This window comes from Ursus maritimus, unplaced genomic scaffold (assembly GCF_017311325.1).
Source record: "Ursus maritimus isolate PB19 unplaced genomic scaffold, ASM1731132v1 scaffold_28, whole genome shotgun sequence".
In the NCBI taxonomy this organism is placed as follows: domain Eukaryota; kingdom Metazoa; phylum Chordata; class Mammalia; order Carnivora; family Ursidae; genus Ursus; species Ursus maritimus.
In genome coordinates, this window is record NW_024425341.1 from 34,695,887 (window position 1) to 34,803,579 (window position 107,693).

Consider the following 107,693-nt stretch of genomic DNA (forward strand, 5'->3'; position numbering starts at 1 on the left):
TTTTCCATTACCGACTGTCTCTGCATGGCACACTTGGAAGTCGTGGAATTTTCTGGCACTTGACACGGCCGAGGCTGAACAGCAGTGCCATTCTCCCTGAACCGAAGGCCCTTCCCAGGGGCACCACTGTTGAAAATGAAAAAATTCATTTAGGAGAACAGACCCTTGACCTAAATAAAAAGTCCGCACTGTCACAGTGAGATACAGAAACACATCTTTCGTATCTACTCGTGTTAGCTCGCCATCTTCAAGCACATTCTTCTCAAAATAACAACTAACTTTTGACGTTGATGCTGATTGTTCCTGAGCAGATTTCGTCCACAGGTTTTCTTGTGGTCAGTCCCTGGCCGGCTGGTAAATGTCAACAGAAATTCGGTGTAAATTACATTTCATCGTAACTTCCTTGAGAATCAGAAAGATAGTAATATTTTTTTTTCATTAAGCACATAGTTTGTAAAACACATCTTGCTCCCCAAATTGTTCATTATAAAAGAAAAGAAGGAATTACTAAATACCAAAATAAATAGTTGTGGATTCAGACCATACGATATATGACAAAACCACGCAGCAAGAGCGTTCAGGGTACTTGGTCTACGTGCTGTGGGGGCCACACTCCACTTGGGTATCCTGCCCGTATTACACGCACGACTAGTGCATAGTTTCCGGTGTTTGCCACTGACCTTGCCGAATGGCAACGTGACGACGCCCTACACCTCACAGGCCAAGGCGCAGACCACACAGCACAACTGGCCGGCCTACCAAGCGGTCTGCCCAAGCGACAACTCTCGGGAGGTCCGGAGACTTGGAGGAGTCATCGACCCCTAGACACGGATGTCTGGAAGCATTTTGTATTTTAAGCACCCCACGTGCTGTCCTTCAAAAGGAGGTATTCGTTGTGCTGTGTCGGGAAAGGGTCAGGGATACATGTTAAAGTAAGAACTGTTTTCAGTGCCCATGCATCTCATACGATAAAAGTTATCCGGGTTCATTGAACGTGGCTGTAACTATGAGTATGTGATCAAGGTCTCAAAACGATCCATGTCCTTCCATTTGAAAAGAAGATAGAATCTCTATTATGAGGGCACAGTATAAAATATATACACAAGTTCTACCTTATTATTTATTAAGTGAATCAAAACATTTATATCTTTATTTCCCTTCTGTTAGACCTGTCATGCTGAGTGCGTCGTGTTAAAATCTTTATTTTCTGTCTTCGGTTCTCATCTCATGTAATTTCTGCTTTATGTTGGTGGTTGCTGTATTATTTGGTGCATAGATATTTGTAATTTCTCTTCATTGTGAATTGTGGTGATCAGCCGTAAGTGTATTTTTTGTCTCCTTTAAAGCTTTTTGGCCTGAATTCACTTTAACTGGTATGAGTCACTACCCTGTCTTCTTATTGTTTTTATTTTTCTGGTATATTTTTGGCCATTTCTTTATTTTGGGTCTTTTGAAACACTGTGTTTGGGGTGTGTCTATTAAATATAATATGGGATCCGCTTTTGCCTTGTGACCTAATTTGAGAATTGGCTCATTTGTCCCTATAGCAAGAAAGGAGAAGAAACCAGCGAAGTCCATTCCATTACCTGACATGACTTACATGTTTAGTCTCAAAGCTGTCACATCACGTTATAATTAGGCATATTGTATTTACTGTATTTCCTTCTTAATTGGGCATATTTTCTTCGCTATTTATTCTAATTATTTTTTCATCATTTTTGCCATTTCAGAATGTGTGTATGTTTCTTCCAGCGGCTGTCTTGGTATTTGTTCCATTTATGGTGCCCTTAATCTCCTTTTTCTTTTTTCATACTGAGACTTTGCCCTCTGGTATGTCCTTCTTCACTCATTAACTATACAACTGTCAGTTTTACTGTTCTCCCTTCCTGTTTCTCTCCCTTCCCTGTCTTTTTTTGGTTGTTTTATTTTTACTTTTCCAAAACATAAAATATAGAGATACTACTCTTCATTCCATATCCTCACCCTTGTTTTAGTCTTAGCTATGCAATTAAATATATTACAACATAGATAATATGATAATTAATTAATATTAATAGAATAGTATAATAAAACAACATCATAAAATAACATTTTTTTAAAAGATTTTATTTATTTATTTGACAGAGATAGAGACAGCCAGCGAGAGAGGGAACACAAGCAGGGGGAGTGGGAGAGGAAGAAGCAGGCTCATAGCGGAGGAACCTGATGTGGGGCTCGATCCCACAACGCTGGGATCACGCCCTGAGCCGAAGGCAGACGCTTAACCGCTGTGCCACCCAGGCGCCCCATAAAATAACATTTTTACCACCAGTCCTTTTGCTAAAGTTTTCCAGTTATCTCTTGGGTAGATAAAGCTCATCTTCTAGAAGAGCCCCACAGTGCCCGTGTACAGTGTTCCCTGGGTTACTGCATGTTAAAACCATTTCCTGTAACCTTGGTATTTGAAGGACAGCTTGGCTAGATACAAAATCTTTGGCTCATACTCTTTGTTCTTGAGCCTCTTATGAATGCTGCCCTTTATTGACTGGCTTTATAAATTGCTCATGAGAAGTGTGATGTCCCTTTAACATTCTTACCCTTATAAGGAGTTTGGTCATTTAGTTAGGAGGCCCTGTATTCAATTGAATAGCAACCCTAAAAGATACATCTATCTAAGTCCCCAGAACATGTGAATCTTACCTTATTTGGAAAAAGGGTCTTTGTAGATGTAATTAAGAATTTTGATATTAGATCATTCTAGATTACCCAAATGGTCCCTAAATTTAATGACAAGTGTTCTTATAAGAGAAAAGGACAGGGACATAAATTTGAGAGGCAATGGAATAAGTGCACAGGGATAAAGAGGAGAAGGCCACATGAAGACAGAAGAGAGATTGGAGTGATGTGACCACAAGCCAAGAAACACCTGGAGTTACCAGAGGCTGAGGAAAGCATAGAAGATTCTCTCTTACAGCCTTCAGAGGGAACGTGGCCATGCTGACATCTGGAATTTGGATTTCTGGACTCCAGTACTGTAGAAAAATAAATTTATGTTGTTTTAAGCCACCAGTTTGAGGTATGTTATTATTAATACAGGCACTGAGGATTTTGTGTGTGTGCACGTGCGTGTGTGTGTGTCTGTGTGTCTTTAAAATCTCATGGTTTGCTAGAAACTGTCTCAAAATTTCTCTTTCTAGATAAATTTTCCTAGATATATGGTGAGACTTTTCAAATATTGATTTACATTTTTTCTTATTTCTGGAGAGTTTTCTTGAGTTGTCGGTACGTTTCATTGCTTTGTTTTTCTTCTTCAGGAGCTGCTACTGTATGTGTGTTGGACCTTATTTGCCTGTGTTCCATTTCAATCACATTGTCTTGAACTCTGGTTACACCTTTCTTAATTTTATTTTCATTCTCTTGATTATTTTTCTGCCCTCCTCCAATGTTGAAATCATATAACATCCAAATCTACTTTCTTTTGAGCACTTTGTATTTATTCTTCATTTTCAAAAAGTTTTTGTATTTTTCTTCAATTTATTTCCCTAAGTCAATCAACTCTTATTGCAATTTCTTCCTATTTTGTGCCCATTTACAGCCTTACTTTTTAAATGTATGATTTTGGTGTTTTCTGAAACATCTCTAGTTGCTTGAAAATAATTACTTTAGTTTGGAGTGTTGCTGTACAGTTTTCTTCTGCTTTGTGATTGGTTTGGGGTGGAGAATTTTTATCAGTTCAACTGTTGTGATTCTTATTTTCTGTGTTCTTCTAATAGCAACTCTTTATGGAGTTAGGTTGATTTTTCTTTATTTTCCTGGGCATTTTGTAACAGAGTTCCTAGTTCAAGAATGTCCTCAGCCCTCAGCTATCAGTACACTGAAGCAAAATGTCTTCAGTGGACAGTAAGAGGAGCAGAGCCATCATGCCACATTTATATGTCATTTCTGCAAGATCCTAAGTTTTCTCCTTAGTTTCTTTCCGTTTCTCTTTACTCTTTTCCCTGGAGATTATAAGTCTCCTCTCTCCTACACTCTGTACCCAGCTTACAGTGACAAGTGATAGGAACTCTCTTGGGATATGGAGTTCATTTCTACACTTATTGGTAATTTGAAGTTTGAGGTATTCTTTCTCTTCTAATGCTGAAGTCATGAACCATGGGTGGTTTTCTTGTGCTCCTGTTGAATTTAAGGTCTGTATGAAGAGATTCGATTTCAGGTGGCTACACCTTTCCTCCAAATATGGAAACTCCCTTAGATTAGTGCTTCTTAACTCCTTTGGGCCCATTTTCTCTTTGTATCATCACAAAATCTCATACACGATTGAAATGTTTATAAAACTCAAAATAGAAGAAATCATATTACTAAAACCAAATCAAAGCAATGAGAGAAAGCACTACTATTTTCTTTCTAGACACACACTTTCCCCTCGTCAGATTCTGGTGTGTGAACATTTCCTTATCCTCTGCTCCAAATCACTGAACTGAGTAATTTCCAGAGCCATTGTCTTAGTCCATTCAGGCTGCTATACCAAGAATACCATAGACTGGGTGGCTTATAAACAACAGAAATTTATTTCTCACAGTTCTGTAGTGGGGAAGTCCAAGATAAAGGTGCCAGATGGCTGTTTTTTGCTCTTTCCTCACATGATGGCAGGGAGGAGGGAGCTCTCTGGAGCCTCTTTTATAAGGGCATGAATAGTATTTATGAGGGCTCTACCCTCATGGCCTAATCACCCCCAAAGTCCCCACTTCCTAATACCATCCTTTTAGGGGAAGAGGTTTCAACATATGAATTTTGGAGAGACACAAACATTCAGTCTGTAGCAGCCATAATATTGGATCAGGATATTTTGCCATAGTTGTTTTGATGCAGGAATGTTTGGATACTTCTAGACTTATGCCTTTTGTAATACTTTGGTTCTTTTTTTTTTTTTTTAGCTTTTTACTGTCTGTTCTGTCCATTTTAAGTGGTATGATAGGACTTATACCCCATATCTATCAATATCATTGGTATAATGAATAATACAAGAGAATGAATAATGAACATGACAATTGTTCCTTCTCTCTCCCTTCTACTATTCTTCCCTCTTGGCTAGAATACATGATGTTTACATACTATTATTTGATCATGTCCCCACCCTTGTTTTGGTCTTAGCTACACAATTACATGCATTTTCACAATCAGTGCTTTTGTTGAAATTTCCCCACTTATCCCTTGCTGGAAGCAGCTCATCCTTCAAGAGAGTTCCCTAGGAGAGCCCGTGTGTGTGGTATTGATTCCCTGAAGGGTCTTCAATGTGAGTGAAGATAGCACTAAGAGAAGCATTGCTTCTGGAAGAGAATCAGACACATAGAGAAGCAGTGGTGTTCCTTGTGGTTCTGGAAGTGAAGAAAAAGACAAGAGGGGAAATCTTGAGAATCTTGAAGAAATGAAAGAAATATGCTTTTACATCATAATGGTCACACTATAATGAAAAAACTGTTTTTGTTATTCATTTATAATCTGAACGTCCCAGTGTTTCCCAACTTGTATACAAATGATGCCATAAGACACATAGACTAGCTGCCCTAAACTTGAAAGTCCAGCCTATGCAACCTCAGGCTTTCAGAAGCATAACCCCCTGCCACTCCTACCACCCATTTTTTGAGGTCTCTCCAGCTCTTGTATCTTAGGCTCTCTGCTTTGTGTACCAATCTACTAAGTACACTTCTTCCATCTCTAGCCTTGGAGCTGCTGCTTCCCTGGGCCGGCTGCTAGCCCCATGGCCTTGCCACTTTTAGCCAAATTCTCGTTTCTTGGCTATGGCTGCTACATGCTCTGCTGATGTGATCCTACTCCAGAATGTCTGTGAGCTTCTCCTGGCCACCTGCCTCTGCCCTTTCCCGGGTAATTCTTGTCACTCTGGCCACTCAGCTTCAGGCCACAGCTCATTAAACCACTAGCTCAGGAAATAAGGAAGGGGGATGGGCCCTCAGGTGGTAGCTTTCCCCACCCTCAGTCATTCTCTCCTCAGGGAACAGGTGTCCTTATGGGCTTAAGCAACAGTCTTGACACTACTGAGAACAGCTCATCTGTTCGCCTACCATCTTCAGAGTCTGTTTGGCTCCAGCTGGTCACATACCAGGATCTAGTCTCTGACACACCCTTCTAGCTCTTTTTCCAGAGCCTTCTCAGCCTGTGTTAATCAGTTTAGGCAAACAGAGGCCCTGGAAGGAAGTACTCCTGCGCTCACACCTGGCATATGTTTGGGCTCTGACAGAGCATCTGCCATATAAGTTCCCTCGTCCCATCCACGAAGTGGGGTAACATTCTAGGGGGGTAGGAATATATCAAGAAAGCACAAAAGCTTAATTGTTTGTCTCTTTTATATGTATGTTGAAATACACCTAGTTTCGAAATTGCTGAGTCAAATATCATGCATCATGTGAATCTTGTGGGAAATACAGTAGGGTATTATACTGCTGACCCAGAATGAAGCAAATCAGAACCACCTCGATAATCAAAAGCTTATTTAATTCCACTTGGTGGTTTTATAAGGCATTTAAAAAATTTGTTGTGTCTATGTTGTTAAAATTAAAAGTAACTACCAGCAGGTTCTGACCCTTTCAACTTCTACCAAACAGGAATGTTTTCTTAGCTCCTTCTAAGCCACTCAATAATAGAATTAGCCTGTCCCCATAAAGGATGGTCCAGGGTCTTAAAAAACAAAAACAAAAAACAAGACCCACTAACTTCAGCTGCGTAGAAACTAGGGTCGCATGTTTGAGCTCTGGGGTCCTCAGCGACAAATCCTTAATCTAAGTCTGGGAGATGGGTCATTTAGAATCAGCACTCCAAAATATGGATATTAGCTATTTTATATACAAGTTGTATGGTTGATAAAATTGAATGCCTACAATATGCTCCATATTTTCATAGCATTATCTTATTTAATGCCTACAACATCCTTCCAAGTAAGGTGCTAATACCCCATTTTATACACAAAGAATCCACTTCTCATAGATATTAAGAGATTGCTCAAAGTCATCAACAAGTGAGAACTGAACCTAGATTTATCTGATTTCAAAAACCTAATCTCCTCCCACTATACAATGTTGCCTTCCAATATGCAGTGGGTGCACAGGGGGATCTTTCCATTCCCTGGACAGTCTTACCTGGGATTTCCTACTTCCTTTGGTTGTTGGCAAAGACTGGCTTCTTCGAGGTGCCTGGATGTCCTGAGTAGGCCCCGAGTACCCATTCCCGATTCTTTCTAGTATGTCTTTCTCTAATGCAGAGGTTGGAAATCTAGAACCATGTTTCCTAGTCTTTTTTGTAGCTGGGGCTTCTAACTGTGAATTATGTTCAACTAATTATATTCATTTTCATGAGACCGGAAGTCAGAATGGCAGCAAAATCCACCTTCCAGCTGATTTGGCTGTAACCCTCGGCAAACATGATCATGGAGACACTGGGGCTTTGGGTCACTAATTTAATGGGCACCAGGAGATAGTCAGAATGGGGGTGACATGGACTTTCTGATTCTTACATTTCAAGGGCAGACGTATGTTTTCAGTCACCACTTCCAGTGACAACCTCCTGTTCACCAATCTTCACAGCCATGGCGGATGAGGAAACAGCCCTAAAGTCGGCTCCTCTAGCCTTCCACACAATGCTAGAAACACCTGCTTCTCTCTGTTCAATGCCTTTCTGCTTAAAATAGCTGGAGTGGTTTCTGTTTCCTGCAACGGAACCCTGCTGATACATACTGTTTTCCTTCTTTCCCACTAACTGCGGGTCTTTGCAACTGCCAACACTTCAACCGATCCTATAAGCTCTAAAACGAAAGTTTGAATATCCCCTGTTCACTCCCTATCTCTCTTATCCAGCTTTATTGTTCTCCATAGTACTCATTGTCACTCAAAGATAATTTATTGGTTGAATGTCCACCCCTCCTAGAATTTAAGCTCCACAGGAACAAGGACTTGGTTTTGTTCGTGTCTATACAGTTCTCTAAGGCTTAGAACAGCCCCGGCAAAGACTGGGAACGTAATACACAGTGCTGAATGAATGGATCTATTTTTCTTTTTTTTTTTAATTAAGATTTATTTATTTATTTGAGAGAGCGAGAGCAGGGGCAGGGCAGTGGGCAGAGGGAGAGGGAGATAAAGTCTTAAGCAGACTCTGCACTGAGCACGGAGCCCCACGTGGGACTCGATCACATGACCCTGAGATCACAACCTGAGCTGAAACCAAGAGTCAGATGCTTAACCGACTGTGCCACCCAGGTGCCCCGAATCTATGTTAACAGAACACTACTATTAAATTAACGTGTTCCTAATCAACTCATCAACAATATGCCCTCCATGATGACTCTCCATGAAGCTTCTACCTAGGCTTAGAAACATCTTGAAAGAACACAATGTGACATCTGTTCTCTGGATCTTAGCATTAAATTTAAGGTGACTAACTCTTCCCAGCTTACCTGAGACTTTCCCAGTTGTAGCACTGAAGTCCCACATCTCAGGAACGCCTTCAGTCCTGGGCAAACCAGGATGACTGGCTACCCTAACTAAATTCACGAGGTGGCATTTGGAATTACGTTACTTTATTTTTTAAGACTTTTTTTTCTAAGATTTTATTTATTTATGTGACAGAGACAGCCAGCGAGAGAGGGAACACAAGCAGGGGGAGTGGGAGAGGAAGAAGCAGGCTCCCAGCGGAGGAGCCCGGTGTGGGACTTGATCCCGGAACGCCAAGATCACGCCCTGAGCCGAAGGCAGCCGCCTAACGACTGCGCTACCCAGGTGCCCCGGAATTACGTTACTTTAAATCAGCCTTGCAAATCAAAGTTTGCAAACTCAAATCTGTGAAACCAGCCTGTGGTTTCCTTCCCGTATCACAGCCGTGTTGCAAACGATCCCTGAAGCCATCAGGTGAAATTTGAGCAAAGGCTTTGAGCTATATTTCGCACTTTTACTAAGATTCCTGCTCGCCTATACAGTGGAGGTGTCAGGGCTCAGCCTAGGAAATGAAATCTCTTCTGTATTTCCTAGTTACATTAAAACTACGATTCGTCAACTTCCCAGAGAGAAGGTGCTGCAGCAGATCCCGCGGGGAAGGCACGAGAAGTCCAAGTCCATGATCTCTTCGGGAGTCAGGAGAGTCAGGAGCGTGAACTCCAGAGAATATTTGGGGGGGGGGGTGGGCAGAGGGAGAAGGAGAGAGAGAGAGAGAATCCTAAGCAGGCTCCATGCCCAGCATGGAGCGCAACTCGGGTCTCCATCCCGTGACCCTGAGATCACGTCCTGAGCCACAACTAAGAGTGGGACGCTTAATTGACTGAGCCACCCAGGCGCCCCCAGAGAATATTTATCAATGTTATTTCTAAGCCATTTCTATTTCTTAGTCATCCCTAATGCTAAGGAACTCACCCCCTTTAGCTGCTAAGGTTATCCTGAAACTTCAGACAGTGGGTTCAAACAGAACTTGTGGATTGAAAATGTCCACACCTTTGAACGGGTGCATTAGAGAGAATGCGGAGAACATGAGCGTTCTCTGATCTATGACCCAAGCTCCCAGCAGATGGAACATCTCGGGTATTCTCTTTCCCTGATGATTCATGTGGATGGGTGCCTGGGTGTTTAGATTTTAAAAACGTTCTTCTCAACCAAAACTGAAACCGAGAGGTGCAATCACTCTGGAATTTTTTGCACCTGCAAAAACAGTTATGTTACTAAACTCAGCTGCTTTGGCCGCGCGGGCTGCCGCATGCGATGGTGCTGTTTCTCCAGCCGGGCATGTAAGGGCTTCACCGTGGGGCGCTCATCCAGGCCCGGCGCGGGACCTTTCACAGAGCCAGCATTCACCGTTCCAACATGTTTATAAAGCAGATCCAGAGACACGGGCCAAACCTCCAGAGAGCAGCTTGCTTAGAGCAACAGAAGTGCACACGCAGCTTCTCTCCTTCAGAAACTGGTCAGAGGACTCCAGAAAATGCTTTTCAGACCGTGTGCACTCTGAAATGTCCTACATCTTGATCCTTCCCCAGCATGACTCAAGTTCTTGGACAGACTTAACATCTCTGCTAAAACCAGCTATTAGGCCTGGCCACTTCCTTCCTTCCTGGCACTATTTTCGGCAGCAGAGACACGGAGCCCCTGCACCTGTTGCTGGTGCAGCCACAGAAGGAAACCTCTACAAACCCTCATTTGTCCCCACGGCACAGCTAGGGATGCCTGGGCTACGGCAGGAGCCAGTGTCCGTGTCCAGAGGGGCTGGTGGGGACTCAGAGGCCAGGCAGCCTCAGGAGGGGAACATTTCACCCAGCACCTTCTCGGCACACCCTGGGGCTGCTCTCTGGGTCTGCGGCTGGCCACATTCCCCAGGGAGGGGGGCGGCGGGGGGCATAGCCAAGAATTCCAGCCCTGCTCTTTTGATACTGGAATGGTGGATCCGAGGAGAGGAGGAGAAGGTTCTGGGGGTGATTGCCAACCTCGTTCATCATGTTGGGATGCAAATGTGACCGAGACACAGCTTTGAGATGCTTACAGTCGCACGGGCTGTGACGCTTTTGGGGAGGGGTCCACTGCTCTGGGAACAGATGGAGAGCTGGCTCCCGGCCCCCTTGACTGGTCAGGGTCGGGTCCCACTGGCTCGGATCATCCTGTCCCTGGGTCCGCCACTGGACAGAATTTTAGCAGGAGGTAGCTGAGCACTGCCAGGTAAAAACCGGTTTGTGCTTCTGTGCTCTTTCCAAACCAGAACTAGCACCGAGACATTGGATATCTGGCATTGCATGCCAGGGACCCATTTTGGCTACCTCATTGCAGACCTCTTCCTAGCGGGCTTTTTGTCTTTCTTCAGTAGAAATTTGGCAGAAGAGCGGGATTCTTCTTTTCACCTTTTATCTGGGTCTGTTTGTCCACAGCTAGAATAACAGGGGCTTTTAAAAACCCAATGAATTCAACGTTCAAAGAATGGCCTCAAGCAAATGGAATGTCTAATGTTCCATGGCTGGAGCTTAAGGCAGGAGGCCATTGGGGCTTAGCATCTTTTTCATTCACATGCAAAATATTTTCAAAAGCACAAGTTTTCAAATTCAGAATCCTGAGACCGAATCACTAATGACCTTCCTCATTCCTACAACGTTTACCTCAGTAGTGGGTATAGTTTAGCACACTGCAGATGTGAAGAAAAAGAAAGGGGTACCGTGTGGGGGTTTTGATGTCCAGTGGATCTGTGTGTGTTTCTTACCCGTGTGTATTTCTTCTTCTCTATAAACACATTTGAAGAGACTAAACACCTCCTTTGGCAGCTACTTCATCAAAACATTGAAAAAATGCTAGGGTGGAGCATGGATTTATTTAGATATTTGCAAATGGTGTTCTGGAAGCCCTTTGCAGTTCCACAATGGGCTGGCTTCTCTCAGCGTTCTGACTGGGAGGAAGTTGCTGTCCCTGGATTCACAGTGCCCAGTGTACCACGCTCCTGTTATCAGGAGAGACCTGAGTGCCGGCTGCAGAGAACGGCGATGATTGTCCTGAAGGTTGTTACACTGAACTCACTCCTCACACACACACACCCCCAAGCCCATCATAAAAGCGTATCAGCTCCCACAGACCCTGGCCGAATGAAGCACGCGTTCCCAGTACTTCCTCTAACTGACAAGGTCTGAGGCTTGAGTCCCTGAGATGCCCCATCTCGTTTGTCTTTCTTCCTCACGTCAACCCTCGGCTTTGTAGGACTGGTTCGTTTTCCTACACTACTGGCAAGTAACCCTTGGAAACGATACAGCCTCTCTCAGAAATAATTTCAACACGATTCCGTTCTCCGTGGCCTGTTGGCCACGGATGATTCTCTTTAGTACTTCAGCGGTGCATTTCCAGATCCCGAATTTTCCTTCAGCCGGTCAGGTTCTGTAAGTCTGGTGACAGCCACGGAGGTGGAGGACGTGAGCGGGGATGGCGTCTGGGACCTGCAGAGCTGCGCAAAGGGGACAGGATGTGAGTTGGCTCCTCTTCTGTCGGAAGAGGGGAGGGCGACAGGGATGAGAAGCCACCCTTAAACCTCTGACTGCCAGCCACGTGACTTAGGGCCACTTTCTGTCATTATTTTTTCATTTATTTTAAAACAGGATGACTAAATAAAAGGACTTAGATAGAAGTCATAACAAACTGGACTCGTTTATTTAGGACTCAGGACAAGAGGGGGTTTTCACTGAAGAACATAGTGCTTAGGAGGCCGGGAGCCTCTCCTTCCTCTTCAGGACTTCTTTCGCTCAGCAAGTGAGGCTTTCCCATGAAATCGAGGTTCAACACACAGTCAGCAAAGTGCCCCTCACAGAAGCAGTCAACCATCAAGACGTGGTGTTTCAACCCAACACATCCGCCAGTAAAATGCTTCAGTTAATTTCTGTTCCGAGCTGGATAATTTTATGACCACTAATTATGTCTGTAGCCACACATGGAGAAAAGCATAAAAATAGCTCTCTGTCCTTTCATTGAAGGAAACTTTTCAAATATTAACTTAGCAATCTCCTCCAACAACGCCCAGAGGTAGTAGACAGGCACGTAGGTCTTAGTTTTCTGATTTTATAGACATCATGGATGCATGAGAGGTTAGTGCAGGGGCTTTCCCAAGGTCAGGGACACACCTTGAAATGACAAATGGGGGAGGGAGTCTGGAGTTCTGTCATGCAAAAAGACATGCCCTAAGTACTGAAGACGGCTTCTCTAAGGCCCCCGGTCCTGGAAAGAAGACTGAGGTAGACCAGGAACCCAACATGTATTTCCTATTACTGAAAATGTTTTGCCCATGGGCCTGGTATGTGACATAAATACAAAATTTTAGTCATACGTATAAGCCTACGGACGAGAACAGGAAAAGCACAGAGGTGGGTGGAATGTGCCCACAGTAGAGAAGGAGATAGTGGGGTGGCTTTGGACTCTCTCCGCAGTCACACCAGACGTGGCTTTAACTCATGCCCTTGACTCTTACTACTCACGTGACCTGGAGTAAAGGCATTTTCATTTGAAGCCTCCATTTCTTCCATGTGAAATGGAGCTAAGTCCCTATCAGGGACATAACCTTGACGAGTGAAGGTAGTTCATTTAAACATGCAGCCGAGCGCCTGGCTCGGGGTGAGTACTCGAAAGAGGCGGCCATTCGATCTTCATGGTGCGAACCCTTCAGGGTTCCTTGTGGTTGAAATGGGAGAAAGTTCTGATCCCCAAGAAGCAATGACACTTTGCCAGCCCTGTCCCACGGTGGTACTCTCAAGTAGACACAGACAAAGTCAGGCATGATGCCCATTAAAAATTTAACTATATATCATATTCATTTATTATCAATCCACAGGATAATTTGATTGCTACATGAGCTCATAAAAGCTTTTTCACCTTTACAAAATTAAAAAAAAATGTGCCACAAGGATGTAATAACAATTGCTGATAAACAAGAAAAGGAATCTTAAAATTATAAATTTGCTGTAGAAAAGATAAAAAACAATTATATTTTCTTTAGAATTTTACCTTGAATAAAATATTCCCCTGTATAAAAAATAAAAAAGCTTGCTCTGGTTAGAATTAGAATATTTTTGTCTTCAAATCTTGGAATTTGCATAATATCTCCATGATAGTTTTCCTTTGTACCGCGTGGCATTCAAGCACAGCAGATTAGATTTTCTTTTTCTTTTCTTTTTTTTTTTTTAAGCAGTCTTAAAAATGGGACATCTGTGGAGAAGCTCATTTTCTTCTTCTCCTCCTCAGGGGTGTGGAATACAGCCTTTGCGGGGAGGAAAAGGAGGAAAGGAACTGGAGGGGATGGGCCAGGAAGCGGGACAAAGGACCGCAAAGGGGGCTGGGGGCGCTGAATGTGCTGAGAAATAGAGCAAGATCACAAGGAGAAGGTCTATCTGTAAGTGCTTTAAGATAAGGTGCAGAAGCAGACTGCAACGTCGCTAGTACTGCCCTATGTACATATTCACAAGAATAAAAAATTCCAGCTAGTTCACATTTTCTCATCCGTTCTGAGGCATCCACTCCACCATGCTGGCCTTGACCGCAGGCAATGCAGCACCTCGCTGCCCGTGTGAGTGTTGGTCCTATGACGTCCTTGAACTTGAGGGAGCAGCCCTGGGAGATCCAGCAGGCTCTAGAGATACGCGTCTACCAAGGGGCTGGAGTCCTGAGTTAAAAAGAAGCGCCAGTACGGAGTTGGACACAGCAATCAATGTTCTATTATCAAGGCTTTTTCCCTTAGATTTGTCTAAAGTAGGTATCAGAGAGAAAAATAAAATACAAACAAACAAGAAAACAAAGCCAAGAAATCCCAACAACCACCGGGGGAAGTCAAAGGCTTAACAGCTCTTGACGCGGGCCTGGGTGATGTCTGACGTCTTCTTGATGACGCTGGCCCGAGTCTCCCGGTCCGGCCGACTGCTGCTGGGCGCTGGGGTCACGGAGGGAGGGAGGGGGAGGTCTGGTAAAGTGGGCCACGAGCTGTTGAAAGGCACCGGACAGCTCTCCTCTTTGATGGTGACCTGGAGGTCAGGTTTGTTGGAAGTAACGAAGGTCGCCATGCTGGGCAGCAGGTAGGTGCTTCGCGTCCCCATGTTGCTGAGGTACTGTTTGCCTTCGATGCTCCTCTTCCGCCAGTGTGGTCGTCCCTTTCAAAGAAAAGAATCAAGATATGTACTTTTTTTCTTTGCCGTCTATCGAATGGCTTAAAAAAAAAATGCACCCCTGTTCCCACATGTTGGTGTGTTAACTGAGTTTCTTAAGAGGCGTGGAATGAACAGAAGCTTAGCGACTCGACATCCCTCAACTGAGATCCACACCCAGCTGTTCACATCCCAAGCAACGGTTTCTCTTCCCTTTTTATCAATTCCCATTTGCTACCTCCCAGAAAAATGGCCCAAAGTGTTCTATGAAGGCAGGAAAACAAGATAGCAACTTGGTTTCTGGTTCCCCTCTCCCCCAGCCCCCCAGCCTGATCATGAAGTAGGTTTTAGGTCATCACGGCTGGTTTGTCATAGAGTCTTGCTTCCTCACTCATGGCCCAATCCAGTCTTTTGAGTCAAATATGTGCTTTAAGAGAAAGGGAAGTGAGGAACCCAGAGGGTGAATGCCTTTCCACTGCTTTTAAGTGGGTACGGCTTAGGGCTCCAGCGTGCCAAGCAAACGGGGTCTCGGGGGTGGCTTCACTCAAAGAAGGAGCTGGAATTTCTGACCTTGACGAAACAGGGTTGGACTGTCTGTGAGCATCTACACTTCCTGTCTTTTCAGAGTTCCTGGACTCCACTTGAAGAATTTAGTACACTGGGAAATCACGAATTGAAACAACCATTAGTCAGTCAGTCTCTCTCTCTCTCTCTCTCTCAAACACAGACACAAAGCAGGCGGTTACAGCCATTTCCTGCCATTGTGTGAGCCCAGCCTGGAGCAGGGGAATGGGAAGCAGGCGACTCCAAATCCAGACTGAACACACACCTAACCTCTGGGCATGGACCACAGAGGGAGGGGACTCTGGGTAAACACGGAGATTCTTTTGCTTAGCACTTTCTGACGGTGACTTCCGGTCACTGCTTTTGGCCACCTGGCCCTTCCGTTTCTGCTGGTGAATTGGGATGTGTATAGTGGTGACAATAGCAACGATTCCCGGCCTCCACTTCAGTCTCCATTTCCTGCCATCATAGCCTCTTTTTCTAGTAGGAACACTTTACTCTCTTTCCTCCCGTTCAGCTCCCAAAGCTTAAATGTATCATTCAAAATGCAAAAGGACGGTAAAAGTTCATGTTATGTCTATTTTACGGCATGCACAGACTCCTCCAGTAGAACTCGTGATCAGACGTAGAGAAACGTAACTAGCCGCAGGGCCCCCGAGGTGCTGGTGGGGAGGCTTTCCCACCGCGTCTGGTGGAGCCGAGTGGCGGCCGCCATGCTTACCTCAACGCTCTCTTCATCACTGGGCACACTATCGGTAGTTTCGCTTTCTGTTCACAGAGAGAAAAACACAGGGCCATCATTCCTGCCGCTCAGACTGTGGTGAGGCTCAGGCAGTGTTTAAAAAATACATCAGCACTTCTTGTTTTCAAAAGAGAAATGGGTCAGCGAACTCATGACCTTCACCCTCTTTGTGAGGCTCAGTGAACATCTGCACTTGGGAGACGCTAGAGCAGATTTTCTTTCCCTGATTTTGGCCCTTCGTCCGAGAAAGGTTTTAGAGTCGGAGGAAGCTCCCTCTCCAAGGGCCGGGCTATGATTTCTCCCGGCCGCTACTTCCCAGGATTGGGGTGCTGGCCCCCACGGTGCCAATCTGCTCTCTGCTCCCCAGGACCTCTGCTCTCTCTTGCATCCACGTCACCCCCTTTCCTCAGGGCTGCTCTATCCACACACCCCACTCATGCTTTCTTCCAATCCCTGTGGGTTAGTTCATTTCAATCCCAATTCAGAGTCTTGCTGGGTCACCCCCACTTACTCGGATCCCTCCTTTCCCTCATATCCCTTTCATACTCAGAGCTTGGGTTTATAAAATTGCATTCTCCACCAGGGTTACGGTGGTGGAGAGATTCTAGGGTGGCTCCCAGGATCCTCATCTCCTGGTGTTTACTTGCATGTTGGGATGCCCTCCTCCAGAACGTAGGTGGCACCTGTGACTTGGTTTGAAGCAACAGAACAGAGTGAGCGATGGGATATATGTGACTACGTTAAGTAAGACTGAATCCTGTCTTGTGAAGAGACTTTCTCCCTTGTTGGCTTTGAGGAAACAAGGAGCCATGTTGGGTTTGCATGACAAAAAAACTAAGAGCTGCTTCCAGCCAAGAGCCAGCAAGAAACTGAGGTTCTCAGTCTGACACCCCACAGAGAACTCCATTCCACCCCAAATCACGTGAGCTTAGAAGTAGACCTCCTCCCCGCCATTCCGCCCTCAGACGAGTCAGCAGCCTCGGACCATACCTTGACCACAGGTCTGTGCAGGCAATATGCTGAGCAGGGAGCCCAGCTAAGCCGTGCCTGCACTCCTGACCCCCAGAATCTGGGGTGGGATAATACATGTGTGTCGTCTTAAGCCACTGAGCCTGTGGTTATGTTGTAACGCAGCAACAGGTAACTAATTCGCTTACCATCCTGATTCCGTCTCCCAGCTGCGAGACACGGAGCAGGTCCCTAACTTCGCGAAGGGTAGCTTCCTCATCTGTACGATGGGAGCATTAACACCTCCCAAAGAGGATTAAGTGGTGAATCAGTGAGAGGATGTGTGGGAAAAAGCCCAGCACAGGGCCTGGCCCACAGCGTACACTCAAATGACAGCACGCCTCTGTCCTGAGCTCATGGGCCTTGCTCAACACTGGATTTGCACAACAGGCTACACTGACAGAGTCTAAGTCGATAGCTAGCGATCACACAGCACCTGTGCATATAATACCAGATTTTTAAAAAAATAAAAAAATAATAATCTTTTAAGTTAAAATTTTTATTTTTTTAAGTAAAATGTTTTTAATTTTTTAAAATAAAAAATGGATGGTGTGCAGCTCCTCAGTGTTTACAGCATTGAGAAATGAAAGCACAGAGGGTAGAGAAATACACTGAGCCCTAGAGATCCCTAAGTCTGGGCCATTTCTCTACACGAGGCCTAGAGAGAGCATCACAGCGAGCGTTTATAGAGGCCTTGTTTAGTCCCCGCAGAGATCCTCGGTGGGAAGCAGCTCCTATCGCCCCGCTTCATGCAGAAGAGCTCAGGTGTTCTAGCACCTTCTACCTCTTCTGTCCCAAACCTACAGATCGGCTGACCTCCAGGCTCACATCTGGCTGGTGGTACAGCTGGGACCGGATGCCTCCAGCCCAGACCGAGCCCTTTCGCCCATTCGGAGCCCTAGCCCCAGAGCAGGATCTCTTATGACTTAACAGGCTAACAAATGGATAAACTGAGCCACAGTTCATCCCTTCAACACACAACGGAGAATGCTGACCACCCTGGGCCTGCCCTGGAGCCTTTCTCCAGTGACGTTCCCCCCAGGGCATGAGTGATTCCCGAGGGCCGACCGGGAGCACCCAGAGCTCGGGCCTGGCCTCTCCTCTCCTCAGACTGAGCAGACTTCCCCAAAGCATCCCCAGCTGGGAGCAACAGTGGCCCCCGAGCAGGCCTCGCCTCGGCGGACGGTGACCCTAGCTCTCAAGGCCGACGGGCGACAGCAGCCACAAGCAATGCTTCCGCACACAAACAAGGTAAAAACCCTGCTCACATAGCCCCCGTGCTGGCTCAGTATCCCAAGGAGGCAGGAATCCATATGGCCACTCCCAAGCAAAATGAGGAACAGAGATGTTGAGAAACCTGCCAAAGTTGTGGCCTGAGTCAGCGCAGAGGAGAGAAAACAAAACTGCCCGTCTGACTCCGGGGCTCTGGGTGCTGGACACAGAGCAGCCGCGCTGCCCGCACCCCCTCCTGCCGCTCCGGCTGAAATGTCAAGATCCCCTTTCCATTTTTATGTTTAGCTCTCTCTGTGCTCTAAAGCCAGGGTTCCTCTTCCTTTCACACATGTCTAGACCCTCCTTGCTCCTAACTACCTTCCGTAAACACCATCATCTTCTGTTCCTTTTCGCCTTCAAATAGAAACAAACAGACGCCAACAGACATGTGGGGTGGGGGGGGGGGGCTGGAAATCCACGGAAATGAGCAGTTAACACCAAGGTTCTGGGATTCCTTCTGCCCCAGCCCCAGCTATGGGAGGGGGTGGCAGGCAGCTCCTGGGCAGACTCCTTGCTAAGACCTCGCAGAGACCATGAACAAGATCGGAAGGCTCACTGCCCTTAAGGACCCAGTTTTCAAAACTGCAGGGAACCAGTCTGAGACAAGAAAAGACGTATATGTTCTGAACTGACATTTCCAGCTGACGCAAACGTGCGCCGAGAGCCTGGCTTCCACATTAAGATCACCTGCTTCTGAAGGCAGGCTAAAGGCTCTCCATATTAGCAAGCTGAGATTGCTAGTTTTCGCTGTTTAAAAGAATGGCCCTGAGTGCCTTTCACCCAGGAGCACTGAGCCATCTCAGCTCCAGCCTGAGGACCCGAGACCCTTCTCTCCGGAATAAGCGTGGCTCTCACAGCTGCCCTGACATCACCGGCTCACGGCTTTGTTGGGTGCACACAGGCCCATCTTCCTCCGTTTCCTTGGTTTTCCTTCACTGTTGCCATTCTCAAGATCCCTTCTTATGTCACAAATGAGTTCCCTGCAGCTGCTGCGTCCAGATCAATACCACCGCTGAGCATGCGTCTGCCCTGTTATTTCACTGTCCCTTTTGAAGACTTTAGATTTGTCTTTTTATTGGTGGTGAATACAATGGAATAAAAAAAAACGGGAGCTGCCTCACTAGCGGGGCGTGACTAAGCGGAAAGTATCTGCAGAGCAGTAACAGGTCCACGAGTCGCTCCTTTCAACACTGTGGTCCCAGTCTCCCTGCAGGTGACTGCTGGGAGGGACGGGGATCAACCCTGGGACAGGCGGGTCTCAGAGATTCTTCTTCCCGACCTGTGGTTCTAGGGGGACACTAGTCTCAGCTTCACACGCCACTTCAGACCAGGTTTTATTGTCAAATCACCTCGGGAACATTCCGGGGAGGGAGACAGGAGGTTTCATGTCAAAGCCTTTTTTGCATTCGGACACCCTACTACATATTCTGGAAGGTTCTTGTTCAACAAGTTTTAGTAATAAGATTGACAAGGATTTCCTTCCCTCGATCCTTTCCTCAACTCACCAGAAAGCTCAATCAGAAGGTTCAAATCAGAGTCTTCTTGGTTTCAAAGCACTTTTACCTTTGTCCACCCAACAAAATGCAAGGCTGCGATGGTTTCCATGAGGACCCAAAGTCGCTACAGCCAGTTGCTGGTCAGTAGGCAATCTCCATTTTCTCGGTTATGACCTATTAATCTTTTCTGTTACGCTCTCTTCTCCATCCTCTCGTCCAGCCTTCCACAAAATACTACCATGGCTTTTTTTTACTAAACCATCAATAACCTAGTAAAATCCTGATGCCATACATACATCAGGCAAGAGGCCACCATATTTAGACCTTTAAATAGAAAAAGACTGTCCTCCGGAGTCTCCTACGGTTGGGCTCTGGGATATCTCTCTGCAGGATGAAAGTTGTAAGAATCCAACGAGAAATTTATATTGTCTTAGAACATCCCATGCAAGTACATCCACTCAAAGAAACCTCCTCTTTTCTTGCTCACCACAAAACGTAGACCATAGAGAAGACGGACTTGCAAAACGGACTGTGGTTTTGGAACACTACTGGATTGTATTTCAATGATCGGTAAGGGTAAAAAAAAAATCACAAACAACAGCCTCCAAATACCAGTTTCCTAAGCAAGTGAATGAAATGGTGAGAGGAAGTTGAAATTCAGTTGAATTTCAGTCCAAAACAAGGAAACTTATCACAAAAAAACAGACAAGCAGCCTATCCTATCGGGGAACATCAAGTAAGAAGGGTGAAAGACGACCCAAGAGCTGCCTTTCCTAGCAGAACGCTATGAAGTTCCTTGACCAAAAGACCTCAACCACAGTCCCTCGCAGGTCAATTTCGGGTCTGTAAGCTCTGGAAAAGCAGCAGTGATGAAACATCTTGGCTCCAACCAATGAGCCTCATTCCAGAAGGTTCTGGAGAATTCAGACAATGAAAACAAGGGAGAGAACCAAAGGCCAGACTGAAGAGCCAGCCTCCAACAAAACTCCCGCTCCCTGCCAGCCTGGCACTGCGATCCTTCTTTTCAAATCTATGCAAATGTCCTGAAAAGGGTACTGAAATTTTCATCTCTCTCTGCACAGTATCAGCTGTCCTTGGGATTCTGCTGCTGAGGCAAAATGCCACCCAGGGCAAAACAGCAAGACGCCGTCTTTGCAGAAGCCTCGAGAAGGCTTCAGGAAGTCTTCAACAGATAAACAGAAAAGTCTGTTCTGAAGCTCCAACCCTTAAAACAATGACCAAAGCTGTCCGGGGCAGAACGCCCGCAGCAGCACGACGTAGGGGAAAGTCACGCATTTTCAGCCGTGGCTGTGTAAACATAAGCCAAGTAGCCCGGTGTTATCTCAACTGTAAAGCGAAGGCATAAACACGCCGCCACTCTGCCTCCTTCGGAGGGCCCTGGAGATCAGCGGGGCGGATGCGTTCTGCACCACAGAGCCCGGGCAAGGTCTAGGGCAGCGTTCCGGGGGAGGGCTGAGCCACATGTGGGTGGTGCCACCGTTCTTCCCCAGACACAGCGCCTTACCCACACTGGCCTTAGGGTCCTAATTTTTAGAGAGGGAATAACGATGATCCCCAGGCTGACCGAGTTATTCTCCTGATGATGAAGCAAGTCGGCTGCCTCCAAGCCTGGAGCACAGTTCCCAGGGCACCGTAACCACGCAGCAGATAGTAGTTATTATCACTGGGGCCTGGCAAAGACCACCAAGGATCTCGCCCAGGTAGGGGAGGACGAAACAACCCATGACCAGCTTATCCTCTTTGACAGATTATAAGCTTCTTGTAGCCAAGGCTTGCTCTCACGTGCCTTCGATGCTCCTGGCATAGAAGGGAGTCAGGATCTTGAGGACCTTGGATGAAATCAGCCCATCACAAAAGGACAAGCACGGTATGATTCCACTCCCGTGAGTTACCGAGAGTAGCCAAATTCACGGAGGCAGAAAGTAGAGCGGGGCGGTTGCCAGGGGCTGCGGGGAGGGGGAGGGGGGCTGAGTGTTTCATGGGGACAGAGTTTTAGTTTTGCAAGATGAGAAAGTTAGAGAGCTGGATGGTGGTGATGATTGCACAACAATGCAAATGCGCTCACTGCCACAAAATGTGTGCTTAAAAATAGCAAAAATGGCAAATTCTGGGCTATGTCCACTTAACCGCAATTTTAAAAAATAAGCTAAAAATATAGAAAGTTCGTGCTCAGAAAATAGAAGGTTAGGTGAGTGGCTGATAATTCACCAAGAACCTGTCATTTAAATCAACCTAATTCTAATACTGTGTGCCAGGGACGGGGCGGCGCCCTAGCTGGAGGACACTGCCTGGACGCACATAGAGCTCACTGGGAAGATTCCTGAACGCGTATTAGAGCTGACTGTGGTTCCTCAGGAGAGGGCCTCTGCTTTCTATTTTTAATGTTTGTAAGCAATAACATTGACTCAGAATTTATATTTCTAATTATAGTCGACTCCTGGAAAATTAAACGGAGCTCATCGGACAGCGTAAGATGATGTAATGGTGGCAGACAAAGAAGCCACCACTTTGTTCTGTAAAGATGGAAGCACCACCTGACTCTGGTTCTAATCCTAGGACTGTCTGGGTCAATTCCTGGGTCGTTCTATGGTTGTTCCCTGGGGAATCAGATCTGGGCTCAGGCACCTGGCCTGATTCGAAGCTGCACTGAATTGAAAGAGAAAGGCAAAATAAGTGGAAACAAGTAAACATGGCGGGATGGAATGAGGCTCCAGGTCTAAAGGTTGAGTTCAAGTCCTGACCCAAATGCTCACTGGCCATGTGACCCAGAATATGGGCCTTCACTTCCAAAAAATCTGAAGAAGCTGGAAGGAATGGTCTTCAAGGTTCTCTCCAGCTTGGTTAAACTCAGATTCCATTGAAAACACCCTTCTGGATTTCCGATAATTTATGCAAATAAAACAGACTTCAATGAACTAGTTCTCCAAAGAAATATTGTTAGTCATGCACGAAAACATTATGGGTGATCAAGTCAAGAAATGCTGTGGCCATGTCTTCTGAGAACACAAGTACCCAAGAAGATGTTCGTGGGGAAAATAAAGCAAGAATAATCCCCAGGACAGAGGAGAGGTTCTTGGCTGTGCAGTCAAGCGGGTGGCCCCACACTGAGGGGCTACCCCTTCCTCCCCAATCCTTGCTCAGCTCCAAAGGCTCCCTCCTACCCTCTTACCTGCATAGGAAGACACGGGGGAAATCTGCAGAGGGTAGAGCTCACTCATGCTGACCGGCTGTTCGTCACTCTCGGTGGTCACCTCTACAACCTGGCAGATGTCCGGAGGGTTCGTGACAATCTCTTGATCCTCGATGTTGCTGTCCAGATGTGACTGTCCTACAACTTCAAAGAAAAGACAGCAGTCAAGCACCAAGGCCCGACTCAGCGTTCTAGCATGCACTCTCAAGAAAGACCACCTTTCCCAAAAGAGCCGAATCAGATCCTCAGTCACCACATGTCATCGGCCGTGAAACCGAAGAACGGCCTTAGCTCTGGGTTAATGTCTCCAGAGAAGCAGGAGACATTTGCCAGGAACCTGGTTCCCCGGGGCTATTTCTAGCAGGCTGGCCAGCGGTGCTTCCATGTGGCAATGTCCCAAACTCAACCCAGTCATAGCCAAGCCTGCAGGACCAGAGGCCATATCCAGAGCCATATCCCCAGGGCCAGAAAGACAGTGCTTTGAAACTTGACCCATTTCTGTCTCCTGCTCTTGCTCCAAAGGAAGACTGCTGTGCTGTTTTCCAGGTCCTGGGTCCAGGGAGACATAATCAAATCTTACTAAGGAGAAAGGACCACCAAAAGCCACTCCACTGTATCCTTTCCAGCGTGGGGGCTCTGTTCATGCTCCCAGCCCTTTCCTACCCTCCAGGCAATGTGACCAAGGGAGGAAGTATCAGAACAACGGGACAGAACGCTTCCCCAAGCCTCACACAGATGAGCCCACCAGCTCCCCAGGACACGGATAAGATGAATCCCCACCACCTTGGTTCTGAATCCTGCCTCGAGTTAGACATTTTAGTTGGAGTTCGTTGTAGTAGATAGCACATACAGTTGCAAGAAATAACAGAGACAGATCCTGGGTGTCCTTTATCCAGTTTCCTTCAATGGAGACATCTTGGAAAACTCTAGCACTGTATCGGGACACTGATACCAATAACATTCTACACATCTTGTTCAGATGTCCGCAGTCTCACTCGTACTGCTCTGCGGGTGTGTGTGTGTGTGCGTGCAATTAGTTTCATGCAATTTTCTCACACATGTCATTTCATGTGTCCGGCAGCATGGTCAAAATACAAACCAGGGCCATCAACACAAGCATCTCCTCTACCCGCCTCCCGTCAGCCTCCCCTCCCCACCGTCTCTAACCCCTGACATCCACTCATCTGTCCCCAGTTCCATGATTTTTGTCCTTTCAAAGATGTTTCAAAAATGAGCTCGCACAGTAACCTTGTGGGAGGAGCTCTTCTCACGCAGCATAACTCCCTGGAGAGTCACGCACGCGGCGGTGTCGTGCTGTCAACAGCCGGCTCCTGTCCACTGCTGAGTAATGCTCCCGGTGCGGCGGCACCGCCGTCTGTTTACCGGTTCGCCCACGGAAGGCCTTCCGGGTTGTCTCCGCTCTCGGGCAATTACAAACCAGGCTGCCACGGGCATTCGTGTACAGGCTTTGTAGAAATGCAAGTTCCCATTTCTCCGGGATAAACGCCCAAGAGTGCAACTGCTGGATCATGGTAAGTTCATGTTCCATTTTACTGGAAATTGCCAGCTACTGCTTGGCGTGGCTATCCTGTTTCCCGTTGCCAGCGACATATGGATGACCTAGTTCACGCGCATGCTCACCAGCCCTTGGTGTCGTCGCTACTGTGCTACCTCGAGTGGTGTCTCAGTGTGGTTTTAATCTGAAAGCCCCTAACGCCCTCCCCCTGCTTTTAAACAGAACGGACCTTGTACTTCTGTTGGCAGCTGACTGAATGAAATATCCCTGAAAACGGGTACCAACAAACAAATGGAAACAACAAAGGAATAACAATGTTTTCCCAAGGGTCTCAAAATACTTTGCATCATAATCGACGTTTTACTCACGCCTGTGTAAGTTATTTTAACATTTCCCCTGCGAGAACGACAGGCAAGCCGTCCTAATCCTTTTATCCATTAAGAAGCTCAGGCACAGAGAAGGAGATTAACTTCCCCAAAGTCACACAGTTCGGGTTATGGGCAGGGCTCTCTGTCCCTCATGGTTTCTCGACCATCGGGTTAGGCACAAAAAGGCCACCACGTCCCGATCTTCTCGAGAACTTTGCCACCACGGACAAGCTCTGGTCTTAACTGCTCGGTATTTTAATTGCTCCAGTATTTTTGTTTAAAAATGAGTTCCTGTTTTAATTGCTTTTTGGACAGAAGTGAAATGACTAGCACGAGGTAGAGAGAACATGACCTGATTCTATTCAGAGAAGGCTCGAGAGGGGAGTGAGAATTCTCGAGTTCTGGAATGAAGAGAGGGAAGGCACCGAGAGGCTGGGGGAAGGAGATGTGGGATGTGATAACCCTCCACAAGGCCGCAGCATTCAGAGAGGAAGGGAAATGGAATGTTGTTTAGGTTCTCCTGGACGGGATAAAATTAAAGAAGGAAGGCAGGCTATATATGGCAGGCCGACTCCCGAAGTCTTATTTTATCCTTTGGACTACCCTACTTGAGCACGAAGGGCATCAATTATGCAGTTCACCAGACACAGACAGCGCCGACACTGACCTCTCTCAAGCCTCTTCTGCCTTTTCTCCCACGGAAGATAAAATGGCAGGAACACAAGATTTCCCAAGTCCTGAGCAGCTGGCGGACAGAAACCAAATGGGGCGCGTGCGTGTGGGCGCATACGTGTGTCTGAGGAGGGGCTGGCTACAAGAGATACCCTACCCACGAAGGCTATAAAGCTCTTCTATAAATTCGATTTAAATCCAAGCCGCTCTAACTTCCAATACTCCAAAATTCAATTCTCTTTTGCCCTGTCGTTTCGAGTAGATAGCAAGCGAGCTGGGGGTCTACACAACGGCTGCAGCTCCAATGTCTTCCTACCCTAACAGAGCCCCTTGCTCTGACCAGCAATTCTCGCCCTCGCTGCTCTTCCCCACAACGCCCAGCTCAGTCATTCATTCAGCTCATGCAAGATTGACCGAGCACCTACTTGTGGGAGACATTGTTGTCAAGCAGGAGGACGGGCAGAGCACGATCAATCCAGTCAAGGGCCTGGTTTGTGAGAACTCTGGTAGGGCTCCGGGCCAGCACAGAACGCTCTAGAGGTTAAGTTCAGGACAGTTGTGAAGAGAAAAAGAAGGGAAGGGGGCCGGGGAGAGGCCACATGAAAAGAGTTGAGAAAGCGGATTATTTTTCTCCAGTCTGAGTACTCAAAGGCTTCACTGAGGCAGTAACACACGGGTTGGAAGGGGAGGGGGAGCAACAGGCAGTATTCTGAATGCCTCTGTCTTTCTGGAGCCTTCTCCTGACCACCTCACAACAGACGGACCTCTCCTTCCAGAGCGCCTCTCCCTCACTGTCCCCACTGCTCGGCCCTAACAGCAACATGGCACAACCTTGTCACACTGCCTGACCTTCTGCCTCATACCGCAAGTTAAGTCTATGTATCTCCCTTTAACTTTTTCTTTGGGTGCGTCATCTCCCCACCAAGTTGCAGCTCCTGAGAGATTTGAGAACCGGGATTAGAACTTTCTGTACCAAGTCCCAGCACAGGCTCATGGCCTACGCCCGCGAGCAGCTCCATGGAAGATCTGCTGAACAAACCGACCAGGGGGCAGACCGAGGCTCAGCGACCGGAGCCGGAGTCCCGCAGGAGATGACGACCACTTGCTAACACCGGATGTGACAATGAGCGCTTCCTAGCAAATGTCAAGACTTCCGGCAAGGGGGCTTTTCAGAACCTAGATGAAGTGATGGAGACAGAGTGGGCCATCGTCGCCAGAAGCCGGGGGGAGAGGAGGAAATGTTTGGGGGTGGTAAAATGTCCTGGGTCTTGAATATAGATAGTGGTGGTTACACAACTGAGTGCTTCTGTCAAAATTCACAGAACTGTACACCGAAAAGGGGCTCATTTTCCTCTATTTCACTTAATATCTGAACATCACTGGGAGCCCAACTCACAAGCTGCAAGCCCAAAGGAAAAGCAAGGAATTCCCAACATCCGAGATGCTCCCTGGATGCTTTCGGCACTAGCCCTAGTCATCTGACCGATCTCTCTCTCTCACTGATGAGCTCCCCAAACCACCAGCCTTTGCCCCAAGTGACAACCCACACGGTAACACTGACTCCTGACAGTCAAAAAGACACACACGTAGCCAACTGTCCGCAATCTGCTACAGCAAACGAGTCAGGAGGGCGCCGTGCGGGCGCCCGGGGAGCTCCGTCCGTGAAGCGTCTGCCTTCGGCTCAGGTCAGGATCCTGGGGTCCTGGGATCGGGTCCGTGTTGGGCTCCCTGCTCAGCGGGGAGCCTGCTTCTCCCTCTCCCTCTGCCACTCCCCCTGCTTGTGCTCTCTCTCTCTCTCTCCCTCCCTCCCTCTTAAATAAATAAAATCTTAAAAAAAAAAAAAAGTGGCACCATGAGGGGCGCCCAAGTACCCTGACTGAGAAATAATAGTAACGACACCGAATGCTTCCCGAGCACTCATCATGGCCTTTCCCACTCACCCCTGACCTCCCACCTGGAAGACTCCATGACCCCACAAGGAAGGTACAATTATCGTCCCCATTCTAGACATGCGGAAAGGCATCGTGGAGAGTTAAATATTAATTCAAAGTCAGATAGCCGGTAAGTGGCAGAACCTGGAACCAAATTCCACTCTCCCTGACCCGGAGGCTCGACTCGAACACGCTGCAGGGTGGTCTCCCCAACCGGAAGAGCTCACCAAGTTCCCACCGGGCTGCTCCTGCCCTTCTAAGCCCATCTGAGGATAAAAACTTAGGAATCTCACCTCAATGAGACTCTGGGCTCGTCACCAGTAGTGAAATTGCTTTTCAGCAGCTCTGTATTGGGTGCCAGGGAAATTCTCCAATGGTTAGGGGGCTAGCAATCCACTAAGCGTCTCCGGCACATCAGGTCAGCCCATCAGGAAAAGAGTCACCCACAGGAATGTAATTTTATCTGGACCTAGTTGCTAAGAATTACAACAATATTATTCATGGCTGCTTACTGATGAACCAGTTTGGTTCCTTAAAAGGTCATTCCAACTTTAGGAACAATTGCTGACTTAATGTAGGCCTCCCCCTGAGAAAGCAGTGCCCCCATGCCTCACAGAAAGCTCTTCAGAGCAGAGACTATTAGAAACGAAAACAAGGGGCTCTGGAGAGGGGTGGGGGGGTGGCGGGGGTCCTACTACTTTATAGCTAAGGAAAGCTGAAACCCAGAGAGGCCAGGTAGACCGCCAAGGTCACTCAGGGGTCTGTAGGGTTGAGCATAAAGCTTATCAGTGGGCATAGAAAATCAGGCTACCCACAGTCCTAGGGAGAGAAATTTCTTCTTGATCCCACCCGAAAGTTCGAGAACTGAAACTGTTCATATTAGCGTTGAAGATGCAGCACAGATGGAGGCTACTTTCCTTACTCAAATATAGTTTAATATGACTTTGATAATATCATAACCATATTATCTTACCACCTTCTAACTACACAGTGATGTTTCCATTACGCTCACTTTGTGCTCCCAACAACCCTGGGAGGCAGGCAGGAGCAGTATCATTATTTCCATTTTATATTTCAGGACATCGAGTCTCAGAGAGGCTAGGGAGTTTGCCCAGGGTCATGTGGTAAGTAAAAAACTGCAGAAGTAGGTCTAGAACCTATGTCTTTTAACTTCTAATCTGTGTGGGTTTTTTTGTTTTGTTTTAATAAAATTCAGCCATGATTTGGGTGAGATGCCCAGGAGAAACGATAGGAAAGACAGTTACCATGGGGTGAATGATGTCAGAGCATGGACTTCGGGCCTTGCACAGGCCAGCCCGCCCCAGCTGCAGCTGGTGCCCACCTAGGTCAGGGCGAAGCAAGAGCGGGGCTGGGGCAGTACACAGCCTGCACTCCCATGAGAAAACAGTGCCACGCGCTATCATAAAGGCGAGCAAATAATCTGTCCCAATAAAATCTCAGTCGAGTTAATCAATACATCTCAAGGGTCGATGGTATGGGAGAGGACATGTGGGTGAGACTTCTCGGGGTGGCAGCTTACCCTCCCTGGCAAACGTGCACGTCTTTCTGTGCTGTGTGGACGAGCCCTCACGGCTGCTCCCCGAGGACAACACACACAGCCCACCTCGCTTTCTCAAGAGAAAGGTACACGGAAGTCAAAATGTTCAGAAAAATTCAAGTTCAAAAACAAATATAAAAGGGGTCAGCAGGGAACAGGTCAGCAGGACTCTGGGGACACGAGAGACTTGGGTCTTCATCCTGGGGGCAATGGTGACATGGTGAGACAGGCATTAAAAAAAAAAAAATCCTGGGCGCCTGTGTGGCTCAGTCAGTTAAGCGTCTGCCTTTGGCTCAGGTCATGATCTCGGGGTCCTGGGATCGAGTCCCGAGTTTGGCTCGCTGCTCAGCAGGGAGTCTGCTTCTCCCTCTCTCTTTGCCCCCCGCCCCCGTGCTCGTGCTCTCTCTCTCAAATAAATAAATAAAATCTTTTTAAGAAATTTTAAAAAATTAAAAATTAAAAAAAAAATCCCTCCATGTAGTGAGTGAATGGGGAGGGGGCAGAATGGAAGCAGAGCCTTGGCAAGGGTGAAGGTGACGGGGAAATACCAAAAGGAGAAAAAAGGAGCTGGATTTGAGAAATATGAGGGGAGACAGGAGGAGCTGATGGTTAATTATGAAGGAGGTGGGGGGCAAAGGAGAGGGGAGGGTGAGAAATATATAGCCTCATAAAAAAACATGGCAGTTTTCTTGGGCAAATAAAAACTTCTCAAGGTTGAAAGGCAATAGCCAAACTACTGCCAAGGCTCGTGCTGGCACATGGCAACTGAGAGTGTCCCGTGCCATCCCACCTCTGTGACCAGGCTTCCCCAGCTCCAGTCCCCTGAAGAAAAATAAGGTGCACTATCGGGTCTGAGTCTGGATATATAGGGACATTTGGGTTTCACATCCCACATGGAGTTTCATGGTGCTCACAGTTTTCTAGGAGTTCTGGTCCAATTGGATGTTTTGTCTCCTGAGACGCAAAGAGCTCAGCCCTCCCCAAAGAAGGCACGAAGCACGGCACACAGCCCACCGAGAAGGAGCATCGAAGACCTTCACTCCCTCCCCCTGATGAGGGGGGGCCTTTCATCTAAAGATCCACCTCAAGCTCTTATTTATCTTGTAGATGGAGTTTTTACATCTTAAGCACCAGGAAAAATAGCAAAAAAGAAGAGTGAACAAACGGACCGGAAAAAGATGAAGACACAGGTCTACAGCCTCGCGTCACCTCTGACCACCCCCAAATCATGACGAATTCTGGTGCCAGAGGCTGCCAACCTTGAGTCATAACCATGAGGCCCTCGCGGGGACCCCAAGGTGGTCTCTACGCTGTGAATCTGTTCTCTTGCAACTGCAAGTCCTCCCTGGTGATAGCTGAGTTTCTAAGCTTGTCTGAAAGAGCTACTCAAGCTTTACTTTTCAAGTCAGTCAAATGTGGAAGCCATTACCAAAAAAAAAAAAAAAAAAAAAGCACGTCCTATAAGGTGCATTGTGGGCAGACAAAATTCCAATTGCATTATTTCCTAATGGCTATATGTCTAGTCACTAAGGATTGCCTGATTGACTTGGGAGTAATGAATAGCCTCCCTGTTTCATGGCAGTCTTTGCTTTATTGAAGGGCGGGGTTACCTTTTATCAAGAAACACAATGGGGTTATAAAGCACTGCCTGGGCAACTCAGACAGAGCGTCCACACCTGCAAACTTTCTACACTGGCCTGGAGAAGATTTCAATACAGCTCAGCAAAAGCACTGCTAACCGGGGCAGGATGCCAGCAGGGTATTGTCAGAACAATTCAACATGTTGCTGGCGTCTTCCGCTTCCTAAAAACAGAAGTCACCACATACAGAAAAGAATTCAATGCTAAAGCAAAGTCAAAATAAAAATAAGGAGTATTTTTCTTTTTCTGCCACCCTTCAAAGGAAAGCAGGGTTAGGTCTTTGGGCGTGCTCGCCTGGGCCATTTAATCATCCAGGAGAGAAGGAACATGGGAAGAGAAGTCTTAAGTGCTGAGACACCGCGCTGCTTTTTGGTGTCTCAGCACAACTGGCTCAGTCGGAAAGTTCGCTGAGCTGTTAAGGACAAGACGACGGCAAGACCCGGGCCCAGCCGGCTGACAGCCACAAGTGTGTGCCTGTGTGCGTGTGCCTGCCTGTGTGTGCGTGTGTGTGAGTGTGCGTGTGTGTGCGTGTGTGTGTGCCTGTGTGCGTGTGCGTGTGTGTGAGTGTGCGTGTGTGCGTGCGTGTGTGTGTGTGCGTGTGTGTGTGTGTGTGTGTGCCTGTGTGCGTGTGCGTGTGTGTGAGTGTGCGTGTGTGTGTGTGCCTGCTTGTGTGTGCGTGTGTGTGTGTGCGTGTGTGTGCGTGTGTGTGTGTGCGTGTGTGTGTGTGTGTGCGTGTGTGTGTGTGTGCGTGCAGCCATCAAGCAAGAGTTCCCATGTCGGGACCACTGTACACTCCCCGTTTTGTCCACTTACTGGATTCACTCACAATGACCTTCGCCCCGTCTGGAATAAAAACGCACCAGGAGGCTGGCCTTCGCCGGATTAATTTACCGGTTTTCAATCTATTTCCCTCACTAAGAACCGACAGATCATGTGAAAAACAGTTACCATATAAAACACTCATTTCAGTGTTTTGAAACACTTATCCACATATATGCTTATAAAAGCAGAAAGAAACACCTGGAGGCTTTCTTCTTGGTGCCTGAACACATAACTGGAATGAACTCCGGGCTCAGAGACACAGGAACTGAAAGCAAGAAATGGTATCATTTCAAATAAAGCACTTTTATAAAAGGTCAAGACAGAGTCTTTCAAATTCCGCTGTCTTGGCCTTGGAGTCAGAATCCGTGTGTTCCTCACCTCTGTCCCCAAATCACAAAGGCTGGGGACGGCTAATTAATGGTCACCGTGGGAGTGGAGACAAAAGCGGTGTGGAGGGTTTAAAATCCGAGGTCGTGCTACTGTTAACAATGATCACAAATTACCCCTTCTTTAAAATACTTGCACGGATGCACTTGGTGTATTACACACCTTTGTAAGGGCCACCAACTAATTAGAGATATTCAGATTCCTCGTACTGCCATCCGTTATTATTTTATTATTACGCCAAGGAAGAGACCCACTGAATCCAGCAGGTGATTTTCTAACCAGACTGGGCATCCGCCTTTGCCCTGGAGCTAAGGACTCATTAAGTTAGCACCAATCCTGACAGCAGCAATCGTATGGAAGCGCAAAGAACAATCACCCCGACAGAATTTACATGCCATAGACTCAACCAGATGTTTAAAACAAAAAGTGAAGAAACCTCTGTACCACTGTGACTTTGGTTTGCCATTTTATCTGAGGCTGAATTCACCTCATAAATGAAGGAGAGCTCAAAACCAACCAGCTCAGTCAAAACAGCTGAATCTTAAGAAAAAGTGCCTGGAGTCTTGGCCAATATTTTCTTTTTTTTTTAAAGGGCTGAATGGGCAAGGCTTTCCAGAGGCTGCCCCCGCTGAGGACAGGAAGACAGCCGAGAACCCAGGGGGGGTGAAGCCGCTCCGGGGGGCGGGAGTGCTGGTCAGGCAAGGCCTCACTCCCCTGGGGACGCGGGAAGAACACTGCGTCTGTAAGACCTCAGCGACACTGAGGTGAGCGGGACCCGCAGGCACATGCTCCCGTGCTTCCCTCACTCTGCGCTCTGCCAAAGCCCTCAGCGTTCGAGGGAGTCCCTGCATACATCACCCTACTTCCCAAACGCCAAAGCCCAGGCGAGGAGGTGGGGGCTAACATTCGTAGCATCTGCAGCCTCCTGTCCGTACTCGGCCGAGGATCAGGAAATGAAGGCACCTGGGTGGGAGGTTTGTTCTCCTAGTTCTGCGTGATCTCGCTGGTTCTTACCAGCATCGGAAGCCCTGACAGTCTACAAAGTGGAGAAGAGTTTAATGGACCACAAGGTGCCCGAGGGCAAAGCCCGGTTCTGGATTCTGGGGCTGGAGCTGCAAGACGAGCTCACCGCAGGGCCTCCACCATCACTCAGCGCCGTGGCCCAGTGGCATCTGGCTGAGATGAAGTTCACTCTGGCCCCCTTCCTGCCTAAAACCCTCCAAGGGCTGGGGCTTACAGTGTGTGTGTGTGTGTGTGTGTGTGTGTGTGTGTAAAACAGTTGCGCACTTAACTGTTTCTTGTACTTCAACAAAAAAAGATTTTGTTTTGAAACACACCCTCCAGCGGTTTGGGAACAAAGCCCAGTGTCCTCTCCCTGGGGAAAAGTCCCAGGGCCCCACCCTTCGTCCCTCCCTGACAGACCACCGTGCCCTCTCCCCAGGCTCACCCCTGCTCCGCCACTCTGGACTGCCTTAGCCCTCCAAGCGGGTTCCTACGTGGGGGTCCACGGCTAGCAGTCCGGGGCTCCCCCTCACCCACCCACTTCAGAGGACATGCCAGTCCTTCGAGAAGCATCCCATCTAACTCCGGCCCCGACATCCTCCCTTGTTCTGTTCTTCGCAGCATGTTCCACACGTGCTAGCGCTGTAGTTATCTGCGGCCATATTTGTTTGCTGTTTCCTTCCACGGAACCAGGGATGGGGCCTGTCCTGTTCCGCAACCTATTTCTAGCACCGAGTCTGGTCTGGGGAAGGCGCTCGAGAATCTTTGGGGAATCAGAGCGTGCCGTTGGCCACAGGTCTCTGAGCCTCAGTACCTTCATTTATAAGATGAGCGCCACGTTCGTGGCAGGTTCTGAGGGGACCCGTGAGGTCAGGTCTCCCGTCTCCTTGTTCCCAAGTGAAGAATAACACTTTTGTCCATGTGGCCGCTTACTGAAAGCTGGAGAACCACTAATCAAGGGGGGGAATCACTGGGGGGGAAAACCCATTTCATCTACTGGAGTCTCCTGGGAAGTCACTCTTGGCCTATTTTCTTGAGGCTGACCCATCAAAAGTTCCTTTATCTGATCCTCAAAGGCCTTTATTCTCAGCCCTGAAGTCTGGGGGCTGGAACTTTGCATTTTGAGATGGTTCCAAGACCTCCTCCCACTGACTATGTTACTTCAAATCACGTTTTACAAATTTTAGACCCCAGGGGCTGCTCGTGTAGAGAAAAAATGAGATGTCAAAACAGTTTACCTATGATGTTCACCGTACTATCCACTTCATTTTTTATAGCTGAGGTCAGGACGGCATACTCAGGAGAAAGATCACTCACTCCATTACTAAGCCCCAAAGATGACTCAACTGGTTCTTGCTAGGAAGAAGAAAAGAAAAAAGAATTGAGAATACTTCCTTTCCCCTCCTTTTTCTTAGCTTAAATTCTACCCTCTGTCTACTTTTTTTTTTTTTCCTTCTCACTGCTGGAGTCACGATCATTCCCTGAATGCATTCCCTACGAATTTAAATCAGACTGGAGCTAAAGCAGCACATTTCTGCACGGAATATGCTGCCAGGTATTTGCCTACTTTCGTTTTCCTTTGAGGAAAGGGTAAGAGCACATCTGGTTTGCTTTTATGAAAGGCTTACACCTGTAGATGACAGTTTGGGGGTTCAGCGGGGCTGTGTAACTGTGGAAAGAACCTCGTGTCTAGCTGCCAGCTCCTCCTTCTCGGAGGGAGGGAGCGCTCACAAGGGTCAACTCCCGCTTTCTAAGGAAGGAATCCTGCCACTTCTTTTACCATGACTTCCGAGGAAAAGGTCTGCCTCCACCATTGGGCCAAGAACAGGAAGTCAGGGGACTCTGTGAATGACTTCTCCTCAGGTAAGGTTTGCCCTGGACCCTGGCCACTTGAGCACCTGTCACTGGGCGGGTGGCCGGTAACATGGGCCAGACTGCGCAGAAGGCCACCTCCCCCAGCGGAGTCCAGTTGGGCAACCCCACCCCGTGGCTTCACACAAATGCCTTTCGAGTGTTCGAGTGTCTGAATGTCCCAGCGGGCCCGAGAGGCTACTCATTCCTAACTAATGAAGCAACAAGCTCCTCGTCCTTAGTGTAGCTCTCACTTGTGTTTATTCAAGTCCCTGAACCCTCCAACCTCTGACAGAGCCAAGCACCTGTGGGGGAGCCAGTCCCGAGGTACACATTGACCTTCAGCATGTTGATCAGAGAGCTTTTCCTCAAGGTAAGATTGCACCTGCATCTATGATAGCAATCGAGTCAGACAACAAAAGCCACACAGCACAGCTCCTTTGGGAAACCAAGATGGAGAGTGGGGCAGAAAGAACACAAGACGGGAGCAGAAGATCGTCAGAGGGAGATATGCCTGTGCTTTGAAAAATCCAGAGTGGTGGGCATCTCTAAGGCATGTGGGGTGTACTTACCAGTCTATTTCTGTGCTGCCTGCAATCAGTGATGAACCCCCTCCACCCACCCCAAATCTTGGGGAAGCCACAGAGGGAAGGAGGGGGAGTTACCTGCTCCTGCACGACCCCACCCCGGCAAACTCCCACATGATTACCAACTGTAGCGTGGAAGACATCACTTCAGTACGTAGCTCGGTGCTCACACAACTCCCACGTGCATGGCTGACAGGAGGCACCAAAGGGCAAACAGAGGAGGGGCCCAGGCCAGCCCCCCTTTCTCCTGGAGCACCTTGCATTTCCACCTTTTACGAGGCCTTTCTGGGGAAAGTCGTGTGCCTGTGACTTGAGTCTCCATCCCTCCTCTTCCTTTATAGCTGAACTTCTGAACAAGGGTCTGCCCTTCCCACCTTCGCCTCCTCCCCTACGCCGGTGTTAGAGCCTGCGGTTGCTCTGGCCGCCACTCCAGCCTCAGCCTCAAGCTCCGGGCTCCTGCAGGGCTGGCATGACAAGCCTGTTGTCTGTCAGGCTTTGCAGTCGCACAGGGGTCAGAGCCTGGCTCCTCCACCGCACGCTGGATGCAGGACCTGACTGAACCCTCTCGGAGCCTCTTCCAGGGCCCTGCAGACAGTGGTAAACTGAGGACAGAACGGACCCACCTCCCAGGGATGATGTGAGGATTAAATGCGATAAATAGGCACCTGGCACTTACTCTCAAGTTAATGCTTTCCATTACGCAAGCGTAAATAAAGACGGCCAATAAAACTGCTCTCAAGTACGGTGACCTGTCCTCAAGTTCTGTCCCTCAACCCCACATCCAACAGGGAGGAAGGACTGCACTGTCCCTCTTGACAACATGACTGTCCGATGTTACTACAATTCTCTGCCTTCTCACGGCACCTGCCTCTCTCGCTGCCTCCTCGGGGCTCCTTTCCCATGTCTCCCCCCGCCCCCTGGTCATGCCCCTGATTTCATTCCGCCACTTCCTTTTCCTCGATTGCCCAAAAGGAGACACGTACAGAACATCTGAAGGAATTATCAAAAGACCTGCTAATCTGTATGGGTTTCTTTTGTTGTCAAGTTATTTATTTATTTATTTATTTTACTCATTCTGCTTCTAGGTTTCTGATAAAAGTAATGAGGCAGTCAGACTTGCATATATTTAAAAACCTAAATTATTCTGATCTCAACTGAAGGCCTCTGAGTTTCACATGATCTACCGTTTAATTAGTGGCAAGTGATACTTCTACCACTTTCCACTTGAGAAAACTATGACTCAGAGACTAAATTAATTTTCCAAGATCACACTACTTCTAGCCTAAGGAGAGACAAGAACTGAACTCAGTCTTTGGTTCCGCAACACGAGCCTATTCCAGGAGCTTTCTGCCTTCACGGAGCCCGCCCGAATCCCAACAGAGATTCAGACAGAACTATTGGTCTTCCTGCCACCCCATCCCTCCCTTGAGTCCTGCACTCCTTCTCTGAGAGAAGTCTACCAATGGAGACCGAGTCGGACTACTTCGGACATGGTTTCACTCCTCCCATCCCACTTCAAAAAAATGCCCTGTTGCTTCTGAAGTCTTCAGTGCAAACCATCTCGTGGGTACGGTCACTCTGCAAGGCCAGGAGAGTCAACTGCCCAGTGAGATGTAGTCAGCATCTCTTCAAAAGGGCTCCACTCGGGGTGCAGAACAAGGACCTTCACTGTACTCAGTGAAACCTCAACTACATACCTTTTTTTTAAGCAAGGAACTCAACTTAAGAAAAGGGGTGCACGGGGCGCCTGGGTGGCACAGCGGTTAAGCATCTGCCTTCGGCTCGGCGTGATCCCGGCGTTCTGGGATCGAGCCCCACATCAGGCTCCTCCGTTGGGAGCCTGCTTCTTCCTCTCCCACTCCCCCTGCTTGTGTTCCCTCTCTCGCTGGCTGTCTCTATCTCTGTCAAATAAATAAATAAAATCTTTAAAAAAAAAAAGGGGGGGGTGCCCAGTTCTCTACGGAACCTGTGCAGACAGCTCTTTGTCCAGCGTCTCCCGGCCCTGTATGGTGCCCACTCCCACCCTGTCCCCTACCTTGCTGTCCCATGGCCTGGCCTGGATTCACCCTCAGCCGGCCTCCTCTTTCTGTTCCCTTTCTGACTTTAGACATCGGCCCTCCCGTGAGTCAACTAGTTTTGGTTTCCAGTCAACTACTCTGGTTTCTGCCCCAAAGAAAACCAAACAGAGACTATGCGGAGGTTCAGACCCTTCCCGGCGCATTCACTCTGCCAAATCTTTATGCCCAAGCACCTTTTCTCTAAAGTTTGGCCTGCAGTTTAAGGGTTTGGGGCAAAAGCACACTGACACAAGAGAGTCAGTCCAAGGACAGAAGCCACTCCCTTGAGACCTCTAACGGAACACATCCTCGACTGGTCTCAAAAGCTGCACTTGCTGGAGGATTTGGGGTGGGCCCGAGTCAGAGGACAGAAAGGGCCACTGGGCCTCTACTCCCAGTCCACTCCACCTCATCCCTGTGCCACAGCCCCTTGTCTAGATGTCCCTTTCCTTGAGGCAAAATGCAGTGGCCGTCGGAACTTTTCCATCTGCAACCCAGCCCCCGCTGCCGGAGATGCCCTAAGTCATCTGTGCAAAGCCGGTCTCCTTGCAGCCAAATTTAAGGACACCTCTAGGTCTGTCTACTAACTGAAACTTCAGGCTGACAGCTGGGCTTCATAAAAGTAGCCCAGGGGTGGGGCGCCTGCGTGGCTCAGTCGGTTGAGCACCCAACTCTTGATCTCAGCTCAGGTCTTGATCTCAGGGTTGTGAGTTCAAGCCCAGTGTGGAGCCTACTTAAAAAAATAAAAATAAAAATAAATAAAAGTAGCCCAGAGGGAATGCACATTCCACATCATGAGGCCGCTAGTAAAACAGGCTGACACTTCCTGCCCGGTCCTATGACACCTACCTTCCTTCCTTCCTCCCTCCCTCCCTTCCCTGGAACTTCATTCTCTTCCTACTCTCATTGCAACCTCCCTGTGACTTCTCTCCTTGGTTCCCCTTCCTCTTCGTCTTGTGCTTGAGTCTCCGTGTCCCTCTCACACAGCTTCTCCTTGGACAAGGCACCTGCGGTCAAGGCCTGCGGTACCATTCCTGCGTACGTGACCACACCCCTGCGCTCCCACACTTACCTGAGCTCTGGGCCCACTATTTCCCACTTTCTACCTGACATCTGCTTCAGAGAGCTCTCAGTCATCTCACACTCAACACGTTCCAAGTTAAACTCACCCTCCTCCTCACACACCGTGCTCCACTCCCAACGTTCGCTCATGATCCACTCCTGTCTACACCCTCTGCATCCTCTCCAACGTCTCCCCCGCTCCGTTCTGAGGGCCACCATCTTCATCTAACTTGCCACTGCGCTCTTCTCCCCTCCTTCCCTTCCTACCGCCAGGAGAAAGCCCTTCCCCCTTAAATATCAACTCTGTCATGCTCCGCTCTGCCTGAGGAGTTCAGCCAAGCCTTACTGCACAACATCACCCATCGAGCTTCTTCAGCCCCCCAGCCTTCGGGCTGAGCCCTGAGCAGTACCCTCCCGAGCCGCCAGGGGCGGGGGGGGGGGGAGTGGGGGCCAGCACCAGGAGGCAGGCAAGCCCTCTCTCCTGCTCCATCCGGGGCAGCTCTGACCCCGTCTGTGTTTCACCGGGGCTGCCAGTGTGTGTTTCCATCTGATTAATGTTTGAAAACTGAAGCCCTCTTCCAACCAATGACAGGATTGCTCCAGTACCAGCCCTGGCAGGTGGTCTTCGGACAGTGACAGGGAGCATGTTGCTTTCGACCCGCTCAAGTCACCGTTAGAGCCCACAGCTCGATTAGAAAGTTCTGCTAAAAACCAGTACCTGCTTTTCTGTAACTTCCACCCAGAGGTCTGTGTTCAGAACTAATACAGACCGGACCTGCTCTCTGCCAGGTGACCTGCTCTCAATTGTCCCTCCTCAAATACAGTTCCCATCACAGCACCCATGCTTTGATCTGGAAGCACTTTTTAGTTCCAAAGCGTGCATGCTTCATCTGCAAACAATCCTAGGAGGCGGGAAGTATTCATTTCTGATCCTCCCCGCCCACGGTCTTTTGTTTCCCACTGTTGCCTCACGCAGACTCCTGCTCTAATTAAGCCAGCTTCCTGACTCACCCAGGGAAGACCAAACAGCAACTCTAACTTCCTGGCCTTCTTGTGATGCTTCTGGAGCTGGGGACGGACCACCATGTGACTCAATCCATGCCCCAAAGCCTGGCTCGGTCCCACGGCTTCCTAAAGGCCCAGAGCCACCAGGTGTGGTGAAAGTGTGGGTTTGGGAGCTGGACTGACCTGGATTCAAATCCTGGAAGTGCCACCTTGGAGAAATTACTCACCTCCCTGTGCCTCTAATTCCTATATGCAAACAGGAGATGACCTGCCCACCCCAGGAAGAGCTAGATGACATATTAATTAGAGCTCAGAACTTGGTAGGCGCTCAAAAATGTCCGCTACCACCCCTCTGTTTATCCCCTTCTCTCCTTACTGATCTTGGCCCTGTGACATTTTTCTGGAACATGTGCATGCACTGATGACACACCATATAGTGTGTCTTCGTCTTATTTCCTTCGATGGCCAGTGACCCCCACACAGGCAAGGCCCGGCTCAAGCAAAACACAGCTCACTGAGTTCAGAGCCTATCTAGCCACAAAGAGAACACTGAGGTATATGGAGGCCGAGTTTCTGCACCTACTCCATGGCCAGTAGGCCTCAGTTTCCCAGTCTTGGGGAAGCTATCTGCTGAGGGAACACAGCAGCATGGAGATAAATTGCCTGAGTGACCCCCCCAAAAAATTCTGACACGTAGCCCACATGGTCTAAACATCATTTGCTAGTTAAAACTTCAGCTGGAACTGAATGAAGACTGGGAGGAGCTTGTCCCAATAGCAAATTTTCCCACCGGGTTCCTACACACGAGACACACGTTCTCAGCGGAGGAAGCCCGTCTAGTCTCTCCTGTCGCACATCTGCACAGGGCGTATTAACTCAGAGCTGAGGCGCTGCGACAACGAAAAGTAACATATTAACAGCTCGGTAAGGATAAAGTCCTTCAACCGTACAATTCTGGACAAGCTGGAGAGTTCTCTTGGGAAACGTTCTACGGAAACATCTGATGAACACTATGGCCTTAGCTGTCCGCAACCACAGAGCTCGGGAAGGCTACTGGCCTTCTCTACGTTGAATCGCCTGCTTTCTGCTGAAGCAACAGCGTCCCTCTGAGGGACAAGTCTCAGGTACTGACCATACTGTCGTCACCGGAGGATTTCACAACAGACACTTTGCCGGGACGGAACTTGACCCACACACTTCCATCTGAGAAGGAAGCTCTCACTTGCTTCCCTGGGCCACCACGGCCATGCCTCACCCGGGGCTGCCCCTTCCACAGCTTGCTCAACGGAGCAGCCAGAGGGAAGACACTGCCATGTCCTGGGCTTCTGAGAACAGCCCGTGTCATCAATTCTAAACTGCGCGTCTCCTCCAATGTCCACAGCCCTAAAATAGGACGTGCCTCGTAATCAATTATGGGCCGTGGTTTCATTGCAAGCAGTTTTTCTTGCTTAGATATACCTAAACTAGTGGTATTCTCTTATTATTGGCGTCTGATATCCGATGGGGTATGGAAGGTACGTTTGAGCAACATTTGCTGAAAGTGAACCTCGGTGACCCCACTCTCACTGTCTATTAACTGAGATTGGGAAATTGAACCTGCGCTGCCGTGTAAAACCCCCGCTCGTGCCTCACACGTTCTATTTATTTGTACACCAATTTAGTTATCGAAAGTGTATTATCTGTTCTGTACCAGGCGTTGAGCTAAATGCTACAAAAATAGTAGTAAATATGACATAGTCATACTCAAGATTGTAGCAAACTCTTCAAAGTCACCTATTTGTGGGGAAGTCACACTTTTCTGACTAAACAACACTCACTAAAATGTAGGCCCCAGAAAAAAATCCAAACTCTGAGAAACTTGATACAACTAATAACTAGTTGTTTTTTTTTTTTAACTGCAAGGAAAAATAAATTTTTAAAAAAGTGATGTCAAAGGAGACCTATAGATTAAGAAAAACCGTAAGAGGGATGCCTGGGTGGCTCAGTCAGTTAAGTGTCTGTCTTTGGCTCAGGTCATGATCCCAGGGTCCTGGGATCGAGTTCCACATTGGGCTCCCTGCTCTGTGGGGAGCCTGCTTCTCCCCCTGCCTCTGCCTCCCTCTCTTTCTCTGTCTCTCATGAATAAACAAAATCTTTTTAAAAAATTAAAAATAAAATAAAATACAAAAATGTAAGAGACATACCTGCAAATCACAATATGTGAACCTTATATGGATTTTAATTCAAATAAACAGACTGTATAAAAATGACATCATTCATGAGTCAACTGGCAATCTGAACCCTGACTGGATATTTGACGAGATTGAGGAATTACTGTTAATTCTTCAGATGCAATAATGATACTGTGTTATTTTTAGAGAGTGCCCATATTTTGAAGGTATATACTGAAATAGTTATGGGGGAAAGATGATACAATGTGGGATTTGCTTCGAATAGTGCGCTGAACCATATGAAATGGTTTTTGTGAGTCAAAAATGGCCGAATATTGGTCATCCCTACGGGCTGGAGGGACAAGGATGGAGGCACCCACTCCTGAAACAAAATAGCCACGAGCTATTCATGTGGAAACTGGGGTGACGGTCACAGAGAAAATTCTCCTCAGTCGTCTCCTTCTTGTGTGCATAAAATTCATCCACAATAAAAAAGTTAAAACGAAATTAGGTCTCAGTACTGTGCTATATTTAAAGTAAGTCGCAAACTAAAAACATTTAGAGTGAAACTGGACGTGTCACTACTGAAATATTCTGCTGAAAATATTTGTTTTCCACTTTGAAGGGAAGGTGAATATTTCTGAAACTTTAACAGTTTTATCTCAGCTGCCCCTCAAATTCTATCTACCTTCACAAGTCTGACTTTAGATCAGAAGTAAATATTGTTGTATGTTGTCTGACTATTTGGACCAACCAGCTTGTTTTTAAACATCGTGCTGTCTGGACAGTTTGGGTTGCTCCTTTGACAGCGATTTTGGGTTAGGAATCAGAATACTTGGCATGACCACGTGACTCTGGCCACATGTCCACCGCCCTTGGGCCCACGTCACTCAACTCCCTTGAACCTCAGTTTCTCCATCTGCAAACCAAGTGCCGTGAACCCTAAGACAATCTGACGACCTTCTCTCTGACGGTCTGCAGGCCCGGGAGCGTGGTGTCTGCTCTTCCCTTAGCAACCGGAGCTCGTCCTCAATTTTGCACAGGTATTTGGCTGTTCTCTGACTCTTTGACAAGGGCCACGCCATCTAGGCACAAGGATCCTCATACCGCAGGGGACTCCAGACCACAACAGCCCTACTGGGAGGCTCACACACATGCACGCACACACATCCCTACGGAAGGGCCTGGGGAGTCGCGAGAGCTAGTTCTGCGATGGGGCAGAGAGAGCTAGTGAGAACCACACTAATAGGGTGTTCACACGGACCTCCATGCCTCCACCCTGAGGGCCTGTCATGGCATACAAGCATAACACAGAGCTGATACACTTTAATATAAGTATATAATACTTCGTAGACTTTCAGATCTATCTAATAGCCTGAAAACCTAATAATGTGATCAGAGAGTAGCTGGCTGCTGGAGCTCAGCAAGAACGAAGGGACCAGCTGGCCACCGTCGTGGGGACCAGATGGAGGTTGGGGTCCAGCTCAGTGTGACTTTGTGATTTCATTCATAAACTGCTCAGTGAAACTGGATTAAGCAGGGGATACGTGTACCGGAGTCTGCTCGAGGGGACAAGCCAAAGAGAAGACATGAAAAGCACATAAAACACAAGAGCCAAAGAAGAAAGATTAAATACTTCCCAGAGATCACGTTACTTGGTTTTATGAGACAGAACAGGAATCATTAAAATGGTCACAACTTTGGCTTTCTCTCTGAACAACCAAAGATTACCTTGATGTGCTTAATTCTGTCTTCTTTTTCTGTCTTTGGTTTCTTTCCTGTGGCAACAACAACAAAAACAATAGTTTGGGGTTAATTCATGAGGAACGTACAGAGAACCATTTCCCCGCAATTCTTTCTGGAATTCTCGAGGAACCCGTACACGCTTTAATCCACATGTGGTCAAAATTCCACATGTTTCCCTGACCGCCTTTGGTGACCCGACGGTCACTTCCCCCAGCCAGGCAAAGGGAAGACTGTCAACCACAGTGTGGACAAGTGTTCTCACCTCAGAGTGACCACAGATGTGGAACTAAAGAAACCTCAGAGGTATGACGATATATATTACATGCCCATTGTTTTAGTCAGCAAATACCTACCTTTCTTAGAAGGTCGCTCAGATAAGGGCAACATCCGGTACACTCTGAATGCATTGTTCCCCTTCTTTATACTTTTATCCTTGACTTCTTCGATGTCGGGCAGAGAGTTCATGGCACATCGAAAATTCGCCTTCCATGTTTTTGGGTCAGGTTTATCTACTCCTGGTTGATGCTTTCCTAACAAAATAGCCAAAAGAACGAAGGTTAAGAAAAAGAGGGGGAAAAATAGAGAGAAGTTTCTGGAAACATAGGCTTGCTGGATGGGTAGTACAGAGATCCCTGTTTAATTTCAGGCTACGACAGTGACAAACTGTTTTGGTTTACCTGGGACCGACACCGAATTCCTGGGATGTGAGAATTTTTGTTTTAAAACCTGGACAGTTCTGGGCAAATTGGGACAAACTGGTCACCCCAGCTCTACGTAAGAGCTTGAGAAAAAATTAATAATGGTTGAACAGAGAATCAAGGTAAGTAACAGAGAAAGCCGGCAGGCTAGGGACGCCTTCAAGCCCAGATAACTAGAGTGTCCCTTTTCCAAATGACTCTCAAATATTAGTAAAAAGTCTATGCTTGTAAACAGCGCTCCCTACTCAAATTCTGTTATAAATGAATATATTCTTGACTACGTTTTGGAGAGATAAATTCAAACCAAGTTTACCACTCCAGAACAAGTAAGTTCATGGGGAACATAATCAGAATCCCACATTTACAGGAAATTTAAGGACAGTTTCCATAGGATGGGCAAAGCATCACTTCTGAGTGATGGAGTTTGTGCCCCACGTGTCCTGGATGTGTCTGGGGACACGCCACAGGTTTTTGAGAGCTATCTTCATGAGTAGTAGTAAAAAAAAAAAACTTTTTCAAATGGCTACCACTGTATTATATAATCGAAATTTGTTGAGAGAGTAGAATATGGACCTTCTCACCAAAACCAAAAGCAATCAAAGGCAAATATGAGAGGTGACGGATGTGTTAATTAATTTGATGGGGGGAATCTTTTCACAGTGCATACATCAAATCATGGGAGGCCTTAAGTATCTTACGATTTTATTTGTCCATTATACGTCAGTTAAAAAAGAAGAAGGTACCCGGGCGCCTGGGTGGCTCAGTCAGTGAAGCATCTGCCTTCAGCTCAGGTCATGATCCCGGGGTCCTGGGATCGAGTGCCCGCATCAGGCTCCCTGCTCAGAAGAGAGCCTGCTTCTCCCTCTCCTTCTGCCCCTTCCCCCCAACCCACTTGTTCTCTCTCCCTCTCAAATAAATAAATAAAATCTTTAAAAGAAAAAAAAAAAGAAGGAGGTATGAAAGCACCAACAAACAGGGTCTGCTTCTATACGCGAAGGGGGGGGCTTTAATACCTGTATGGATCGCCCAGTTTCTAAAGAGTGGTGCATCTTTTTCCACATCCCACCCATGTCTAGCCGCGTGCATCCAAGGGATCTGGAAAATCTTCTTTTCCTGAAAAAAAAAAAAGACTGTAGCCATGGGATTCAGACCACCTTTACCAAAGGTCCTTACATCCTAGCCAGTAAGATTCTCTGTTAAGTGACACTGGGTTTGCCGAGTGTCTACAATAAAATCCACTAGGAACCAACCCCACTTTGCCACTGGGCCCCAGATCTTGACAGTCTATTCTGGAAAGATTCAGAGTCGTGTGGAGTCTGGCAGAATAGGAATGCATTCCGAGGTCAAAGGAGCTGATTTTGGGATATGCCTAATGTGTTCCATTATTTGTGCCATTTTTTCTTAAAGGACCACCGAGAACTGCCCATGGACTGAAACTTCTAATGCTTATTATTATCATTGATTTCCACCATTTGCTAGAGAGGAACTCTAGTTGCCTTAGGCAAATGAAAACTTTGGCGACTTTCCAAAATTACACCCATTTGTGCCGCTGAAGGGAAATCGGGGTTCTCTGAGGTCACTGCCACAGAGATCAAATACCTCAATCGACTGGGTGGCCAACAGAAGAAGAAGATCTGGTCTACTGCCCTGCATGAGACAGCGGGAAGTACACAAAAGATGTATTAAGTGTGTGGAGACGGTGCTACTTTTCTAGAGAAAAGTCTCTTGGTACAATTCTTACAGTAGACCCCTTCCATCTCTCTTAGCGCCCGCCCAAGAGGTAACTCAAAATAGCTTCAATCAACCCTGGCGCTTAAACACAGGATTAGAAACTAGCGCTTTGGAAATAAAGTCTCACTCACGTGCAACTTCTTCAACCAGCTCTCCCAACAGTCCCAGCAGTTACTAAGTTCCCAAGGCACTTTACACGTGACTGCCCACGTGTTCACATGGTCTCGGTTTCGTTTTTTGCGAGAACCTACTGAGCTCCATGTATGTAATTATCTCTGCCTTACAGTTGAGGAAACTGAGGAACAGAATTTGATTCTACAGCCGAGGAACTTGTTTAGCAAGTGTCTACATTCAAAACCAGGCCATGTGACCCCATATTCCATCACATCATCACACCACACATTGTCTCCCAGAGGTCAGATTGAGATTTCCCACCCTATGACACATCTGTTGTCTTGACTTCTGTGGAAACCAAGCCCAGGAAAACTGTGTATTTTTAAGCCCTATAGTTAGTTCAGGTAGTTTCTAGGTACGGGGCTCTGAGGAAGGAAAGAGAATGTCAGTAGGGATTTTCCACCATGTTGGTCTCACCCAATGAAAGACAGAAAGGGTCCCAACTGACCCCAAAGGGACTCAATGCCTCTGTAGAAGCCTGAACTAAAAATATTTCAGAATATTTGAGAGTTCCCCAAAAACTGTTAAAAGGGAAAATTCTACTGTATTTAAAACTCAGCTAATAAAGAACTGAAAGCGCGAGACTTTTCATAAAGCCCTCCTTGTTCATTCTGCATCATGCACTGAGAGAGCACGGTTTCAGGTTAGCCATTTCCAAAGGGCAGGGATCAGCCGAGGGCTGAGTGAAATTTTATTTTTTAATGTAGATGAAAATCAGAGAGCAGAGTCATTTCCGGCACTTTTTGATGTTTACGTGAAAATGAAAAAAATAAATTTATTTCGGTGAAAGAACTTCTCCCGAAAGTTCAACCGGAGCTAAAGGTTTGCGCGTAAAGATGCAGACCTTTCACAGAATCTGGTGTGGCACATTTTTGGCACATTTCTGCAGGTCAGAGGAGTTCCAGACGGGACACGATCTAAAGTCTATCTCATAAAACACAAAGTTGATTCTGATAAGATCTTTTTCAGCATCTGCATGCCGGCAGCTGCGTGAGCACACACGGGTGCACACACACCCCCTACCAAATCTAGTCTCACAGAAACTATGCCCAAACCACGAACCCACAAACATAATGACTAAACCTCGCAATTATCCACCATACATCCATGGATCCTCTTTCCTGGGCAAAAGGTCTGAATGGACCTTCTCGAAAGAAGACAAATAAATGGCCAATAAGCACATGGAGACACCCAACATCACGAATCATCAGGCCAACGCGAATTAAAACAACAAGATACCATTTCCTACCCCCAGGGTGGCTAGCGTAAAGTATTTAAATAAGTAAATAAGTAGCTGGTGGTAAGGATGTGGAGAAACTGGAGCCTTCCTACATTGCTGGTGGGAATGCCACCCCGTGTAGACGCTGCGGAAATCAATTTGGCTACTCCTCAAAAAGCTAAACACAGAGTGCCCACGTGACCCGGTAACTTCACTCAGAGTCTTACAAATAGGCGTTGACACAAGTATTCATACATGAATGTTCGTAACAGCACTACTCTCAATAGCCAAGTGTCCGTCAACTGGTGAATGGATAAAGGAAACGTTGTACATGCATAAAATGGAATATTATTCAGCCACAAAAAGGAATGCAGTATTGAAAGGTGCCACAACACGAATGAACCTTGAACATCACGCTAAGACAAAGAAGCTTCCTACAAAAGGCCACATACCGAATGGCTCCATTTATGTGAAATGAGCAGAAAAGGCAAATCCAAAGAGCCAGAGAGCAGATTAGTGGACGCCTTGCACAACGAAAGGATCTGAAATGCTTTGCAATGGAAAGTGACTGCTTAATGGCCAAACCCCAAGTGTTTCCTTTTGGGGTGATGACAATTATGGCATTACGGTGGTGATGGTTGTACATAACACTGTGAGTAAACAATGCCACTGAACTGTACATTTAAAAATAGAGTGGTAAATTAAAAAGAAACCACATGTAACTTTTAACTAGTTTTTCATATTGCAAAAAATAAACTGCTAATAAACGCATCACATGTATCTTTTTTTTTTTAAGACGATGCGGAAAGATAAAGAAGGTGAGACTCGTTTTAAAACTGGAAGAGATTCTGACTAGCACATATTCTGGTCATCGATCAGTGTGTCCTATGGGATGGGGACGGCGTCACTCTGTGTCTGCGCAGACTCTGTGAAGCCCTGAGCACCCCATCCACATGGTCTGTGCACATCGTGTCTGGAGGGACAGCATGTTCCAGACCCTGCCCGTGTTTTCAGAGGGAGGACTCTGGCCACCTGAGGGAAGGAGAGAGTAAGCAGTGCTTGAGGTGAGAAGAACATTTAAGATTATCTTGAGGAATGAAGAACGTACCTTGGCCCCAAGTGGCCACGAGCTCTCTTCACTTCCTCTGCCTCTTCTCTCCCCCAGTACTCGTAAGATGTTCCAATTTACTCTGCTATTTTTGCTTGGACTCCTTACCTTGTTCTGAGACGGCCTGACATGTACACAAGCACAAGCCTCCTTTCAAAGTGAACAGAAGGATAAGGTCTGAAACTACGTGGTGACACCGGACGCTTGGGAAGTGGCCTCGGCCCCGGGGTCCAGGCCGATCTCCCATGTGCAAGGAGCGTGTCAAGAACCAGAGTGGGAATCAATCAGAGCTACGAGAGAAACGATGAACCTGGCTGTGGCTGCCTCCTTCCTTCCTCAAGACGGCCCAGAAAAACCACAAGCAAGCATTTGGACTGGTCCAGCACGGACCTGGTCTCTTCGACAAGTCAAAGGCAAGAAGGGGCTACTGTCATAATGAGGACAAGCAGGAGACACTTCAAGTAGGAACAGCCTTCCGGATTCTGACTGAACAAACCAATCGTAAAAACACATGCTGGGGAATACGCAAGGCATTCTGCATACGGACGGAGCAGCGATGATAATACAAATTAAGATTAATGATGAGTAATTTATGGTTATTCAATTGATAATGGTATTGTGAATATACAGAAAACGGTCTTAAGTCTTAGAGATGTATGCTGTCATGGAGTTGTTTTCAAATGACACACACACACACAGATTTTAAAGGTTAATAATTTTTAAATCTGGATGTGAATTCTGAAACTACATGAGAATTGGCTATACTATTCTTTCTAGGCATTAGGCTATTCAAACCTGCTGTCTGTTTGCAAACACTCATAATAGAAAGGAACGGGCCCAAGCCACGGCCCCTGCAGGAGCTCGTGATAATGCCGCCTCACCAGACCTCCTCACTGCTCCTTCGGAGGACACACGCCGTCACCACCGTCCTCAACACGTACGGAGAATAAGAGATGGAAACGGGCTAAGGCACTCATTCACCGCCTATCTGTCTCTTACTGAGACTGTCCCCAGTATGAAGGGCTCTCCACTTGAGAGAAACATGACGACTGCCAACCCGATGTTCTTAAGTCCGATTATCTTAACAGAACAAGGACACGGTCATCGGCATTGTTCTCTTCAAGTACACATCCTTCTCCCATTTACGCAGGAACAGCACCCACCTGGTACGTTCTAAAGTGGCCTAGCACCGAGCCAGCGAGCAGCAACCATCAAGACATCCCTGGCCTGCCCGCCGGGGCCTTCCAACACGGGGCACTTCTCCGCCAACACCACCACGTTCTGAACGAGGCAGCTAAGACATGAGCGAGTAATAAAGCCCCGCAGACAGTGCCGTTTTCGGAGTTGCAGCCAGTCTTCCGTGGGAGAAGAGATGTTACAATGACCTCAAACCACTGCGCTCACAAGCAGGGATTCTGAGGCAGAAGGCTTCTGAATAAGAAGGAAGTAACAGGGGGCGCCTGGGTGGCTCAGTCGGTTCGGCATCTGCCCTCGGCTCAGGTCATGATCCCAGGGTCCTGGGATCGAGTCCCACACTGGGCTCCCTGCTCAGCGGGGAGCCAGCTTCTCCCTCTCCCTCTGCCCCTCCCTGTGGCTGTGCTCTCTCTCTCTCTTTCAAATAAATAAATAAAATCTTAAAAAAGAAGGAAATAACAGTAAGGTCTCCAGTGAAATATTTATGTGGGCAGATGAATGCCAAAGCCTAAGTTAACAGAAACATATAAAAAGATGGCCTGAGGAGGTGTGGGTGTGGAGAGAAAACGTCCCTGACGCCATCCAAGGTCCACAGTGACCGGGACGGCCCTGCCCTCGCGCACAGACACAGCCACATGCACACTCCACCCAGGCACGTCGGCCACCTGCCCGACCGGCCCTGGCGCCCACGGCCTCCTGTGCCAGCGGTGCCCTGAGAGGTGAGCAGGCAGAGCAGCCAGACCAGGTGGGTAAGGGGTCTCCTGTCCCTCCGCACTAGGGAAGAGAACTCACAAGCCAAGAGCCGGCTGAGTGAAGCTCAGCGGGGAGGGCCACCTGCGAGGGGCCAAGCGTTCTCATTCCCTTTCCAGTAGCCTATCAGAAAAACACGGACAAAGTGGGTGGAAGAAAAGGTGTCTGAATGGAGAGCCCTGGGGAGGAAGCACCCTAAGAGGGCGTGTTCGCTTCCCAGGGCTGTCATGACAAACTGCCACCAAGTGGGCAGCTTACGACCCCAGAAATCTACGCTCCGCAGCTGTGGAGGCCGGAGATCTAGAACCAAGATGTCGGCAGGGCCGCATTCCCTTCCGAGGCTGTAAAGACAACCTCTCCCGACACTTCCGGCTTCTGGTGGCCCCGGGTGCTCCTCGGCTCATGGCAGCATCACTGGGATCTCTACGTCTGTCTTCACGTGGCCTCTGCTCTTCTGTCTCATACAGACGCTCGTCATCGGACCAGCCCAGCTGGATAATCCAGGATAATCCTGAGATCCTGCACTTTTTCCAAAGACCCTTTTCCCAAGTAAGGACACATCCACAGGTCCTGGGGGTTAGGCGTGGATATACTGTTTGTGAGGAGCGGGGTGGGTGCACAGCTCAACCTACTCGAAGGACAGTTGACCGCCCCATACCGAGTGCCTGCTCGTAGAGGGGACGCAGTAACATGTAAGTTTGCTCCTGCATCAAGCCAGCCGAAATTGGTGGGTATATTTTTTAAAAAGAAAAAAAAATTACTTCTCTTCAGAACTCAGAACTTTTGTTTTAATGAGACACTCTACGTCAATATAGACAATGTTATCTTGGTCTTTAAAATATAATCCTGCTTAATGTCCCGGCCTTGGCTTCCTTGCCTGTAAAGTGGAAAACATCATAGCAGACCCCCCATTGTGGGGCTTATGTGAGTTAATGCACGTGTCTTGCTTAGAGGAGCACCAGGCACTTCGTCGACGTTCGTTTTTATGATGACGATCACTATTGAGTACCCTGTGTTTCCTCCCTTCTGCTTGACGACAGTCACCCCTTCCTTATACCACCACCCGTGGCCCTGCTAGCCAAGACCCAACCTGACTTCTGGTCTGCATCTTTGGAGCAGACTAACTGCGAACCCCCTCCAGGATACAAATCTGAAACACTTTGGATATAGCAAGCCTAGGAAAAGAAATTATTTGCCGTAAGACCTGAAGATATAGACCAGTTCCCATGAAACAAGCATGTGGTTTAGTTATTTCTATTCATTTCTTACCCCACCTTGTTGCAGAAAAGGGCCCACTGAAACCGAGGCACTCCAATACAATACCATTACATTTAAAATAAGTGAAAAAAAATTAGTGGGTGAGGGAACAAGAAATGAGGCTTGAGAGATATCTGAAAAGATAAGATGAAGCCAGGAGTGGTATGAGTAGGCACGATGATGCCGCAGGACCCTCCACACTTGTGACAAGTGGGCCACGATCGGGCTCTAAGCTCTCAGGCACGCCATGTGAAGATAAAGCCTGACCAGCTGAATTATTCATGGGGTCCTTAAGATTAACAGGAGGGGGAGGCAGAAGAGGAAAAGGAAATTTACTCAGAAGAACTGTGATATTCCTGGTAGCGGGAGGGAAACCTCTCCCTTGGGCCCTCTTAAAGAAGGCACGATATATTAGTTGCTTTTCCAGGTGATAACTGTATATTTTCAGGTGTTCTTTGACGTCCACTCCCTTCCTGATTCACTCCTAACAAGTAGGATCAATTAGATTGAGAATTTGAGGTTGATCAAGTAAGAGAGGACCTGTGTGTGTGTGTGTGTGTGTGTGTGTGTGTGTGTGTGTGTGTGTGTACATATGTGGGGGTTGTAAATGACAGCCTGTTTTTTTAGGACCGGTAGGCACACGAACAGTGTTTCATGATATAAAGAGAAGACTTTCTTTAAGAGAAAAAACAAAAAGTTTTCTTTACACAGACAATCCTGAGAAGAAAGCCAATATGCTCCATTTGGGAATGGAGCAAGGGTTTCCACGCCCTCTAATCCTAGAAGAAAGGAGAAGCAAGAGAGGCATTTAGAGAAGGAAGGGGGTAAGAATCATTAAAGAAGAACACAGATCATTTTTGGTTGGTTGGTTTTGTAATTAATAAGCATAAGATTTCAAACACAAAGAACACAATTTTACTTTTTGGCCGTCCCCATGCACGTCTTTTAGTAAGGACCCCCCACCTCCACACACACACAGGCACCCAGCACGCTTACCTTGTTAAGCCACTTTAGCCCTGGTATCGTATTCGAGTTTATCTGTTCCTCCAGCCACGGGCGCATCCGCATCCTTTCCACCGGCATGGTACCCTTTGCAGAAGAGAAACAGCATCAGGTAATTCTACTAGTGACTGTCAGGTCTGAATCATAAAATTCTACAGCCCTGCCTGACCCTCTTCCATTGTCCCCTTCCCCAAAAACCACACAGCTGACGTGGACGGGCATCGAGGGCCAGGGCGGGCATGAGGGGCTCTGAACCCACCGGAGCACACTCAGTCCTGAGGAGCCATCTCAGTGAGGCAATGGTGCGGGCCAAGCCTGCTCTCAGCTGAGAAGGTCCCATGGGTGTAGGAAGCCTGGACTGGCAGAAACCCTGCTAGCTCGAGGGCCTGGACACCCAAGTGACCTGGCCTAAAGAGAGGTCTTAGCCCCAGCCCAACCCGGCTGTGTAGCAGACCCCTTCGGTGTATTAGGTGGGTAGTGGGAGGACCAGTAGTTTACAAAGACCTTTGGGTGTTACCCTTCCAAGAGCCCAGGGTGGTCAGAGAACAACAGTTTTGGGAAACAGTGCTTAGAACCAATTCGTGGCTTTGGGTATCAGGATGACAAATGTTTTGAACCACCAATTTCTGCACCTGAAAGTCTAAATGCATCAATTCACTTGATATGCTATGTACTTTGGTTCCAAGGTCTTTGACCAACTAGCTATTCCCGTCAGACGCAGCCTATCTACTTTCAGAGCCCAGCAGCATCTTGCTCCGGCTTCAGCTCAGTGCTCACGTTCACGCACTCTCTTGCTCCCTCCCTGAAGGGTCTCCCATCAAGGCCACCTCCCTCTGACCTGAGATTGTCCTCCCTTTCCTTTAACCAACCTTCCCTCTGAAAATAGCTGCCTGGTCTAAACACAGTTCCTCCACCAGCCCACATACTGCCTCTCTTCCCTCCTTCCAGATACATTTCTTTCTTTTTTTTTTTTTAAGATTTTATTTATTTATTCGACAGAGATAGAGACAGCCAGCGAGAGAGAGAACACAAGCAGGGGGAGTGGGAGAGGAAGAAGCAGGCTCATAGCGGAGGAGTCTGATGTGGGGCTCGATCCCATAACGCCGGGATCACGCCCTGAGCCGAAGGCAGACGCTTAACCGCTGTGCCACCCAGGCGCCCCTCCAGATACATTTCTAGATAGTCTTTCCCTTGTCCGCTGAAATACATCCAGAGCGCAAGCACGAACAAAGAACTGTCTAGCACTCATCTTCATCTTATTTGCATGTTAAGTTGAATGTGGGATTCAAAAGCAAAGATGAGATCCATTCAAGCCTCCACTCTATCAATAAACTTCATGGGCAGTGTGATATCATCCTCTTTTCAATCCTTAGCTGTATCTTCCTTCTTTTACTCATTTCCTCCTACAAAAATGAGCTCCGAAAATTCTAATGAGATGAATTTGGATTGTGGTGATCAAAGTCTCAGTCACTCTCTCTTCCAGCTTGCAAAGGACTTCTCTCTTCTCTGTGCCTCCCCCAGCTCATGCCAGTGTGCGAGCATCACTACGTGAACCACGTGGGACCACAGCCTTGGCCTTGAGAGCCTAATGACATTCTAGAACTCTATTCTAGAACCCGCACCTCTCACTCCGTTCAGATCCACTCTCTTGCAGATGCCTCCTCGGAATCCTTGCTCACACTACGCTCTCTGCTCCTCCTTCTCAGGACTTGCCCATCCTTCCCCACCCTCCGAGACCCAGTTTCTGCCCTCCTTCTCCACAGGCCTTCCCAGACCACTCCAGCCTGAAGAAATTCTCCTCCTGGACTTCCCCAATACTCACTGATCTTACATTGCTCGTTTGAGAATCAAAAATTGCTTGAGAGCAGCCATTCTATGCTGTTTTTATTCTTACCCAACTCTTGCCGTAACTATAAACTCTTCCACTGCGAATACTTCCCTTCCTAACCAAACCGTAAGTTCTTTGAGAGCAGGAACTCTACCCTTCATAGGTCTTTTTATATTCCCACAAAGCCCAAATGCTGCCTTCCACCCAGGAGATATTCAAACAAGATCCAGGCCAGCTCTGAAGGTCAGCCAAGCTGGGCTGCCATTGCTGGTTGGCCCTGTCCACTCTTGCAGAGGCTTCAGGCCACCATTCTTTGACATAAGTAACAGGAAGCTCAGGGACAGGCCCAAAGGGGCCCCCAACACCGCTGCTCTTAGTGGTTCACAAGTCATTCCAGTCCCTCATGCATTCACCCACCCTTTCAAGATCATTTATTGAGAATGATATTCCAGGAACAGGAAAAGGCAAGACATCCTCTAGCATCTAGAAACTCCTAGTTTAATAGGAGACGGGAAGGAAGAGATTACCAAACCACACGCAGAGTCCTGTGTATGGAATGATACTAGAAAGCAGCTGGCAACGGAGAGAGTGCCAGCGACACAGAGCCTGGAAAACCATGCCTAGGGATTGTGGTCTTCATCCCAAGACTGGAGGGGGAACTGGGGATTGATGCAGATGAATGACACCATTGATTCTGCTGACAGGAAAGGGAAGAGCTGATTATAAAATCCAGACCGGGACGTTACCAACTTTAATGGGCACACAAATCTTGATTTGGCAGGTCTAGGTGAACCCTGTGATTCTCTATTTCTAATAAGCTCCAAAGTCCTTGGACCAGACTCTGAACAGCAAGGCTCTAGATTGCCTTCTATTTTTAATTATGAGCCACCTGCTCTTCTGTGCTCTTCCTGCAGAGTCTGGTCATTCTGGCAGGCAGACGCTCCCCATTAGGCTCAGTGTATCATGTTCTGTATCACCTATCCATCGGTCCATCCCTCATTTCCATGCTGTGCCTTTCTAACAAGGACACAGCTTAGCCAAACCTCGGTCTATCACTCACCTAGCCAAAATACTGTGGAAATCACATATGTAAAAATGTTCTAAATCTTGAGTCATTAATCCTAAGCAGATTTTTAGGAAAAGCAAAGATAGCAAGTATCACCTTATCAGAGTAGGACAAACTCTGTTCCAAAGGGCTTCTCTTATTTCAGGTTCTACGTTTTGCTTTGTTTGAAACATCTAGGACTTCCCCGATATTACACACCGAAAAAAAACTAATCCTTTTACATGAAGATACTTCCTCTATGTATACTTGATCTTACAGCCCTGCCCCACGTCCCACACACTACACAGGTAATGAATGACCAGTGGTCTCGCCGCACGATGCAGAAGAAAACAGCTGCCATTTGACATAAGTTTCCCATGACTATCACAAGTTGACTGCACATCCTGACTTGTGCGGAAGAAAATGAAGGTGAAATTCTATATTGAGCCTAGCGCCAGAAACTCATCACTTAGTTTGATACAAAAAATAAATGAGATTTCCAGAGATTAAAAAGCTGAGAGGACAGTCACAGAGGGTCAGAGACTAGATACTGAGAAAAGAGGCTTCCTTGGCATACATTTTCTAGCTCTGTCAATGAAATTCACAGTGACAGATGGGTCTTCCTTCTGGAAGGCAAGTTTCCCATAGGCACCCAGTCCCATAGGCCACAGAAAACTCGAACAGAGTTGGGGAAGGCGTGGAACAGGTTAGAAAAGACAAAGAGGTGCTATTTTCGGCAAGAGAACCATAATCCGCCAGAAATCGAGACACTCGTGTTCCAGTCCTGACCTTGCCAGTACTAGCGTGTGTCCTTGGGCTAGTCACTCAAACCCTCCGGTCTGCACTTCGGTCATCTAGGAAAATGACAGGTTTCACAAAGATAATTTCTCAAGGGATCTATGACTCTAAGAATCCTTTTGTGACATGAAGGCTCATAATCTGATTTATCTTTTTTATAAGCTTCTATGCTTATGCAGTGGGTTGTTTTTAAGAGTGAAATGCTTGGGGCACCTGGGTGGCTCAGTCAGTTAAGGGTCCAACTCCTGATTTCGGTTCAGGTCATGATCTCAGGATCCTGCGATCGAGTCCCACGTCTGGCTCCTCACTCAGCAAGGAGTCTTCTCAAGGATTCTCTCTCCCTCTCCCTCCACCCCCCTCATGTGTGCTCTTTCTCTCTCTCAAATAAATAAATCTTTTATTTTTAAGTGAAATGCTAAAATTATGGCTCTTTAAGCCTAAAATATGAAGCATGTACCCTCAAGCCCGACAAAAGGCACTTTCTAAAACCACCTATCATTACACCTTTGAGATGTGGGCTTGGCATCATCTTGAAAACCCTGGCATCAGCCTTTAAATCAGTTCAGTACGTGGTGGGTATTTAGAATACTACTGGCACCAGTGACCTGCATAAACGCATGCAAGCTCTTCCCTGTGATACACAGGAAGTGAACAGTCCCCCATGACGTTGACAATAGTATGGTCATGCTCAGAGCCAGTAACAGTGATCTTGAATTTTAACCTAAATAACTGAATGTTGGATCTTGGAATAGTAACAGCAATGGCTACTATTTACTGAGCACATACTATATGCCAACCCATTAAAACCAGAGTTTTTCCGAGTTTCTCATGTAATTCTTATAATCCTAGAAGGTAGGGACTTTAGTATTCCGTACTACAGACGACGGGCTAGGTAAAGGAACTGCTTACAGGCAATCTGCTAGTAAGTAGGAGAGCCAAGACTCTCATTCGGATTTCTCGGAAATGCCCAGCTTCAGAAACCCTAACCCCTGGTTTTTTCTTACTCTAGAAAGCACTCGGTTATGATGGTTTTTTTAACTTTTCTTCTTACTGAGCCTTTCCCAACTCCTGTCTGTTTTGCATACCACTGACATATTAAATTTCCTAAAATACCCCTTAAATCATGTTAATGTTCTGTTCCAGAGACTTCTAAACATCCCTGCTGGATTTAAGATATTAAAATCCTTGGCTGAGAGGGGGGCGGTATGCTTCTGGTAATGACACAATAGGTAATTCAGACCCAACTCCCAAGGTGAATAACAAGAAAACCTACACAAAACATGTTTTTTAAAAATCTGTTTAGAAGAATCCGAGAGCTAACCAAGTAGTAAAGAATTAGGAGAGCAGGATCTGGGAGAAGAAAGAAACCCAAGCAGGTAAGCCTGACATTTGGGGCGTTCTTCTCCTAGCCTGGGGGCCTCTGCCGATTCCTGAATAGAAGGTTGCAGGGCACAGCAGCTGAGCAAAGCTTCTGAGACATTCGGGTGACTAGGGGGACAAGAGTTGAAGATCAGGACCTAACTGGGAAAAGGGAATCCTGGAAGCAACACACACACACACACACACACACACAAGCGTCGCTTGGGATAAAACTAAATGGAAATAGACTAACCCTCAAAGACTGAAGACTAGCTTTGAATCACCTCAATACCTGATCAAATTAAAATGATCTGGAACTCCCAGAAGTAAACGTAATCATATCTTGAGGAAGACAACATTATCCTAGGATTTATATTATCTCTGGAGGTTTTCATACACACAATCAATATAGCTGAGAATACAAGAATAAAAGACAACAACATAACAAATCAATGAAATATGGACAACAAAAACAGACCCACAGGGATTCAGACACGGGTCTTACACCGACGTAAGGGATACACAGATATCAGAAGTTTTCAGACACAGCCTTTAAGACAAGTATACCTAACTTGTTCAACAGCCTTTAAACATGTATGCCTACATAAAAGACAAAATGGACAATGCTGCCAGAGAACTAGAAACTGAAAGAGAAATTCTAAAACTAAAGGGCAAATAATTAAAATTAAGAACTCAACAGATGGGTTTACTAATCGATTAGACACCACGATAAAAAAAGAAGAAGGAGAAGACAGGTCAGAAGGAAATAAACAGAGTGAAGCACTTAAGAGACAAAAGGGTGGAAAATGTTAAAAAGAACATAAAATCCAAAGCAGATTTTATCTTAGAGGTAAAAAGATCTAAAATGGAGCGGTTTGTAGTTCCACGAAGGTAAGAGAAAGTATGAGGCAAAAGCGATATTGGAGACAATGACCAATTATCTTCCAACCACAGATTGAATAAAATTATTCAAACTCACTACAAACCCCAAACAGACAAATACAAACACCACCACACTACAGTCGCGTGCCAAAAACCAAAACCATAGCAAATAACCGAAAAAGCCAGAGGAAAAAAAAACTGGCGTCACCTTCAAGGAACAAATAACAAAATCCCCAAGACCCCGCAGACCTACGGTGGCTACCCAACAGAAACCAGGGAAGGCGGAAGACAATGGAAAGGTGCCTGTAAAGGACTGAAAGAAAAAGCTGCTATTTTTTAAAAGCGGAGCTACAGCAAAAATTTCCTTCGAGAATGAAGTGGAAATAAAAGCGTCTTCACCCAGAGAAGAAGAGAGAATTTCCACCAGCAGCCCCACAGCTCCTCCATCCCCAGTTGCAGGGGCACCGGAGGTGGGTCAAAATCGGGGAAGAGGGAAGGCGAAGAGTCCGGGCACTGGGGAGCTAAGAAGAGGGCTTCACTTTGAGTCCCTGTCGCAGGCGCTGACCACAGCAGCGCTCCATCCCCTTTCTCTGCCACCTGCCACACTGATTTGTTTTACAAGTACCCTGCGAGGGCTCTTGTTACCTAATAGCCCTCCCCGTGCAGCCACGTGCCCACCCCTCTTACCAACCCAAGGAAATGCAGCCCTCCTAACCAAAGCTAGCTCCAACCTCCTTTCATCCACAAAACCTCTCACAGCTCCGACCAGCGGACCCCTCTAACCCTACAGCAGGGACAGTCTGCAGTACCCAGTCGTCCATGTACGGACACTATTCTATTAAACACACGTCATTGCAAGAAACTCTGCTAAGTGCTAGGGAGGATTCGGAGATGGGTGAGCCACGATCACTACCCTCCAGGAATTAATAAGTTAACCGGGGGTATGAGACATAAATCCTATAAAGAGACCTCATAATACTGTAATTATGAGAATAAAAAACTGCGCTAGAGGTCAGAAGGCAGTATATGATTAATTGCTCACTACGCGAACCAGTTCATGCGGAATCCATAAATCGTGATTGGACGGGTTGGTAAGGGAAAGCTTTGCGGCCCGGGGAAGACCTTCTAGGATGGGGAAGAAGGGTCCAGGCACGAGAGGGTGGCACGCAAGCCAGGCAAAGATGAAGCCTGGTACAAAGGGCAGAGGCAGGACGGGGAAAGGTGGGTTCGCTGATGCGGGCGGAGCAACTGACTTAGGCACCAGCGTGGGTGGAGCTTCGTGAGAGTCCGCGAGCAGGTGAGCAGGTGAGCAGCGCGGGCTGGGTGGGTTACAGAAATCATGGTAACCCACACACCGGCCCTTATCAGTTAAATACTGTTGTCCCCATTTTAGGGAGGAGGAAAAGCATGGCTTGAAAAGGTAATTTAAAAAGAAAAAAAGAAAACCACGTCCCAGTCACCCAAGCCCCTGGAGAAGGGACCACGGCTTGTTCCGCCATCGCCCAGCTGGTGCAGAGAGGCTGCCAAAAGGCTGGGCGCGCGCCTGAGATTATCCTGTGCAGCAGTGACACAGGGGCAAACGGAGGCAAGGAGACGAGCCAGAGGCTACTGCTCTGATCCAGGGTGGGGGCTGCGGGAACGCCCAGGAAGTACCACAAGGGGCAAATCCCCTGTAAGAAAGTACTAGCAATATTTAGTAGTAACTCTTCCTGAACCCCCGGTAATCTTTGCATGATGTTCTATACTCCTCACACCGCCCTCTCTACCCTTTTGGCAAAAGTCAAAAATTCCAGTTCAAAATTATGTGAACTGAGGGGAAGCTGGAGTTGAAAACTGAAAATCCCGGCCATCATCATCACCATCCTTGTCCCCGTCTGATTTCCAGGAATCAGACCCTGGGCCAGGGGCTTTTCATGCGCTACTGCATTTAATCTTCAAACAAGCTATATGAGGTAGAGAATCTTATCTGCAATCTACAGATGAGGAAATGAAGCTGCTTACAGAGCTATTAAGTGGTGAAGCCAGGATTCAGATCTGGATCCACCTGATTCCAGAGAAGATGCCAAAAACCCCCAGGCCAGGGTTTTTCAAACACTGGGTCATGAAGTCAATTGATGGTACTTCAGTTTTAATGTGTGTGCACACAGAATACAAACTGTGAGGCCCCAGTAAGGGTACAGTTGTTTGATTAAGCTTTTTGTTTTCAATTTTATATCATATTATCCTAGTATTGTGGTCAAAAAGGGTACAGAAAGCATTTTACTCGGCCGAACCTCTCCCCAGGTGTGTGCCCAGATGTGTGCGCGCCTGTGGGTGGCAGGGGGAGGGCGAGGTCAGAGTAGAAAGAAGGAAGCGTAAGAGAAGGATACAGCGAATCTCAGAACCCTAAGGATTCCTGGAAGACAGAAGTGAAAAGCACGAGAGAAGTTTGACAGCAAGTGCCCAGCATGAAAATACCGTGTTCAGAGCTAAGACACTAGGACTCTGTCTGTATCTGAGGGTGGGGTTTGAGACCCGCCCAGCTACGGTATCCACATCACTCTGCACACTCTGGTGGGACCCTGGAGGATGAAGTCAACGATTACCAGTCTTGAAGTCAGGAAGACATTTTAACACTGAGATGAGGGCCAGACCCAGAAAAAGCATGCCTCTCGGTGTACATGTTACCTGCACCAATGCAAAACCAATTTCAAAAAGTGTGATTAAACCTCAGGAGCATTAATATGCAAGGGAAATCGATTGTGGGATATCCACTGTTATCAGTGATGTAATCCTCATTCCATGCACTTGCTGTTTTATTTTATTGAACTTAGGGAAGATGCGTGGTCACAGATTCATTTAATAATTTTAGTGTCTAGCCCAGTTCTTCTCAAGGTTTTAAACAATTCAACCATGAATTCTACTACTATGTGGGTTTTTCAAGAGCTCAACCTTGGGGCACCTGGGTGGATCAGTCAGTGAAGTGTCTGCCTTCGGCTCAGGTTATGATCACTGGATCCTGGGATCCAGCCCCGCATCAGGCTCCCTGCTCAGCTTCTCTCTCTCTCTCTCCCTCTGCCCCTCCTCCCTGCTCATTCTTTCTCTTTTTCTCTCAAATAAATAAATCTTTAAAAAAAAAAAAAGACCTCAACCTTGAATAATGGGGGCAGGGTTGCCAGAAATCGCTACCCTCAATGTATCATTACCCCTAGTAATACTTTTCTATACTTTTCCATTCACCTATACCAGCATCCCCAAACCGCCTAAGCTATATTATTACCTGGAAAATTAAAAAAAAAAAAAAGACTCCTTGGTCCCATCTTAGACTCACTGAATAAGAATTTTCAGGGATTAGGAACCAGGAATTTTTTTTTTATTATCCCAGGAAAATTCGGGTATATGGCTACGTGTGGATATCACTGCCATTCAGCACCACGAGCTCAACGGCCTTCCAGATCCCAAATGTATAATAAACATCTCCAAATGAGTCACAGGAAAACGGGGACGCCAATGGTGAATAGATTTCATCATGAATAGAATATAAATACATATGAAATTAGAATTCTAAAATGCCTTTAAATACCACGGAACAAGTTTGCCATACTGAGAATCATCCAAATTATAGTTTTGCATATTCGCCATTCTACCCACAATTTTCTTATTGGACGTGTTTTTTATATCCTTTCAAAAGATATTACCATAGCTGCTTCACAAAAATTTCCCTGTCTCTGACCACAAGCTACTCTGGTACCTGAAACAGCGTGATTGGGCCTCTGATAGTAACTTGCGCTGCATCATTGCCACCGAAACTCACTTCTGGCCTCCACATGTGTGCTCGAAAGACACCAAAATACATCACTGCTTTTCCGTATGTCGGCGAGCCAACGGTCATTCTAGGAAACAGTTCTCAATGCAGCCTAAAGACAGCAGGAGTTCTCTCCTTCCAGAGAGCAAGCCTGGAAAAAACACGGGCCACGCCCTGTCTATGCAGACATGCGCTTTTCAGAGAGGGGGCCCAGGGCCCTGCCGTCCATCCCCACCCAACGAGCCCCGCTCCCCTGTCCCCTGTCCCCAGCGCCCACTCTCTGCCCAACACAGCAGCTCTAGTCCTTCTCCATTACAAACGGGTCTCACTTCCTCCCTCCTGCTTGCTTGTGCGGCACAAACTCACGTTGGGGCCGAGGAACGCCCAGTCCCGACTCCACCACGACACGGGGATGGTTCATCACCTCACCCGAGCATTCAAATTTCTGCACATCTTTTTTGCTTCTCCCTCATCGGCCCCCGTGGCCATTCCCCACAGGAGCGGTCTCGGAACTTTCCAGCCTCACGCTGCCTAATTCACAGCCACACTCATCAATCCCAGCAAAGGCTCTTGCCTCGCACTTGAGAGAGAAAAACAGAAGCCACGGGGCTCTTCTTTCTGAATTTCTGACTCCTCTCCCTCTTCAAACGTGTCTGGACTTCCATGCCCTCCTTCGTTCCTTCTTCAGACCAGGCGGGTGGTGATGCGGCTCTCTGCGAGGGGAATGTGGAAGTCTCAAGAGGAGAAATACTGAGATTGGCTTTGGGTCTACTGGCTTTGAGAGATCTTTGAGATACCAAAAAAAAAAAAAAACAGGTGTTGGGTGGGCCATTAGATCCATCGAGGCTAGAGCTCAGGAGAAAGGCCTGGTCTGGAAATAGCCAGCCAAAACTTCCCTTGAATTCCTGAAACACTGCCTTCAGTATATATCCTATGCTCCTTTCGAGCCGGACACCTGCGTGAACACTGCTACGTAAGTTAGTATGGACACCTGTGTTGTCTTGTACTTTGCATCCAGCTGGCACCTGATAAATACAGACCTGCCCTAACCGGCAATTCTGCCCACGTTCTGTACCCACAGTCAACAAGGAGCCACCAGCCACATGTGGCTGCTGAACACCTGAACTGGGGCTCGTGTGAATGAGGAACCATTTGTCCCCAAAGATGGACATGGAGTTTCAAGGCCAGTTCTAGTTTTTCCAAATCATAGTGAGTAGTCAGGTGTCTGGTCAAAACAAGTGTCTGCCTAGGACACCTTGGTGGTGTTCTTAGAAGAGGCAGGTTAGCCACCTGACCTTGAAACTGTTTTGTTTTGAGAAAAGCCTGGTTTTTTTTTTTTTTTTTGCTTGTTTGTTTTTTCTGTTTTTTTGTTTTGTTTGTGTTTTGTTTTGTTTTGTTTTGTTTTGTTTTTGGAGAAAAACCTGGTTTTAAAAGGCCTGACCAATGCTCTCCAAGCTTAATCACCTTTTGGAAGGCAACCTGTTGGTAAATGGGGGAGCTTCTGTGTGAGTAATTCGTATCCCTGTTTAGACCTGCAGGCCCTTGAACACACCACCAGCTGGCAGGTCCAGAGCGCCCAGTATCTCAGGCCACGTGACAACGATCTGAGCAATAGCTCAGGAGTCTTAAGTGCTCGCCAGTGTCAGGCAAGTTCTCAGCTTGTTATGAGTTAGTTCACTTGATTTACCACCATCCTGTAAGGCAGGTGCTCCTAAAATCTCCATTCTAGAGACGAAGGAACGGAGCCATGTAAGGCTGGTAGGTAACTTGCCCAAGGTCACAGAGCTACGGAGTGGCCGAGTTCACATTTAAACACAAGGGGTCTTAGGCCCTTACTTGACCTTTGGACCACGAGGCCAAAGTGGGGTCCACATGAAGAGGCATGGAGGGCCCAGGACCTCCCCGTCTGACGCAGTGTCCGCACGGGGAGCCTGTGCTGAGGGGGCTCCCAGAGCCAACAGAGCCCCGTGGCCAGTAAGCTCTGCTCCAGCCACACTGGCGGGGCCCCGTGCATAGAAAGCAGCTTCCCGACCTCCATTCCCCAGCACCACCCCACCCCACCCCCATTAATTCGTACTTCCTGCCCCTCTTGGTGCCTTCCTGGCTGGTGGAGATCAGCAGGCTGCACTGCGTATCCTGTCCAGCTAGAGCTTTATTTTTGTAATTTGTACTAGGGAAACAGTATTTCCCCGCTCCAAAATGAAACCACCCTCCTCCGTTCCACCCCTTCACCCCCATCTCCTCTTTCAGAAATCAACAGGAGAGAACCCGAGGGTTTGTACCTGTGTGCTTGTCACTGGGTGTGTTCTCCAGCTGTCTGCTTCTGCCCTAAGGCAGGGTCACCTGGCCCAGAGCATGGCCACCTGGGTCCCAGGGCCATCTTTAGAAAGTGGGAAGGGGGGGCGGGGCGGAGAAAGTGCGCCCTGCCCAGCCTACACTTGTTTCTTCTTCTTCTTCCTTTTTCTTTTAATCAATTAATTAAGATATAATGTATTATTAGTTTCAGGAGTAGAATTTAGAGAGTCATCACTTATATACAACACCCAGTGCTCATCACATCACGTGCCCTCCTTAAAGCCTGTCACCCAGTTACCCCATCCCCCCCGCCCCTCCCCTCCAGCAACCCTCAGTTTGTTTCCCAGAGTTGAGTCTCTTATGGTTTGTCTCCCTCTCTGATTTCATCTTATTTTTCCTTTCCTTCTCCTATGCTCATCTGTTTTGTTCCTTAAATTCCACATACGAAGGTTTCTTGATGAGCCCCGAGAACTATTTCAGCAGCACGCAGAAGACCCACAGATGCTTCACCAGCTCAACGCACACTTTGCACGAACATTCGTGTAAGGTACTGAAAACGAGTCAGGTGGGCTCAACGCACACTTTGCACGAACATTCGTGTAAGGTACTGAAAACGAGTCAGGTGAGCTCAACGCACACTTTGCATGAACATTCGTGTAAGGTACTGAAAACGAGTCAGGTGGGCTCAACGCACACTTTGCACGAACATTCGTGTAAGGTACTGAAAACGAGTCGGGTCAGCTCAACGCACACTTTGCATGAACATTCGTGTAAGGTACTGAAAACGAGTCGGGTGAGCTCAACGCACACTTGGCACGAACATTCGTGTAAGGTACTGAAAACGAGTCGGGTGGGCTCAACGCACACTTTGCACGAACATTCGTGTAAGGTACTGAAAACGAGCCGGGTGGGCTCAACGCACACTTGGCACGAACATTCGTGTAAGGTACTGAAAACGAGCCGGGTGGGCTCAACGCACACTTTGCATGAACATTCGTGTAAGGTACTGAAAACGAGTCGGGTGGGCTCAACGCACACTTGGCACGAACATTCGTGTAAGGTACTGAAAACGAGTCGAGTGGGCTCAACGCACACTTGGCACGAACATTCGTGTAAGGTACTGAAAACGAGTCAGGTGGTAAGCGTTCGGGGTACCTGTCAATCTCCACCCCGTCAGTGTGTATGCAGAGCAAACACGGGCTAGGAGGTCATTTTGCTTCTCCCTCATTTTTAGTACCAGGACCTCTAACGAGTGCCAACCCTCATGCCCCCAAAACGGCAGGCCAACCTGCTTACATCTGTACATCCCTCCGCACCCTGTGTATCCCACATCTGTCCACACCAACTCACTTCCCTCTTGGAATGAAGGGCTGGTTTTAAATCTACCCTTCCCAAAATGCTTTCCCTGACCATGTAGGTTCAACTCCTCCCACGACAGCCTTCCTGCTCATACTCACGGAATATAGTTGGATGTTGGAAACAGTTGGATGTTAATGACAATTGATCGTGTGTGACTCTTCACTAATTAAGTTGACCTGGAACTTCCGAGTAAGTGATTATGATCCCCACACGTCCTAGCACTGGTATTTGTCACCGAATAGCACAGTGGCCACAGTGCAGGGCTGACAGGCACCATGACTCAGGGACAGCACGGCCACCCATGAGCAGGATGGAGACCAGGGAAGAAGGCCTTGGAGTCTCCTGTGTCCTAAGGACCTAGGGCCACCTCCTTATCACCATGCCCTATAAGAGACTAGAATTGGGGAATTGCGACCCTGAGAGTTCAACCTGCCATTCCCCTAAAAACTCAGAAATCTCTTAGTCTCTGCCACTTTCTCCACGATTGGAGGAGCCATGCAGGTCTAGGGGTATTTCCCTCAGCGACCCCGGCCACTCTCCAGGGCACTCCCTCAGGAACCAAATGCAGAGGGTAGCAGAACCCCAAATCCTTAAGCCTCAGTATTCTCGTCTGTAAAATGGGGATAATAACTTCCTTAGAGTTTGCAGTAGGATTAATAAGATGTGTAAAGTGCCTCGCCTACCATCTGGTCAACGGTGGATATAACAATTAATAGTTTCCAGAGACACAAAATTTGGTCAAGGATATCTGACGGGGCATCATTTACAACAGCAAAAAATTTAAATTGATCCAAATACTAGACAGTAGGGAGATGGTTACACAACACGGGGAAGACACAAATAATGAAAAACCGGGACTCTAGAGGAGTATTTCATTTGCATGGGAAAGTGATCAGCATATATACATAAGTATATATTCTATGTATTTGTCTATAGTCCACGTAAGTAATATGTAAGTTAACATAGTTCAGAATATAATACAAGTTAGTAAGTGAAAAAAAAGCAGGGCACCACACTTCCAGGATATGCTGGGCACGGCTGCTGAGTCGGGGTGCTGACACAGGTGCCCTTCTTGACGACCGCCAGAGCTCACCCGCACAAACACTCCAGCCCACTCCCACTGAGGCTGGAACCATCTGGTACAGGACTGACAACACGGACCAAGACACAGATGTCTGGCCTGGAACTGGGTTCCCAGGGGCCAGGGGAGCACCCCAACCCCAGAGGCCCCAGATCAGGGGAGGAAATTCGCCCAACGCTGAGTAAAAAGCTGCCGTCCATTACAGCATAGGATGTCTCGGGGCGGGGGGGAGGGGGCACAGTAGGAATCATAAAGCCACACCGTAATGAGTGCCATCCTGTGTTCAGTCCAAAACCTGAGGTTTCCAACAGCCCTGATGGCAGCACAGTGCTCTAATTTTAGATTCGAGAATAAGTATAATATGGCAGTAAAGAACATTGTTCTCAGAACAACTGAGCCTCCATCTATCCTTCCTCCCCTCTCCCTCCCTTCCTGGATGATGGAGTCCAAAAGCCCATTCGCTGGAACTGTGCAAAGCAGGTGTACTGTGTTGAAGAGTGTGGCCCCAAAATTCATGCCCACCCAGAACCTGTGGCTAGAGATAACCTTATTTGGATTATCAAGTTAAAATAAGGTCATACTGGTTGGGATGGGCCCTAAATCCCTCTGGTGTCCTTACAAGAAGAGGGAAATCTGGTGACTGGTGTCCTTACAAGAAGAGGGAAATCTGGACACATACACGGAGAGGAGAAGGCCGTGTGAAGACAGAGACGGGTTGGGGGGATGCGTCCACAAGCCAAGGAAGGCCAAAGACCACCAGCCGCCACCAAAGCGAGGGGAGAAGCAGGGAGCAGATTCTCCCTTAGAGCCCCCAGAAGAAACCAACCCTGCCAACACCCTGATTGCAGACCTCCAGCGTCCAGAACACAGACAATACATTTCTGTTGTTTAAATCACCCCGTTTGTGGCACTCTGTTACAGCAGCCCTAACAGTCTGAAAATAGTAGACATTCGGGGAGCAGCACAGAAGCATGCTGGTGTGGGGTCCTGGCATAGAGAGGGTGTCCCCTTTGGGGAGGGGAGGAAGCAGTGGCACGTAGCATGCGGAGTACTGAAGCCCATGTGGGGCAGCGAGGATAGACACTGGAGGAGACGACAGCCTAGAGTGGGGTGTCAGGGCCAAGTGGGGTAGCTGGGCTCCTGTCCAGGGGCAGCAGTCCCATCCAGAGCCAAGGAATGAGGTGGGGGGCGGGGGGAATAAGGTGGGGGAGGGGGCAGGCAGCTTCACTGCCGTGAAGAGGCCGTGGAGATGCGAGATTAGATACATACAAACAACTGAGTAAATTAATTGATACATTAGGATAATGGGAGCTGGGTTTCTCAACTTTGGAGAAGAAAGTTCAAACAGAGGAAGAAATCTAGAAAAACCCTGGTTGTTGGAAGAGAATAAGGGCTGAGTTCATAGTTCATCATGTATCTCGATAAATACAGAAATAAATATAGAGGTAAAAATCTGTGTACAGCACATATATCCCCTGCCCACTAAGAGGGTCTGGGGGTGGCCACATGCCACTGGTGGTGAGCACATATCATGCCCAAATCTTAGTTTCTAAATACCATTCTCCACTAAAAGGCTTCCTGGGAAAATGGCTGAGGGCAGGTCTAGGGCAGAGAAGACCAAAGATGAGCGTGAACCACTCTGCGGGGCCAGAAAGCAAGAAAGTGCCCCAAGAACTCTGGGGGCACACAAGAGGGCACAGCAGCCAAGGGGCTCCCACCAGCCCCATCAGGGACGATCTGAACATCGAAATACTGATAAAAGTATGTTAAGGTCCATTGAATGAAACAGGAATCAATGAAAAAGGAAACAGGGAGAAGAGAAAGCTTTTCTCTAAAGCAGAATGCCAAGTAGTAAGTGTGGACAGAGTGCGGAACCAGAAATCACCATCTGGCAGCTATCGAAGAAGTAACCACACCACCAGGGAACGTCAATGGATGCTAACACCGGGGAGGGAACGGCTCACTACCACTGGGACACTTACAGGGTCTTGAAGTACGGCCCACAAAATATTTTTTTAAGAAGGGGGGTAGGGGTGGAGGGAGAGAGACAGAATCTTAAGCAGCCTCCATGCCCAGCGTGAAGCCGGAGCCGGACTCCATCGCACGACCCTGAGATCATGACCTGAGCTGAAATCAAGCGTCGGACGCTTAACCGACCGAGCCACCCAGGTGCCCCACCCACAAAATATTTCCTTATTTCAAAGGGAAAAAGAATAACCTTACAAAGGAGAAGCCTGGCAGATACCTCTTTAAGCCAAATGATCAAATGAACATCACCAGTGAAGGAACAAGTCAACGTCATTGACCACGTAGAGGATGCAGTGAGAACGGAGCACCGTGTCTGTGATACTCTGCAGAAAATATGCAACCTCAATGTAATCACGAGTGAACTGCCAGCAAGCCCTAATGGATGGGCATTCTCTAAGATACTAGGCTTGTCACTGTCAAAAATCTTAAGATCACAGAAGTTAGGCAAAGATGGAGGAGGCAGGACACCGGCCTGGGTGGGATCCCTGTGCCATGAGGGTCACTGGTGGACCTGAATGGGCTCTGTGGATTAGGTGGCACTAATGCTAATGGCCTGCTTCTGCACGGTGGTCATGTGGGAGCGTGCCCTCGTGTGCAGGAAAGACACACTCGAGCATCCAGGAGCGATGGGACGTCGTGGCGGCAAGTGACTCTCTTCAGGGAAAAAAAAATGCTTTGCAGTGTTCTCGCAACTTCAGTGTAAGTCTGAAATTAGTTGCAAGGAAAAAGACTTGGTGAGAAAGACAAGAGCAAAGTACATGAGTGATTTACCGTCCAGAGGGGGAAACAACAGCAAAGAGGACATTTTTCTGCAAACACAACAAATTCTAGAAAAGTCCCTCTCTGGTGCTTCAATCAAACTGCCAGCAGTTTTTTCTCAGTCTGGGCACCACGACTGGATTAAGTCAACGCATCAATCACGATATCCGTCCAGCCATCAGGGGCAGTGCAATCAAGCAACAATTATCTCAATGAGGAGCCTAGAAGCTTCATTTCCTGGGGAAGATGAGGAGTGATGGTCCATAATTCACTTAAATTGCAGGTTGTTGGGAAAACCAGAAGTGACCAGGAGCTCGCCTGCATATTTTGGAGACGGCTCTCGGAGTTAAGCATGAAACACTGACCTCCTAACTTTTGTACTAATATTTAACAGCAGTTAACGGTTATCCAAACTTGAAAACTCGAGGGTGCTTTCCCAGCGACATTGCCTCACCCCATCGGTGAAGTGAGCAGCAAAGGAAAGCAGTCAGAAGCCCCCATGCCTGGGCTGCCACCGACCGCCTTTTCCAGACAGTTCAGCCTTCAGAGGCCCCATACCAGCATATCCTCTGGAGGACATTTCAGGCCAGCCCTTGGTTGTCAGCCGGTGCCCCCAAAGCTGGCATTCCCGGCATAGTTTCGTCCCTCTGGTGAAGACGGGCCCCCCTCCCTCGGCCCGTCAGGCACTTGGCTCCAGAAACGCCCACCGTGAGTAAGGGTTTTGCTGCTTGCCTCTCATTTACAACTTCTCCTCAACTTGCAGAATTCGGAAGCCTGAATAACCTTCAGCTCTCCTTGCTCTGACTTGGCGGAACAGGGCAGCAACGAGCACAGATTTGCAAGAGAGCAACTCACACTGCGAGAACAGACAGTGCCACCAGTGGGTCAGGAACAATTCCTTCCTTCAGCCGAGCCAGGCCCAAGCAGCCATTCTGTGAGCTCCGCCCCAGGCTCCGGCCCCAATCCCACGGCTACCCTGCAGCCACAAACCCTCCCTGCGAGAGCACAGATAAGATCTGTTTGAAGACCACTGCTGCCAAGAGGGCTGGCTCCTGCTTCCTCTCCCTCCACCGTCCTTCCTCCCCAGACCTCCAGCCCACCTCCAGCCCGTGGGGCTCCCCCAAGGCCTCTGCCCCGATTGTCCCCCTTCGCCTCACCAGCGTCCCCTTTCACTGCCTGACCTCCCATTCTTCCCATCCTAGCTCCCCAAACCACTTCCCGAGCAAGCCTCCTTAGGCTCTCTGGGCCAGGCCCCCAAATCCGTGTGCCCCACTTGATCAGAATCTCCATGAGGCCCCAGAGCATTTCTGCTTGCTCACCGCGCTCTGTTCCCAGGTCCTCGAGCACGGCAAAGGCGGAGGCTTCATAAATAAACCGTGAACTTCCTACGTATGCCGGGCACCAACGACCACGAGGGCAACAGAGAGGGGCTTGCGAAGAAGGCTGGGGCACAAGCGATCACAGCAAGGAAAGCGAGGACCTACCAGAATAAAAAGGAACCCGTACACGCTGTGGGGAATCCCGTCTAAGAAAGCAGGGGGGTACACACCCTTTAAACTTCTTTCTTATAAGCAATGCTTCAAATTATCATAGGGTTTCAAGACGTAATGTGGAACCTTGTTTATTTCAAAGCTGTATATAGGACAGCTCACTAGAAACTTATCAATGCCCATGAGCCCCGCGCACGGCTCGTTACCAAGAACTCATCCATGGTCAGTATGGTGACCAACTCATTTACTGTCCAAAACGGAACACTTCTAAGTGTGAACAGGGCCTTACTAAGAGTCAGACCTTGCCTCTGAACAGATGAAAAGAAGGACTGTACCCGGAAAAACCAGGACATGGGGGTGTTCTGGTTATAGGAGAATGTTGTGCTTTTTTTTTTTTTAAGATTGTATTTATTGATTTGTCAGAGAGAGAGCGTGAGAGAACAAGCAGGAGGGGAGTAACAGGCAGAGGGAGAAGCAGGCTCCGTGCTGAGCCCGGAGCCCGATGCGGGACTCGATGCCAGGACCCTGGGATCATGACCTGAGCCGAAGGTAAGACACTTCACTGACTGAGCCACCCAGGCGTCCCGGAATATTGCTCTTTTATTCAAAATCCTCGGACCAGGGAGGTTTCAGAATTCAGCCATGCGGGGGTGTTAGAGAATACGACGCATATGCCACATGGAACGAGAACACCCCCAGGATTATCCAGAGCAGAACCCCGTTTCCAGCCCAGCAATATTTCCGCAGGAAAACGTGAACGTTCGCACTGACTGGGATGAGTGAAAGCTACGAATAAGCTGCATGACAGTTCGGGCCACACCATCCTGCCGAGTGAGTCATGATAAAAACTTCCAGTTTCCAGGGCTTTTTGGGTTGCAAATAAGAGATGTGGGATCTGTAATTAATTTCAGGTTATTTCTACCCTTGGAATATATCAGTGTTCCCATATTATACAAGGAAATCAGCATCCTCTTCCTTAAACTGTAGCTACATTATAAATCAATCTGGCAGGCACTATGCTTAAATTAGTGAATAATAATAGCACTGTTTTAGTCCCAAAATGGAAAAGTTTCATGCAAACTTCTTTTGCACATTAAAAAGCAGGGAAATACTTCTGCAGAATATTTTTATAAAATTCGAAATCTTAAGCAGCCATTTAAAAATTATTCTTGCCTTTATGTTAGACCTCCCTGACAATATGGACCTATTTTCACTTTACCAATCTAATACACAAAATATTTATAAAATAAGAAAAGCCTTAAATAAAATGCAAAAGGTCTTTCAAATATCCATCCCTTTACAATGGTATTTGTCATGACACTGTTCCTTCTACTGTAACATTTTAAATATTTCATTTCCAAGATGAACTTTATGACAAAAAATACTTTTAGGCGTGTCAGGTTAGAACAAGTTTATTCGTTTTATTATTGTTTGTGTCGACTGAGCGAGAACGGCACCATCCACGGAGATGGGTACAGGACCCATGCTTCCATTTCGTTTAAGCTCGACTGCTCTGTGGCAACCATCGTAGGAACCAAAAACACTAAATACTTATAGTGGCACAAATGCACATTTACTCAAAGAATTGTCTGGAAGGTTTACCTGCTTCATTTTTTTTTTAATCATGTAAAATAACTTTGAATGAAAGAGCCTCGCTCCCATTGCCATGTGAGAAGTACGATACACGCTAGACTGTTCCGGTCCCGGGGAACTTGGGCAGAAAGTCAGTTCAGAGGTCCTGGGGCACACAGTTTCTCCTGCGTGAGGCGTGAAGAAAGAAAACACACTAAGGCTAACGACGGTCAAGGTGAAGAGCCCCCAGAGACCTTCCTACTTTAAGGGCCAAAACACTCATCCCTGCGTTTACATTTACTGACTTGAACTGTTTATAAATATCCACAGTAAAAAGTCAAAACTTGCCTCAAAAAAAAAAAAAAAAAGCAGATCACGACGGTGGTGGCGCCGGAGGGCAATGACTGCTTACAGGGCACCCACGGTGCCCCTGGGATTGAATTCTCTGCTTTCTGCGCACGATCTCATTAGCCGTCACAGGAACCCCGTGGGGCAGGCGCTGCCATCACTGCCATTCGGGGGACAGGAAGCCGCGGCTCGGCCCCCGCCCGAGCTGACGGCCCACCACTGAGCTCCACTAGCCTGGGAACCGAGGCCGCAACCCAGGCGCCGAGCCCGAGCAGACAGCACTCCTCCTCACGTGCCCGCGGGGTCCTCCAGCATCACAGCTAGAAAGCTGGCGGGTGTCCCGAGCTTTCCTTGGGACTCCTCCCTCCGTCGGACAGTTGCCGCCTCAAGTCAGGAACGTTCAGGAACGGGAGCCTTCAGTCAGCCACCCGGGGCTTGCGGATCAGAAAGAAAACCCAGAGCCAGAACTCGAGCATTTCCCAACACTTCGTTTCACTTGCTCTTTGTTCTGAGGGAGGTACGATTAAGACTGCAGATCACCCACAAACAAGGATGGGACAAGGAGATAAATGAGCCGTCTGGGGCTTCTTCTAAAGGAGGGGGCGGTTTGGCCCTGTACGACCCAGGGCTGCGCTGACGAAAACACTTTTCGGGGTGTGCGATCTATCGCACCGATCCAGCAGCAGAGATGAGCAGGGGTTTAACACCTGACGTCCCTACACAGAACCTCGTAGACCCTTCCCCTCTCCACCTGACGACTGCCCAGCGGGTGCTGTGGGCAAACCACATGATGACAGAGGCATGGAGAGGGGTCGTCAGGGTCCGAGGTTGAATGCTGCCCCTGGCCCCTTTTTTAGCCTGCAGCTTACAAAACAAGGCGGGGAGGAATGAGGCAAGGCCTGGGGCTTCCTTCCTCAAAGTGACTGCTTCTGAATTACACAGTTCCATCACGAACGTACAGACCAAAGGTTCTGGTCCGGGGAAATCATTCTGCACCTGTCCTATGTGCTGCGTCAAGAATGAGGCCGAAGGAGATTATATCCATACCTAGGGACTCACAGGAGGCTGGAAGAGTCTCATCGCAGCATGACTTTGTTCATTGCCCCCCCCCCCAGCTGCCATGGAGGTAACAGAGCAGAAAAGGCAACAGTGTGCAATATGGAGTCTGGCGGAGATGCCTCGTTCCCAACTCTAGCTCTGTCGCTTCTTCCCTGTGTGACCTTGGGCAGGTTACTCACCCTATCTGTTCTCACAGGCCTTTGCAAAGATTAGATGAGGAAACATGTAAAACTTCTAGAACAGCTCTATTTCACATAGTTTAGAGTATAAAAAAGTACAAAATTTCCAGATAGCTTGGCCATAGGTATCAAAAATTTTATTTTATTTTTAAAGATTTTATTTATTTATCAGAGAGAGAGCACACGCAGGGGGAGCGGCAGGCAGAGTGAGAGGGAGAAGCAGGCTCCCTGCAAGGAGCCCGATATGGGACTCGATCCCAGGACCCTGGGATCATGACCTGAGCTGAAGGCAGACGCTTAACCTATTGAGCCACCCAGGAATCCTGGTATCAAAAATTTTAGACGACATCCTTTGACCCAACCACGCCACTTCTAGGAATGTTTCCCAAGCTCTTTAAACAAGGCTGTATGAAACATGCTTTCTTTAAAAAAAAAAAACAAAAACCTACAACAATCATGAAATCTGTTACAGATGCAAGGTAATACTCCTTCGTATTAAAAACATAAGATAAGAAAGTGGTGTGCAGCTGCACAGATAAATTAATCCCCAGATACACCTAAATTACGAACATCTATGAGCATTTTTAAATCCATCACCCTTTTTCAAGTATTTTCCAGAAGAATTCACAGAAGGCAATAAGGACCTCAAAGGGCAGACATCACGCTGGGCTGCTGGGTGAGTGTGGGCCCGGACCTCAGTACCTAGATGGCACGGATTCTGCAATTCAGCAAAGCAAGAATCATGGACAGATTTCCAAGCATATGGACTCGGGCGCATCCTGCATGTTCAAACCTTCTTTCCATATGGAAAACAGGAAAACAAGCGACCCTAATTTTCCCTTAATCAGCATGTCCTCTGAGCGCTGCCTTTGCGGCACAGAAGTGTAACATCTGAGAGGCATGGCTTCTCTGGGGAGTCGAGGGAACCGTTCACTCCAAACTGTCCCTCTTTCCATGAATAGGCTGCTGTCCCCGGGGCTACGCGTGCAAGCCAGCGAAACGAAAGCCCGGGAAGGACATCTGGGTCCTCAAGGATGCCAGGAAAGCAGGGAAGATGTTCAGAAAGGCGGTGCGTGCCAGCAAAGTGTGCACAACCAGTGGGTCAGTGAGCCGCGCACACTCGCGTGGGGAGGAAGGCGGTGCGTGCCAGCAAAGTGTGCACAACCAGTGGGTCAGTGAGCCGCGCACACTCGCGTGGGGAGGAAGGCGGTGCGTGCCAGCAAAGTGTGCACAACCAGTGGGTCAGTGAGCCGCGCACACTCGCGTGGGGAGGAAGGTGGTGTGTGCCAGCAAAGTGTGCACAACCAGTGGGTCAGTGAGCCGCGCACACTCGCGTGGGGAGGAGGAGCGCGGCACGTCTGGAGACAGAAAGGACCTGAACTCCCCCAATGGCTGCTGTGGCTCAGGTCCTTGTTATGTGTCCTGGGGCCACGAAAGCCTCCTTCCTGCAGCCACTTTTCCTTTGAAGATTTCCCCTTACTTCTTCTTCTCCTCCTCCTTCTCCATCTCTCTCCTCCTCTCCTCTTCCTCCTCCTTCCTCTCCCTCCCTCTCCCCTCCTCCCCCTCCTCCTCCTTGTCCTCTTCTTCTTGTTGTTATTATATCACCTCGTACAACGTCCTCCAGAGGCTCCAAAAGGCCCCCTGAATAAAATCTGAGCCAGAACTCAGCCTGCCCCTCCTTCCCCACTCCGTATCCCACCCACCGATTCCTTCCGAAGCTCATAGCTTCGTGAATTTGAAAATAGACCTATCTCTGTATAAAGTCCGTGGGAGCAAGAATCTCATCTTATTCATCTTTAAGCCTCCCCAGATCTCAAGCACAGTGCCTTGCAAATAATATGTAGGAACTGTTTACTGATAAATGTTGGAGAACATCACGGAAAAGACGGAACTGCTGGCTGAACTGTGAGCGGGACCCCAGCAGTAGGACACTCCTCGCCCCATCCCCTGTCCTTGGAATATGGGTTCTCCTTGCCCTTCCTGCTCCCAGAAGCTCCTCCAAGGTCACAGCCTTGAGATAGCGAAGTGATGTTGAGAACACCTGCACGGTATATGTGACCGAACCCAGTTACGGCCTCTAGAGAAACTGGTACGGTTGGTGGGTAGGTGCAGAGATCCAATCGTCTTGCTGCCTCCGAGACAAGCCTCATATGCAAGTTGCCTTTGCTTTATTGAAACCACCACCTACCAACCTGGAGCGGCTGCTTCTTCCTCCATCTCCCTCTGCCCTCTAAGTAGAGGGGCCGGTTTCAGATTACAGGGGGGAAGCGCCGAGAGGGTTGCGACCCAGCGATAAGGAAGTGGACGGATCCCTCCACGGTGGGCAGGGGATGGGGAGGAAAAAGCAGATGATATGAACTCATGTTGTGATGGAAGGAACTTGTTACAAATAAGTGATAAACAAGCCGGGGTGGGGGTGGGGGAATGATTACAAAAAGCATGTAACCTAAAAAAGAGAACTACTATTTTCATGACATTTTCCAGATGAATTGAACTTAGTATGTTAACAAACTTCTGAATTACATTTACTCAACTTTTCATTCAAAAAATCGTATTGAGCCAGGACTGTAAAGAGTCTTATGTGCCAAGCACCAGGACAAACGTTGCGGGGGGGGGGGGGGGCTTACAAAGGAGATGAGGACACGATCTCCAACCTCACCGTTGACCCAGCAATAATGGACCCATGCACCTAAGCAACTAAGTCCAAAATGAGGTATCTTGTCCTGAAGGTAACACGAGAGAAACAAACTAAGGACAGTAAAACTTTCGATGCTGCGCTTCAGGATCTGAGAGAGCCCCTGATAACTGGACAGGGGCATTCAGCACCACTGGGTCACGGCTCATTCCCTGCATCATCAGACTCCCCTGCCCTCAGCACCATTTCATTAGCCTCACAATAGTGTGACCCTGAGTTTTAGACAGGTGGATTTTTATTGCAAGGCATTCTGGGGGAGTTCTACTGTATTACGTAAAATCCCAGAAGAGCTAACTCTGGAAGACTTCCAAGAAGAGGGGGCATCTGAACTGGGCCGGGAGAGGTAAGGGATTCTCAGGTAAAAAGCAAGGAAGAATATTCCAGACAAAAGGGAGAATAACAAATAAAGGCAAGAGGGAGGAAGTGTGCATGGCATGTTTGAACCATTAGTAACAGGGAGAAGCTGTGCCCCAGGGAGAGGGTGGAAGTGGCAGAGAAACAGCTGGAAGGCTTGTCTAAGGCTGGCTCATTACAGAGAGCCATTTGTCCTTGCACCTTAACCAGGGTCCCTGTTGACTAATGAGGGGAAACACCCCGATACACCCCACGACACATGCAAACATGGCTGATGTGCTCTCCACCTGCCGTCTGGTCCTGTTCCTTACTAGGCAACACAGCACACGAGTCCTATTGGCTCTAAGGTACTACAGATGGGCCCATGTCTGGACAGGAAATAACAAACGGAGAACTAGGTCAGTCATTACAGCTTAATGCAGTCAACACTTATTGAGTATTGGGTATATGTAAGTCATTTTGCTGAGCCCTGAGGAACACATGACAGCACTCCAAAATTTATCAGCATGGTCGAGAAGGCAGTCATTAATAATAGATGTAGAACGTGATATATTGTAATATAACCCAGAAAAAGCTAGGGCTGCTGAATAAGATCTTCAAACCTTATCCCTACAGTGAAGTGGAGAGCCCAGCAAATATCCATGATATGCTGTCAAGGCAGCCAGTCAACCAGGCTGACATGGCCTCCCCACACCTGACATGCCAGGTGCCATTTTGACTTCACCCATGCTGAGGGAATGCAGATGGGAAGGAGCCGCCACGTGCTGCAGCCGATCTCACCAGTTCCTCTGGGCTGCCTGAGTCCCTGTAGTTTAGGCTTGACCCTAACGATCCATGGCCTCCCACGGGCATAACTCAGAGAACGTGACCAAGCATACGTCATGCCCGAGCAGGGAGGAGCGTCCTAACCCAACCGCCAGCTGCCAGTCTCACTCCCGAGGGGAGAGCGAGATCCCCATCACTCTTTAAGCCAACAGGACACCCTAGCCTGAAAACTTCTGCTGTGCTAACGCACTGTTCCGGGGCGCCCGGCACCCGCTGTCTTGGTTCTCTGACTCGGCTTTCTCATCCGTATTAAGGACAAGCATCTACGATAAACCTGTTCATAACCACTCACTCTCTTTATAACCCAGATCGCAACAAACAAAAGAAAGCACAGAGAAGTATTTTCATACCTGTGTACTACTTCCTCTTGGGAACCTATGAAAGCACCTCAAAGGCAGGCCTGGTTCTCATCAAAAGCACAATCTGGTCCTTTCTGCAATGCCCATCATGCGTAGAAATGACGAACGCACACCCCCTTCACCTCCTCTCCAATGTGGCAGCTCACAGCTCTGCCCCCCCCTGGCCGACAGTCATCGTCGAGCTCTCACTAACATGTAAGGGGACAATGTTCCAAATCCTCAGTCACCTTTCCCCCCACGAAAACTTGCTCTACGCTCAGAACAAAGCCTTTCCTTACCAAGGGAGCACATGCCTTGAGGTAGCTGTGGTCACCCGGACTGACCCGGTCACTCCCATGATCCATCTGCTCCCGCCCCACCGGACAACTCTCCACACGCCAAGAGTGGAAGGGAATCTTCAGCCCGTCTTCTCTTTGCTCTGTGCTTTCAACCAAAGGCGCCCTGCTCACTATTTGCCACCAGTGGCCATGGCCATCCTCCTGTGGCAGGTGCAAAGTCCACGGTGAAGCACACCCCCATTTCTCTGGGCAAAGACACAGATCCTTTGGCTTGCTGTGCTTTTATTAAGCACACATTTCATTCTTTTTGTTATGACAGATGGTTATCTACCGCCTGTCTCTCTAAGTAAATGATAAGCTCTTTGAGAACACGAAATTGTCAACTTTACGTCTCCACAAGCACCAGGCGCCGCACACAGCCGTTCAAAAAGGTCTGTTGAAGGAATTAATTCTCCTGAGAGTCTCACTTAAAATACGTGCTTGCAAAAGGGAGTCTTCAACTTCATTTCATCATGATTATATTTGTTTTCATAGTCCTTGCGGCCAAGTTTGAGGCCTCTTTTTAAAAAGCCTGGGCCCCCAACCTGAAGAGAATATAAATGCCCCCCCTCCGCCTTATGTCAGAGACATTATGTATCTTCTTCCCAATTAGTCCCAACTCGCTCCTAGTTATAACCCGTTACCTTGCCAGGCTGTTTGATTTAATAAAGACCAACTCTGCAAAAGGATCAAGTGAAATGAAAAATCTGGGCACAACGTAAAAGCAAACCAACGATAAATTTGCTGCGGCACATTTGTGATATTTCACTGAATTTCCTCATCTCCTCTAGCTTGCGTAAGAACAAACAAATGGTTCCTCATTTGGTCGATAATTCACAAATAAATATACAAATGCTTTCATTTTACTTTACACATCTGCTACTACAGCAATACGCTTTTTTCCATCCACACAAGTAGCAGTATTAAACCGTTCCTGGATGTATTCTGTTTAAACTCACATGCCCCAAGTGTTATTCTAAGACTGCTGCTACCCACTTGTGTCCTAGTACCACACGCTGATGAACCTGGGGGTCTCTTTCACAAGCACCACGGAGCAGCCCCCTACAATTAATTCATTACCGTAGTCAAGCGCTGCTAGGTGTTTCCTTGTACCAGAAATTTTAAAATTCAAAATACAACACAAAAAAACATGAATTCTTTACTACAGAGTTCAGCACAACACACCGAGTACTTCACGCGGCCACAAGATCCTGGGCAGGTCATTCAATGTCTCCAGCTACAAAAACTGAAGCAGCAGACTATACTCTCTATGGAAACTTCCAATTTCAGTATTCGGTGAAAAGATTAAATCCTTCTATCTGACCCCGTTTGCGCCGATCCACCCTGATTTACCTCGTGCAGTGTAACTGAGTTCCTCCACGCGCTCTTTATCGACTGTACAACATCGCAAAACGTTACGAAGGATTTTGTGCCACGAGCTACACAGGAGGGGAATCATGGTGCGCTTTTCAGACCAGCTAGCATGTCATTTTGGAACCCACAGAAAAGAATGACATAATCCTACAACTCAGCAACAAAAAAAACCCAAATAACCAAATCAAAAATGGGCAAAAGATTAGAATAGACATTTCTCCAAAGGAAACATACAAATGGACAAGAACATCACCAGCTATTAAAGAAATACAAATCAAAAGCACAATGAGAGGGGAGCCTGGGTGGCTCAGTCAGTTAAGCGGTTAAGCGACTGCTTTCAGCTCAGGTCATGATCCCAGGGCCCTGGGATCGAGCCCCAGACTGGCTCCCCAGTCAGCAGGGAGTCTGCTTCACCCTCTCTCTTTGCCCCTCCCCACCATTCGTGCTCTCTCTAGTGCCCCCCCCTCTAAGAAATGAATAAGCAAATGAGATACTCCTTCACGCCCATTAGGAGGGCTAGTATCAAAACACAACACAACACAAAAACAGAAAGTAACAAATGCTGGCCAGGATGTGGAGAAACTGGAACTTTCATGCATTCCTAGAAGGATGCCGAATGGTATAGCCACTGTGGGAAAGTTTGGTAGTTTCTCAAATTTTTAAAACATGGAATTACCATATGATCCGCTGGATTGAGAGAATGGGAAGCAGGGTCTCAAACTGCTACTTTTTAGACCGACGATCACAGCAGCATTCTTCACAACAGCTAGATGGTCATCATAACCCGAGCGACCATCAACAGGTGAATGGTAAACAAAGTGCGGGGACACTAGCCAGGCCTAAAAAGGAAGGAGTTCTGGCACCTGCTCCGACAGGGATGCACCTGGAAAGTGCTCGCTAAGTGAAGAAAAACAAACACGAAGGTACAGATATTGTGTGATTCCACGTCTATGACGGAGCTGGGGGATCGAGCTCATGGAGGGTAGAATGGCTGTCGCCAGGGGTTGAGGGCGGTGGGGTTATTGCTTAATGAGTGCAGAGTTTCTGTTTGATACGGTAAGTACGTTCTGGGGTGGAGAGCAGTGATGGCTGCACAGCATCGCCAACGCACTTAACGCCTCCAGATTCTACACTTAAAGAGGTTTATAATGGTAAATTTTATGTTATGTAACTTTTATCACAATAAAAAAATTAGTAGACAGGCATTTATGAATTCACTGCAGGTTCCACCGTTTCCTTCAGGCCTGTCCTGGGTGGTAGGTATTCCCTGATTCCAGGCAACTTGAAGTATTCACTAGCCAAATGCGTGTGCGCACGCCCACATGCGCTTGCGGGCCACACACAGACACGCACACACACGCGCACACACACAAAGCATGAGAGGAAACGAGGGAAGTGAGGGAAAATGAGGATTTTCAAAATCAAGTAAGTGCCAATTTCCTGTTCATGGTGATGACACCTCCAGCCAAATGAGGAGAAAGCCTCTCGTGGACACGCAAAGGGCTAGGTTCTCCCAGCACCAACGGCAGGGGAGGGATGAGAGCAGCAAAATTTACTAGCAGCACTGCTAGTCCCAGAGCCTACCTTGAGGGGAAAGGGAAGTAGAGAGCAGAGATAGCCATCAGGACTTACCCACATGGTTTTCCTGAATGATAAAAGATACCAAGCAACAGTTGAACTCTACAGGCCAAACGAAGTGTGGAACAATGGTAGAAAAATGGTGACAACCAAGCAATATGTTGTTTTATGCCTATTATATAATTTATTAAGAATCTGTTAGGAATTAAAATGTATACACCTGGCCAAAATGGTGTCGTATCAGCACCGTGGCTTCCTCTACGCTCTGAGACAAGGCCATGTGGCCCATGAAGACCTCTAGAGGGGATTCACCCATATCTAATAGCACCTTCTGGAACTGGGGTCCTCCTTGCCCAAGTGCTTGACTCTGTTTTACGCAGCTGTTAAAATTAGTGGTATCTTTGCAGTCGTTTCCCTGTAGGGGGGAGTGCAGACCCTCTACCCGGCTAACCCAAACCCAAGCTTACTGCCTTTTTACCTGTTTGTACCTCCCTTCCCGTATAGTCAGCACGATTAAATGTCTGTGAGATACATAACCGAACAAATGAAGGACCAAAACAGCCAACTGTTCCGGCTGAATGACCCATCTCAAACCAAACTGCAACCTGACTTTAAAAAAAATAAAAAATAATTTTTTTAAAGTCTTAATGTATGAAAAGCACCCGTAAGAGAGGCAAATCTTCCCCAATAATATCGTAAATTCATGCTGACTTCTCGACTCACCAGCATGAGCGCACCCAGAACTGGAATACAGTTCATCTATCTATGCGTTCCCTACTGGGGCCTTCTTGGCAGGCTCCCCATTTCTACTTTCATTTTATAACCGACAGAAGAAAAGGGAGCACTGCCATCTGTGTTGGTCCCTGGGAGTACCCAGAACATCCCACAAGCCCACAGTGTCCTTTTGGGGCAAGAGCCTCATGTCCAACTTCTCTACCCCGAGGACCTTAACTTCCAAGGTCAGCTAAACAGTGCACATGGGTTAAGTTTTCCCATATGAACAAAATCCCAACATTCCCCAAAAAGAGTCAATAAAGATTTACCTTCAGGATTACTATTTTAAAGTGAGATTATACTTTCCTGTACTTCTGTCAGTTGCAAATCCCCAAACCTACTAGAATTCACTTAAAACTAATCTACAGTGTTTTCATTGGTAGAAAGCAATCAGGAAAGCTCTGACCCACTGAGCAGCTGGGAATTTCTATGCTGAGGGTTTGGTTTAGTCTTTATTTTTCTAGCTGCTGGCCCTGCTAACATGATTCAGTGAAGGTCGTATTTAATCTCGTGCAGAAAAGCTACCGAAGCAGTTCTTAGGTAGGCTTCAGTAAAAATAAATCGCCTTGGCTCTGGGGAGAAGAAGTCTGTCGCTTCAACCCAACAGTTATAGGCAGAGGGGACAAATAATGGTAACTGTCAAATATTGTACTTGATTTTAAAAGAATTTCACTGCGTATACGTCACGGCTAAGTGTTTGTTCATGATAAAGTGACTGTCAATAACTAACCCACCAAGAAAGTAGCAGCACCCAAATACCATCTCAGGTTTATCGGTGACTGTAGCTTATTTATATGTACAGGGAGGTATTAGTAAACTCGATGGAACTTGAATGTCAAAGAAAGCGGCTGGTAAGATTGTTTGAAAGTTCTAGGTACAAAGGAGAAGAAAAAAAAAGTTTTTTTCACCTTCTGGATGTTGAACCCCTAACACAAAGTGACAAATCCTAACACAAAGCGACAAAGCCAATGCGTATGTGCCCAGGACTTATACCATTAGGTCTCTAACCCAAAGCAGCTCCGTGCCATCCACCCGGCACTGGAATCCCGCCGTCTGAGCTAACCTTTGCTTCAGCGCTGAAAATCAAATCAACAAATATTTATCTAGTTCCTACTGGGTATCAAGTCCTGGTGGGGAATGCAAAGGAAGACAACACCAGCCCAGCTCCCAAATCACTCGCCCTGTAAGTGTTATCAACGGAAAAACCCAACGAATCGACAATTTTCTGAACAGTTCAAGGGGCCAAAAAGGTTCTAGATGTTTGAGGCTGATCGCCAAAGGTGCCATGTGTTGCTTCTAAAGAATCCAGAGCATTTTGTTGTCTCAGGCTGAAGAGATCAAGGTGGGGTTTGTCCAGGGAGGCGGGGGGGACGTGCAGTTACCACCGAATGACCACAACACCTAAATGACCGCTCAAACCTGCTTTCGCTCGGGCCTGTTAGGTTCAGTCCTTGGGTGACAACTTTTCCCCACACTTCTCTTCATGTCCTCATCCTGCACCACACCTAACGTGGCAGCCATACGTGGCCACTGCCCTCTTGAAATGTGGCCAGGCTGAATTCAGATGCGCTCCAGGCATAACAGACACATTGGATCTTGAGGATTCGGTACGGGAAAAAGAACGTAAATGACCTCATCAGTATTTTCCTATAAATCACATGTTGAAATGATCATATTTTGGACACACTGAGCTTTATAAAATATTAAAATGAATTTCTCCGCTTTCTTTCTACCTTCCTAACATGGCTACTAGAAAATTAAAAATTATGCATGCGGCTCATGTTTTATTTGTATTGGACAGTGTTGTCCAGTCAGTATTTTTTTTTAAAGTTGTGCTTTGGCACTCTGTCTCTAAACGGGTAACGGTTATATCCAACACTAGCTCGTAACAACCCAAAAAGGTCTCCAGGATCTACAAAGGGATCAAAACTATTCTAAATTTTTTTTTCGGATACAAATCAGGGATTTGGAGGTTTCTGCAGTTGTGAAAAATCTTAAGTCACACTCTGATGGACTCACACGAAGTCATTCTCCAATAAAGGTGGTTGCGTGAAGAAATAGAACTTCCCCGGATCCCTCAGTGCTCCCGTGAGACACTTCCACCACCCGAGACCCGGGAACATATGCAATACAGAGAATGAATAGGACCTAAAGACAGGACATGTCTGCATTCACGTCCCCTAGAAACACTTTATTCCTCACTCTGCCATGAGAATTGGATCCGTAGCCATCTGTCTATATTAATTGCTCTGATCCAAGAGGATAATTTTACTCTTATCCACTCTAGAGGGCCAACTGGTGACAGCCAGGACTAGGACCCTGGGTTAAGTTCCCAGGGTGCCAGGAAGACCTGTCTCTAAGCATGAACATTTCAAAGGGGATGAAGCCCAGATCTCAGGAATACTTCTAAAAAGAGCCTTACATTCCAAAAGGTTGGGATGAGAACCCTGAATCCTTTCCATCAGCTCTGAGCAAAGGTGGGGTTTTTTTTCCTTCTGTTTCTCCCTTGGGTTGCTCTGACGTCATCCACAGAGTGTAGCCCAAACTCGTGTTCCTCCATTGCTGCAACATCGCTCTGGCTGCTGACCTGGCCGCAAGGATCGACAAAGAACTCTTTGCTCCCACCCCAGTGTCTCGTTTCTGCGGTATTCACGTACATAAAGGAGATATCTGTGAAGTAGGGTAACATCTGTGCCCCCCCAACAGTTTTTGACAAAACAGCGTGTCCCACCCTCACCAAGGAGCCCTCAATCTCGGTGGCTTAAGTAGCAAGCGCTGCATCGGGACAAGGGTATCTCTTAGCACGAGCGAGGAAAGCCCGGATTCTGGAGCCTGGCTCCATATGCCAAGGCAGAAAGAGCTCGAGAATGGCCCCATCCAAGGGCGCCTGGGGGGCTCGGTCAGTTAAGCATCTGACTCTTGATTTCAGCTCAGATCTTGATCTCAGTGTCATCAGTTCAAGCCCTGTGTTGGGCTCCATGCTTGGATGTGGAGCCTACTTAAAAAAAAAAAAAAAAAAAAAAAAAAAAAAGAATGGCCACGTCCACGAACAGCACCGTCCTCAGCAATGTCCTGATCTTACATTTATCAAGGTGAGGTCAGAGGGGACACTTCAGAGTTGTCTCGAGATGATTTTTCTGGTTATAAAAGCAATCGTACTGCTATATTAATTTGGAAAAATCCAAGTGTTTCAAGGGAGAAAAAAAAGCCAAGCACCCGGGGATGTACTGTATGGTGACTAACATAATATAATAAAAAATCATTAAAAAAAAAAAAAAAGAAAGCCAAGCACCCTTGATCCCACCATGCAAATGTTTTCTGCCAGTTTTTTTTTTTAATGATAATATACGAATACACACACATTTCTAAAATAAAATTAAGGTCACAATTAAGTATCTGTTTTCCTCCACTCAACATATATCGCAAGCATCTTTCCATCATTAAATGCAAAAACATGAATTTTATGAGCTGTCCATCCTCATCGTCCAGATGTGCCAGAATTCATTTACATGTATTCCCATTGTGGCCATTTAGAGTGTTTCCAAATTTTCAATATAACAAAAGCTAATTCAATAAACATCCTCAAAAATAAATCCTTGTCCCATCTCTGGTCACTTCACATGAGTATGTTCCTACAAGTGGGATTACTGGAACAAAGAGTTTCACATTTTTTTTTTGCGTGTGTAACACCAAATTGAATTCCAGAAGGTTCATTTCAACATACAATCCCAACTGCCACAGAGTACTTAGTTTCACCATCAGTGACCTACGGGACTGACCCAGTGATGGCACTGGCAGCTCACCTTAACTTTGTCACCTGTTCTTTAGGGGAACACAGAATCGGCCCATTCTGCTTTCCTGATGCCTAGTCACCTCCTACAACCTGACAGAAGATAAAACAGCAGGGAGGAAGACCAGCATGGGTCTAAGAGAGCGATGACAATATTTCTAAAAATTTGTATCACCACGTATCTTCCTTTCGGGGCCCATGGTTGCCTCCAAAGGCAATTCTGGATGGAGTCTGAGGCCTCCAGTAGGGGGTAGCAATTCCTCCACCCACTCCAGGCCCAGCACTCCTACCTCAAAAAGCTTCAACCATGCCCAAGGGATAACTACCCGCAACCTCCTGTTCGCCTGCCTAAAGTCAGCTGATGCCTAGCGGTTTCCCATCAGACTTTACCTCCCGCAGGATAAAAAAGCTTAATTCCAAAGTCGGATTTGGGGGGGGGGGTCCTCTAGTATGCCAACATGACCTTGAGTTCCTATCAATTAACTACCGACTTGCTCCCTGCTACCCCGAAATTGGTTAACGAGACAGAAAATCCACCTGCCTGATTCCCTCTTTTCTCCCCTCCCACTCCAGAATTCAGGAGGCACTATTCCACCCTACACCTTATTGTCTCTTTTCATCACCTCACCCCCCAAAAATGTCACCTTCCAATGCCCTCCCACTCCTATCCCACCCATCCACACACCCGCTAACACCCGACCCAGGTGTTAGGACACTCTTCTCAACACTGTAATTCTTCTCATCCGGTTCAATAATTCTAGGGTAAGGAGAACAAAAAAAGCTCTCTTCAAAAAAACACATTAGATATTACTTGAAAAAAAGCAATTTGTATGCAGTCCCTTCTAAGTCAAAATGTCAACCTCATGAAATGGGCAAGTCAGTAGGATTCTAAGATTACGGGGCCAGGACAGTGTATTCGATCTATAAAACATTTCTTTAGATCCTACACAAACCTGACATTTATAAGCTCAATAAGAACAAATTAAAGTGGAAGCTCATCTTTGCTTGCATCACACTGGGTGTGCGAGTGCAGCAACAGATTGCTAAGTATGCCTGAAAAGAAATTACTTATGAAAATTACATAGCAAGTACTTAACTCCCAAAAATATTGGTATAATAAAATTCGACAGAACTTTATCACACAAAATCCTAAATTATGATATTTTGTTGAACGACACTGGCCTTGCCCTTGAGATAAACATGCTCAGAATCCCTCATCGGAAAGAATCGCACAAGCCTTGTCTCTCATAAAAATGGGGACGATGCTCGACTCCAGTTTTCTCTTGTTTATCAGAGCTGAATACTACACCGATAAAGCGGAATATGAGCTGAAACAGAAACAAACAAAAAACAGACCCATAACTCTTTATGGCCTTCCCAGACCAAGAGACATACCCATAAAACAAAGTCCTTCTTGCCTCTTCAGAATGGAAAATTCAAAGGATTACAACCATCACACTAATATCTCTTTCATATGACAACCAAGGTCAACAAAAGCAGAGCCAATGGAGAGTGACCACGGATTCCCAACTCAAAGCCCTGTCTAAAATGTGGAACACAGGTCTGCATAGCATGGCCTGAGATAATAGAGAAATAAACGATCTGGCCCTTAGAAGGAATCCTTGATTCGGTGGTTCTCTGCCTTCACTCTGGCCCACACATCTGAGGGACAGGGATCCAGAAGGCCCTGGCAGATAAGAGAGGCTGGCTATGGGGGGGGGGGGTACTTTGGGTGAAAGAATCAAGGAGAGGAAGGCATTGTAGACAGTCTTAAGTCTAGAAGATCCTAGTGGCTTCTGAGAGCCCCCTCTGCCCAGGTGATGTTGAGACGCACACGAGCCCCACACCCCATAGCTAACAGCACTACGCACCCCATTTTACAGACATGAAAACTAAGGTGCCAAAAGGAGAAGTGATTGGGAGAGCGAATGGAAGGGCTGAAAGTCAACTCCAGGCCTCTGGACGCTTGAGTTCATGAACCTTGCACTACACAGAGCCTTGAACACAGCTGGCTGTCAACAAGTATTTAAGAAATTAGTGATAGAAGGGTACAGGTTTGTGTTCATTCAATAAAATAATTTCCCGGGTTACTACAATGGTTCACATCCTGGGATCCCTGGATCCCCAGCAGAATTCAAAGCGCCTGCTGCCAGCAGGGGTCCTGGGCTTGTTTCAGAACTCAGAAATCCTACGGGGACTATGAGTTCATCTAAAAAAAAAGGCTGCCCGGGATCTAAAATGTCAAGTTTCTCTACTTTGGATTGGAATTAGATCAACCAGAGTCGAGGATGCTAATTCTCCCAGGTCAACCAGGAGTTCTGCCTGGAAGTCTTATGCAATTCTAATAATAAAAACAGGCATCAAAGTCTTCCTAACCAAACACAATCTATTTCAGTGACAGTTTGTCAAAAGATGGAACTGGTGAGGGAGAAAATCATTTAAAAAGGATGCTTGAAGGTAAAATGTTGGCAGCTGGGGGCCTGCTGCCTGCAGCCCACGGGGCCTGGTGGAGTCCTCAGGACAGGCTAGGGCTTGGCATCAGGTGCCAGACAGCTGGATCTGCTGCCGGTGTATGTCCCTTGGTATATTACACAAAATACTGGCGTCACGTTGAAATCTGGAGCCTAGAGAGAATTTATCAATCTTTGCTGAAAAATCGAGGTTTATTCAAACTTCCTCGCTTCCATTCCCACCAGCCACTTCCTTGAGGGCCATCCCTCAACCCTGCCTTGGGCAGACATTATGCGTCCGATATTGATCACACTCAGGACAAAAACAGGACACATCTGGGCCAAATGCGCAGAAAGCCCTGACCTGCTATCCCCTGTGAGAGAAGAACCTTATGTCCCATACTGACGAAGAGAAGAACTGATTATTAATAATACTGACACGTCACAGCAATTTACATTCTCTTTATGTATTACTTTATGTACTTTTTAGAGGTTATATTTTATAAAAAATATATATGTTTATTATATTTATTTTCACATATGTAGTGTTGGGCATACACTAAGCATTCAATAAATTAAAGTTAACCCAATTCCCTTAAAGATGTTATAGCAAAATACTACAATCAGCTAGGGGCGTACCTGTAATAAAGATAATGAATTAAAGAGTCTGAAGCAACGAAGGAAATTCAGACTAAAGCACACTGAGCCTGAAAAGATTTATATATATACATATACATATATACATATACATATACATACATACATACATATATATATATGGAGAGAGGAAAACAATACATTGGTATCACTGTTATTTCCATATCATTTCATCTCCATGGATACCATCTAACTTCTCTTCTGACAGGAAAAAATTCACTGACAATATTATATTTCACTGTTAAATTCCTTGATGTTTTACATAAAAAACAGCTATTCTGTGTTTAATTCCTTGCCATTATCCATATACTCTTGGAAGAAGTAAATCCCTTTTCGCCGCAAATTCTGTAAGAGAAAGTCAGTGTTCAATCCACAGTCCCGATTTCCTGGCCTTTTCCTATTAATAATAATGACAGGATTCTGAAAGTTAGTGCCTTACACATTAGCAGACTGCTGTAACTTACACCACCTTCTTTCATACACAGGATCTCATCTGTTCCCCAAAGTAACCCTATCAGATAGGCAGTTAACTATCATAATCACCTTCCATAGAACTAACCCCAAAAGGTAATCACTGTTATTTATCTTTTGGTTGTGTATTACCAGCTCACCAACCACAATACAACTTCCCCAGTGGGTGAGGAAGTTGTTTTCCTGTTCCCAGTTGAACCCACAGAGCCTAGCACTGTGTCTGGTGCCTAGTGAATGTCCCAGGAATATTACTAAATGAATAAATAACGTCCTTCATCTGCTTCACGCCCTTTTTGGTACAAAGCACAAAACAGAACCATGTCCCAGATACCCCATTTAGAGTTCTGCTCTCTATCAAAAGGAAACTGTGTGAAAATGTTCTAGAAACAACAGAGCTCATATTCGACAATCCTAAGAATAAAAGTACAGTGTCCTTGCAAACACGAAGCAATGGATGCACATCAAAAGTTAAGTATCCGAAGTCTCGAGTGTTCCACTACTAGTTTTGAGTTTAACGGCCTTACCTAGCTTTGGTATATTGAGTATCTGCCTAATAAACTACTTCGGAAGGCAGAGTAAGAGAAAACTGGGGCCATGGGTCATAGAACTGTCAGTACTCTAGGGCAATTTCTTTGCCATAATTTGCTTCCAATTTAACTACAAACCCTCACTTTTGATTAAGATGACATTTTTACAGGTAAGTCAGTCTGAAATATGCAAAATTATCTTCAACTTTTGAAGATCAAAAGAAAAAAGACAACTCACCAAGGATGAAGTATATAAATGTTTAATATTTGGAAGCAATTACGAATCATCATAGAACAGAACTCCTGAATCCAAGAGGCCAAAATCTAACTTCTTACACAACAGGCTGAGTTATAAATTATAATCATTCACTAATTACAGCGAAATTCTGGACTTTGCCATCTATCAATCAATAGATGTTCCAAGGTTACCCCACAGAAATGCCCATTTAATTGCTAAATATTCCATATCCAAAGTTTCCTTAGAAAAGACCATTTTTTCCAGGATATTTTAGGTTTCTATTTCTACCCCTTCCCCCTTCAAAAAGGAAGGATGGGGCGTTGGGAAAACTAGAGAATCCTGAATCTGTGCGCACCCTGAAGTGAAACAGGGATCACCCTCCACGTCCTGGAAGGGGAGCGCGCATCTGTCTAACATCAAGACGATCCACCTTTCGAACTCAGTCTGTCACCAGACCCCTGTCTGCACCTGCCCTGCGAGCACCAAAAAGTGCAGGGTCCTAAGCGCCAATGCAATTTGCAACCGGTCTGAAAACTAATAAATGACTGCAGGCTTGACAGCAGCCTTGGTGATTCCTGAAAATCCACAACAGGAAATGTAACTATCCTCCACCCTCCCTAGCCATTCATCAAAAGCAGACCAAGTCACAGCAACAGGGAGGCCAGGGGAAGAAGGCAAATGCCAGCACTTTTCCTCCCCTAGAAAGACTCTGCGTTTTCTTGTTCCCTAACCAAGGACGGGGAGCACTACCCACCGCCCGCGCTGGAGGGAGGAGGCTGAAGAAGGACGGAGCGGGTAAAAACGTTCCCAAGTTCCAAACACTCCTCTAAGGGGTTGCAAACGAGTGAAAGCCGCGCCGCTCCTCTCTGACCACCCCGACTGCCAGTCCCAGGGGGCACATTCACAGCTGATGCCCGAGGCTTCTGCCTACACCCACGGACCGGGGCGCCTCAGCGGGCGCCGGGAACACGGTCTCCGCGCCCAGCTCGGGCTGCCAGCCTCCTTCCCTTCTCCCCCTCTAACAGGGCAAGGGGGTAGGGCTGCAAACGTACCGAGACCTGGGGCCAAAGACAGAAGCCGGCGCGTCCTGGCGAGGGGATGTAGTTACATCCAGAGGCCCTTGGAACTTGCGGAGGCTTCCCGAGCCCCTCTCGGGGGCCGGCCCCCAGGCCGGGGCACTGAGCGCGGCCGCGGGCGGGCGGGCGCCACGATTGGCCGCGGCGGGCAGCGCTCGGTGGGCGAGCCCGGCCGGCGAGGCGGAAAGGAAGTGGCGGCCACGGCTGTGCACCAACCACGTTCGGCCGGCGGGCGAATGCCACTCGGCGCCCAGAGCGGGGTCGGAGGGCGCGGGGCGGGCACTCGCGTCCCCACCCCGCCGCTGCCCGCGCCCCTGGACCCCCAGGGGACGCCCGCCCCCACGCCTGCCAGCAGGGCGCCGCTCGGTCCCCGGAGGCTCCCCGCCCCCACCTCGCTCGCTCCGTAGCCGAGGCGGGTCAGGCCCAGCGCGCCAGGCCGGCCCCGGGGGCGCCTGCGGGGACCCGGCGGCGCCCGGCGCCCGGCGCTAGGCCGCGGCCGGGGCGGATGACCCCCTCCGCGCGGCGCCCTCCCGGGACGCGCCGCCGGAGCCCCCAGCGCGCCTGGACAAGTGCAGTGACAAAGCCCCAGGGCCAGGCCGGACGGTGGCCGGCGGAAAGGAGGACCCGGCGTCCCTCCGGAGCGGCGGCGGCGGCAGCGGCCCAGCTCCCAGGAAGCCGGCCGGGCCGCCCAGGCCCGGCGCCCAGCCCCGCTCGGAGCCCGCCCGCCGCCTCCGGCCGCTGGCACCCGACGCCCGCGGCCGCTCCCCCAGTCCGGCGGACGGACGAGCCCTGGGGCCGCTGCGGGGCGCCCCACCAAGTTTCGTCTCGCCGCGGCGCAAGGCACCTCTCCCGGCCCGGGCGCGGGGCGCAGGCAGCGGGGCGGACGGCGGGCTCCGGCTTATTTACGCTGGGACTGCCCGGCGAGAGGCGCCGCTGCCGGACCCGGAGAAAGACCCGCTCCCCTCCTTCGGATCTGGTGGCGACGGCGTCTGTAAACACGCACACACATGCACACGACAATTCTGTTGTAAAAGGAGGCCCGACTCCAGCGGACCTGCACCCACACACACACAGCACCTGGGGCGCAGAATCACACAGAGCAGGTCTGCGTCCATGGAGCCACCTCTCCGCATCTGCAAATCCAAAAGTGAAATTAAACCTCCACCAACCTCCTCCTCCTCCGCCTCCCTCTCTACCTCCTCCTCCTCCTCCTCCTCGCAGCCTTAGCAGCCCCAGCAGCAGCAGCAGCAGCAGCAGAACCTGCTTCCCCTAAAATCAGATGATCCCGAGGAGCGCCGACTGTCCCTCCAAACATCCGTATTAATATTTATGAACCCCAGCATTTTCCGTCTGCAAAACACTGTGTCAAAGCACCAGGACGCGCGCACACACATCCCCTCCAGTCCTCACAAACATGCCCTCGAGAAAAACACACACGCACAGTCACAACCATTATTTGAAAAATGTTACCTCTCAGTGTGCTTTTTCACACTACCAATACAATTCCGCAAGGTTTAAGTGTTGCTAGGGTGTGTGAAATGGAAACGAAAGCCCGTCAGTTGAATAATCGCAGGAGCAAAACTAAAAGTTACTCCCCGGCTTGCCTGAGAACAGTCCAGATCGAAAGCAAAACAAGGAGAGGAAACTGCGAAGCGCTGAGGCTGGAAATCCCCCCACCCCCCGCCCTCCTCCCGGCCTGGCTCCCTCCCTCCCTCGCCTCCCCCCTCCGCCCTCCTCCCTCCGCCCTTCCTCCCCAGTGTTTGTTTCGAGCTTGTGCAAGCGGGCGGTGGAGGCGGAGGGAGGGCGCGAGCGGCCGGCCGGGAGGTGCGGAAGTTCGCCGCGGCCGCTCATTGGCGGCCCGCGCAGCTGTCATCATTTCTCGGAAAAGTCAATTTCATTTTCACTTCCCCACGTCGCGGCAGCGGGAGCAACAAGCGGCTGCTCGTGAGTCTGTTGTTGGCACCCCGGGACGCTCACCCTCGCCGCGCACGCACTCGGAGCCGGGTGGGGGGCCAGGGGTGGGGGGCCGGGGGCGACCCGGCGCCAGCACCGTTTCAGGCCAGAAGCTCGCGGCGGTGGGAGAGGAAGGCGGGTACCTGAGCCTCCCTCCTCGGGGTTACCCGAAGGTGGGGAGGAAGGAGGAGGAGGGCGGCAGGGGAGCAGAGGGGGCGCTTGTCATCCAGGTGGGGGGCAGGTGTAAGGGGTGTGTAGCACCGCTGTTTTCAGAGTGGGTAAGAATTCGCTTAACATGCCCGCCTCCGAGGACTAAGGAACAATGAACTGGCGAGACAGCATTACTTAGATACGGATGCAAGAACTGGGCCAGGCGAGGACTCGCGACCCTAACCTTAGTTGAACCCTCATCGGGAATTGAGGGTGTAACCGTTTTGAGGGCTGCCGCCATCTCGGGCACCACCTGGCTCTCTGTTTGGGGGCGAGGGCGATAAGGGAGGCCCTGCCCTGGTCGGTCTACAGCAGCGCACCCGGGACTGAATTATCGCCCGCGCAACAGAAAGTACTTTACTGCAGGAGGAGATGCTAAAGGGTGTGAGTTAACTGTACTTCTGATGTCTTCATCGTGGCCCGTCCAGGACAGGGGCTTCATACTGCGACACCTTCGGCCAGATTCAGATTTGACCTCTTCAACTTAGCAGCTGGGCACGCTCCGCCAAGTGGCATGACCTAAGGCCTCAGTTTTCCATGCCGTGAAACCTAGATGCATGACACAATGCAAGCATACAAGTACAGCACCTGTCACCTTCAAGGTGTGTTCGTTCATGCTCATACAATTCATTTGGGACCTACCACTTCTGGGTCCCTTGGCTTAACAGTATCAATTCTCATATAATTACACCTCTTTCTTCCCCCACATGCAATTTAATCAGCCTTCCCCCAAACTTCTCTACCCAACCCAGAAAGACCCTTCCTGGGAGGCCATAGCTATTTATATGTGAACACTTCTAAACACATGGCTCCAACTTCCCTCTTTGCCACAGAAGTATTGATTTCTATGGATTGGAAAAAAGAAAAGTCTCTGACTATGCATATGTGATGAGGAGACAGCTGAGTGTTTAGGATTCTGTTTTGTGGCTGTGATGTCAGAAATAGATCTCATGTACACACATTGCTGCTTCTCCCCTCTCCTATAATACTGACACAGACACTTGCTTTCTCATTTCATAGAACACTGGCCGCTACAGGCACTGAGAGTCATTATAGACAAAGTCTGTATGGCAGCTGTCACTCTTTACCCACCTAGGGACCCAAGTTGAAAACCCCAGTAGTCATTCCTGATGTCTTCTTTCCCCAACATATATCCAGTCGGTAGCATCCTCCTGACCTGTTGATTTTACTCCCAAACGTGTGGACCCGGCCCCTTTTCCCTCCCCGCTGTACCTGCCTTATGCAGCTGCTTCCAGCCCTGCCCACCGTTGTGCTCCTCCGGGCTACTGGCCACACTGCCGTCCAATTCAGTGGGAAATTAACTTCAAATAAAGCACGATTCCAGCCCTAAATCTACCTCTCATAAGCGTCTCTGTAGCTTTCAGAATGAAGTCCATATATTTTTGATTTTTTTAGAGAGAACGCGCTAGAGTGAGCACAGGTGGGAAGGGGGTAGGGCAGAGAGAGAGAGAATCTTAAGCAGGCTGCACACCCAGCACGGGGCCAGACGCAGGGCTCCATCTCATGACCTGAGATCATGACCTGAGCCAAAATCAAGAGTCACTTAACCGACTGAGCCACCCAGGCACCCCATAAAGTCCATATTATTTAACAAAACATATAAAATCCATTATGATCCGGCACCAAGCTACTTTGCCAGCCTCATCTCCTGCCACTGGGCCCCACGAGCCCTCACTCGTCCCTTATCAAACCAGCTGCCATTCCTTCCTGTAAAACAACAGAGCCAGCCTCTTGTGCGTCGTTTTATCCTTCACGTGGTACCCAGCACACAGGTGCTCAAATACTGGTGAATTAATAATTACCCTTTGTAATTAATGATTGCCCTTTTTTTCTCATGAAATATTTTAGACTTTATTAGAGTATTTTATTTTTTAATATATTATAACTGATATTTATTGTACAGAATGCAGAAAATGCAGCAAAATTGGAAGAGGAAAAGAAGCCAGCTGGAATCTCACCAGTCAGGAATTGAGCTGTTGATATTTTTGTGTATTTCCTTCTTTAATTTTTCTAAAGGGCCATTTCCAGGCCTCATCGACGCAGTCTCTGTGTCTCATGTAGTAATGCCGGTTGTGCTGCCCATTTTCCATGTCTGTGTGACTTCCCTGTATCCTGTTCTCTTTCTTGGCTGGCTCCTCTTCTGCTGCCAGCCCACTCAATTATGGTGTTTCCAGACATTCCATCTTAAACCCTTCCATTTTCTCATTCCACGTGCTTTCTCTTTGAGTGCTCTCACTCGTGCCCAAAGCTTCAGCTAGCTCTATTTGGCGTTAGCTCCAAAGTCTGTAGCTTCTGAGGGCTGGTTGCATTACCTCCTAGATGTTTCTCGGGCTCAACAAATTATGCATGTCTAAAACTAAACTCATCACATCTTTCCCAACAACCTTGTATATTTGTCACCTCACTGACCCACCAGCAAACTGGCAGACATCACTGACTCCTGCCTTTCCTGAGCCCCGTGAAGCTCCCTGAGGCATGGGTACTGTTTCCAATTTTTCAGGCCCCTAAACACATAAAGCGTAGAATGAATTTCGCTCTGTTCTTGTGACCTCGATGACCTATCGCTACAGACCCAAAGTGTAAATACGCCCCCAGAATCCATGTGGTATTGATACACAGTCAAGAAATATATCTTAGCCCTTTGATTAGATACATACAGTCATAAATCTCTGTGGAAAATGGACCAGTATAGCAAAATATAACCTTTTCGAAAGTCTCTGAAAAAAAGTAACCTTTGCCATACCAAAGAAATCTGACCAGACACCTTGATCTAATACAAAAACCATTGTTCAAGCAGTCTTATATGATGAAAGCAGAGTGATCTCCTGAGTGAGGCCTGCTGATGTTCACCTGTGGCATGGGACCTTCTAAAAGAAGATCTACCTACACGCGTTAGGACTAATTTCTTTTCAAGGAAGTTGAGGAAGAGTGGTGATTAGTTGGGCACGTAGTGATTGATCTTGCCCTGAAGGATTTCAACTAAGGCAGAAATTTAAAGATACATTCAAGGTTAACCCCTTTCAGATGGGTTTTTCATTTATTTTTCTAACAAGAACAGTTTCATAAAATAATCATTCAAATAGCAAACATTTATGAAGTGCCCACAAACCCTTCTCAGCACTGGGAACATAGCACCTAACCAAAAACATGGGAAATCTCTGGCTCCTGAGTCGGGTTCTTACAGTCTAGTATTTAGGCATGTTAATTTCCGTTACATCATCCCAGTATCCCAGCATCCCCTCCATCCGTAACCACAGCCTCTAGAAATGTACGTTAAAGTTAAGAATGTGCAATACAATGGCTCTCTCACTAAACTGTTAAGTATTTATAGTTTTGATTAAATCAGTAGCCCATCATCCATCTGTCAATTGATGCCCAGTCTTCTCACCTTATCAGTACCACTCTGTCCTGGCCACAGAGGCTCTCCCCCATGGTGCTATAATTCAGGGGATTATAAAATCATAGAAAATGAATATTCCACACTTGCAAGAGCAGTTGGACCAATACAGAGGCATAGACTATAGTCCTGAACTCCAAAGAATATTATTGTGAAGTCCACATTGAATATACAGTGGAGTTAGATTTTAATTGAGACAACAGAACTGTTAATGACATTGAAAAAGCCACACAAATAATGAATCATGGAACGTTACATCAAAAACTAATGATGTACTGTATAGTGACTAACATACCATAATAATAAAAAAAAGAAAAAACCTTCAATCAAAGTTCAAGGATCAGAAGCATCAGGTTGGAGAAATTCTTAACTATTACCTCATGTAATGGTTTCTCCCACTTTACTAGAAACTCTGAAATGAGGTTCATTTTGTTGCAATTATCCTCTGAAAATTATGAATTTCAATTGAGTGATCTATTGCCCAGTCCTTAGTAATAAATATTAATTTTGTCCTGTTCTGATGAAGTAAGGGAAAAAATATTCTTTAAAATTGCCAGGATAGGGGTGCCTGGCTGGCTCAGTCAGTGTAGGGTGTGACTCTTGATCTCGGGGTTGCAAGTTCAAGCCCCCCATTTGGTGTGGAGATTACTTAAAAATAAAATCTTTTAAAGTAAATAAATAAAAGCAAAGAAAATTGCCAGGGTATTTGTGTTGGGGTGGGGAGAAAGATATTATCTTGTCTAAAAGGAAGGTTTACAATTTTGTAAACTTTATACATTGTTTTTTGCTAAAATAAATAAAAATCTTTTTTAAAAAGTGGGACGGGGCCCTGGGTGGCTCAGTGGGTTAAGCGTCTGCCTTGGGTTCAGGTCATGATCCCAGGGTCCTGGGATCTAGTCCCACATCTGGTTCCTTGCTCGGCGGGGAGCCTGCTTCTCCCCCTGCCTACCACTCCCCTGCTTGGACTCTCACTCTCTCTCTCTCTCTCCCTCACTCTCTCTCTGGCAAATAAATAAATAAAATCCTTAAAAAAAAAGAAAGTCAGAAGGAAAAGGCGTCCATAGTTCTGTCTTGAGGTTCTTTAGAAAAGAATTACTATAATAGTTTCAAGTATTAAAAATATTTTAAACGAGAAATAAATTTCAAGTTTTTGACGTAAATTCAGCAAACCACACAATTCACTGGATCTGGATATTTGAAGAATTTTGTGTTACAGCTTCCAGTCTTTCTCTGTCAGCTCCTCACTTCCAGTGTATGAAGCTCGATGACACTCAGCCTGTTCTCTTTCTTCCCAAACGTCCCCGCATTCTGAATGACACCCCTTCGTTCTATTTGCAAATGTTTGGAAATTTGCCAGTCAGAAAGACAGAAGAGTGTCATGAAACAAAGCATTGCTAGTGTTTTTAAGTCTCTGACTTCTTCCAAAAACTTCCCCTCCGCTAAATCCAAAATGTGCGTGACAGTTGACAACACAGGACTCTTGGCGCTGCCTCCTTGGCCTCTGAGGCGAGAGGGCGACATTTCGCAGGCCTGTGTGCGGAGCTTGGCCATGCTGCGGACACTCGAGCTGCTGGGAGGGCGGTAGGAACAAGGCAAGCCCTGGTCTCCCGGAGCTTACATTCCAGACAACCCAACCAACAAAGTTACAGATGTGTCTTGGTGTTTTTGAAGGAAATAAACAAGAGCTTTGACTGAAAATACTGGCGGGTCTAGGTGGTCAAGGACTGTTCCTCGGAGAAAGTGACAGGTAAGTCAAAGCTTGAAGAACAAGAAGATAGGGGCGCCTGGGTGGCTCAGTCGGTTGGGCATCTGCCTTCGGCTCAGGTCATGAGCTCTGGGTCCTGGGATGGAACCCCACGTCAGGCTCCCTGCTCAGCGGGGAGTTTGCTTCTCCCTCTCCCTCTGCTCCTCCCCCTGCTCAAATAAATAAATAAAATCTTAAAAAATAAGAAGAAGAAGAAGAAGAACTACAGGATGCTGTGTTAGTTTCCTAGGGCCGCCATAACAAAGCACCACAAACCAGGCAACTTCAATGAACAGAAATATATCGTCTCGCAGTTGTGAGAGCTGATAGGCCAAGATCAAGGTGGCACAGGTCGGGTCCTTCTGCGGCTGAGGGAGGGATTTGCTCCGTGCCTTCTGGCTGCTGGTGGTTTGCCAGGGGTCTTGGGCATTGTTTGGCTTACAGATGAGCTCTGCTCTCTGCCTTCATCTTCATACGGTGTTCTCCGGGGAGTGTGCCTGTGTCCAGACTTCTCCTTTTTATAAGGACACCAGTCATTGGATTAGAGGCCCACAGTACTCCAGTATCGCCTCATCTTACTGATGACATCTGCAGAGACCTGTTTCTGCGTAAGGTCGCATTCTGAGGTACTGAAGGTTAGGACTTGGGCATATGAATTTGGTTGGGGGAATGGGGAGGACGCAGTGCAACACATAACAGGTACCAATTGTGCCCTAAAGCCCTGGGGCAGAGGAAGGAGTGGGGACAAAGGCTCTAGAAGGGAAAGGGTCTGGGGAATTCTGGAAAACTGAAGGGAAGATGTGACTTCAGAGTTGCAAATGAGGGTAAGAAGGACTGGAGCAGAGGCAGGCGAGCAGACACCAGATCAAGGAGTTTGGGTTTTATTCTGGGATCAATGGGAAGATTTCCACAAGTTCTGTGGTTTTAAAAGGTCATGTTATAAATTTCCCAGTTGTCACTTCAGTAGTGCAATGCAAGGGTTTCTTAATTTGTTGGTTTCTTAGGAGAGTTGACAACTGTTCTTTCTTTGCCCTCTCAATTCATTACATGTTGAATTTACTGAGGAAATACAACACACTTAAGATATTCTGAAACAGTTTTGTCTTTTTTATTTTTTTAAAGATTTTATTTATTTGTCAGAGAGAGAGAGAGCACAAGCAGGAGGAGGGAGAAGCAGGCTTCCTGCTGAGCAAGGAGCCTGACATGGGACTCCATCCCAGGACGCTGGGATGGTGACCTGGGCCAAAAGCCCACGCTTAACTGACTGAGCCACCCAGGCGTCCCCAGTTTTGTCTATTTAATATTCATTTTTAATTCCTCAGTTAAAATATTTATTTCCTGTTAACTTTCTCCCTGATTTCCATCTCCAGAAATGAAGTTTTTACTTCATTCTTTTTACCCCTAAAGAAACTCTCCTTAAAAAAGAAAGAAAAAGAGAAGAAATATTCAACTATAAATTCCAGGCATTTTCCTCAGACTGTTTTGAGTGAACAGTGATCATTTTCAGAGATTGTGTCACCACAAAAATCAATATTCATTCCAAAGTTCAATGGCTCCAAAGTATTTCAGTTTTTTAATTTCTAAAACTTTTCCAATTTTTTTTCTGTCAGAAACTCCTGTGTAATAAATCGTTTTCACAAGACTGAATTTTTGTTGGCAGAACAATCGACGTAAGTAAAACTTCATGGTTTGCCTTGAACGTTTTGTAATTTGAAAGCAAATATTGGTTTAAACAGCCCATCACGTATTTTTGCAACCTCAAGCTGTGGATCCTGGTTTCTGCACCACTCCTCTCTTGACAACCAAAAAAGGTCAACTTTTTTTCTGTTTTATGTATTGAGGTTCTGAATAAGACTTAATTTAGGGAGAAGGTCCTGTTGCTTTAAAAATTTTTTTTTTTTAATTTAAAAACTAACAGCCACAAAAACTGGCTGTTAGTTTTACTTCATTTTCAGATAATCGGAGAGAAAAAAGAAAACACAACCAACTGTAAGTGGAAAACCACTAAAGATTGAAGGAGAGAAAGAATACAGACACCAAGAGATGGGAGGCAGTTGTGAGCGTCCATAGAGCAGAGCCGGCCATCTTAGAGGTACCAACGTTACAGGCTCATCATCACTTGACTTGCTCAGTTGTCTCCCATTTTTCTTTGTTTTTATTTCCCATCTTGATCAGAACTTCTCATCTTTTCAGTGATGCAGAACCAAAGAATCATGACTACTGGTTTTCATGTGTGCAGTTGAGGTCATTCATGAAAGTTGAGGTTTGGACAGACCTTTTTCCCTCATTGAGAAACTGGAGAAACGTGACCCCCAAGCCTGTCATCTTTCACAATGTTCGTACGTGTTTTACCGCATACGCACTTTTCCTTTGTTGGTATTTTTGCTTATGATGAACTTAAGTAGATAGTAGGAAATATTTACTCCACATTGAGGGGAGAAGGAAAATAAAGTTTATATGTACAGTGTGACCACCCCGAAGATGTCTTGTAAATAAAACCAAATGGAACTACATCAAACATTAGCAGCGGTTGTCTTTGGGTGATGGAACTAGGGATGATTTTTTTCTCCTTTTGAAAAGTTGACATTTTTTGAGAACAGATTTTACTTTTATTAATGTAAAATTTTAAATAATTTGTATAGGTGACTTCAGAAAAGTATTTCTTGATATATGATGTTTATATAAATGACTTGTGAGTCTTAGCTAGTTTTTTCCATGGAACTTCCAAAAAGAAAGCACTGATTAACATATCTTATATCTTACACTACATTCTTTTAAGAATTTTTAAACCTATGTCTCTTTAAGTTACATGGAAGATAATTTTTTCCTACAAATGCCGTGGAGTTTCTCCTAATCTTTTATTTTATCAAAACATTCATCTTTTCAAATGCATTTGTGTTTTTATCCTAACAATTCAAATATTGACTCTCCAAATGAACATATAAAAGACATATGTGTCTCTTATAATGTGTCCAGATAAATAGCTATTAATAAATGATAAATCCCATGATCATTAATTTTTAAATAACCCTTTGCTTTGATTCACATCATGGCTTAAATATGGTATGTGAAAAAGAATAAGAATTAAGGGAAATCTACTACAACTAAAGAAATTTTTCTAATTATAAATTTTCATTTCACTTATATGCAAATTTCCGTTACTATATTCTTAGCAATCAAATTCAAATTCTTAGATCTCAAACATGAATGAGGACTCTAAGAAAAATATCAAACTTCTCTGTTAAATTTGTTCTTTTTGCATTTCGTCTTTCTGGCACTTTCATATTTAGTCATCACATTTCCTATTCTGCTTGCTCAGTTTCCACATACAACCAGATCAGCAGAAGGGGAGGGAAAACATCTCATTTGAGGGCAGTGAAGGAAAGAATCTCTCTTTATCTATCCCTCTCTCTCTCCCTCTCTCCTACATGCTCTCGCGCAAACACACACACACACAGGAGAGGAGGGTTCTTTGCATGCAAATGCGCATTTGGAATTCAGAATATATTTTAACCACAGAAATAATAATAAACTATGACAATATAAGTAATATAGTTTACCTTCATTGTGGGTTAAAATAAGAATTTATTTTAATAAATAAATATATATGTGGCCTGGGAATCCAGTTTTACAACACTATACACATGGGAAATTTTCATTCTGAAATCTTAACAGCTGTCTTTCAAGCCCAGTGTTGGAGCACGTTGGATTGTGTGGGTCTGGGACTGCCTGCCCTCTGCAGGGCTGTGCTCGGCAGTTTGGAAGAGACAAGGAGGAAGGAGGCGTGGTTCCTGACCTCAGTGCATTTGCAGGCTCCATTGGGAGACAGGGCCTGCAATGAAATGATTATTTCAAGACAGAAATGGTTGGTGGCTCCACACCCAGGTAACATTTTAATACATTTATTTACTGTTTGTTCAGCAAACAGATTCAGTGTGCTTCTTGACTCTGTATTAATTATCTCTTTTTATATTTTACATAGTATTTTCTAATATAAGTATTACGTGATTATAGTAGAGTATTAGAGCAATACAGGCCTATTTTGTAGTGACAAAATCAGAAAGCACTTGAATGTCTATTGGTAACTAAATGATTGAATAAACCGTGGTTGATCTATTCTATGGGATGTTATGCACAAATAAAAAAGAACACATTAAGCCTTTCTGTTGATCTAGAAAGGAGACCAGGCTGTATTTTAAAGAGAAAAAGATGATGTAAAGAAATGTTCATATTATGATCTTATTTTTACAAAGACAACAGTGACCCCCCCTTCTCCCAAAAAAGTGTTTGAATTAAAAAGGATACAGATATATATACAAAGCTGTAAATATTGGCCACCTTGAGGACAAGTGGGTTACTATTTTTCTTAATTTACCTTTGTATTGAGAAGAAAATGAAAAATTTAAGATGAAAATCTGGAAATACAGAGCAGATTAAAGAAAAAAATTAAAATCACTTTGATTTTTATTTTGTTAGGGTAGAGAGAGAGAGAGAGAGTGTGTGTGTGTGTGTGTGTGTGTGTGTGTGTGTGAGAACTACTCTGGATAATTCATTGTAAGTAGATTTTTCTTGACTGTCCGCTATGTTTACGTCGCTTCAAGGAACTTCTGGCAAAACTGCTTTAATCCAAAGCCACCCAATAGACCCACAATGGAGACACTTTTAAGCAGGAAGGCAATTCAGTTCCCTTTGGGATCTGCCTACTCTCCCTGTGGGAATGGCCCATCTTCTGTGTATCTCTCCTACCTGAAGAGAAAGGAAGAATTCCTAAAGTGTAAAAATGTGAGAATAAAGGGTGTTGTTCTCACGCCAGTATGAGCCCTGCTCTTGTTAAGGGTTCTCTGCTTTATACTCATGAATTTTCCAAAATTCATCTTAAAGAACCAACATGGCTTCCCACCAGGCAAGCTGAATGTACTCACAGGAAGGAAGCAAGCAGATAATAGAGTCGGTCCGCTAACTACATTTTAAGAAAATGGTGTATACATTTCTGCTCAATATTACTTGTAAGTCCATGACACTAGTTCAGTGGCCTCTGAAAAAGTGAGTAGCTTAGTCCAGTTTTCTCTGTATTTTTTCTGAAGAATTATTCACCAGGAAATAGACATCCATTATATCAATATGACACTTTCATCAGCACAAAAACGAAAAATTCCAGATAGTAAACAACAAAGCGTAACCAGCACTACCAAAGGAAAAATTCAGAAGACTTCCCCGAAGTAGTAGGATTTGAGCTGTACCTTAAAGAATAGGTTAAAAATAGAGTAATTAAAAACATATATTTGTGTGTGTGTGATTAATAGCCAGCTTTAAAAAACCTTGACAAAGCTTTCAGACTTTAAAATGTCCTCTCATCCCACAGAGAACACCCATCTAACAAACTCATCAGGGCCTATAGTCCAAGCTAGTTCTGTATTTAAGCCAAAGAAATTTTGTTGAATTATACATTAAATGCATTGGTAGGGTTAGGAACTAACTTTTTCCACTAAAAATTAGAGATGGGGGTGAGGAGGAAGACCCCTAGGTCCCACATGTGGAAGAAATATGTGTGTTTACTAAGATCTCTAAAGCAGATCTTTCACCTCTCAAACTATAGATGGAAAACTATTTCCCTGTGATACTTCAACGGATTCCTTAGAAATGAAAGAGAAAAGTTACAGTCACCAGGTCCGTGCCTGTGGATGTGAATTTCTTGGCTGCTCTGAGGGCGCGCCGCAGTGGGCAGCTGCTACAATGATGGGGGTGAACCTATTCCCGGCCGTGTTCGGGACGTATAGAAGAATAGTTTCAACTTACTTATCAACTCGGCATTCCACGCACAAGTGACTTTGATTACAAGTCTGTGTCTCGTCCATGATACCAAACAGCTGTGGGAAACTTAATACTTATTGTCTAGATGTTTAGCTTGTGCTCATGTGGGCAAAACACCTGTGCACTGACCTAGTATTTTATCCAGATGTTTGATGGTGTGTGCCTATGACCCTTTCACTATATACTTTATTTCTTCCTGTTAGCCATTATAAAGCCCAAATTAGATTAAAATTCAATTTATCTCCAAGTTTAGGCTTTAAACAAAAATAAAGGAATTCTAAGAATCCATGTATGGTGAGTCATGTTTTCTGCTATAAAAATGTGAGACACTCTTGAGTTCAGAATCACAGAGTAAACATATACCAAACCAACCACCTTTTATCAAAATTCATCAAGAAATTTCAGGGAGAACGGGTAACAGAAATGTATATCCATTAGTGGGAAACTAAGTGATGTCCATACCCACAATATAAGGAAACAGATTTTGGAAAGAGGAATAACAAAGAGCAAGGAGCAAAGGCTGAGCAAAGAGAAGGAAAGTCCAACCTTAACACCTGCAAAGGGAACTGGAGGGATATCTATGAGAAGTGGGCTAATTTTCCACAGAAAAGACACAGGAAAAGGAAAAAGTGGACAGGGGCAGCAGGATTAATTTCCAAGTCTATCTGAGGAGCAGTTAGATCCTTACAGTTCTCCACCCTCATCTAGTTCCCAAACAGTTTGTTGACTTCTCCTTTCCCTCCAAATACTGAAATGGGCAGAGACGGACTTCCTTCCAAAGCAAGTGAATTGAGGTAGTCTGTATGCTGAACATGAAATCTCCATCTCCCTTCCACTGCTCAGACCCAGAACACCCACATGCAGAGTAAAATTCCGAGATTGGAGATTGGATGCGACCCCAGAGGAGATACTGGCCAACAGTGATATTTGGAGGGCCTCAGTAGAAAAACAAATGGTCCCCCCAGTTTGCCTCAGTGAAGACCACCGGTGTATAAGCTCCTGTCCAAAGAGCTTCTGGCTGGGTCGGCTTTTTGGTGCCTTAATCTTAAGAGTGAATGCCTTAACATAACCACAGTGAAAACAAAAAAAATAAAGAATTCCTCCAACAAAGGTGATGCAGGAGAGAAAACTTTAAAAAACCTTTCATTAACATCATTAAAGATATGAGAAAAGATTTTACATCTATATAATAAGAACAAAATGATATAAAAGGGAACCATCAGAGAACAAGAAAACGTTCCTAGAAATTAAAAATAAGAATGTTTAAAATTCTATAGAATAATTGGAAGATAAAGTCAAGTAAATCTCACAAAAAGTATAATAAAATAAGAGAAATGGAAAATAGGAAAAAATATGAAAAATGAATGCTTCATCCAAGATATCCAATATCTAGAAGAAATTCCAGAAAAATTATAATTAAGATAACAGTGGACAGAAAATTAGTAAAAGCATAAGAAAATTCCTCGGGACATTCTGAGGAACGTGATTTCCCAAATTTAAAAGGTACCCCAGTGTCTAGCACAATGTGTAAAGGAAGATATGTGAAGATCCATACCAATTTTACCATCACGATGAAGAACTGAAGAGACCATTTGGCAATGAAAAAGTAACAAGGACTATACTTGACCTCCTGCAGTAAGCAACTAGAAACCTGGACAAAACATGAAACAACTGGTTTCAGGCATTGACTAGAATCCTTGAGAAAAAAGGAAACAAATAAGCCAGCGCTGCTGTGCTTTCTGTTAGAGGCCATTTCTAACTGTGGTTGCAGTGATGGGGGCGGGGGGAACCCAACAGAACCAGGGAAGGAAGGAAGGAAACAAATATGACAGGTCACAGAGGCTGAGGGGCCGGGAGTTGTGAGGCAAAGCTCTCAAAAGAGGTAGTTATATAGAAAAAAGGCCCAGAAATTTGTATGGTCCCCTTTAGTGTTTGCTGACTCCTGAACCAGACATGTGGAAACCAGGACTCCAAAATGCTGAACAAAGGATGACTGGCAAACTAAATATTCCCAGAGCTCACACAGACCTTGAAATTGAACATTCATCCCCCAACAGGCAGGATGAAGAGGCCTTACTGATCATCCAAGGCATTTATGCCTCTCAGGTAGGACTGAACAATCCCTGGAGTAAAGGTTACTTCCTGTATGTCTCAGCAAAGCTTAAAAACAGGACTTAAAGGGATAGAGCTGATATGCAAGTAAAACTACTTGCTCAGACAAAGTCAAAGACTCATTAAGGTAAGACAAAACACGAACAAAATCCAGACATTCGACAACATGAAATACACAGTGTCTAAAGTCAAATAAAAAATTACCAAACGTGCCAAGAAGTTAAGAAAATGTGACCCATAATCAAGGGGCGGGGAGGGGGGGAATCAAGGAATAGGAACAGATACAAATAAAAGCCACAGACGATAGAACTAGCAGAAAGGATTTTTTTAAGCTATTAGAATTGTGAACACATATTTAAAGGAAAATATGAACCTAATGAGGAAATACATGGAAGATATCAAAAAGAACCAAATAGTGAAATTTCTAAGATAAAAAGTACACCATGTGAAAAGAAGGCTTAGATGAACCCACACGCAGATCTTGGCTTCCAAATCCATTCTCCAACAGGAGAAACCAGGGCTCCTTGGTGGTCAAAATTACCATTGTTGGTCATAAGTCATGTTGATAGCATACATCCTTAATATGATATGATGAGAATGGCACTTTACCTCTGTGGTCTTCCTCCCCCAAACCCATAACTCCAATGTGGCAAGCAAAACAATGGCCCCCAAAACGTTCACCTTTCAAAGCCCAGAA

At 46.9% G+C, this 107,693-nt stretch overlaps 1 protein-coding gene and 1 long non-coding RNA gene across 28 annotated transcripts; one reads left to right on the plus strand and one right to left on the minus strand.

Moving 5' to 3' along the window:
- Window positions 1-13,268: 13,268 nt before the first annotated feature.
- Window positions 13,269-93,399, minus strand: IRF2 (interferon regulatory factor 2). 4 transcript variants are annotated; one of them, XM_008710493.2, is made up of 9 exons: window positions 93,219-93,399; window positions 52,392-52,484; window positions 44,976-45,075; window positions 43,618-43,794; window positions 43,250-43,296; window positions 34,045-34,162; window positions 22,890-23,054; window positions 15,903-15,949; window positions 13,269-14,623 (listed from the first exon to the last, which is right to left on the minus strand). In XM_008710493.2, exons 2-9 carry the CDS (start codon window positions 52,476-52,478, stop codon window positions 14,315-14,317), a joined length of 1,050 nt encoding a protein of 349 aa, XP_008708715.1. In that variant the 5' UTR covers window positions 52,479-52,484; window positions 93,219-93,399; the 3' UTR covers window positions 13,269-14,314. The 4 variants fall into 4 exon arrangements, with proteins under 4 accessions (XP_008708715.1, XP_008708716.1, XP_040499312.1 ...); XM_008710494.2 differs by lacking the exon at window positions 93,219-93,399 and adding an exon at window positions 92,826-92,922; XM_040643378.1 differs by lacking the exon at window positions 93,219-93,399 and adding an exon at window positions 91,725-91,860.
- Window positions 93,400-93,677: 278 nt separating this feature from the next.
- LOC103680995 lies at window positions 93,678-105,172 on the plus strand. Of its 24 annotated transcripts, none has more exons than XR_005838280.1 (8): window positions 93,678-93,692; window positions 99,001-99,076; window positions 99,316-99,699; window positions 100,684-100,743; window positions 100,992-101,165; window positions 101,267-101,408; window positions 102,749-102,958; window positions 104,670-105,172. It is a non-coding gene; the product is annotated as an uncharacterized LOC103680995 (long non-coding RNA). The 24 variants fall into 24 exon arrangements; XR_005838283.1 differs by having other exon boundaries at window positions 99,518-99,699; XR_573218.2 differs by lacking the exon at window positions 93,678-93,692 and adding an exon at window positions 93,963-94,513.
- The last annotated feature ends 2,521 nt before the right edge of the window (window positions 105,173-107,693 follow it).

Bases quoted from the DNA above. Each gene is read 5' to 3' on its own strand.
- IRF2 (XM_008710493.2), bottom strand. From the start codon at position 52,478: ATGCCGGTGGAAAGGATGCGGATGCGCCCGTGGCTGGAGGAACAGATA. The intron at 43,795-44,975 runs GTATTAAAGCCC...CTATTTTGTTAG, and splicing joins AAACTGGGCGATCCATACAG to GAAAGCATCAACCAGGAGTA. The intron at 34,163-43,249 runs GTAATCTTTGGT...TCTTCTTCCTAG, and splicing joins ACAGAATTAAGCACATCAAG to CAAGAACCAGTTGAGTCATC.